This window comes from Nesoenas mayeri (genome assembly GCF_963082525.1).
Source record: "Nesoenas mayeri genome assembly, chromosome: 2".
NCBI classification, from domain to species: domain Eukaryota; kingdom Metazoa; phylum Chordata; class Aves; order Columbiformes; family Columbidae; genus Nesoenas; species Nesoenas mayeri.
This window is the reverse complement of record NC_137543.1, coordinates 31,792,266-31,936,444: the sequence shown is the minus strand read 5'-3', so window position 1 is coordinate 31,936,444 and position 144,179 is coordinate 31,792,266. Positions and strand designations below refer to the sequence as shown.

At 41.1% G+C, this 144,179-nt stretch overlaps 2 protein-coding genes across 3 annotated transcripts; one reads left to right on the top strand and one right to left on the bottom strand.

The window, feature by feature from the left end:
• Positions 1–68,494: 68,494 nt before the first annotated feature.
• On the top strand, positions 68,495–109,932 carry STMN2 (stathmin 2; the record flags this gene model as incomplete). The annotated part of the gene is made up of 7 exons (XM_080364122.1): positions 68,495–68,513; positions 68,949–69,226; positions 94,902–94,987; positions 95,335–95,444; positions 96,083–96,255; positions 106,530–106,721; positions 109,473–109,932. 7 exons carry the CDS (start codon positions 68,495–68,497, stop codon positions 109,530–109,532), a joined length of 918 nt encoding a protein of 305 aa, XP_080220248.1. The 3' UTR covers positions 109,533–109,932.
• A 25,940-nt stretch (positions 109,933–135,872) lies between these two features.
• Positions 135,873–138,060, bottom strand: HEY1 (hes related family bHLH transcription factor with YRPW motif 1; the record flags this gene model as incomplete). 2 transcript variants are annotated; one of them, XM_080340598.1, is made up of 5 exons in its annotated part: positions 135,873–136,456; positions 137,289–137,370; positions 137,485–137,568; positions 137,655–137,730; positions 137,858–138,060. In XM_080340598.1, 5 exons carry the CDS (start codon positions 138,058–138,060, stop codon positions 135,873–135,875), a joined length of 1,029 nt encoding a protein of 342 aa, XP_080196724.1. The 2 variants fall into 2 exon arrangements, with proteins under 2 accessions (XP_080196724.1, XP_080196725.1); XM_080340599.1 differs by having other exon boundaries at positions 137,289–137,382; positions 137,858–137,949.
• Between the last annotated feature and the right edge of the window lie 6,119 nt (positions 138,061–144,179).

The window sequence follows — 144,179 nt, the reverse complement described above, 5'->3', positions numbered from 1 at the left end:
TGATGGAAATCCACTATTGACAGTGGAGGAAAGTCAGAAATTTGGATTTAAGAATGGATGAGAATTAAGGGTCCAAATTCCATTTTACTTGGGCATTTGGCAACCTGTTTCTATCCCAGCACCCAAGATAGGATTTTTTAGGGTGCTAAGTCTAAGATCTAAGAAATATTTCAATATTTCAAACATTTTTCTTGAAATTATAATTTGAACTACATGCTCATTTACCAAGCTAACTCGCCCAGAGTAAAAATGGGAAGTGTGTTAAACCCAAAATGAGGTGGAGGCCTTTCTAGTTCTTATAAAGAAGGTATTTTTTCAGTCTTTGGATCTAGTCTGATTAAGCAACACACAACACAGCTACAACCCAGTGTTCCACAAGCAAGAGTAAGGTATTCTAAATTTTGTGTAAATATCCTTGTTTTGTGTTTTTAACTCAAACAAATGAAACATGGCAGTTTAATTACCTATTAAAGGTTCAAAATTGTACAAATGTAAATAAAACCAACTGCATTTGTGTTGTCCTTATCTAAGAAGAGCAAATGTCATGCTAGATGTTCTAGGGTTTGGTTTATGAGATTTCAGTGGGATTGTTTATACTGGAAGATTAAAGCAAACATCAAAGAGCAACATTAGTCCCCAAAAATGACTGAGAAATAACACATCCTTAATAAGTCTATAATCAGATGTGGGAAGTCTTTAACTCAAGTCATTAGAAATAATCTTTGCAGTTCCCAAGTCGAAGAAATTCATGACTGGTCAGGTATGAGTGGTGACTGTGACCAAACAGCCTTATACCTGCAAATAACCAAACTTGCCACATGAAGAGAATGTGATTTAATGTCCGCTCAGCTGCGTGCCTGAGAAAAGATCAAAAAGGACTTATAACAAAAGCAAGATAACCTTTTCCACAAAGACACTATAGCCCCTCCTGCAGAGAGATCCCTCTTGGAGCGAGAAAGAAATCAGACAGCCACTAAAACTGGAGGAAACCCCACCAAGAGCAGCTGCAAAGAAGCCACCTATGTCTGCCGCAGCAGCCCGCGGTGGGGGAGCTGCACCCCCAGTGCAGAACCACCTCCAGCCTGGTGGGCCCAGGAGCAGAAGCAGCGTGAGAGGATGCAAAGGTTAGAAAAGGTTAGAAATACCCTTCTGTCTTCGCTGCTCAGAATGAAGTTCACTTCTATTTCTTGACAAATATGCTTGGCTAAAAATAACCTGGTTTTATTTTGATTCCACTAATGGAATGTTTTTAATAATTTTTTTAAAAATATCAAAAATATTAGCTTTAACTACACATTCATCACATTAATAAATTCTGTTTCCATCATTTTAGCTCTACAGTTAATATTTAAGGCTACAGAAAAAAATGGTTTTGTGTCATTGACAAACTAGGGGAAAAAAAATCCTCGGAATTAAATGTTTCCCTTTACTGGAGAATATTTTAATTTTTTTAAGTTTAAGGGTGTGCAGACAAAAATATCTTGCTGGAATATAAATTAAATGTTTCATTGTGCTTGTATTTAAATCTGTTTGGCCTTTTAAAAATATCTCTGTTTTCTAAACATGAAGTATTTTAAAATTTCAGAAGGTTTCGTTTCTTTCTGATGTGGACACTAGCCTCTGAATATAGTATTAATTGGTGAGTGACTGAAGCATTTTATGGGGCCCTGTTTCGTGAATAATAATAATAATAATAATAACTCTAAAAATCTTAAAGCTCTCTTCTTTCTGTCTGTGGGAACACAGTTGAACTAGAGACTGTGTTATTCAGGTTAAAACAATATTGCAAGTAAAATTAAACAAACATTTCATTTTCAAATTGAGTCAAAGCAAAAATTTGCAAACCAACAAACAAGCAGACTTTGGGTGAACTTTGTGGTAATTTAAGTTCTGAACTAAGGTATTTTATACAATTTAATTTTTAGTTTAGTACATTTTCTGTTTTTGTCAGGAATTTATCCATGTCTGAACTTCCCGTTCAAGGAGGAGCTAAAATAGCTCAACCATAGGTATTAAAAACATCTTACATTTAGAACTAACTAAAAATGTCTTTTACATAGTTTCAAACACTATCTTTTCCATGTAGCCAAGTTTCTCAAGATACATAATCTTTCTTCATTATATTTTTTCAGTCATAAGAACAAAAATCCTTTGTTTTCTTCACAGCTTTGGATAAAAATTAAAATGTGTGTAATTTCATCCCCAAATCCCAAATAGTTTCAAAATGGATCCAAAGAAAACCTACAAAATCATGTTCATTCTTGAGCAGATCTAGAGGTGAGTCCTTGGACATTGCAGATCCTGAATTTCAACCTTCCCTTTTTTTGTTGATCAAACTACATGGTAAAAACCCACTTGGTGTCATAAGCACATAGTGTAAATTCACAAAATTTATGTGTGAAAGTTGCAATATGAAGAGTGCTGAATTATGCAGGGAGCAGACAGGGGAATGTGGATTTCAGGAGGTGCTCTTGCACTGTATACTGTTTTTTCTTAAAATTCTGGCAATGAACAGTCCACAATACAGAAAAATGTGATTCACTGAAGAAAAAAACATAGACTGTGTCTATCTTTTCTCAGTCCAGAACTTATGAGGGTAAAAAAATGTAAGAACCAAAAAATTAAGGAGTCAATTGCTTTAAGCTTAACCTGTAAGTGAATCACTTCCAGCAGTAATCCATTATACCCGCGGTAATTTTTTTCCATATAAAACTTTTGAGTACTAAAGCACACCCATTGCATATATATATATATGTTTGCATGCATATATGCTTCTATATTTGTGAATGTATATGTAGGGGTTAAAGACAATTTTAGATATGAAATATGACATACCTGATTTTGCCAAACTAAAAGCAGAAATTGAAACAAACCTGATATCTTGGTTTCCACTGGGATTTTTGAACAATGTTTTTATTCTTCTTGGTGATATGTAATTTCCCCCAGAATTTCTTGATTATAAAAATTATCGAAATAAATTTTCCAACTTTTCTTTCTAAGACTGATTCCACAACTGGATAGCAACACTTAGATGCAAAATTATTTAGATTTTGCAATGTATTATTGAGAAAAAAGTGACCACTGAAATGCAATAAGGGACAAGTGAACTTGGGAACCCAGGCTATGGAATATAATGGGGCTGTCAAAGAACCAATTTAACACTGCCTAGGAGAAAGAAAAATGACACTTCTAGTATTGGAAATATTAATGGATTTATTGTTGTTTCTAAATTACAATGCTAAAATTATTTGTGAAAACTCAGGACTTTCATGCAAAAAATGTTTACTTTGTTGAATGCAAACTAATCCATTAAAACACAACTTTAATACAACATTTTTTAACATCCTTGTCCATCACCCATGAAACTCAAGTCATTTACAAGGGAAAATAATTACAAAGAAATCCTGTAATCAGTGTGTGTCAGAATGAACTGGCATTCTTACACTTGGGCCATACACAATGACAGCTTTAATTTCAAAGAATTGGTAAGTACATAACAGTCACAGGACTGGCCTTTCTCCAGAACTGACTATTTTCTTCACTGCATTCAACTGTAAAAAAATGGGTGGAAGGAAAAAGTGTACATAAAGAGAAACTTCTTGATTGCAATTCATGAAAGTATAGGATCCTTGATGCCAGAAGAGGGTTTTTTTGGTTGTTCTTAATGTAAGAAAAATAGATAGAAAATACATCCTCCTCTTCAAATCAGAACTTAGTTAATTACAGTTGCTCACAGGAAACAGAGACCCAAACAACAGAGAGTTATCTATTAATTAATGGAAGAAATATCTCTAAAAGAAGACAGAGGTGACTCTGTCAAAATAGATTTTGCTAACAATTCCCTGACATTTTAGTCATTTTACAAGAGCACTGTGTTTCAGTATGCAAACAGAATTACATAGTCACCACCTTGAAAAGGGTGGGCAATGAGAAGAACAGCCTCTCATGAATAAATGCATTTGGATCCAGGGCTCCGAGTGTTTGCACAGCTGCTCACCTCCCATGGGATGAGGGGAGAGTCAGAGGAGAAAAAAGCATCAGTTCTCCACATGTGATCAGGCTGCATGTTGCAATATGTCCTACCCAGATTTGTCAGCTTTAACAAGGATATAATTAAAGTGTTGGAGATGTTATTAATAGTACTGTCTATTTTGATTATTTTGATCTCACCATTCAATACATACATCCATAGTATTTGACCAATCCACCATCATTAAAGGTGAAGTTGTCCACTTTCATGTGGCTAGCAGTCTCTTTTGGAGAAAATAAGGATGACATACAAAGGTAATACCACCACTAAAATGTTTACTAGAGATGGCAACGCACTCAAATGATCAAGAATTACAGCACTTACAGTAGTGAAGATACTTGTTTGATAACTGAGAAAGATCTCAAAGCACATTTTTACATGGCATTCTCACATTTCAGCTACTTTGAGTATTTCTTTGAGAAGAGTGATGACTAGCTGAAGTCACCATGCACTTTTTAAATAACTGGAGAGATCTCAGTGGGCTCCAACCAGAAGGATTAATTGGTGTATTTCATGCCTTGATAAAATTCCTGTAAATCTCTAAAGCAGGACCACACTAAGTCCCAGCTGAAATCCAGGTACACTCTTTATCAGAACATGAGCAGGCCTTAGCCACTTTCTGTCTGGCAGCACATACAGTTTTACATAGCTACTTATACGGAACAGGATTCATCCCATCAGTCACTGGTAATCATGACTTTATAATGTCATATAGGAATGTTATCTAAAGGTGCAGCTGAGGCCAGTGCAAACAGCATTAATTGAAAACAATAGACTTTCCATGGGCCAAAGCACTTACAACCCACATAAATAAGATAATAAAAGAGGTGAGAAAGTTAATAAGTTTTATCAATATTGTCAAGTTTATATTAACTGATGAAAGTAAGGAAGACAGTAACCTATGCCTGAATGCACATACAGCCCTCCAGTGAATGTCTGTTAATGTCCCCTGGATACATTAATCTACAGAAGGTATGAGTTGTTACAACATTTGAAGTCCAGCTCTCCATCAGTACAAGCTCTTGCAACTCACATCATTAGGTTGGGAAGTTTCTTGGCTTAACTCCTCATGTATCAGCAACAGATGAGGAGGTAGACAATGTGTTGACATTGAGGACTAAGGAGAAAAATTGAATAAATTGTTGTCTTAGTTCATCAGATGAACCTTGGTAATTAACCTTGAGCATAGTATTTGTTAAGTAAAATTTATTAGTTTTAAAGCACCATCACGTTTGCCTTGACAGTTGCACATAAAGAGAGAGCTGACTTGTTAAGCTGCAGTAACTCTCTGTTCCAAAGAGCTCTTCACAGCCTTCTTGTTTAAACAAAGGTGGTGTAAAACTACTCAATTAAAAACGAGGAAAAAGATTAAATATGAGCCAGCAGTGTGCCCAGGTGGCCAAAAAGGCCAACAGCATCCTGGCTTGTATAAGAAAATGCGGCCAACAGGACAAGGAAAGTGATTGTGCCACTGAACTCGGTGCTGGTGAGGTCATACCTTGAATCCTGTGTTCAGTTTTGGGCCACTCATCATCAGAAGGACATTAAGGTGCTGGAGAGAGTGCAGAGGAGGGTGATAAAGCTGGTGATGGGTCTGGAGCACAAGTCCTGTGAGGAATGTTTGAGGAAACCTGGGCTATTTAGCCTGGAGAAAAGGAGGCTGAGAGGAGACCTTATTGCTGTCTGAAACTACCTGAAAGGAGGTTGTAGCAGGGAGGGTGTTGGTCTCTTCTCCCAAGTAGCAAGTGATAGGACAAGAGGAAATGGCCTCAAGTTGTGCTAGGGGAGATTTAGATTGGATATTAGGAAAAAATTCTTCACCAAAGGGTTTGTCAGGCATTAGGAAGTGGTAGAGTCACCATCCCTGGAGGTGTTTAAAAGGCGTTTAGACGAGGTTCTTAGCAACACGGTTTAGTGCTAGAGTTAGGTTATGTTTGGACTCAATGATCCCGAGGGTCTCTTCCAACTGAAATGATTCTATGATTCTATGATTCTATTCGAAATTTATGGACAGTAGTTTCATTCTCTGTTTTCCTTCTTTCCCTATATGTCACATCACCTCTGAACAAACACCCACTGTTCAAACACACCAGACACAATATCTAACACTAGTGTGACCAGGCTGTGAGCATGCTGCCCTCATGTTCAGGACTTGAGATTGCAGTGGAGAAGATCTGAGTGTTGATCAGGCAGGCAGGCCGAGGTGAAGAGGGGCAGCAGGCAGGAGGCTTGAGGCAGATTTGGAACTGAAGACTCAGTCCTGAGCTATGGCAAGCTGGCTGCAGACAGGTGGGCCAGCAAGCCATCAGGGTGGGGTTTGTCCCTGGTGGAACACTGACACATCACAGCCAGGATGCTGATATTGGAGTATTTTTCATGTTGCCTGAAGTAAGTAACATATCACAAGGCTTTGCTGACATACAAGGTCTCCTCTGTGCATTTTCCCTGTATAAAGTAACACTGGAGATGGGAAACATGGAAGAAAGACAGAAAAAGAAAGGGAATATAAAATCCTAAGCTCTATACCTTGACTGGACAGAAAAAGGGGCTGACTGTGAGGTGTTTGGGATTTCTTTCCCTTAGCCAACATGTAACTTAACCTCCTGTCACCATGACACTTAAACTCTATCTCTCAGGTATCTTTCATTTAAAAAGGTAGTAAACATAGTACTGCTGGTTGGCTTGTTTGTTTTTCAGCTTTCCACAATCTGTTTTTTAACCTTGGATATAACCTCCAAACCAAGTCAGACCTGAGTACAGACTACAACAACACGAAGATTTCAAAAATTAAAAGCACAGAATTAGACTCCTACTCCACATTCAGAACAGCAAAATGAATGACCTGATTTTCTGAAGTTCTTACACACAACTCCCACAGATGTCAACAAAAAGCTCAATTCAGAGTTTGACTTCCGTGCTTTGGGAATCTGGTAACTTGTTTGGGTACCTAAATACAGGTTTACAAGAGTAGCTATGGGCTTTATTTATTTTTCAAATGTATAGATCCTGTGTTCAGAGCAGGTGATTGCTTCAGCTCCCAGAAGAGCTTTTTGAAAAAAGATAATTTGGCCAGGATCCAGATTTGGTGAGGAGACACACAGGGGCATACAGAGCCAGTGCTTCAGTCCTTCTCATCAACCACTGGTTCCCATCCATGTGTAGGAGGAATCTCAGCCTTTTGTTCTAGTGACACTGTAAATGACCCTGACAGCTCAACGATAGCCCCTTCCGCAGTTGCTCTTTGTTCTTCACATGCTGTTTCCTAAAACGCTGAATTAAATAAATAGTAAATGCATGGCTGGATTAAAGAAACTCAGGCAAAGATTAAAGTGCCATTGTTACGTATTTTAAAAAGCAAGAGTATGCAGAACTTATTAATTGCATGGTTTTGATTGTTTGTAATGGTATAATGTACATAACTATAGAAATAAATGGAAAGTGGCAGATTTTTCTCTGAGTGCTTTTATTTGATTTGTCTAAAAAAGATATATGTTTTGGTTTTTGTGTATGTGTCTGTCCATCTGTCTAATTCACTGCCAGGAGATAGATTGATAGAGGAACAAGTTCTGCAAATTACAGACCTGGAATCACTAAAGGGAAATGCACTAGAGGCATAATCAGATGGGAAAGTCACAATTTTCATGGTGTATCCACTGCACATGAGATGATCCTTACTGATATAATATATATATATATATATTTTTAGGGTTCTGTTCTTTGTTGCTTTGCATATGCTCAACACTATAGATCCAGCTATATGAGAGGTGATTTTTTTGCCCTTCCCCCACAGCTGTCAGGTGAAAGACTTCTCGTCTCCCTGCTTTCAGCCTGGCAAAGCCATGGGGCATTACTCCTTCAAAACAAAATCTTTGTGGTTCTGACCCTAATCTTATCTCTATTTTAATCAAAGAAATTAAGTTTGGAAGCCTAAAGAACTTAGGAACCGAGAGCAACACAATTACTCCAAAACAGCGTCTTCAAAACGAAGAAATTTTTCCTGCATCTCAAGATATAAAGCACAACCAAAACAAAAAACAAAACACCAAAACCCCCACAAGTGAACAAACAACAACAAAATAACAACAACCAAAAAATCACTACAACAGTAAATATTGGGTTCTACACATGTATTTCAGCTTACCTAAATCTTTCTAGGCATTAGTCTGCAAGATTTCCCTCAGCCCAGATGGCCTTCATCTCTACCTGGAAGACATGAAAAATCCTTATTGCAGAGAGTAATAATCACGACTGCCAATAGGTCAATAGTCTGTTTACTCCCCTCTTCTTCCTAAAGTCATCTTCTGTTAGATTTAGCATGCCCTTTAATGGCCAGCTGAATATCCATAAGCCTGTTGGTTTACTTTCTAGCACACGCTACCAAGTAGCGACATCTCTTGCCAGGCCCGTTACTAGTACATAGACATATGTCATTCCTACCCTGGAAAAAAAATGGCAGATATCAACACTTTGGGTGACAGAGTGCAAGATGACACTTGAGAACAGCTCCTATTTCATGGGGTTTGTAACAGGAGCAACAACAGATGAGTCTCACTCCTACCACATCTGTTTCTAAGGGGTCCATGAAAGCAGATTTTGCAGCATAACTGCAATTATAGCTACAGAAAACTGGATTAGAAGAATTTCATTAATTGATGGAGAACTGAGAAACCCAACATGCTGTGGCTAGTTAAGGCAGTCAGGCTGGCACAACAGCAAGGGGCCAGCATGTTGAGCTGCAACAACAAGCAGCAGAAGAGAGTGCCCTTTCATACTGTGTGCGGTGCTGTTGCTACATTATGACCCACAGGTCTCAACAGCAGAGTCCTGGGGACCAGAGAGACCCAAATCCAGGCTTGTAGTCTGGTCTGGGGAAACTGGGAGGAAACATACAGGGCCAGCAGATTGCACAAGAGGTCCCGAACAGCCCGTTGGGGCTGTGGCTCTGGGTGTTCTCCTCCTGTCACATCCTGGGCCCAGGCAGACACAGGAGCGGAGCAGCGGGGGCCAGGAGCCCCAGGCGCTTCAGGCAGGTCACAGCTGCAGCAGCCAGACAGGCGCTTCCCCAGCCTCCTCTTCACTCCCTCCCCCACCTTCCACTGCCTTTTTTTCCCCCTCTTTCTCTCCATGTGACACCTCATGAGAGACCTGACGGATTTAACAAGTCATGGAGAGAAGGTTTTATCATCCAGGAAGACAACTAAGCCAACCATTCAGCAGGCTGCAGGCTTCCCCACAGCCTCCCACCTCCCAGGGGCCACAAGGAGAAGAGAGAAAATTAACTTCTGTTCTGCATTCACCTTTCCATATGTCTGTACTATTTCCATATTGTATCAACTACTTGAATGGATTCCCAAGTGTCTGGAGGGTAGACAGAACGGTAGAGGATGCTGGATGCTGACAGCAGGGATGTTGTCATGGTGACAGAGAGGGGAGCCCCAGTGGTTAGAAACTTGGTGGCAGGTAATTAAAGATGCCCAGAAGTCAGGGACAAGGGTTTGATACTGCCCTGTTACCCTGAGGCAAATTTCAAATGAAGATGAAACCTTCTGCCCCATGCTCATAATTAATGCTTCCAATTGTGCTCTTGGGCACAGGGATCCACAGCTTTTGCATTCAACTGAGGGAAAGTACTGCTCGTAACAAAATACTGAATCATCATTTTCCTGTGCATGCTGTTATCTGTGTTTCTTCAGTGACAGTATATAACTGAAACAAAATCCCAAGCCAGCTGCAGATGAGCCTGTAATTGGTGACATCAAGTTTATTTGGCATTCATTATTCATTATTTAATTTGTCAATGAGTAAAAGCGTTCTGAAAATGTACCTGCCCATGCACCAAGATCTGTCTGACTCATTACAGGGTGAATGATGATATGATTTACAAAAAAAAACCCGAAACAACAACAACAACCAAAAGAAAAAGCAAAAACACTTGCTAGGATAAGCAAAACAAAAAAAAAGGGCATTGCTCTTTCAGTTTGCAAATATATGTGGTTCAGCGTGACAAACGAAATTTCAACTTGCTTTCCTCTGTGTTAGTAAGCATATAATTATGCGCAGTTAATTTATTTGCATTCATTAAATCCACATGGATACTTATCCATGTGAACTCACAGAGATAGATGTGTTGCTACAGGCAGGGTCCTGTACATGACATGATTTGGTGAGTTCGCAGTTTATCCTTTGCTGCAAAATATGTTCCAGGTACTCATCTCTCATCATGCACAAAAGCAGCCCTAGTGAAGCCTGTGTGGTGCACGGAAAAACCTGAGCATGTGAGTTGAATATCAACTGCAACAGTCATGTCTTCCTGCACTAGCAAGCATACTGAAACAATAGGACAGAGATCTCAGCAACATATTTTTTCTTAAAGGGCTGCGAACTCAGAAAATCTGATCCTAGGAAGTTATCGTCGGAAAGTATGGGAACACTGCAAAATAATATAGCATTAGTAGCAGAAAATTATATGTCCACATTCAAATCTGAATCTTCATTTAAACTTATCTGAAGCTCCTGCAAAAATGCCCAAATTCCCAGCAGTGATGCAGAATCTAGGGATCTTGGCACAAATTTTAGATGTTTTCTGGCTTTGTAGTAGGATGCCTTTCACCTATAAACTCATGCAATTATACATGCATAAATCTAGATGCATGATTTTTTAGTATCCGTTCGCAGGAAATGTTACTGTACCTAGTGCAATGCATCTCACTAAACAAAACTCAGATACATGAAAATAAAAAATGACTGATATGTATGTCACTTTTTTACATTCAAAGTCTTTCAGAGTGATTTTATCTACTGCATGTTGCCTACTCTATACTTTGTGCTATGTTAACACTCACTATAAAGCTACTCATTACTGTAAATTCAGTAAAAAAAATATTCACAAGAAAAATCAGACTCTTGTTTTTGTGCTGTTAAAAACACTGAGGAATCAGGCCTTATCAGTATTATTTTAAAACATTGAAACGTATGATATTTTAAAGAAGTAAGGTGCACACACAACCTCAGGTCTGCCCTTGATCACTACCATATTGAAAGTCTTTTTTCTTTTGGCTGATTACAACCACCTTCACTTGTAGTGGGTAGGAGGCCATTCATTCAGCTCAACACCTGGCAACCTGCCTTGCTTCTGGAGCTAAATTTATGTGTCATGGACTTTCAGAGGAAAAAGACAGTGACAGATTCTTCAATACCAGTTACTACATTTAATGAAGGAAAAGAGTCTTATTACTGTAGTCATTTGTTACCATAGCTTCCCATGTTAAACCCAAAGAAACCATTAGAGCATCTTTCTACCAGAGGCCAAAGATTTTAATTCAATTACACTCATTCTGAGTGCAGTAATTTGAGTTTAGCAAAAGCATATCTTCCCAGTAGCCAACCATGTTCAGTTTGAATGTGCATGTTATTTTTCATTTCAGTTTCCGAGGTTTTGACTTCCAGCCACTGGTTCTTCTTCTTGAGTGTTGTTGACCCAGGAGAATATTTAGTCATTGTAAGCAAGTCCCTTCTTGATCTTCCTTTTGATAAACTGTTTGCTGTGGTCCCTTGTCAAGCAAGGAAGTAACCTGGGAAGAGAAAAATCTAATTCTATTCAACTTAGCTCTGTAGCATCACCGTTTCAGAGCATGGTACCTTGCATGCCTACTCTACAATTTTTGGCTCATAAGTCGGCTCTTATCTTGACATAAGTAACATGATCACTGCCGTTAAATGATACTGCTTTCTGCCCTCCCCATAGAAGTCTACCTTTATATGCATCAGAGTGATTTTTAGTCCCCTGAGGAGAAAAATCCCTCCCTTTCTCTCTTTTTCCCCTATTCCCCTCCACCCTAGCCCTGCCCCACTCCACTGAGGAAGTCAGCAGCTTTATGCTCATTTTAAAGACTGGCAAACAGAAGCACAGAGAAGATAACACCTTACTCTGTATCACATATCAGACAAGGGCAGACCTCTGTAACCTAAGTCTCCTGGCTAAATCTAGCAACGCATTTGTAACGCTATTTCTGATATGTCTAATCCTTATTGCTGATTGTCTCCACTACACACACAGACTGTCAAATTTCATAGTTTCATATGTTAAAATGTAGCAAAGATATCTAGTATTGCCACTTTTTTTCGGGAAACTTCTGTTTGATACCCTATAAGGCACTTGCAGATTTGGTGCAAATCTACTAAAATCGGGTTTTCTGCTTTGGTTTCATAACAGACAGAGAGCAAATCTAGGCAGACGGGAAATCAAACCACTCTTACTCCTCGTTTAGCATGTTCTGCTTAAGGTGCATACCAAAGAAAACATAAAACAGAAACACCTCACTGTAGCAGAAAAATAAATGAAGGAATTTGGACATAAAACATCAACAGTGAACCCTGTCCCCTGTATTCAGAACACATCAATCTCCCAGACTAAGACAAAGACAAACTCCTACCAGCAAGGTATTGATCTCCTCCATATTGCACACACAAGCATTTCCCGGAAGTGTCAGATGGTGGATTTATAAACTCTGTAAACATTAGGAGCATAGATGTGCATTTAGTGAATTGTATCAGTATTATAGATGCCATGCAGTCTCACGTGATGTTTGATCTGAAATGAGCAACCTGTGGTTTATAAGTTTAGTGATTTAATTATTGTGAAATCTCAGTGTAGACATGCAATAGCAAGTCAATTAGCTTGTGGTCAAGTCAGGCAAAACAGATTCATGTCACAGATGTAACCCAATAGAGAAAAAAAGAAAGAGAAAAAAAAGAAAGTTATGTTCCACAGCTTATCAGGTCATCACTTCCTAAAATAGAAGTTAATGAAGATGCTAACAGACATATGGGGGTGGACAATCACATGAAAGTGTCTAAGAAGTCTGTGACCATGCAGGTGATAATCTAGGGCTCCTCCATAATCAAATTCTGGCATGGAGACAGGCTAACATTGTTAGGATTACGAGACCATTAGAATGGCCCCACATTTCAAATTCCACCATCATTCTCCTCCTCCTCTCTCCTGTCACTTGCCAGCAGCAACCACATATAGACTCTTCCCACAGTGCAAGATGGCCATCTCACTTCTGATTCCAGGCTGGATTTAGTCTGGGAGCAAAAGTGTGTCTGCATGCACATAACTGCACAGCTATGGTGTAGGGCACATATCCATGTCTTCATTCCTGCGTGTCTGCCTGTTTGTAACTATGTGAGAAAGCTTAGGAAAGGTTTAAGAAACTACTTTCCCTTCTGCTTTCTTGGGTATTTTCTATTGATTGCTGCAAGAATACTTCAATTACGATTCTGATTCCCCTGATTCCATTGGGTTGCATCTTATCATTAAAGCAGTACATCTTTCACAGCATTGCTGGTCCTTGGGGAAGAACGAGAACTAGTGTTTCTGCAGGTTTTCTCTGGCAGGGATCCACAGAGAATGAAGAGGGAAATCTCACTGCCTCTCACAGAGGGATGAACACAAACCATTCCGTGTATTTTGCACCTGCAGAACTTGCTTGTCTGATCCTGCAAAGGACACGTCTCTGCTTGTCAGGTTTTAGTTTAGCTGGTACACATAGGGAAGAAATCTGAGATGCAAAGGAATCATTGTCAGACTTTTGTGGAATCCAGAAGTCTCTAAATTTTTACTATGTCTACTCCATTTTGCAGGTATCTCTGATTTTTACAATATTAATAATTTACATAACCTCAACTAGCAATTCCACAACTGTTTCAAAGTAAAACTGATTAGCAAAAGGTCATGTAGGCACACACCTTCTTGAAAACTGCTTCTATGTTTAACTATGAACAAATGTTTGATAAATATTTAGCTTTGTTTTGATAATTGCTTTGCATCAATTTAAAGCCCACTAAAGGCTAAAACCATTTCCAAGAATGTAAACCATGAATCGATCTGAATTTACTACTCTGACTTTCCCTGCCACCTGTCAAATTATAGATTTTTTTTCTATGTATATTGCTAGATATTAGGCACTAAATAGATGAAAAGCCTTTCAGACCTGACATTACTATCTCAAAAGATCAAACAAACCTAAAGACAAGTCTGAGTAAGGGAATCGGAGCAGATGACAGCTTTGATTAAAGACTGAAAGATTCCAAGTGTATTCAGAGATGGTTGGTAAATGGTTATTATCTGTACAAATAAGACACATCTTACTAAGACATTCAGAACACAGAAATTTTTACGGTGTACTTTTCATTGTGTTTCTCTCTCCTTTTTAAATTTGGAATAGGATTGTAATTGATCTTACAATTATACATTTTTAAATCAAAAGTAGCAGAAAAGATCACAACAATCGTGTCCTCTAGCGGACAGTATATTTAGAAAAAACACAAGACTCTGGAAAAATGCATATGACTGTTTCCATAAAACCTGAAAAATATATCCGTTTCCCTAGCTCACTTACGTGCCACAATAAAAAACAATAGACTCTTGGAGTCTGTCAAATCCTAGATTAATAATAAATGAACACAACCTTTCAGTGTTCCATTGCTGAAGATTATTGCAGCATAAATACTAACAGGAAACTGAGCAAAGTTAAATGTACAGTTTAATGGATACATTATTTACAATAGCAAAATGTATCCAAAATTCACACTAAACTGAAAGGATCAGGCAAATCTTAAAAAATTGTGTGTTTTGGAACACATAATATTCTATGGAAAAAATATTTTAACAGAAATTAGTTTTCAAGGTTTAATTGCAGAAATGTTCAGATAATTCAGAATTATGTCAAACTGTACAACTACAGCCTTTGATTTGTTGATGCTGCTGAGGTAGAGACATATGCCGATTGAGAAATGCTGATTGGGAAGGGAAAATGGATGAATGTGCAAGCAAGTTTCCAGAAGGAATAGTTCAATAATGTACAACCTCTTTCCCTTTCCAGGAAATGGGCTAATTTCTAATCTGTTATCTGGATTTTCATAACAGGGCACAGGTGACAGCAAATTCAGCCAGGTGATGGATGGATAGACACAAGATATATAAGTAATGCTACTACCAGCATGGTGCAGAGCTGGAGCAGAATACAGGAGTTCCACTTAGTCACAGTCTCAGATGACTGAGACCTAATGTTGTAAGCAGAATTTTGGTGGAGAGAATGACACATCCCAAATCAAAATATGTTCAAAAGAGAGACTTCTTGCGTGATCTCCTGGACCTCTTGCACAACCTACTTGCCATAGTCATACTCTACAGAGTGACAGGGGCCATTAGAGTTTATCTTTTAGAAAATGAAGACAACAAAATATCTAACAACACCACATTTTAACAATAGCCAGATGGAGATTCACACATTTATGAACTTTCCATAAGAATTCATGAAAGCAGTGACGATGAGGAGGATCTCAGATTCCCAATACCTAATCAGTTACACCAGCAGTATCTGCATCCTGTTGTGACTAGAACAGTAGGCAGAAATGCGTGTACAGAAATAGGTGTTAGAGGGAATATTTCCTTCATTTAGCATATAAGTAAAACTACTAGTAATATACGAGTAGTAACCAGATGTACTGTCAAAAATCTGTTGAAACCGTGCCTCATCCTGAAGTAGTTCAAAGGCTTACCCTGTTTAGCTTATCCATAAGACAAGGCAACTTGCTTGTGGCCTACAGCTCTTCATATTAAAAGAGATTTCTGATGACAGACCACTCTTTAATCTAGCAAAACAAACTCACCAAGTGATCCCAGTGTAAAAATAGACCCTGGATAGACAAAAACTATGAAAAAAACCAGCAATTTTTAACAGCTACTTAAATATCTTAGCTAGTAAGGCACTGGGTTGCCTGTTTCTTAACAGGTAAGTAAAAATGACTTTTTTTAAAAAAAAAAAGACAGGAAATAGAGATGAAGGAGATAACATGCTTACAAAATTACTATTAGTGCCTAAATTTCTTTGCCCAGTACAGTGTGATCATATTTTTCCCTGGATGCCAAGTGTGTGCCTATAGCTAGGGACTGCTCTGCTCTGTAGGAATTTTGAGTCCTCACCTGACATGCTGGCTGCACTATACGTTGCTTAGGGTGTGCTCCTATATAATCTGTCACCATCCAAAGGGATGAGACTGCTTTGGAGGCATTTCACTAAACACAATGTCACTTTGCTCTCTCTCTCTGTGACCATCTTTACAAAGATCTTACTGCACGATCCCAATGCTTTGATTTCCTTAGAGATGCTACATCGGTTTTCTAATGCACAGAGGGAGACCCCACAGTAAACAGTAAGTGTCAATGTAAAATACATATTCAGGAACAGATAGTATCTTTGGAAGAACTGGAAATGTACTCCTGGATTTTTACAGCAGAATTACATTATGAAAATTTTCATGGCCTGAGGCTCCCTTCTCCACTGTTTCTCTCTCAGTGTTTTCAAGAGCAGTCTCATCTCGGGGTGACTATGGACTTCACTGGCAGGACTCTGCAGTCTTCTCAGGCATTGTCATTGCAGAATTACATTATAAAAATTGCAAAAAGGATTGCATTCGGGTTCCTGGATGCTTCTTTCTGCTGGAATTTGCATCTAGGGCTATTACTTGCAGGGGGATCTGTTACAATCAGGTAACTTGCAGGGGGATCAGGTGCAATAAAAAACAAATAATCATAATTCCACTAAAGCCCAGACCTTCTGGAAATAACAGAGCATTAATCAGCCTACTCTAACTCAGCTATTTCTTCTTAACACCTCTCAGCAACTTAAAGATAAATTCCTTTCCCCATACAGAAGGGAGGAGGAGGGGCAGCCACTGCTCCAACCTCTGTGGGCAAAAGCCTAGTTCTGTAGAAAACACTTTTCTTTGAGAAAAGTCTTATTACTCTACTCTAGAGTCCTCATAATCATCACATTGTCACTTTGCTGCTATAAAGGCCATAAGAGACCCAGCTAATTGACCTCTGGAAAAAAGATATGTTAATAGTGACAACTCCTCTTTCCTGCATTCCACAGAAAGCAAGGCCAACTTCATTCAAATGTAAAGGAACATGATGAAATTTGATTTCCTAATGGCCCAGAGACAAACGTAGGAAGAGTACTGAAATAGAGATGGGTATCTCCAGGCCTGTGTGTTCAGGTCCTTCTCTGTTTTGCAACCAAAATCTCAGACTGTCTTATGACCAAAACTAATCATGCATGAATATTGTGTTTTCCAGTATCATACCTTCCTCAAATACAAACATTAACAGAAAATAGCTAACAAGTTCTTCAAGAAATTGCTTTATGTCTTCAGTATAGAGAAAAGGCAAAGAGAATGAATAGATGTCACTAATCAACCACTATCACATTCCTCGCACAGTTAGCACTATGCTTTCGAAGTTTGACTTTCAGCCATGCTTCTGAGGTTTCTGTCATTTCCCTTCTCTTTTCCTGCCTTGTCCTGCTGTTGCCACTTTCCTCTGGACTATTATTTGATTAGCTGGCTCTAGGGAATAAGCTATCAAATTCAATATGCCTAAAACCATTCAAAAAAGGAGCACCAGAAAAAAGGGCAAGGTCATTACCGTTCAACTCTGTCAGGAATTTCAAGCTTGGCTTTCCTCAAGCCCTCATCTTGTTAGTCCAGTGTCCACTGCAAGAAGTAATACATCCAACAGGACACCACAATATAAATAATGTGGGTGGATTTCCAAATCATCTTGCTAAAAAGATAAAAACCAAAATCCTCAAGTGCTTTTCTACTTGTTCACTTTGTACCTTTTCCACAGCTGCACAAATCTAGGGCTTGGGAGGGCAGATAAATCAAAGGACGAGTCACAGCTTAAGATAGCTATATTTTGGAGTTTTTTAAATTTTTCTCCTTAATGTAAAGATGATTGTACATCATTAGGAGCTAGTGGTATTATTGCTGAAAAACTGTATCAATTATATCACGTTTCCATTAGTCGTATACTGCACACTCCCTTCTGCCATCCCTATTATATGCTTATTTTTCTAATTCTAGGAAAATGAGCAGGCTAGATTCTCATACATGAGAAGCTTTGAAACCAATGGGTTTACTCACAATGAGAAGTCTTATTCAGCACACAAAAAAAGAAAAAGAAAGGAAGAAAAGGCCTCAGCTCTGTCACTGCGGGCATTGCTTCCACATTGTTTCGCTTTTCATGGCCTGAGGCTCCCTTCTCCACTGTTTTCTCTCTCAGTGTTTTCAAGAGCAGTCTCATCTTGGGGTGACTATGGACTTCACTGGCAGGACTCTGCAGTCTTCTCAGGCATTGTCATTGCAAAACCTTCTACGTTAAATCTCCAGATGCCTTGCAAATATTTATTTGTCAACCTCCATTGCACTCAATGACATGGCATTATTGCCAACGGGCAAGCTGAAATAATGAGAAGGTATGCGACCTTCTTAAAGCTATAGTGGGAGCCAGAGGTACATTTACTAGTATATTTTAAGTATCCTTGCTTTCCCCTAGTCACAGCAGTACATTTTCTTTGCTCACCTGCAATTTTGGTGGCAAGGAGGTTCACTGACCATCCAAATTAGCAGGGTATTAAAGAAAAACTGGCTTCACTTACTGTGTAAATGTATCATGGGAAATCAATTCAAGCTAACACCAGTCCAGTCACAGAACATTCCTTTTGACAGCCTGATACCAGAATGATGGATGTCCAGTGCCAATTACTATTTGGCACAGGCCTTTAGCCCAATGCTAAAGTTCCAGAAATCTGCAGAAAAAAAGAGTAAAACCATCTTTATTTTTATATATTCCTCAAGACCAACACACTTGCAAATAGGAAAAGAAGAAACCACAGCAAATGTCATGTGTATTATAAACCTCGAAAGCTTTTTTCTACATGCCTTCTGCACACCCAGGCACTCACTAAATCTGCTGTATCAGGAAGAATTCACTCAGGGGACTGTCTTGTTGATCTCTATCAGGAGCCAAGGAAAGCAATTTTCCAGGGAAGATGCACTTAAGACCCGCACATTTCTTACCAATATTTGACTGAGGACAGTTATAGAAAGAGGAATAAAGCAAAGCTTATTCCTCTCACACTGAACAGGCGGCCAAGAAAGTGGCAGTTAGAGTCTCAGCCTAATCAGATCATCCCACTGCTCTGCAGTGTGGCCAGCCTTTGTTTCCTTTATTTGCTTGTTCATTACTTATCTGTGCTGAAAATCCAAGCTTAAGGGCTGACACCCGTTCCTAATGAATCTGTGTGACAGACAGAAGGGACACAATCATTACTGCCATGCCAATGTATGCAAATACTGCTTCTGTTCAACGGCCCTTTCCACATCACTTGATCAAATTGGACTTGTTTCTTGCACATCACACTCCCCACCAATTTATAAACACCAGCTGTTTCAGAGCCAGAGGTTTTTATGGTATTGTACATAGCCCTTCACTTCCCTTCACTAATAATAATGATCTTCTGTCTTTAAAAAAAACAAAAACTACTAGTCAGCTGAGTCTAAGAGGTTTAAAGATGGTAGATCTTGTTTCCATCTTTGCTCTACTGTTGTAAATTATTATGCTGCAGCTACAAGGAGAACATAAGCCATTCTGACCTGCAGTGTTTCTCCAGGGATAGAGTACAAAAGTGCTCTATCAGAAATGCAATCAATTCCAGAGATGACTGCTTCCTGCACGCTTCCAAGCTGCTGCTTTATAAAACAGCTCCCCATAAAAGGAGCAGGAAATGCATGACATCGTTTAGCAACCGGTCATTAGAATTTAATGGAAGAGGATTAAAATATAAAAATGTCGTGCCTATAGACCTTCCCATACATTACCCCAGCCTTTGAGAGCAGAAATCAGTGGCGTATTGGTAGAGCCTTAACCCTTTTCACTACCTTCAAAGATGGAAACATGCCACAATCAAATTAAAATCTTTGTCACATTAGAAGAGAAAGTCAAATAAAAATCAAACCTCTGAACAAAAGTAGAGTCAAAGGTTAAGTTTATCCAGCTTATACCATCTCTTAACTTAAGAATTTCTGGAGGTAAGTGGAAAGCATTCCCTAATCTTGATTTCTCCTTTATTGTCTTTCCACAGGTGCCGTACTGTGGCATTTCTTGTGTTTTAGTATTTTTCTCATTTCTACTTGCCCACTTTAAAGTGCATGTGCACTCCCTCTTGCATACACACAAGGTACAATGAGAACAAACAAAATAACCTCTGAAATTATGTTCCTACCAAGCTATTGTAAAGACATTTTTCAGACTGAAAACACCTGGTGCATGGTATCATATGCATTGATAATAACTCTGGCACAGCTTTTTCCTAGAGCAAAACAAGTATTTACAGCTACATGAGCAGAATACTGGTGATGAAGTCATTCTTATCACAATCAAAAGATAATTTGAACAGCAGGAATATATCAACCTCTTGAGGCTCAGCTCCCTCTAAATCACCCCCAGAAGGTTCTGTGAGTCTCTCTCCCCTCTGCAAGTTTTAAAACTGACAACTGCATGGTGCTGATAACCAATATCTGTATAAATGCTTTTCCCACTATATGTTAAATTGTACCTAAAAATAAGTTACAGACCATCTATCTTTAAAAAGCATATTACATATCTCTTAACTATTATATATCTCTTAATTGATGTCTTTACAGTGTACTAAGCCAGAGGCCAGAGTGAAGGTATGTTCTTTTTTGGCAATTTTTCTGTCTCTCGTGTTGCTTTGCTCTCCAGTTCAGTACAGTTCAAACCACAGAAGCAACTGGGAGCCAAAGCACTGCCCGGCACCCAAATGACCTGATCTGTGACAGAGCTACATAGTCATATCTTGCCATCCTGTAGTCTGAGATCATGACCGGCAGAGTACAGTTACAGGAATTCAAGGTCCTCAACGGTTAAGAAAATGCATCTTGTAATACTGTGTTGACTCACAAGGCTTGCCTGAGTCACATTAAATATTTACTGTTATTGGTTAGTTTAGTCATCCAATTGTAATAAAAAGTATTCCCTGCTGCTGTGCCAGCCACACTGTGCACCCAAGGCGATGACAGCCAGCCAGAAGACCCTGTCCCCTGTCATCTCCAAAGGAGCATGGCAAGGGCAGGCATCCAACACTGGGAACAGCTGTCCCTCCATAACCAACACCTCCTCCAAGAAGAGCAGTTGCAAAAAGGGTGTAGCTGAAAGCATTGTGATTGTGCTCTGGGTGAACCAAAGGAAAAAAAATAAAATAACTTCTGACCAATACTAGATCAAGCACATTCATTTTTCTCCCAAAGCACAGAGCTTTAATTCATCGCTCTAAACCTATCACTCCTTATTTGACTCAGCATCTGACAATCCTCTTATGACTTTGGCACAGCATCACCTAACTATACCATCTCTCTAACGAGAATGGTTCAAATCTCCTACCATTGCAATCAGACATAGCATTGTTTGTGTCATAAATGTCAAATAAAGTGTTGCTGTTTTTTGTTAAAAATTGTCTTGTTCAACCCAGAGGTAGATTTATTCTACTACTGCACACAGGCAATCATATATATAAGGAAAAAAAATGTTCTTTTTGCCATGAATGACATAAACACCCATACTAAGAAGACTTAGGGTCTCCCTCAGCTATTTCCTCTCCTCCCTTCCAACTGCATGCTTAACACACTCAGCTTTTCTATACACCCGTGAAATTATGCAGTGTTGCAATGATAAAGCTTAAATCAAAATGAACATAAAATACCAACAGGAAACTGTAGCTGCTTCAAATGAATACCCTTTATTGTTGCAGTCATTTAGTGTCTAGGTAATCTGTGATGCTGAAAATCATCTGAATGACTCATTTAAAACTTCCTCAGAAAAACACACTTAAATTTAACATGCACAGGCTACTGAGAAACATTTCCAGTACAGAAATCACCAGCACCAGCCACAAAGGCAAAATTTAAGTCTAACTGTCTATTCAAGGATCATTTTTATAGCACTTAAAAAAAAAGTATATAGGAACATAACACAAGAAAGAACATAACACTGTCTCAGGACAAGGGCCTGCTTTGCTCAGTGTTCTCTCTCCAGCAGTTGTCACAAGCGGACATGTAGGGAAAAGAAAGAAAAGGGAACTTATGTGATCTAGCGACTTTCAACCAAGGAGATTTCCTGACCCTAACACAATTAGTAACCCAGTTAGTAAATGTCGACAGAGTTCTTTCCCAAGTACTTGTCCACTCTGCCTTCATCTGTATACAGCATCCTTTGGCAAGGATTTCCACAGGTCCACTGCATGTCACATGAAGAACCACATCCTTTTCTTCATTTTGAATCTGGTCCAAATTAGCATCATATCTAATTCTTTAGGATCCATATCTGAAAAATACAACAATCAGTTGATCCCTAGAATTCCTCTCCAAGTCACTCAGATTTGTGTTGACCTCTCATGCTTCCAATAAATCATCCCTTTTTCAGGTTGAAGTGTCCTAGTCCACCTTAGCTGTGCCCACTTTATAGAGTAGGTAATAGTGCATTTGTAAAACAAAACTATAGAAGCAGAGTCCGCAGCATCCTCAGGGGGCTTTTTTCTTCCAGCTAGCATAAAGTTGGTCCTACAGATTGTACACCCGTTAGCAGCTGGATTGCACTAGGCATATTCCAGGACATGATCAGGTTTTGTTTCATCCTAAAGGAATTCTGTTCAGGTTCTCGCAGACTGTCTTGTGTTTGAACTACAGTGCAGCAAGTAAGGATGACTTGAAGATTTGTTTCATAACAGGACGACTGATCTGAATTAAAACTGGTAGATGTACCTTGGTTTTTCTCATACATCAGCTGTTCCATACCTCTGAATCATCCTTGTTGCCGTTCTCTGAACCTTTTCCATTTTAAGGATGGATTTTTTGAGATGGAAGGACACAGCTGCCAAGATGTCAGCAAATAATGAATACATTTGTTGTCATAAAGAGGTCTTCTGTTTTCTCCTCTATTCCTTTCCTAATATTGCTGAACAGTGCTTTGCTTTTCAGACTGCTGCTGAACACTAAGCTGGCAATTTCATGGCACGATCTATAATCTCCACAAAGCCTCATTCATGAGTGGTAATGGTCTCTCAAAATGCAACATTTCATATGTGAATTTTAAATTGCTTTCTCCTGTATATATCACTTTATATTTATCTATCAATCTGATTTTTGACACAGACATACGAAATCTAAGCATTCATAGAAACATTGCCTGTAGCACAAAAGTCAATTACTCAGCTTGTTATTCCTCACAATGTTCTTTTGAGGCATGTAAGCATTATTATATCTACTTACACACTTTTATATCAATTTTTTGAGAGATTAAACCCACTTGGACAAACAAATTCAAAGAAAGGGAAGTTTTTTCATCAGTGGAGCAAGGAATTCCCCCTATATTCATCTTACTTCTAAAAGATAAAAAAAAATGCCACAGCTATAAAGGACTACTGGAAAATTCCTTCTGGTACAGCTCCTTCCAGCACAGATCCTTCCAGTCAAAATGCAATTTGAGAACACTACTATCACCTAAAGAACACATTACAACCTTGGGTTATCATGTTGAAAAGAGCATCTGAAAGTTAATTATGTTTTTGAATTGCTTGGCTGTTCCTCACCACTTGCCAGGAGTTACCTTTAGAAGGACATTCAGGTGCTCCAGGCACCAGCATTCTCTGCTAATAATAAACAAAGTTCAAATAAGCACAGCTAAGCTCCCTCTTTTTCACATTGAGATATCAAGGGTTTCTAGATGCCTTATCAAGACCCTTCTGATGGTTAGATTGCATAAATGTTTCCTAAATTTTATACAGAAGTGTTGAATTTTATGAATTTTAACACATGGCACCAGATGATGAGTTCTGAAAAGAGAGTTCTTGAAAGAAAGAAAAAAATAAAAAAGATGAAATGAAAGAGACATTAAAGCTGGGATCTAACTTGTGGCAGGATATATCACAGATCTTAGCTAGCCAGTACATCAGACTTTTTAGGGGAACAGCTTGACTAAAAAAAAGCTTGCATTATAATTCCAAATTTTCCAAAAATGTACTTTGTAGCTTTTTTATTTTCTTTCTTAAGGAAAACTTTTTCAAGGCTGATAGTTATGAATGTTCCACAATCAGCGCAGAGACCACTGAGAAGGAGGATATTAATTTGAAAATAATGACATTAAATATATTTAATATATTCTATTATATAAAGCATGTGTATTATATAATTTCAATATATTATGCATATATGAAACAATGTTTTGTGGCTCTATAGTCTTGGCATGCCTTCAGGTTGAGTTTTCTTCATAAAAAAGAAGGCTGGAGAGCTTTTTGAAAATGAGAGCTTAGATTTTCCTATACTCTGATTTAGGTCTTACAAAGCAGTCTTTTTTGAGGCAGATGCCCTTGTGCCTGGCTTTTCCCAAGATAAGGAGTTTTTACCTTGTGTGATGAGGGCTGAACCTCTGCAGTGTAGATGAATTACCTTAAGGTACACACATCTGAAGCACAGTGTGGTTTTGGTGTGTATGTGACCTTCCTTCTCTCTGTCACAGTCAAAGAATCTTTGCCTTCCAGTTGAAAGGCTTATTTACCTTCATCTGCAACAAAAAGACCCCACATAAAATCCTGAAACAAGACAGAACAAACTCATGCTTTGCACAAGGCAGAAATCCTTTGGGCATCAGTGAAATTCTTGAAGAAACAGAATTACTGGAGAAATCAAAGCAATATTTCATTATCTGCTGAGCTCTCCCTGTGCAGCTCCCTCAGTCCTGGCTGACATGTGCTGCCACAGAAGGGGGATGGAGCAAGACGAGCACAGATCTGCTCAAGTGCTTTGCCCTGTGAACCGTGCAGGTACATCACTGCAAGCTGCTCGTGCAGATGAAGTCACAGCAGGATAAAGACAGCCAAGCCAACACAGATTATGTTTCTGACCATACCAAAATGAGCTAGACACTATAGAGGCACCTGTGTTTGAGGCGGAGAAGTCGTTCTTATCGACGAGGCTGTACCAATTTAACTCTTGTATTCTAAGCCTGGCATGGCTATGCCCTCAAATATCCCCAAAATGTCCTCAAAAAACATGCAGAAAAGTTCTGCAGGTCCAGGTCTGCATCTATAACTAAAAGCTTTTCTTTGAAGGAGCAGCTGTGGGGGATTTCCTTAGAGAAGGATCTTCTCCAAAAACTCTGTACTGTACAGTGATTTCTTGATCTGCAGAAGTGTGCTCCATTATTAATCTCTCTTTTTCCCTAAGTGTGATTAACTTAATGCTAAGACATCACTTATTCAGGAAGACCTTCTGATGTCTTGAATTTTCTTTTTGCAATCTGTTGATTGAAATATTTTGTAGCCTTAACTTTTAAATTAAAGTAGTGGTTAAAACAAATAAAACTACAGTTTATAGGCCACTTGCAGTAGTCTGTAGGGATAACCCATTTAGCAACATTTCCTAAAACTACATGCAGAAAACGTCAGAATTTTAGGAAGTCTATTAATCAACAATTATGTCTGTGACTGTATATATACCCACATCTTCAAAGATAGCTACAATTAATACCACTGGACATCCAGGCACTTAGTACCTGGATGAGCTCAAAAGAATACATGAAAAAAAACATACATTCAGGTCAATATATGGTGGTGAATCCTCTTAAAAGATCACTTGGGATGGAACTAAACCTGTTAAAGGAAGGATTTACTATACTCCACGGGTGTGCTTTGAAGAAGCTTCCACTGTATTCAATTATTATTGATTCATTAGGTACATGAACTGTACAGCTCTAATTAAAAACCATTTTCTTTTCTTTCTTGAAACCACCAGGAAACCTTGAATAGATTTACTCTCAAATGAAAAAAAAAAAAAAAAGTGATAAAAAGATTAATTAGAAAAATGCTAACTCAAATTCCCTGGACTTCTTTGTGTCTAAGTACCCATAGTCCCCCCTGCTCTCCCTGAGCTGAGGCAGCGGATGATGTACTCTCCTAAGCTCTTTCGTATTTGGCTTCAGCCTGAACACATTGGCTCATCCCACAGGCAGGAGGTGCTTGCTCACACACCATGTCCTTCCTGTCTCTGGCAGGGACAGATCCGAGCACTGCAAATGCCAGACAGAGAAGACAGACACAGAAAAGAATGGCTTTATTTAACTAACTGGGGTTCCAACATACTGACTCATCAAGCCTTTCTTAGTGCAGGGGAAGGGCTGATGGAGCACAGTACTGGGAATGGGTCTGGCCTGATGTCAGGTTGCGTTGCAAGAGCTGAGGAATAACTGGTGGATTGTGCTGAGCTTTCTGTCTCTTTCTGGATGAGATCCAGCCTGTACTGGTGAACCATTGCCCATCCTGTGTAAACCCCAAAAGCCTTTTGAACTGCAATAAAGGTTTCTGTGGATAAGGTTATTTACCCTCTGGTCCTGTCCAACAGCATTTAAAAACATAGATAGACCTCCAGATGTGGCAGCATCAGTCAAGGCTTTACCAGCTGGACTGAAATGAAAACACTCCAAGCCTGCTCCAGGACAGAGAAATAAGTCTCTCTCTAGGTAGCTCATGGACAAGTATTCTCCTCCGTCTGCTACATCCAATGTAGTAATTGTGACAAGCTGCAACTTCATCAGATTCTCTTCTGCTCAGCTTCCACCAGGGATCCAGTCCAATCTGCAGCTACCTTTACACATTAATAAACTTTCACCAGTGGCTGCTGCTTTAATGAACTCTATGTGCAATTCAGACAAATACTGGCCTACCATCAGGACTGTTTCTTCCACTTAAGTATGTTTTAGGCTGTCAAGTGAACAGAAAGAGGAAGCCATTGCATTCGTAAATGTAACATGAAAAGTGTCGGGAGTCCCATTATTTAAAACTGAGCTGGACAGAGTGGAGAGTAATGTATGGTAGAGACCAAGCCAGCACAGAATGGTCTAAGCAATCCAGTGAACTCCATTTCATCAGCAATTTACTGACTTTCATTTCATTTACCTGCATCGATAAGCTTGGTTAATAAGGCACAGAGTGCTGCCATTCCTCTGAAGGACTTCAGCACTGCATTATACAGCAATTTCACTTTCCCAACACTAGAAGAATGCTATTTTCTTCATGTTGAGGATAATTTCAATCTAACTTAAAACACCTGTGGGCAATAATTTAAACAATGCCACAAACCATGCTCCCCCTCTCCATCTTCAGCAATTCCCTATGCTCAAATGCTATTTTCAAATGCTGGGGAAAGAGGGCACGCTTTTCAAAAGATCTCTAAAGGCCAAGAATTTCATTTTCATAGAAATCATTTTCATAGTCTGAGCAGCTTCAATAGGAGCTGGCTAAATTGTTGCACAACTATTTGAAAATTCAGTGCTTAGATTCTTTCATTACTTTATGGGGTTATAGAAAGTCTTAAAATTATGCACGGTCCAAAAGATAAATTTAATCTTAACGATTTTCATTTCTGCTAATTGTTAAAGCCAAAAGGAAGTCTGTCAAAGGCTAATAATTCCCCAGCATCTTCTGAGATGTGAATGTATATTATCAAATTAGATTATGTATTGCATCCATCCTTTAGAGGGCATTCTGTGAATAAGGAATATACTCTGGGTAACACTGAGGGTTAGATCTGCTCGGGTGTATATTTCCATATTTGCACTTAACCCAATGAAAATGCATAAGTTACACTGCTTGCAGACATTACCGTCTGTCTTTAAATGTTTATTTTTAAAGCCTGAACTGACTTTAATCTTTTCAAATGGACCTAGACTTCTTCTCCATAGTTTTCACATGTAGCTTTTTGTTTTATTCTTGACTTTGCATTTAACTTGGCTGATAAAGAAAGAGAGGCATCCAAAACAAATGGTTATTGTTCACTATCTCATCACCTTCACTAGTAGGAATTGCTTCACATCTGATGTCTCTCTTCCAAGGTTTAGTGATGTAGGTATGTTTAAATAAGGAGTTCAAGACACCAAATGGTTCATCAGCTATATGTAAACTAGTTATTTCTAAGGGTTTTTTTCAGACAGTCGCTCCATAAGAATAATGAAAAAAAAAAAATAAATATGCAGACCATCTCTAGTTCATTCAAAATAACTAATATTAGTGGCAAATAATGGAAAAAATATCAGCAGGTCCATAGCACCTTACTATATCTTGTACTTAGTTCTCCGGTAGAGGTGACTTTTGGCATGGATTTCCTGAAAGCTTTCCAGGTTGGTGATATTATACATGTGGTTTTGGAAACAGAATTGTAAAGACAACTGGACTGGATGCAAGGACCAACAATGCAAAGGATGGAAAAGCATGAAATATGTGATCAAATTATAAAGAATCAACCAATGTGGTTTAGAGACTTGTAAGGGCACTTAAAGAAGACAGTCCAAAATATATTGGGATAATGTAAAGCATAAAAGAGGAAATGTCTTCTTTATTGAAGGAAGACAGGAAAGGTTAAATGCTAAAACGTGCAAGTCACTAACCTTTTACCTGTGCATGTGTGTGGTTCTTTAGATTGTCTGTGTATTTTTCAGTAAAGTAAAAGGTGAACTAGAGCAGTCTGATGGACATTTAACTATGAGTGTATGCAAACAACCACAAACCAAATGGACAAGGTAGAGTCTTTTCGGTTGGGATTTTTGTCATTTCTCATTACCATAAACTTAGCTGAAATACGTCAAAGTCTTGAGAGGAGCTATAGACTAAGATCAGGAAGAAGGCAGGTCTGAGTGTGCAGAAATGGTGAGTCTGGTTTTAATAACAGAGCTGGGCATAGTCAGTGCAGCATGCACATTCTGCAAGAGAAACGTGGATGCATCCAGCACCTCAGAAAGTTTTCTGAACCCACCCATCAGCATTGACCATCAGCAGCTGAAGCAACAGTCCACCTGTCTGATCAAACTGCACATGAGGACGTTTATACAGTTTGTCTGACTTGACACAGGACAACTGACAAACTCAGCATACAACAGGCATCAGATATTTCTACATGTCAGATCTTGGTTGCAGCACATTCTTGTGCAAGAGCTTATTTACCTAGGAGAGGAAACTAAGTGCAGAGGTGGAAGACACTTTTGGCAGTTGTCTCTGTTTCAAAAAAGCAGGAATGCAACTAAATCTAAAGGAATTGCTTTTCAATAACATAGATTATTTGCTATAAATAATATTTGCAGTTGCATTCAGTCTTTGAAAAACTGTCAGCAGCAACAGCAAATATATTTCCCGCTTCACTAGCCAATCCATACAGACAGAGGACAGGATATCTGTATTACTCATGTTCAGCCTCCCAGTCATCAGTAAACTTTTGTCTCCTTGGTCTATAACAGAATATAATTGCAATAGTAGGAGGTAGATGTGACAGTGGTCAAACATGTGAAAACAATATTAAGAATAACAATTAAACACATACTTTACTTAACGCTTATGAGGAAAGTGCTTTGAGATCTGCTGAAGATCTAGAAATCTTTAATTCTACTTTATACTAAATACCAGATTATATGTATCCCAGTTTTCACCTGTGATCCTGCCTGCCTTTTGTCTTGAAACAAGTTGAGATTTAATCCCTTTCTGATTCCTTTTTCTCAGACATTGTCGATCGGGTTACAACTACATGAAAGCCAAAACATGTCCCTTCCAATCCCTAACATTCTGTGATTCTGTGTGAATCTTAGCTCAACTTCATTGGAAGTACCACCAGTAACTCCATTTAATGTCCTGAGCCAGCTGTTAGGAAAGTTCACTCTTCACTGAAACTGCTTTTTAGTCGTGATCTCACAACTTCTGAGGAGCCTAGGTCATGAGAAAGCTGAAATCTGTGGTAAGAAAAAGTACCTGAGATCAGCCATATGGCTGTCTAAAGGAATCAGTAATGGTGCCTTGACTGAAACCTAGTGTTGCAGGAGAACTGTGGATATGTTTCCAGTAAATGATGCTCTTGAGGCAGCAAGTTTTGATTTCTGGGAAACTGGAAGATATTAAGTCTATATTTGCATTTGCCAGTCTGGAGATGCTTGGCAAGTCAGCTTCATTCCTCACCAGTTTCAGATGCAGACCAGGTTCAACCCAGGTTCACTTCAAATTTAATTAGGATTCTGGTAACATTAAGCTGCTGCCATAGGCAGTGATTAGAGTGCGGTGCAGAATCAGCCTTTGTGAGCATCTCTTTCTAATTGTGATTAGAAAAGGATAACAGTATTCCTAAAATGAATGCCCCAGAAACCAAAGTTAGACCATGTAAGTCTGTCTTCTGGTTTCATAGCAGCCACAAGTATTAATAGTTAACTGAATACCTAGCAGCATTCCTGATTACAATACTACTAGCACAGAACAGTCTGACTGGGTCTATTTCCAGTTAAAATTCAGGAATATGAATAAATCCCATGAAGCCTTTCTGTGCAATCTCCCTTAAAAATTTGCAAGGTGATGCTGGCCTGAATGTTTTTAATAGAGTTCATCCAGCCCCTCTCATCAGGCAGGGTAGGTATGCTATGCATGGAGCAAAAGAGGGCTTCCAAAGTCCAGAGAAAAACTAATTTCTAGGCAGAAAGAGGTCAGGGGAGCCTTGATTGGATTTCAATTAGAGTACAGAAGAAAGCATTCTTTGCAGGACCACATACCATTGTAAACAGGGCCATAAGTAATAATGCTTGTGTTTTCACTACCTAAATCCAGGTCCAGGACACGTGTAGGAAATTTCTCTTTCTCCTTCTCTCTCATAGCAGAACAGCTGATATTAGCATGTGATGTTTACTCTTTTCATGAATCCTGATCAGAGATGCTTTCCCTGCCAAACCCAGGGGAAATCCAAGTACAATTCAATTAGTGAAAGCAAATGAGGTCACCTATCACCTGCAACCTGATGGGATTTTCTGACAGGGCTTTGGAAACATCTGTGTACCCCAAAGCATCACATGGTTAAGATTTTCCAGAGGACAGTGAAATACTTGCCCCCAGGTAGTTGACAGATGGTTACAAGGATCTTCCTTATAAATGAATTCAGACTTTACAAGAACTTGTCTTGACGAAAGTTTAACATGTAAAGATTCAAATGCAGTACATAGCAAAATAAGTTGTCTGAAATAATTTAGATTAATTATGTTCTTTAATTAATTTCAAGGTCCATTGAGTATAGGTCTATTAAATTTAAAACTTGTGTATTAGAGTATAAACATTTTCAAAACATCTATTTATGCAATACCAAGAGTATGCTATTAACTTAAGCATGAAAAGTAAATAATGTCACAGTTAGGACATTGGTGTTGTTTGTCACTGACATTTGCATTCAGTTTGCTGTGGTTTATGACCAGGAATTTAAGAACAAAAATCCTGAGGACTTCTCTGTGAACAGATTTAAGATTCTAGCAACAGTTAGAACTTCCATCATTTTCAGTGGCATAAACCAATACTCATGCTTTGTTTCATTGTAGTTCTCAGATTTAAACACACTTTTTCCAAAGCTTCTCTCACATTCCGAAGGGAGGATTATGACCAACCATCTGCTCAACCTCTGCTTAGAGGGCAAACCAGTGTCCATGAGAACAATGAAGAGCAGTGGCCAGCATGTGGTTCAGTGCTGCTGGTGTTCAGAAGGCTGCAGTGCTGGGAGAGGGAGAGGAATCTCCTCTTAACAGCTCTCTAAAGAGATCTCCAGAAATACATATTTATGAAACATTCAATATAGCGAAGTTTAAAAAAGGCTTAAATCCACTAGGTAAATGCTGCTGATAGCCACATGATTAAGGAAGGAAAGTTGTTAACAAGAGGTGGAGCACTTCAGAGAACATGGATGGACTTTGCTAGATGGACAGGACAGAGTCTAATGAAGAGAGGCCCAATGTTCTTGTAGTTGTGGGCTAGAAACCTTACATAGTTACATCACAATCATCTTGATTTATTTAATTGAATTCTTCTTGCACCAGTAAGGGCAGGTGGTTGCACTTGTAGAAATGAAGGCGAGACCATTACAGGCACTCTACCCCAGCACCTTCAGCCACTACTCAGAGCATAGAAAGCCTAATTAATTTTGGGGAAAATTTCCAACACAGCCAAAAAGAGACCAAGAGCATCTGTAAAACATCTCTCATGCTCAGAATGATCTGGTAGCACTGAAGACAGAGGATCTATGGTCTCCACCTGTTCCCCAAGCTACCTGGGGAGAGGCTGTGCTGCCAGAGCAGCATGCTAACTAAAAACAAATGAGTGAAGAAGAAGAATTTGCTCAAGAATTTGCCTAGGTTGTCAAAACCAGTGGAAAATATTGCTTCAGAGAGATACCCTGACAAGGAAAACCACTTATGTAAAAGCATCAGAATTTTCTAGAGGAAATGTCATTTTCTGCTAGGAAAAGGAGATTCAATTTTCTGTCAGGAAAATAAAAATGATAGTTTTGGGATTGCCCACCTGGAGGAACCCTATCCATTAAACTCACTACTACAAGGAAGAAAGCAAATAGGTAAGAGCAACCCCTCAGGAAGTTGATACTGCTGCAGACATGGTTGTTTCCCACACAGATATCAATTAAGGTTCTACATGTTCTTTCACTTTTTTTCTTTCCTTTTTTTTTGAAATTATTATTATTTTGGTTTCAGATGAAAATTTTCTAGATGCACAGATAATATTTCATAAAATCCTAAAATCCATGCTGATTCAGTACAGCAACAATTTGGAGGAGAAGAGCTTTAGGAAAGGAACCACTATTACAGAAAGCACAGTAAATTGGCTTTTACTGAATGTCCTTCAGGGTTTGCTCAAAATCCTCTAGTTACTGGGCAATATACAAACCACATTATTTCCACTCACATGGATTTGCACCAGTGGGAAAGGTTAATTTTCATGTATATTGCACGTGAAATGGAATGCCACCCCCTGAGCAAAGGAGGAGGTAAGTATTACAAAAAAACTGCACTGAATGGTGTCTTCTGAGATAAAATAACAGGGAAAAATGGAGGATAATGTCGTTTATAAAAATGCCCTGGAGATGATTTGACTTATCTCTCCTTCGTGTAATTTCTCTTCTACACCAACATCAAGATCCGAATTTTGATCTCCATAATTTACCTTCTTCCAAGAGCAATGCCCATTTCCCTGAGAGTATTTTTCTTCCCTTGGATGTATTTGTCCATAACTCACAAAAGTGTAGGAGAATGTAGCTTGTTTTCTGTCTTCTTCTATAGCAAAATGATTATATGATTGTTGTAAGAAAAACTATACTATCAAGTACCTTAAATATTTAGCCTTCAAAATGAAATTCAAAGAGGAAAGGGGGTTGTTATAATTATCCTTTTGAACTCTTTACACTCAGGACAGAAATGTATCCTGGCAGAGTTTGCAGAAGATTTCATACCTTCATTTCAGACAGAAAATTTATACCTCTAAGATGCTAAAACTTGGTGTTCTTAGCCTAGAAATAAATAACTATAATGACAGTCCTAGACACTAGTGTGTTTGCAATGAGAGGTACCTCTGCAGAAAGAATTGAGGCAAATGGCAAAGTGGGAGCTCTGCAAGGCAGAAGTAGGAACTGGGAGTAAGGGAATTAGGAAGTAGCAAATAGCAAACATCTGCAAGAAAACTGCTGATTTGTGGCTGAACAACCTCTCTTACTAAGCCAGATGGTTCATTAGCAAAAACTCATGGGTAGATGCCAAGGCAGCTTTAACTCTGCAGTGTCCAACACCTGTACCTAGAGCTTTCAGGAGCATTACAGAGACAGGACGCTCCAGAACTGTGTCACATAGTTTAATGTTCAGGCTGGCAGTACTGGATCTTGAGTCTCCACTGCAAATTCTAGCCTGTAAATAGCCCTGACATGCATGGAGCCTGAGAGATGAGGCAGCAGATTATTTTTAAAGGAACAGCAGCATCTTGCTGCCTTTTGCTCCTTTTATGATCTCTTCCCACCACCCATCAATTTCCAGGGCAAATGTGGTTTTGTACAGTGTCCAGTTTCTTTATTTTCCTTTTTTTCAAGGCACCAGACATTCTCTTTTCATCTATGCCTTTACCTTTCTCTATGACACTGATATCAGCTATGAGAAATATTCCATTATTCTAGTGCCCAAGGCAGAGAATTATTTTTAGCCTTGTAATTATACTACATGCCTTGGCCAAATTTCCAGTTGCTCTTTGCTCTCACTTTATCCTCACTCTGTGGGTGAGGACATTTGAAAACCAGTCCCACCCAGCCTCGTACAAATGTCCTGTGACAATATTTGGGCATCTGCCTTACAGCAAGTATAGAGTGGGTAGAGAGATTACTGCCCTCTTTCACCTTGAAAACATCAGCGTTGTAGCTGAAAATCAGCGTTGTAGATTGCCCAGGAAAGGAGGCCTCTGGGAACACCTGTGGTTTGTATCTCCAGGACCATCTCTGTGGGACTCATCTGATACTTCACGCCACTGTCACTAAATATTTTCATAGCATCATACATAGCTGAGTCCATGACAGGCATTTCTGGTTATCTTTTTCAGGCTTTCTTCCTCAGGAGGCTGCCTCTTGTATCTGCCCAGCCATCTCTGTACTTTTGCTTCTTGGCCATGGCCAGCTTGTAGATCTCTGTTTTCCCCTTCCCCTAAAGGTCCTTTTTCACTTCAGGCCAGATCCTGCCCTGTCTTGGCTGGAGGGGCTACTTCAGTGGGCAATGCTCCCCAGGGGACAGAGCAGTTCTCACTGCTCTCAGTTCCACTGGAAGTACTATGAGCATTAATAGAGATTTCTGTATCTCTCACTGCAGCTTTCCCTCATGTCCCAAGAACATGGTGAGGGTCCTCTTTGAGAGGAAAGGAATCTCTGTACCTTCCCAAGGCCATGTTCAAATGAAAAGAGCTGTGGAGTAAGGGACAATGGCAGTAATTTATAATTACAACCCTTTACCCAGGATAATGTGGTACACGGTATCCACCAAAGAGAAGTGCTTAGTAGATACTGAGTCAGGTTTGTAATTTCCCACCAACTGGCAAGGACACCCTCTCAGTAGCTGAATATGCTTTCTTTCATGCTGATACCTTTGTGCTTATGGTTAACATTATATTTTAAAATATACTTAAAGTTATATCAATATAATGCAGTTCCTCCACCTTGCTGAAGTCATCTGTCTGAAATATAAATGGCTTGGAAAATCTGGCACCATCAGCAGTGGTGTTGTTCTCTTTCTTTATTCTGGCAGCAGCGATACCACTTCCAAGAATCTAGACACAAACCACCCAATATAGCTAGCCAAACACAAAAAAAAAACTGCATACATCTTTCTGCATTTGTGATAATCTGTCTGCATTGCATCTGGACATTATTCCATCATGTTTTTTATAGGCCTCTTGTCTAGAAGCCTGAAGGACAAAGCTCACTTATTCTCTGCACGCACTACCCAGGAATTGCTCTCAATCTTGTTTCCTAATCAAATTCCAAATTCAGAAAAAAAAATCCTGATCATATGTAGCTGGTCTTTCCATTGTTTACTGAAAATCACAATGTAATTTGAATATGTCTTTACATATTCCTGGTGGGGCCAGAGAAACTGAATGTTGAAAAAGAAGTATATCCACTGACCAGATGACATTATTCTGAACTCCAGCTGTGGAAAGGCCAGATTCCCTGCTGCCCCATCTTCGCCTTTCTGGTCAGAGGGATACACTAAGGTCCCCTGGGTAAAAACAGTGGGGATATAGACATTGCAACTTAGCTACTTTAGCATTTCATCAAATATGCCTTAGATTTGGATTCATATTTACCTACCAGAAAGCCATCTGGGTTAGGACATGACTAGGTGTCTTTCCCCCAGGATATGGGATTCCTTTGTCATTTCCTATTTTTACATCTCAGTTCTTGCTTTTGACTAGCAGCTTCATTTGGTTTTGACCTTAATTCAAGGACCTTTTTTTTTTTATTTTTAGGGAAGTGCCTAGCTGTGATAACAGATGCATTTTTTTAATCCTTGAGAGAACACATCCCTTAACTTCTGTACCACATAATCTAAAGTTTTACAGTGTTGTACTGTCCTTTGATTTCCTATTGGCACTTTCTCTGATAACCTGTGTGATTAGGCTCAGCTTGGGTTTACAGAGATAAGGTTCTACTTAAAAGCCTTGCCTTTCCTCCCTCCCCATGCAAAACTATTTCTTGCATCTGCAGCTCAATCAGGCTCTATTTCAAATTATTTCACATGGATCCTTGCCATTTTGCAAATAGCTTGTACTCCAAACCTGCCTGTGATACTTGAACTTTGTTGGAATTCTGTCCCTTGCTCTTTGACTATACACTCAACATATAGTTTGTGTTCAGCAAAGCCACCTGGAAATTTCTCTTCTTCCTCCTCACCCCAGTCTTACAACCCAAATATTCTTGTTGACTGTAGGCATTGCAATTTTGCTGCTGCTTCCTAGACAAAAAAAAAAGGTGTCAATAAATGACCCGGTGATTGTGGTCTAATTAAGAACTGCTCTATCATATCCTCTGATATGTGACTAAAACACTCCACCCATTCATCAGTTGTACATGACAGGTTGGCATCCCCGGCACGTTAAGAGATGGGTGCTCTTTAGAATAGCGGACACCTCTTTTATTAGGCATGATACACAGTTAGTGCATCAATCAGTAAACATTTCTTTGTGCAAACTCAAGAAATAGCTTAGTTTTGCTATTCATATTTTTGGGATCGCATGCAGCATAATTTATCAGCACTTGCATTCATGGTCACATATCTGACAACTGATTCACAGCTCTGAACCCTTCAGTGCACACCTAAAGACAATCACCAGTAGCTGTCTCATTATTCCCATGGCTTCTCAAGGATGCTTATTTATGGGCCTCCACCTGTCTTCCTATCTCTTCAGCCCTGTTATCAAGTCAGTAGATCTGAGCCTGTGTCATCACCTGTATTTCTCATTGTCATTATAAAATAATCATTTGTATTTCCACTTACTTTCATTGAACTCTGATCAAATTGAAGTCACTGTCTAGAGCTGTCATACCTTTCATGCACCAGCTTTTTTCCATTGTTGAAACAAACAATAAAAAGCCATCACACCACTATGGAAAAGCAGCTCTCTGGGACCCTATTTTTGTGCCCTGCTTCATCACTATGATATTTCAACCACATCTGTATAACTTTAGCTCTTTAGCTTTCTATTTCTCTGTTCCTCATCTATGCTTTCACTCTTCCAGCACAGTCTGTATTATTTTCATGCCACAATCTGTTTCACAGTTTCTCACTTCTGCTTCACTGCATTCAAACACTGAAGTTGCTAATCCTCTTCTGCTCCTTGTTCATACAGTCAGCATCAAGGAGCAAAGCCAGGAGAGTAATTTCTCCCTAAAACACCATTACTACTGCATGCGGTTTTTCATTCCATCATTTTTAAAATACAGGAAATGTGGTGCAGCACTGGATCTGGCCACAGTAGAAGCACCTTAAGTGTTGAGATGCCAAGAAGGCTGATGCAATCCTCCAATCATACATTAAGGTTCACGTTGCATCTTTAACCTTTGGCTCTCTCGTAGGTACAAGGAAAGAAAGAAGGAGGACAAAAGTCATTTATGTATTTCTAGATGCAATTTTTCTTAGAGATCGGACAATGAAAAAAATACAAACACAGCGTAAGAAACTATAGTCTTATGTCTGCTCAAACAACATTAGCACAGAGACTTCATATATAGAGAGAACATACAGTTTCCTCTATTTTAACCAGTAAATTAGATGGAAATTAATCTATTTACAACCAATGTGCAAAATATTCCATAATTCTACAGAATTAATTACAAGTCCGTGTATCAGAGCAAGAATAAATTCAATCAATTGAGAAACCAACCATGACACAAGAAGGTCTTACACTGAGTAGCGAGTACATAACTATGCAGATTTAGGTGCAGCTTGATCAATAGTATATTTATCAATAGTACCCATTAGAATATATAATTGATATCCTGCCAGGTGTATAACAAGCATATAACATACATGTTTGGGAACTGACTGTGTATAGTAGCTGACAAATATTTTCAGCTAAGTGTTCTTCACACATACCTCTACTGCCCTTCAGCTGCACAGTACAGTGATAAAGACTACAGGTAGAAGGAAATTTAACCATATATAACATTTATATTTTGCTGTCTAGTGAGGCTCTAATTGTAACTCTTCTTTTCATTAGGATGCTAATGTCCCTGTATGCAGAACAAAATAATATAGTAAAAAATGCCATTCATTGCAGACAGGTGGAAATTGGCCCTTCGGAACTACTAGCTGAACTCTTTAAATATAAAGACCCCACTGTGTTTTATTTCCCTTTGCTAACAAGTCATATTTGAGTAGCTAACAAAGGCAAATTTGTCAAAACTTAAAGGTTATTCAACGACCAAACCCACCAGCCTAATGTTTCAGCAGCTATGCTCCATAACAGAGCAACTTCTGTGGACACTTCAGGCAGAAATGCAGAAGACCTTTTTGGAACAGCAATCCCCACTTGCAAGAACATCTTTTATGGTAGCAGGAGAAATTAGATAGGCACTGAGGCAACATTAAACTTTGCCAAGGATCAGCTTCAGATGGAAAGATGATTTTGTTCCTTAAGTAGTCTCAGAGTAAAAAGCCAAAGCCTCAAAGACTGGAGCCCAGTACACACTCCACAGAAGAAATAAAGGCATAACTTTCTCTTTAAATCTGATGACAACTGTAATCAAATCACATCACACTTCAGCTTCACACATAAGTAAAATAACCCAATCCATCTGAAAACATCATTTGATTCTAAAAGTAGCTGGACAACTCTCCCTAGTAGTGAGCCAGGGAAAATCCGAGTTCCTAACAGGCTTTGTCAGTGAAAAAATGGGAGAGTTGTCCTTTCATTTGATGAAACCGACAAGACCGACAACATCCCTACCAAAGTAACAAACACAAGTGTCGCGATCGATTTTAGAGTGGAGACTGTAGGCATATTTAATATTCCTGTAAAATATTATATGCTTTGACCTATCTTTTTTTTATAGGTACATGATGGAGAAATGGGGTTATTAGCATTGCCGAAACATTGGAGCAATACAAGAGCTCGGGATGTCACTGTCCAGTTTTCTTCACATTTCTTCTCTTTCTTCAAGACTCCTAATGGGAATTTCAGACATATTACCAGGTTCAAAGGACACCTTGCTATATCATTCAACAAGTTTGCTTTGCTAGGAGACATCTTTTTATTTTTGTGATGGCCTGCAGTGTTGCATGAGGCAGAAAAGGCAGATGGTCTCACAGTTATAGTTCTATAGTGTTCTAAAACTCACAAAACCTGCTTTGCTCCAACCAAAATTTTTATGTTCTTTGCTCATGCCAGCTATCTTGGGCTAGCTTTGCCTTACTACTCAAATTTCATTCCCCTTATTGTTACACTGTCAATATGAGAGCCTGAGAGTGGTTGTCAGTGAGTTGGCTTCATGGTGTGTGTCTTTGCACCTATACACAGAACAGCACCAAGTTGATCCCACATGGTACATGGCAAAAACAAAATTTTGTTTTGCTCAATTTCACATGCATTTGGAAAGACTATTCTCATTGAAATGTGTTTCCTGCTTTAGGAAAGAAATATGCTTGATTATCAGGTCCTAAGTGTTTTAAAATTTCCCACAAATTGTCAAAGAGACATTATGACTTGGAATTATTTTATGTATCAGAAAATAAGCTAAGAGGTAAAATGTCTCTTAATTATTTATACCTAAAGCAAAGCAAAGACATTAAGAAAGTATTATTTTCAAAATAAGTTAAAATGCTTGTGTGTTTCAGACCAAGAAATGGCACATCAGGGATCCTGCCTTCTCATGTGGGTTCTTAGTGACTCCTTTCAGTGTGGTTTTAGTCAAGTTGCTTGTGCACTGTGCTGTGGATTGGCTCCCCACAGGGGCATTGGCAACCCTCAGCAGCTCACCTGTGCTGTGTAAAGTGAGATGACAGCAAAGTGCTGGTGTTTGTGAAGCAAAAGCTATTATACTAAAGCCTAACCAGGAGGCAAAGTTGAGTGACTTCCAAATTCTACCACTCCCCAGGGACTGCAAAGCATCTGAAGTGCTATGAGGGGGTTGATCCTTTCATTCAGGGTTCTCAAGCCTACACTGTCTTCTGCAGGTAGTTTTGCTACAAGATCAAGACAAAGTCACCGTTTATGGATTTAATGTTAAATAGCCATTAAATAAAATGCACAAGTCATCAGTGGAGCTAGCACTGGAGCTCTGGTTTGCTTTTAACTAGGCAAATGTCCGAACTCTGGCCAGAGAACCAAACTTCTTCTGGAAACACAGAAATAGCCCAGCAGTTTTATGAGGACCCCCAAGAACTTTGGATGTAAGTGCTGAGGACCCCTTTAGGCCTTCAATTATATTTATGAACCATGTTCTGACTCTTTGAGGAAACTAAGGAAAAAAGAATAAAAGCAAGGTCCATAAAGGTACTTGGAATCTTACTTTCGTTATTTCTAAAATGGACCTAGTGATCTATACTATGCATTTATGTGTTGCTGTGTCAGTGCTAACTGCATTATTTTCTTACTCATCCCACTTACAGTTGCACTGTGCTATGCAGTGCATTGCCTCTTTTAAATTATTGCTCCACAGAAACTGAGTCATTAGCTAGTCATCTGTGCAGACATCCAGAAACACTCCTGAAAGGATTTTGGCTCTTTGATTTCTTCAAATATTCCCTTCAAATGAAAATTACATTTTTTCCACTCATCCAGTTCTCTAAATGTTAAGTTATATATAATGTCTCCCACAGGGGCTGAGGCATTAGCTGGTATTCATGGGCTCCTAAAGCTGTTTCTGAGAGATGTCGATGGTAAAGTGGAACTTCTCTGTCTCTGCCTCATTATATGCATGTACATTTATGTACATGGAAGTGAAACAGTCCTGCGGTTTTCAGGTGCAGAGAAGAAGCAAGAGGAGCTGCTTCAGGCAACTGAGCACAGATTCCCATGCAGCCTGTGGAAGAGACCATAGTGAAGCATGTTGTCCTCCCAGAGCCCATAGAGGACCATGGTGGAGCAGAATGTGGAGGACCCTACAGGTTGTCCCACTCCATTCTTTAGCTGCTCTCAATTTTCCCTGGTTTACAGACACACATGGATAACTATAAGCTACCAAACCTCTGCTTCAACACACCACCATACATTTTCCATGAGTTCCTAGGTAATAACAATGAGGCTAAGGAGAATTCAAAGCAGGTTTGCCTTTGGCCTAATTGTCCTGACTAACAGTTTCTTCCTACTTCCAGCAGCTACTTGTAGCTAGGGCAGCTACATAGATACCTATGTAAAGTACCATTACATAAAATCAGCAACTTGCTGCTCTCCTGTAGTTGTCTGGTTGTGGTTTTTTGGGTTTTTTGTTTGGTTGATTGGTTGTTTAGGTTTTGGTTTTACTCTGGCAGGGTGATAATTGAAATCCCCTTCAGCTTTTGCCTTGTAGAGGACATATCTTCCTACCAGTGCCACTAGCACAGGTGTGACATCCCAAACTCTGTTCTCTTTATTTCCATTTCTGGAATTAACTCCCACAGGAATTTCCCTCTGCCTTAGGAAGTTTGTGGCATGAAGGTGTTTTTTTTACTGCTGCTCACTCAGTCAGCCAAAATATTTACAAAAATTGTGATCTCATAGAAATTATGCATCCTAAAGTATAGTGAAATGGTATAGTGAAAAGCTGAATCAGATTTCACTCCTTATACTAAAAATGCCTAAATCTCAGCTCTGACCTAGCAGCTTACATGGCTCCATCAGCAATGAAGCCAACAACTGGAAAAGTGGAAAGGCTCTGACTTCATGGGAAGAGTCAGAGCGCTGTGGTGTCCCTACCCTCACATTAGCTGCTGGTGTGCAGATGCAGCTTCCAGCTTTCAACCAAGTCATTGCAAGACAAAGTGCTGCTAGTTCCCAAAGGAAATCAATGACAATGTTAGATGGCTGATTCTGCTTGTTTACATTGTCAACATCAGAAAACATATCTATCAGAAAAACTTTAAGTCCAAAGACTAAATGAAAGATTAGGCTCTGGACTTAATAAATAGCTCCAGCAAGCATCAGTACAACCACTTTACAAAGCAAAAGATCATGTTTAGATGACATCAGCCACCCAGTGATCTGGGGTAATTTTCTATCTAAAGCAAGTTTACTGCCCACTTGTTCTTCTTTTCAATCACAAAAAGCTGCCGTGGTGCTAAAGGAGGGCATCTACCAAGACCAGTAATCACAGCCTGCTGGAAACATGCTCTTGAACAAATCACCAGCAGCTGTCACTCATGGGACTGCATCAGCAACATACCCTGTGCTGTGGGTCTGATGGGAGCCAGGTTTCCCCAAGAAACTCATCCTTGGACAAAGAGGATTTTTGAGGGAGTTGTTCAGCTTTGGGACTCTTTTCAGCCTCAGTCTCCTCTTAAGAATTGCTAATCAGCAAGCAATACAAAAATAAATATGCTTCAGTGAGGTAACTCACACACACAGAATCATCAGCCTACAAATAGAAGACATCCACCCAAATTAACTGGTGATATAACTCTGACTCCCTCCTATAGTATTACCCAGGTAGCCACACTTCTTCATAGGTTTATTTCCAGGAAATACTTCATAGCATTACAGGAACTTTCAGTTTCTGATGATATAATTCAATTCTCCTACATTCTGCCTCCTTTTTCAAGAAGTACTGCTGGGAAAGATAAGAAATACAAGCATATTGCATTCTTACGGGCATTCTTACAGGCACAAATGCCTATCTAATGTCCATATTCATAAAATAATAACTACTAATAAGTTTTAAAGTATTCTGGTACACGCTGGACTGCTAAGGTTTCTAGCACTAATAGTGTGTCATACTTCAGCACCAAAAATTATCATGTAATTTACAAAAAGAGACCATTCTCAATATTAACTAAACCATTATTTTAGCACCAATTTTAGAGTTTGCCACGAGCTTCTGGTTCTCATATGAAGCAATCTGCAGGAATCTGTGCAAAATCCAGAAATTTTCTCATGAAATTACTAAAACACTCCATTTCAACTTTATCAACAGAACATTTCAGTTACCTGTAAGATTGCCAAAAGGTTGTGGTTAATCAGAGCAAGATCTGCAGAATATTCAGATTTGTGAAGAGTTCCAAAATGTTGATCTTTCATTCTAATTCAGGGTGAGGCCAAATTTCTGAAATTTCAGCATCCCCTATGGGGCAGGATTTCAGTGCTTTGATAATTCTACTGACTTGACATTTCTCAGAAACTACAGTCTCATGTACAGCTTCACCACTGTGCTATAATATGCATTGGATCTAAAGGGTGTGAGCATTTTAAAAGTATTTGGGAAATCCGATTGCTCCTCTGAGATATATTTAGAATGTTCCTAGTCAAAATTAACAAGTATTTCTACAAGTGACACAGCATATTAGAGGCTAGAAAGAATGGTGGTACATGGACTCTTCTGAGAATGGCAGTAACAGATTAGCAACAAAATCATAGAATAAGCCCTAGGATAGGTTATTTTAGGGAGGTTCATCATTGTGGTACCGTGATTCACTTTTGTGCAGTGGCTCTTTCCATTGTACTGATTCAATAAAGCATTTCAGCATGGGGGCATGTATGTGAATTCTGTTCAATATCAAGAATAAGCTTAAACCATTTAGTAACCAAAAAGTTCTGTTCAGGAAAAAAAAGAAGAAAGAAAAAGAAAGAAAGAAAGAAAGAAAGAAAGAAAGAAAGAAAGAAAGAAAGAAAGAAAGAAAGAAAGAAAGAAAGAAAGAAAGAAAGAAAGAAAGAAAGAAAGAAAGAGAAAAAGAAAAAAAAGAAAAGAAAAGAAAAGAAAAGAAAGAAAGAAAGAAAGAAAGAGAAAGAAACAGAGAGAGAAAGAGAGAAAGAAAGAGAGAAAGAAAGAGAGAAAGAAAGAGAGAAAGAAAGAGAGAAAGAGAGAAAGAGAGAAAGAGAGAAAGAGAGAAAGAGAGAAAGAAAGAAAGAAAGAAAGAAAGAAAGAAAGAAAGAAAGAAAGAAAGAAAGAAAGAAAGAAAGAAAATTACAAGGACCTATGCAGAAATGGCTCTGAATCCTACTTCTGGTAATGTCCCTGCAGTTGACAAGTTAAATTCTCCACTTCATAAAATATGGCAGTGGATGGAGGTCTGTCCTAAGAGAGACACTCAAAAAAATTGTGCATATGGAACCAATAGTGCTTAACTGCTACCTTTCCACTACACCCCTCCAAGTATAAGCAGCTATGTGACCAGGGAGCTGGGAGAAAATACAGCAAATAAATTGATTACAAACTGATCACACAGAGTAGCACTTTCATGACTTCTCACCATATCACCATGAGACTTGAACACCCACCAGCAGGTCTCAGTTCCCTCATGCATGTTTTTCTGGTAATAGCTACCATGATGTTACGTTACACTAGGAACATTCTTCTTTTCCTTTTTTTTTTTTTTTTTAAATAAGAGCATAGAAGCACTTGAAGCTGACCTAAAAAGATGGTGTTAATGAAAATCATGCAGATGGTGAATGTCAAAAGAAGGGTCGAGGATTTGCATGCATCATAGTGGAGCCACTGCATACATTTCCATAACAGTAACTGATGAATAATAAATTGCACAAGTTTTATGGGTTTCATCATGTCATCATCTCTGATTTAATTTTCTTTTTGGTGTATTATTTTTCTTACTTGTCCACAGTGTTCCTTCCTCTATTATTAGTTCAAACGATGAGCCTTTCTCCACCTTTGGGAGTCTTATTTATAATTTTTTCCCTTCCTGATGCAAAATAGGAACACACATTAAGAAGCCATCCAAAGGTGATTAGAGTAATTCATATGTAAAGCAAATGGAGTAATATCTGGGGACAACTACTAAGAGCAAGAACTCAGTTTTCATATTTTTTTCCCACCATTGTGCCCCAAGAAAAAAAAAACTCCCATGTGTCAAAATAGAAAACAACAACAACAACAAAAAAGGTGCTATTTGGTCAAAGTCTTGGAAAGTTGTTCTCTTTAGGGAACGATGGTAATTTATATTTTACTGTTTACCATGCAGATGGCCAATCCTCGGGACAACCTGATCCTGTAACTGCTCAGTGCTAGCAAAAGTGCTGTTAAGCCTGATCCTTCCACATGGAACCCAGAGGGAATGTTTACATTTAATTTCAAAGCAAACAAGACCACGGGTTATACTGGAGGTTATTATCTCTGGTTTATAAACAAAGAACAATGTAAGAAAGCCTGTAGAATAGGACATGGCTGCCTGGCTGTCTTTTGGACCAAATTTTACACTCACGCATTGACAACTGCATGCTAAGTGGAAATTAAGGGAGAGTTGAAGTGTGCTTAGCTGTCACCTAACCAGAGAGGCATCCAAATTTATTTTTGCAAGAAATTTCATCTTTTCAGTTTGTGGAGCCCCAGACATTTTTCATTGGACATTGTAAACATGACTGTGTGATTGTTGTATGGCCACTGTCTATTTGCTTTATTTTAAGGCCCTAAGAACAGTGCAGGGATTCCCCAGGGTCTGCAGAGAGACACTGGAAAATGTCAACATTGAGTGCTTAATTTTCTAACTGAAAAATTGTCTTGTTGCCTGAGTGTCCCTGGCTGGGATCACGTAAGTGTCAATGATATTGAATTATTTAATACCCAAGCTTTACACCTGCTTATCTCTTAGCAGGATTCAGTGCTCCTCCATCAGCTCCACCAGTGGAGCTCTTTCCAATACACTTTCTTTATAGTTTACCTACTGGAGCAGATGTGAGCAGATCAAGGCAAGCATTCAAATATTTTGAGTTAGACCATTTAAACATAGCTTTCATGGAAGATTTCCAGTGTCCTTGAGATGCCACCTTAGTCTTTGCTAACTTATGCTCTTATTTTATTCTAAATACATTAAGATACTGATGTTGCAAACTGATGAACAAGCTACATTTGCCAAATGTGACTAATTTACTTTCAATTAATTTTAAGCCTGTAGCTTTGACAGTCTTCAGCAAGGGCTTAAACAATTATGACAGCTGACAATTATAACAATAGCTGGGACTGGAGGAAAAAATGAAGAAAAACAGGTGGAAAGAGAAACAACTAATACAGATTTTTTATGAGGGACACTGCAATGATTTGCCCGTTAAAAAATCCTTTAATAAATAATTTTACCTTCTCAAATGCACTTTGCTCAGCCTTTCCAAAAGGATCATTTAGATTTCTTAGGTCAAAAATATATTTTTCTCTTTCAGCGTTTAAAAGTGGGAGCTCAAAACTAAATCCCTTGCTGAAATGTTCTGTTTGATTTATTTGGCCTGTTTTGCTTTGTGTTTGTTTGTTTAAAAACAAGGCACCCTAAAATGTTGTAAATCAGGGCTTACCTGAATTACCTGTTCCTTCCCACGCTCTTCCATTTTTTCAATACAACTAAACTCAAAAAGCTAGAAGCCACAGCTTCCATAGTTTGAGATCAAGATAGAAGACAGGCAGCAACCTGCCTGTATCATCCATTAGGTGGGAGGGAAAAGCCCTGCTCCACCTATGAATGGGGAACACGCTCTTTCTCCAGATCCTGCTGACTTGCTGGATCCTGAGCCTGACCTGGTCTTTCAGTACTTGTCTCTCACCTCTGTGATTCAGTTCCCTCTCTATAGGTTTCATCTCCACTGCTCAGGGTTTGGGGCAGGAGGGGAGGCCAAGAGATGACGGATTACCATCCAGCTTTGCTTAATGTAGGGCAGTATAAGGAAGAGCCTGACTTTGCCTTTCAACATGGTTAGCATAGTTATTCATATTAAAAAGTGAAATTTGGTTAAAAAAAACAACAACAACAAAAAGATATCTACAGTAGTTTGTAGTCCATTTTTCCCTCAGCTTAAATGAAAACATAAGCAGAAAATTGAGAATATGCCAGAAACTGACTTTTTCCCCTGTTCAAAGTGCAAAATTCTCACAGGAACTGGAATTTCACCCCAGATGGCTTGGCCAAGGAACGTATGCCAATAGCGTGAACTTCACTGTATATGATTTGGCATCTTGACATCTAGCAAACTTAGAAAAAGAAGGAGACAGCAGGGGCAGCCAGTAACGAGGAATTGGTACAAAGCAAAGGTGGCAATACAGGACTATCAAGAAACAAAACCCCTTATGGCAGGGGTGCCAAACTCATTTTCACCAGGGGCTACATCGGCCTCCTGGTTGCCTTCAAAGGGTTGAATGTAATTTTAGGACTGTATAAATGTAACCAGTCCCTACAGGACACACCTTATGGTGTGACACTGAGCCCCGTGCTGCATACCTGCAAAACATGCCTTCTGGAAGGGATGGTACATCTACCTTGGTGTTGCAGTTCAGGAATGTGCTCCTAATAACAAATGTCTTGATATCACCCACCTATCTCACTTTGGCTTGACCACAGGGGGAGTTTCAAGTTGAAATTCTGAATTTAAACTGGAATTAACTTGAATTTAACTCTTTCTGGATGAAACTGAACAAGAAGGCATACTCCAGAAAAGCAGCTGAACCAAATTCTGCTCTCAGAAATATAATTTCAGTGCTCATGACCAGATAAGAATTAGTCCAAAGTAAAAACTCTTGATATGCATTCAGTGTGCACATTGGATCCCATGGCATTTAACCGTACAGACCTCGGTCCCTCCAGATCGCAGTGCTGGCTAATGCAGACATGTTAGATGGCACGTCAAGGGAAAGAGAAAGCCTTAGCATCCCTCAGGTGCTTCACAAAAGTGTATGAGCCATCTCGCAATCAAATTTCAAAGCACTGAATATTCATTACAATGGATTCAATCAATCTTTATTGTATACAGAAGTGCAACTGCAAAGTATTCTACAGGCAATTTCTGTAACTAATTTTTATTGTAATTTCCATTACAGCTGCAAATAGAAACTTGCTCTTAATGTTTTCATAGCAGTCTCCCACTTGAGCTGTTATCATGAAATATGTTTTCTATGTTTTCTATCATAAAGTACTGACGACAACATAGCACAGATGGGGCAGGCAATATAAAATTATTTAGCAAATGGATCTTATTAACAAATAGTTTATATGTTAAAAATTAGGAGAAAGGGTGACAAGATTAACTTACAAAAAGGTTGCAGAGGAAGATGGATTACTTCTATTGAGATTTATTCACTGATTTTTTTTTTTGCTTAGAGTTGAGACTTAAAAGACCATTAAAAACAAGACAATATGTTTCAGTTATAGAGATGGTTTCTCTTCTCCTGTGGTTGTTTAGAACTTAAGGAGACACAAAAGGCAGGTATCCAAAGATTGCTCTGTATAACACTCGATCAAACTGCAATTGAAAATTTACAATTATTTATCTAATGATCAATTTAATTATTGTTCTGCTCTCAGAAGCCAAATTTTGAAGGAATTCATAACAATGTCCTTTTCCTTTCTAATGTGACTCACAGAGGATGCTAGTTTAGGCTACAGCTGGCAACACAATTAGTTGATTAAGCAAAGTGATTCTGGAGTGTGCACTGATCTGATGAGTGTGATCTAAATAATGAAACACTTTTTCCCTCCAAAAGGGAATGCTTCTTAAGCACATGCCTAAATTGAAAAACTTGTAGTTCTGCTCTGGCATGTTCCAGGGGTGCACCAATGGATGCACAAGATGCAACTTGGACCTACCACTGGCACAAAATTGGAGTTGATATGGTGATTCGGTACAAATTCTTCTGAATTAGAAGACAGTCTGCAGAAAAGGCATGAAAATGCCTTACAGGATGAAAATATAGTAGCCTATCGCACTGTATTTTAACAAAGAGTCACCATCCTCGGTGGGAACAAATAAGCCACAAAAACATTACCGCAACTGGCAGAAAAACAAATCTCCCTTCCCTCACTGCACAGGCACCTTCTTCCAGTGAAATCAAATGCTACTGAACCAACTAAACTTTCCAAATAAGCTGTATAAGCTCATCTTTGTTTTAATTGATACAATAGTTTCATTTTCATAGCAAAATTAAATCAGTTGTGTATTCCCCCCAATTGCCCCTCCCCATCCCAATCTCCAACCCTGAACAGGGAATTGGTTCCCTGGAAGTGCTAAGAAAGAATTCTCAACAAAATCCAACAACATGTGATAGGTTTATTGGAAATTTCATACTTGGTATGATTAAGAAGACTATTTTTGTATTTGCCTTCTCTTGCTCCATCAGGAATAGTGAATAACTGACCTGAATAACATCTCACAGCCCACTAGCAGTAGCAAGAGTTATTGATTTTAAAACTGAAAATTACACTATTCTAAAGTTAAAGATTTTCACTCCACATAAAGCCTCTGCTTTGGTCTTAACAGTTCTGAAGAAATGCATTCAAGATTTTCTGGTAATCCACAGTTCCAATTTACTGATTTTGAAAATTACCTTAGTGTTCTCCTCTGGGATGTTCATTCACTTCTACTGTTCATGTGAAAAAACTGCATGTCTGTTTATCAGTCCACATGGTAAATAACTAGTGTTTAGTCAAAAGCCCCTAATTAATGTTCACATTTCTGTGAGGTTTTGTTTATTCCACCTTATCATCAAAAATGAGTTCAAGATAGAAAAAAGGAAATTAATGGATCAAGATTTCAAGTGAACACCTGTAAAGAAAAACTTTACACCTGTAAAGAGATAAGTCATTTGAAATGGTAATATTATTGACATCAAATGGAGAAGAAAGAAAGCAAGAAAGTAAGAAAGAAAGAGAGAAAGAAAGAGAAAGAGAGAAAGAGGGAGAGAAAGAGGGAGAGAAAGAGAGAGAGAAAGAGAGCTTTCAAAAGAAGCTTGAAAGTAACCTTGACAGTTATTTGCACAGATTACACAGTGAAGAAGTTCCCAAAATGGGACAAGGGTTACCATGCTGTAAAATCATCAAAAAGACTAAGAACACAATCAGAATAAAGAAAAGATTTGATAAATAAGACGGTGCAGTAGAAACCAAGTTAAAAATAGCCATCTCACATGATCAGCTACAAACTATCTGACAAGCATTTGATGATGTTATACTCAGGACTCTCAGCTTTTAATTCGTTTTATTTTGTAGTTATAGGTATATTGCTATTAAAATTGATGTAACAATGTATATTTACATTGTGCTTTGTGACTTAGAGCAAAAAATCCCCTGTTGCAATGGACTCACACAAATAAGAGGAGGCATCTTTATGTGTGCATGAGTGCCTATGAAGCATTTGCACTAAAAATCTTATGTTTAAGCAATGAGGAATGCCTAGTGTGGCTGAAGGGGATTTTCTGTGGGGAAGCGGGGGGGAGCAAGAGAAGTCATTCCTGAAAGACCTTGGAGAGAAGGCAAAATCCTGAGAATGGCACCCTGACTCGAAGAGCAACAGGGCTAATTTACTGATGGTCTAGTAATTGTCAGGCTTCAGTGAAAGCCACAGAAAACCTTTAAAATCTCAATAAAAGGAGCCTGTTTTAAAGAAGCTGTCATTGCTGAAAGGAAAAATAGTAGACTAATGGGACTAATTCTAAACCCAGCAGGTCTGGAGGTGAGTCCCTGCAGAACAGAAAGGGAAAGCAATCATGTCAGATGAAAGAGAACTTGGAAGAATATTCTGCTGGGTACCATCAAGCCAATTGTGAACTAATGCATATGTTTCATTGATGTCACTAATTTAAATAGGCTGAACATTCAATCACTGTTATTATGTTATCTTTTTAGTTGAAGGTTGAACACATGGGCATTGAAACCTCACCATTTCTTCTGTACATGGAAAAAAATGGATGTCCCTACATTTGGTATGTACTATTGCACTTTGTAACTAGAACAGTTACTAGTAACTAGGACTCAAGGATGTATCTGAGCAAAAGAAAGCACAAAAGCCTTTGGCTGGGTGGCAATCTCTATCAACAAGTCAGCAAGGTAAGGAATTATGTGGTCCCTCTCATAGAGATTAGCGGAATGGACACACATATATGGTATGCTGCACCAGGGCTGTGGTCACCAGTGAGCAGTTCTTTTTGTTGTGGCTCCTATGAGTACTTCTCATAAAACTGTAGGATGGAAACCAGAAGTCTCTACCAGAAGTCTCTAAAGGGCTTTTTCTTTATTTATACACTCCATGATGCAGACACAAAAAAAAAAAAAAAAAAAAAAAAAAAAATCTCAAACAAACAAAAAAAAACTCTAAGCAGAGTTATTCTCAGGAAACCCAGTCATAATTCTGTAAATCCAAAACATGAAGTATCTCTCTTCTGTAAGTTTCTTAAAGTATCATACAATAATTTAGGTTAGAAGGAATTTGGGTCATCTAGACAGACCTCCCAGAGCAAAATCAGCTTCCAGTTTAATGAGGTTGCTCAAGGCCTTGTCCAAGAAAGTTTCAAGTATCTCCAAGGATGACAAGTCACCAACTTTTCTAAACAACTATTTCCGTTTCCCATCTTCACTGTGCAGAATTTTTTTCTTTATATTACCTGGAAGATTTAATGTTTCTATATGAAAAGTAAAAATTCCTAAGTATGGTCTTTTCAGCATGACAAATAAATACATTTAAATTTAAAAATGACAAGCTATTTGCTCGAATTTGCAGTGCAACCCAGAATACAATACTTTTTAATAGAATATGCTTCACATCAAAACAAAATTTGAGGACCCTTAGGATTTCTGAGTTATTACTCTCCAGATTTTAACAATGGGAACAGAGATGACAGATCACAGCCTTCAATCCTGCTTTTTAAACTAAAAAAAAAAAAATAAAAATCCTCCTTTTGATTCTTCCAAAAGGAGGGTTCTGATGCATCTTGTTGCAGCTCCATCTCCTGGACAGGACACATAGTATGCTTCATCAGCACTCCCCAAATGCTTACTGAAGTAGATTCAGATAATGTATTAGAAATTATTAAAATTATATTTATTTTTATATGTATCCCAGTGTCTTAAAAAGACACAGTTCTGCTACAGACTACGCAGCACGAAACAGCACAAGGGTTTCTGTCAAATATAACCATTAATACATAACCTTTATAGGCATAGACTTGTCAAGGAAGAAGAGGGAACCTCAGATCTTCATCTCCTGACTTCCACCCCAGCACTGGGCTATCTGAATCACAGTTTGAGATGCACTGGAGAGACCTGGAGACACACTGAAGAGACCTGGAGACACAAGTGTGGACCTGAAGAAGGTGGCAGAGTAGTGTGCCTCCTTGTCCCAGCTGCACAAAAAGAAAGAGGTTCCCCATCACACACCAAGGTCACCTTGTCTTCCTTCTCACCTGCCACTCGCCTTGGAGCTGCGATGACCTCAGAGCCAGACACCACTGGTGGACAGCCAAATAGATGAAAGGGCAGAACGAGACAGCCCTGGCACAAGAAAGTGCTACATAGTGAACAATAATTATTGTGGATTCAAGCAACACATGGAGATGTCCTTCTCGGTGTGAGTGGTTTTAACTAAGTGAAGTATCCATGCCCATGTCATGGCAGTGCTTAGAGTGACCACATACTAGTTGATGCACATTAAGTCATTGTGCCTTTTGTAGTCAAAAGCTATGAGTGATTCAGCAATTGCCAAGCAAGCCAAGAGTATTGGGATAAAGTAACACAATCTTTTCTATAGCTATAAATCTTTCCTGAATTATTTTCTCTTTGGATAAGAACATATCTTTAAGAGAACAGTGACATGTAAAAATGCTGGTGATGGTAAAATCATCACAACTCTTGAGAAATTATGAAGATTATTAGTAACCTCCATGGTTAAAAAATATAAATAACACTTACAGGCTGAAATCACCTTCTTTCAAATTTCAGTGTCTACCCTTTTTTTACACCTGGGTAAAAAATGCAGGTCCCATTATCAGATTTTGGTTCCTCATGTAAAAACTACCCTGAAGTCATTTTTCTTTCTCCTTAGTGAGCTCAATGGATTAGTCGACCTTATTTTTTAAATAAGTGGGTCCCATCCTTACAGATGTTGATGTTTTCACCACTTCATGTTTCCTCAAGGACATTTACATAATAGTTCACTCGAATTGCGCTTATTACTCCAGCAGCTGAAGCAGGGCACACCATGGTAACAGGCCCACATTTACTTCTGCAGTCTCTGACAACCCTACAGCAATCATTGTTATGTGAACAGGATGAACACATTCACTAACAATCTCAGGGAGAAAAACCTGGAAAATTATTGTATAAACACATATCATGGTCTCCATCTTAAATTCAAAACCATCCGAGACAAAACACTAACTGAACCAAATATTTGTATTTTCCTTCACTGTTAAGGTTATATGTGTATATAAAGATGTCATTTGCTTTTATCCCATAAAAAGAATGATGGAGTGCAGGTCTAGGGATATAAAAGTGTAAAAGCAGACATTTTCAGCCTTAAATAGTATTGGTTTTTTTCTCTGTTTCTCTCATTCATGCAAAATGCTGCTCTGAGACACTACAGAATGAATCAATGCACCATTGAAGTAATGGAAGAGGTATGGGCACATGAATGCCTAATTTTGAAAAATACAGATTACTCCTAAGTCTTCTGAAATGTGTAACACTCCCCACTCAAGGCTACGAGGATCCTGGATGGCTCCCATTGCTATTACTTGAACATGTGTCTCTCCTGTTGCTTCTACACTACAGAATTTCCAAAGTATCTGTAGGAGGTTTCAAATGAACTCCAAATTTCAAAGCAATACCCAGGAGGAAGCACTGAATTTCATTTGGGTTAGCTTTGAAGCAAAGACATTCAGGCACAAGCCCCAGAGTGAAGCTTTCAGGAAAGCTGACTGAAGTTAGTAATAAAAGCCAATGTTGGGCAAGCTTTCAGTTTCAGAAACCACAGTAAGTCGTTCACAACATCAATTCCACAACGCTCTAACATAAAAGTAAAATACCCCTGTAAAAGTGTAATCCTTGGTATAAATCCACAGTAAATCCATGGAAATGTTCCTGCTGACTGCGGATAGTCAGAACTGTCATATATGACTATATAGTTATGTTATTCAGGAAGTCAACAAACTGGCTAAAGAAAACTCTACTGCGAAACCAATGAAGCTGCTCAGCATGACAATTGTTTTCAGTTCAATAAGATGAGGGACACAAACACAGGAGACCTGTCAAAGCTGAGCCTAGCATCCACCTTGGGATGCTCAGCCACTAACATTTTGGGACACTGTTGCCAAAATCCTTCTAAACCAAAATTCTTCAGCGATAAGCTCTGTAAGCCTCAGCCAAGGAGACCACTATTTCCACATCTTCTTGGGGATCAAATCAAGTCCTGAGAGCTAGTGACTGTGCTCATCAACTGCAGTGAAGGAGCTGTGGTGTAGCCAAGTCTCCTCCTCCTGCCCAGCCCCTGCTGCCTCTTGCTGCTCACTGCCGGATTCCTCCTGGGGCTCGTGTGTGCTTCCAGTTCTTCTGCAGAGTGCAGAAACACAGCTTCACTCATGCTAAGCAAATAATACATGCTTTCTTTATACTAATATCTGCAGCCTGCAGGACTGAACCCGAGCTTATTCATGGTGTACAATACTTTGGCTTGAAAGCTGGCACCCTAACATGTGGAGGATTTATGGCACATGAGTGTGCATAACAGAATTAGATTGTTATTCAAAGAAATTGGACCCAATCTCATCCCGGCAAAGCCCATTGTAATTTTCCTAATTAATGCATTGAGAGCAGTCCTCAGGAACTATGCTGAAATGTAGTTTTCCATAAGTCTCTGCAGGCCTGCAGTTTTAAAACATGGCAATTATTCAAATATCATTTAATCATAAAAATTATAATTTTAAGCTGTGTCATGAATTTTGACATTCAATAAATTCATGATACATTTTACTACATGTTCTTGCTCAGGTGTTAATGTTCAAAATCCCACAAATGCAACAACATATAATAAAACTTCTGACTTAAGATATTAATTAGGTGATTAAACTGTCACACAAGACTTGTTTGTCCTTTGTAAATTAGTAGTTCAATCCTCACAATTTAGTAGTAGAACAAATCATAAAACAAAAGGCCTGGTTCACTATAAAAACCACTAAGCTTTTGCACAAGGCCAAAGCAGTCATGGAAAATTGATTTTCCACAGCTTACTCAGTCTTGAATAGGCTCTGCTTTGTGGATGATTTTTTATTGAGTGAAGCCAAAACTCATTATAGCTAAGACCTTTAGGAACAACGTGTGTTTGCTCCATTATTTTTAATGTCATCAACATCACATTTTAATCTCATGTATTATAGTAGGAAGAGCACAAAGATATATTTGCATTTTATTGCCAGGATAAAAGTAGGTGCCTCTGCTAGATCTTTAGTAAAATGTGAACCGTGGGAGAAGGAAAATGATTATTCATTATTTCTCACAGGATACACCATGGATAAAGAGCATGTTTAACGTAAAGTAAAGCATGTATTTCTGTACAGTATAAAACTGCAGAACTCCTTATCATCGGATCTAAGGACACTAAATATACAAATAGCCCTAGACAAATTCAAGGGACAGGACATCAAACACAGCATTCCATATGCTGCTTAAGGAACCTTTCAGCCAGTGATCCTCAGAAGCTGGGAAGCCCTGAGCAACCTGCTCTCTCTTCAGAATTGGGCCTTGCTTTGGCCAGCAGGTTAGACCAGAGACCTCCTGAGGTGTCTTCCAACCTGAAATGTGCTACATCCCTTTATACATGCTCATTTCTTACAATGTTAACAACCTAGCTAATAACAGAAACAAGATAGAGAGCTATATGGACATTCAATTTGAGTTGGTGCGAAACTATAGAATCATAGAATCATTTTGATTGGAAGAGACCTCAGGATCATCAAGGCCAACCATAACCTAACCTAACCCTAAAACAAAACCATGTCCCTAAGAACCTCGTCTAAACGCCTTTTAAACATCTCCAGTGACAGTGACTCCACCACTTCCCTGGGCAGCCTGTTCCAATGCCTGACAACCCTTTTTGTGAAGAATTTTTCCCTAATATCCAATCTAAACCTCCCCTGGCACAACTTGAGGCCATTTCCTCTTGTCCTATCACTTGTTGCTTGGGAGACCAACACACTCCATGCTAAAACCTCCTTTCATGTAGCTGTAGATGATTAGGTCTCCCCTCAGCCTCCTTTCCTCCAGGCTGAACAGCTCCAGCTCCCTCAGCTGCTCCTCATCAGACTTGTGCTCCAGAGCCCTCACCAGCTTTGTCACCCTCCTCTGCACTCTCTCTAATATTTCAAAGACCTTCTTATGATGAGGGGCTCAAAACTGAACACAGTATTCAAGGTGCAGCCTCACCAGTGCTGAGTACAGTGGCACAATCACTTCCCTAGTCCTGCTGGCCACACTGCTCCTGATACAAGCCAGGATGCTGTTGGTCTTTTTGGCCACCTGGGCACACTGCTGGATCACAAAATTGTGTCACTTGATCCAAGATATGTTGAAGATGACAGTCTTCATTAGCTTCTCTGTTAATTAGATCAATCTAGTTAATTTTGCCAAAATTATCTCAAAGAAATTCTTCTAGACAATACTCCACACACCTGAATAATACTAGTATACTGGCTGGGCAATGTGCCTTTTACAAACACTACAATTTATAACCCATGCAAAAAACACCAGCTCCTTACCAAGCTCTTGGCAAAGACGTGATCTCATGGAGTCACAGTGCTTAAATCCAGAAGTACCATTTGTGATCACCTAATCTGATCTACTTATCACAAGTCATTACCTTTGTATTGAGCTCAATAACTTTGTGTTTGACTTAAATGCCTCTTCTGTAATTACATGCAGTCTTAATTTTAAAATGAGAGATGGGGAATCCATCTCTTCCCTTTGTCATGTATTTCAATAATTAATCACTCTTTCTCTTAAAAACAGGCATAGAATTTCTAATTTGAATTTGGCTGGTGACAGCTCCCAGCCATTGCTTCTATAGTACTCAGAATTTTCTTATTGTGAATATGCTTACACATTTTAATATGGTCACCTCTGAGTCTTGTTTATAATTCACTAACATGTCAATTTCTTTTTTTCTCATGGGATGAGGTATTTCTTAGAACTCATGAATCATTTTGGTAGTTCCTTCCCTTGCTTTGAACAGTTTTTAAAATATGAATATGAACTGGATACAATCTTCCCTTTCTGTGCACAGAAGATATCTCCATACTCCCGTCATGAATCTGTTTATCAATGGACATCCTACTGTTGATCAGAGCATGCAAACTGGACTCCTTTGGATGAAATAAAATCACATTATAAGACTGACAGTTACTAGATCTTTGATATAGTAAGGTTCAGTTGAGCATCCAGATTCCTGAGTAAGGAAAACAAATTTCTTAGTGAAATACATCTGACTGTCAAGCCATGGCCTTTCAAGTCACATTGCTACCTGACTTCAGCTTCCATAACTATCAAATTGGAACCAAATCTTGTTAACCCTGACACACTAGGAAAAGGAAAAGATTGCTTGCTGTATTACTGTCATAGCAATTCTGTTCTTCATCACAACTGCAATTTTAAAATAATTATGCCACCTTAATATTAAAAAAATAATTTTAAGCTACAGTCCTTTCTTCTCCAGGGCTATTCGAAGCAAATTTGTAGCCCCTTGAACCACCATAGACACAGGCAAAGCTATTATCCTACTGCTACAATGGTGAGATAGATGGCTACTGAGATAAGAAAGGGCATGGGCTGTACTATGTTAGTTAAAACCTACTGAATTTTGCAAACTTTTAGCTGACAATTCTAATTTCAAAATCACTGCTGCCATTACTGTAGTATAATAATGCCAATTTAAATGCATTGCTGAATTGAAAATTTGAGCTTTCCAAAATGTGCCTTATTTTCTTCCAAAATTATTCCTTTTTAGTAATAGAGATCGATGGTTTCTCAGAAGTGACAGAGGCTGCATTCCTTTTGCTGCTCAGGATTCTTATTATCCTTTCAGAAAACTGAATTCCTTCCAATTGTAAAATCTATTACCAGAGGAAGGATTGCAAATGAAACGCAATGGCTGGAATCAGAACTGTTTTGGCAAAACAGGAATAATTCATTATCTATATTAATACCCAGGAATGCTATTAAAAATAAATGTATTTACTTAGTCTTAGGAAGTAAAACTTGAGCAATATCATGAAAAAGCTCATAAGAGATATAAATTTGTAATATTCTTATAAGAGATTTTTGTAAGATACATTTCCACCTGAACTAATTCCATGTTTTGGTGTGACCACATTAAATGTTTAAAGGCTGATTAACCAGAGACACTGAAGAAAACAATCACAAGTAGAGCATCTTTATCCAAAGAGATAATTTCTTGACATGTTCCCAAAAAAAGTATCTACTTTAAATCAGACATGAAGCAGCATTTGTCAGTAATCTAAATGGGACTATTAAACTGGTGCTGGTAGATATGAAAATACTAATACAATTTGTGAGTTCACAAATAATTATTTGCAGAATGACTCAGAGAAAGCAATAACCATTTCCAGACTTAAAAATTTATGAACTGATGACAGTCTATTGATTTGAGCATTTACCACACCTTCAACAGGTCTAATTAATGAAACTGTTCACAGAATTAAACATAGTACTTAGCAGAATGACACTATGCCCCTGTTCTTTGCAAATATCTGCACATTCAAACATTTTCATGCTCATGGACTGGCCTACTACCCTTTTTTTTTTTCTAAACTCTGAAATTTTGTTTAATGAAATATCTCTGATTCTAAAGTTGACTTAATTCTAAAAGCTACCAGCCTTTGGAAGCTGATATCCTAGATCAGTCCATAGAATACAACTCTGGCTATCAATAGCAGCACAGATTCATCTGTCAGTGTAGATGCCTACTTGAATCTTCCCTAGAACGGGAGCTCACTCTCCAGCTTACAGCCTCATTTGCTCCCCAGGAACTTCCCTCAGTCGTCTCTTTCATCCTTCAGATAAAAACAGCTTTCATGTGTTGAGTGAAACTGTAATCTCTAGGATACCAACACTGTGACCCATCCTGACTTGTCTACCTGCCAGCTTCTCTGGAGGAATATAAGAAGTCCACTCCAAAACACCCCAAATTCAAAGAACTTTTGAACAACTATAATGCAAGTTTAAGAAATAGTATGAAAATGTACTCCTAGCCAGTCCCATTCAGCTGCTGAAGTGGAAGTTTTAGTATGATGTGATTTTCCATGTTTGATTATTACAATGGTACATACAATGGAGCTTTTGCTCTTTTGTCTATTTTTTGGCTAAAGTTACAGCCCTGACATGACTCAAATCTAATAGCATTTGACTGAATAGGAAATCAAAAGTCAGATGGGAATTTTTCAGTCCTAGAAAAGATAAAAGTGAGTTACTGCTTTAATTGGCTGTTGAATTAGCTCATATGAATAATAGCTCACGGTCTTTTCAAGTTCTGTGGTTTAATAAGACTCTCTTCTTTGTCTGAAGACTTGCTGGAAAAGATTCATTCCTTCTGGACATAGTGATTACATTCAAACTCAAGACATGAAAAAAGAAACAGCTATGCAAAGCAAAAAGCATAAATAGTATAGGCTGCTGGTAGCGCTGTTTTTTTAGCACCTTCTCCATGTGGCAAACACACAGATCTGTTTAAGTTATGCTACTAGGCAAAAACTGAGTGGGCACTTCATGACATGAGACTGCACCATAAGGGCCTTGCAGAGCTGCATATAGAAACAAGGTAAGGCAAAAAGCAATAGAATAGATGTATGCCAGTCAGCAGAACAGTCACCCATGTCACAGAGCTGAAGCTCAGGTGGCAGAAGGAGTTTTGTAGGTTCAGAGCTGAACCAACAAACATGGGGAGAAATTTTATGTGATCCAAAAAGTAGGAGCCTATTAAGCCCCATACCTAGAGTATCTACCAGCAAATACTTGTCTATCAATAACCAAAACAAAAGGTCGATAAAAAAGGAAACAATTCTTTATTCTCTTTGAATGATTTTTGTCGTGAGTCACTAAGCCAGTAGCTCCCTATCTGCATGAGCTCTTACTATAACATCTTTTTCCTTGCAAACAGTAGCATTAAAGATGTTTTCCTAATCTCCAACTAGGCACAAGCTGTTAATGCATTTCCACTATCTTCCATGGTACCCATTAAATCTCTACCTTAGCACTATTTACTCTTAGTGTACCCAACCATACTATTCAGAAAAAGTGACTATATGGGGCATAGCATGGAGCAAATCCCATGAGAGCCAAGAACCTCCAAAAACTCCACCACCTTCTACTCTCAGCACAAAGTGCATTCATGAACACTACACACTGAAAATAGGAGTGTAGCCATTAAGGTACTCATCACAGACCTGAAACTCCACACTAGCCAAACAAACAACCCTGCCCTAGAGACAGAAGAAGGCATATGAGACATCAGTACATTATTTAATCCCCCTCTGTAAAAGGGTGATAATAACATGTTGTATCTATGTACTTTGACACAGTCTTTAATCACTATTTTTGCATAGGATAACAGTTTCATTCACCAAAGAGCTAATCTATATTTTGCTTTCACCTCATAACTCACTGTGTGGCCCATGCTTTGTTTACTGCCCGTTATTCAATTGTGTTATGATGGCAGAATTATTAATTTCCTCCAGGGTTTCTCAATGGTGCTCATCACTTCAATATCTGAGTGCTGCACAAATGCAAATTAATTTAGCGTCACAAAAATCCACAGTGGCAAAGAAAAGGTGGTACTGCTGTCTAAAATACAGGGTGTGGAGTCCCAGAAAGATTAAGGGCAGAGGTATCCACTGATTTCAGATGTCCTGTCTGAGACATCATAGGTGTAATTTAGAAGTATTTAATAGTATTTCAAACACAGAGGTTGCAGCATCAGTCGCAGGTGTGACTGCTGAGCAAATTGGATTTAGGACTCAAAGGTGGTCATTAAAAATTAGATAATTAGAAGCTATTAAAGCATTAGAAGTTCCAGATACAGAGATCACAGAAGTGGTTTAAGCACCTGTATCAGCACTAGGTAGGAAAAGTCCAGTGCAACAGTGCATTACTTCAGTCACATGACCGTCCTTTACCCTCTCTTGCTTCATTGATTAACGACTTCCCAGGTCAAGCAATAAATGAGCCAGGAGTCACTTGTCTCTCCCACACAGCCCTAGTACATCCCTAGAGCAGGTCCATCCTGCACAATGATTGAGGCAGAAATCCTGCATAAAAACAATATCTGATCGCACATGTATCATAAGGGGACCGAATTAAGGTTGCCAAGCAACCACCTCCCCACATTATGCCACAAATCCTTGTCCTTCATCTCTTCAGCAAACAAATGCCAAGCCCTACACTTTCCCTAGTCTGCTGCTGTGACCCTAATTACCCGTGCTCCCAAAGGCTTCTTCATTGCAATTTCTTTGTCCAGCCAGTACCAGCTTTCCCTCATTACTCCAGTTTTTATTCTGGCTTTGTGCTCTTCATAATTACCATTTAGTCCATCCCATTTCCTATTTCTCTGACCAGTTCTCAGTCTCAAAAGATGAGAGAGGAACTGTTAAAAAAAAAAAAATAAAGCTTCTCAGTGAGGAGAGAAACTTCAGAGATTTTAGCTGTGAAGATTTTAGCAAATGTCTCCAAAAGCAGTACACAGCACAATTTTTTTTCTAAAGTATTAAAATGTTGTCAAGTTTAAGCAGATTTTTACAGTGAAAAGACAGCCCACCTCTCTGCTACCAAAACAACTGCCTACCAGATTTCAATTATCTATTGCAGAATAGGGCATGCTGCTGCATTTCCAAGAAAAGATCACCAGAATGAGCAAAACATTGTATTATTGCATAAATTTTATCCTTAAAAACAGCTAAGACACCTCAGCTGACTTTTTTCAAACACAAACAATAATCAGTGGGCATGCAACACTGAAAATGTCAGATGAAGTAATGAAGAGTGGCAAAACTATGAGCAAAAACAGGTGTTAACTGGAATTTCCTGTAAACTTTTTAATGGGCTAAGAGTAAAATGAGAAATAAAAAAAATTCTCCTACACTTCATTCTCAAAGTGGTTTTCTGCTACTGTTTACCTCTAAGTGTGAATTCCACACAAATGCAACTAATATCTTCAAATTTATTTTATCTATCTCCAGCATATTTTTACTTTATCTTCTGTTGTCTTTACTGTGATAAATCAAGTAAGTCAAAATAAATTTTAGTAGCAAAAAGAATAGATTATGAGCCTGATATCAGGAACTGGATCCTTGTTTGAGAGCCAGCAATATCATAATACTTGTTGTCCTAAAACACACGTATCTATGGACATGCCTGGCTACATAGAGAAAAATGGTCTAGAACATACTTGGAGCATCAAATGGTCTATTGGTCTTCTCCAAGGGCTGTGAGGCAAAAGCCATGATGAACTAGCCGATAGCCAGCCAACAATCACAAGAAATTTAGTCAATCCAAACAAGAGCAAAACCAGAAAAAAATAAGTTAAAACCTGTGTATTTTCTCATTGCAAACAGTAAGTGAGACAGAGAAAAGTTAATTAGGGGCTTCACAGCATAATTTTGTTGTTGATTTCTTGCTACACAAGACATTTGGTTGTTCAGAAAACTACAGTCAAGAAACCAAATCAGAAATGTGATAGTATAAACCTAATTTCAGGAGGACACTTCGAGGACACTTCAAAACTGGGCCTCCTGGTCTCAGAATGACTTATGATTTAGATCTGCTGAATATTTGCACTACTGTTTTTTCTAGGAAAATTGTGTTGTGAACCTCTGAGGTGCAGCAGATGGCATTGTCCCTCATCTGTCTAACCAAACTCTGCATCATCTACTTGTCTTCTCTCATTTTAAAAGGTGAATTGGATCTGGTATTCTTCCCTTCCTTTTTCCTTTAAAGAGTGAAGTTCCCTATGATTCCAGGACTGAAACTGTACTTTAGTATCCCACATCTAGATAAACATAATAGGTCTTGGTAGGATACACGCTTAAAATGAGCAAAAGAACATGCCTCTTTGCATAGCAATGAGCCAGCCTGTGGAAACAACTGCCATGGGACATTGTGGACATTGTAGAAGACAGATCCATCAAGAGTTACTGAGTAGGAAAACTGTACCAGGCTCAGGCACCTTCTGAGAGCAGTTAGTGGTCCAGCAGTGACCTACCCAGAGATGGGTCAGGATGAGAAAACCTGAATAGCCCTCCAGGCACTGGGATTCCCCTTCAAGTTTCCTCCCCTAAGAGCTGCCACTGACAGGTTCACCCAAGGCAAGAACGTCACTGACAAGAAAATCTTGGTATCTGTCGGGGCCTTGGAAGCAGACAATGCACAATTTCCAAGCTAGTGGATAGACAGCCCCTCCATCTGATCTTGTGGTCTCATGACCATGCCATCCTCATTCAGAATCACACACGTGGTTTCTGTCTCAATTTCTCCCATCTTCCCCCACAAGGCCTGTGGTGCTTTATGTACTGCAGCACAGGACAGAGTCTAGATGCAACCAAGCCACTTCCATCATGCAGCCTTGCACAGCTGTAGCTCACATCTCACGGGCCATGGTGTTGAGGGAGATCTCATTATGTACAATCCCCATGTTAGCATTAAGCCATTGCTTACAGGTTTCTAGGAAAAAAAAAAATCCACAAATACCATAATACCACTATTCAGCTTCCCCACGGTGATCCTGAATGCTGCTGAAAGGAACACCATGTGCAGCCGTGCAAGTATAAAAGCCTGCAGGAAACCAGACGAGCTCTAAATCTGCACTGTTCTAATGTGGATGTGGAATGAGCAGCAACTGAAATCACTAATGGTGACATTGTTTGCAGCTGCCTTATCAAGCCACTATCAAGCTTTAACAAGATGATTTTTAGATAGTCTATGCCCAGAAAAAAAGTGCAATTTTAGAAGCGGATAAATGCTAATAGAAACATAACAGCACGTTACTGCTTTGTAACTTGAGTGTTACCTGGGAAAATGAAAGGATAAGAAAAATACAATTCAAGAAGAAAATGGTGACCATGCTTCAGATATAAGACACGGTTATGCATATGTATCAGTGTTCTTTCTTTCTCCCTCGGCGTTCAGTACATAGCTAATCTTTTCATCTGCTTGGTATTATTTATAGCATTCTGCAAAAAATTTCAGAAAAAGTTATAAAAAAGACAAAACATTACAAAATCACACATGCATGTTCATAGACTTCTATCCCTAAATTTCACATTAAAATGCACAGGTGTTAGTTGCTTACTGAAACACGAACTATGCTAACATCTTCTAATCTATACTTAGCCTGCTGTGAAGAATAAGTCTAGACAAAAGATTTTTTTTTTACCCATGTTAGGAAAATATTCTGGCAAACATTCCTGCAAGAAAATCTTTGTTGTACCCATACATTCAAGGGCACAAAGGGCTGTGTCAAGGTTCTGTTTTATGAGAACTGAATGAAAATAAAATATCAAATAGTGCTTGACAAGGGAGTACCATCCATTTTGTTATGCATGTAGGAAGAATCTCTTGGAAAAAATAGCATATGAGTACATACTTAAAAAATGTATCATGAGATATATGTATAAGATGGCTAATTAAGGTTGCACAGGCACCATTCTCTGACATTTGAGGACTTCATCATACAATCTGAATACTATCTTTTACCATAGGCTTTTTTGAAATAGGGATGAAAACAAGTTAACCATGGACAAATTACTAAGTAATTTCCTAAAATTGCATAGACACAAAGAGAAATTGTTCCTGAAGGTCTAAAGAAGAGCGACCAAAAGAAGGAAAAAAAAAACACCACAAAACAAAACCAAACCAAAAAAACAACCAACTAGACAAATAACAACAACAACAACAACAAACACCACACCAAAAAACAGCTGTTCTAAATAAGGTCCATTACATTTCCTAATTACAAAGGCTAAGTGTAAAAAAGTCACCCAAAAGTCAATAAGAAAAAGCCTAGTGTCTTCAATTATGTAAGAAAGCTAAACAAGCCTGCATAGTCTCCCAGACTATGCAGCAAAGACACAAAGCATGGGCAGAGAGCAAGAGATTCATGATTTACTCCCATCCCTTCCATTTGTATTATTTCAGTGCCAAGGTAGTTCATTTACCTAGCAACAACAGTCTGCAAAGTGCTGCATAAATGTTTATCTTTCCAGTATCACCTCCTCTTCTCCCTTGTCTGCAAGAGTATGAAAAAAGTATGATCCTTTCTAACAAATGGAGGAAAGAACAAATGGGAAAAAAAGGAACAAAAGCTTTTCTATGATTTGGCCATGGCCACAGAGGAAGAGTCCAACAAAAATGGGATGAATGTTCCAGTTATATCCCACCACTGTTTAGAAGCAGTTAAGGAGTGCTTTGCTCAGTAGCACATCCTTACAGCCTGTATATCCACAGACATGGCAGCAGGCTGAGCTGCAAATGCATCTTGATGTCATTCAAGAGAAGGCCCAGCCATGAAAGAAAATGAGTCCTAGCCTTGCTAGGACATGCTGGAGCTTAATTCATGCTCCTCTAAAATTTATGTGAAACACAACATCGAAAGGTGGCAGTTGATCAGAAATTATATATGGGGTGTCTCATAACTGCTCCCTCATGTGCCAAGGGTTTGACATGACAGGAATTGTCATGCGATTTCTTGCACTGCTCTCTCAACAATCAGAATCCCGGTAGCCCCTTCCTGGGGGAGAGTCGAGCTGCCCCTCGCCTGACGACCCGCGGCCCCCTCGGAAGGGGCTGCGGAGGGTCCCGGCCATGGCCTGAGGCAGCCGGGGAGCCGGGCGGAGGAGCCGCTCCCGCACCGCCGGCCAAGGGAGCGGGGCGGTGCCGCGGTCACCGTACGGGGCTGCAGGAAAGCCGAAAGTGAGCTCCCTGCTGCAGGGGCTGCGAGAAATCACCGCCGAGGGGAACCTGCCCGCTCCGTCTGCCGCCCTTTGCTGCTGATTAAGCTCGGAGGAGAGGAAAAACAGAATTAAATTAAAAAGACAGATGCCAGGGTGGGTTTGCTGCCTGTTGGGCGTGCCGGGTGCCGCGGCGGGGGATGGGGCGGCGAGCCGAGCCAAGATGCATTATGGCAGCGCAGCCCCGGTGTCTCCTCCGCCCCCGGGCAGCTGAGCCACGCAGAGCCAACCCGAACCCAGCCGCTTCCCCGGTGCCGCCCCGTGCCGGGAAGTAGCAGGGCAGTGGGTAGCGGCCGGGCCGGGCGGGGCCGGCACTGCGGCCCCTCACCCGCTCCGCGCTGCGGCTGCCGCACTGGCTTGGGGCCGGCGAGGGGTAAAGGCAGGGGAGGGCAGCCGCCCAAGCCCCGCCGGTCCTCGCCCGACCTGCCCCTCCCTGCTCCCCCCGCCTGTCTCCCTACGCTCCCTGCCTGTCTCCTGTCCGCAGTCCCTCTCCCCGCCTGCCCCCTCCTTGCCTGTCCGTTCCCCCCATCACCCGCACTGGCCCGGACGCAGCGGGCGGGCGCTGCCCCGGGGAGTGCCGTCGCCTCCAGCACCATGGAGAGCGCCCGGCCGGACCCGCACCAGCGCGGCGTCCGCCCTCCCGAGCCCCGGGCAGGGCCGCCCCGTCGGGGTACCGAGGCCGAGGCTTCTTTCTCTGTTATGGCAAGGCTCCCCAGCCCTGTGAGGCGTCCCTCTCCCTCCGCCCTTACATGCGCATCAGTCAGTCGTTTCTCACCGTTTTCTTTCAGGAATAAGCTCCTCTCACTACAGGCGTCCCGGCACAATCACGTCTCAGACTCCTGCTCACCCTACCCACGCCCCCGGCAGCCACGCAGCTGAAGGCCAGAGGTGTGTCACCCCAAAAGACCACGGGGCCCCCGGGGCTGTTTTCCTGGTCTCTGTGAGGGAAGGGCCTTCCAGGACGGCAGATCACTCCCTGCACCCCCAAAATCTGCCTCATCCCCCTGATGCTAGAGAGCCTAAGCTGCCTCAGCAGGGAGCCATGACAGCATCTGCTATGCTGCAGCTCACACGCTGGTGAATCACACACGTCTCTCTGTGCATGCTGTACAGTTTGGGAATGTTTCCTTCCCCAAGCTCACTTTCAGACTCTACTGTTCTGGTTTAAAGAAAATTTGAAAAATCGTTCCTGCAATTCAGAAATCATCAATAGTGACTCAAAAAAGAAAATTGCTCTCAGACTCACACTCTGGGCTCTGCTTTACTCAAAGATGCTGTTTATGGACCTTGAAGAAGCTCAAAAGTATAGTCCTGCATTACCTGTTCTAGGGAAGCAAACACAGAGGAATAGCATTGCAGTTACTGCTGGCCCACCACATGGACTGCGCAGCTGCAAATGGCAGCACTGAAAGAAGGAGAATGGTGCCAGTGCCCTGCCTGCTTTGGGAGAACACATTTCCACCCTGGAGACCTCTGCCTGCTCTCCTACTTTTCTCATCCATCCATACACACCATGAAAACAACTCCACAAGGGATTTGGAGTGTCCTCCACATTCCAAGCTGAAAATTTGCCCTATGCCTGTCTGTCTGCAAGTAATGTAGGAAGCTGTTAGCTTTTGACAATAAGGCACGTTTTCCCCTGGGAGAGGCAAATGATCTCCAGTTGGACAGTGTAAGGATGAGATGGCAGTGTAAGGATGGAGTGTCGTCCTCTTTGCCCCACCATCTTGGATCCTTTCTCCTCTAGGCCAACAACTGCTTCCAGCCCTAGGAGGTGTACAAAGAGATCCTATCACTGACGTGTTTCTAGCAAGAATTTCAGACAACCACCTACATTTGTTTAGTGGCTGGCAGTCATGTCACTGGCTCTGCTCCTGCTGGGGATAGAGAATCCTTAAAATTAATGTAGGGAATCCTTAGAATGTGTCTGTCCCCTTTTATAAAATAATCATATCAGGTCTCATTCTGCACACTTTATCAAGTGAATCAAGCTCGCAGCTTCCCAGTGGCTCTTGTTACACATCAGGGAAGTGGTTATCGACAGTTCTTTTCACATTTATCCTGGTTTTGGCTTTCCAGAGCTCTTTGAGAGGGTCAGCAGGTCCAGTTGCCATTCCCCAAGTTTTAGAAGAGTTTTGGTTGTCCAGGGCCAGGTCTAGGAATTCTAAAATAAGCAGTGAAATGCAGAAACATTCAGCATTAAACAATTGTCTGTGGAATCTGCATACATTTGCAGGAAACAGGATGCAGAGGTAAAAAAAAAAAAAAATCAGATCAGCTGTTTTACTGAAATGGTTTAGAAAATCCCTTGCATTGGTCCCTTTTTTTGTCATATCTTTGGAATAAAATGTGAAAATTGATTTGTGCATGTTTTACAGGTAGCAACAGCAGAGACTTCAACACCAATAGGCTTTTTTCACACAAGACATAAAACATTTGACATGGAATGTACTATTAAAGCCAGATCGAGGGGGGAGAGGCATTCAAGGACTGATTTCCATTTCAAACTCCATTCTGGCACTTTGTACTCCAGCACCATTGGTGGATCAATATTTAATGCCCAGAGATTCTGGCTCTGCAGGAGTCATGTCAGGGGACCTCTAGAGCCAATCTGCTTGGGTAGAGGAGTGATAATTATTCATGGGCTCCTGCCTCTTGCTCCTTCTCTTGCACAGCCCCACTCTGCTGACTCAGTGCCTTATTCAGTCTTCTCTTCCTCTCTCCACTGCTGTAGCTGGACCCCTTTGCCTTCACCGCCTCTGAGAACCTGCACATCCCACCATGGCTAAAACAGCAATGGGTAAGAAACTGCATCTCTTTTTCTTCAAACAGTACAACGGCCGCTATTTCCTAGGAGCACTATCTACACCGGGTGCTCTTCTCAGTGTCCCTAAAGTTTAGAAAAAATCAAGACACGCTAAACATATTTTTTAATTTCTTTGATCAGAAAAAAAAGGGAGGGGGTGTGGGATCGCAGGGCTTTTTTAGCATCCTAACTTGAGATCGGATTAAATATTTACTGATGGGTGAGGTCGACGCATGAGCACAGCCTGATTTTGAAACGACTTTCATTATTTTAATGATGAATACATGTATTATGGCATTAAAAAAAAAAAAAAAAAGAAAAAAAAAAAGATAAAAGGAACCGGAAAGTTAACCCCGCTACAAATGTGCCTCCCATCGCCCCCCGTAGCTCCCCTCTGCTTCTAAAACGAAACGCAAACCTCGTGGGAAGAGGCACAGCGGGAAAGCGGAGAGGCACCGCCGAGTGGAACCCAGCACCGCAGGGGCGGGGGCCTGCGGGCGGCGGCCCCAGGGTCCGGGCTGGCGGCGGGGGGCGCGGGGGCCGTGGTGCGGAGGGGCTGCAGCGGGGCGGGCACCTGCGGTGGGGCGCACTGCGGGCCGGCCGCGCCCAGCCCGGCGCAAGGGGCTGCGGGGGGGCGAGGAGAAGGAGCGGCCGCTCGCCTGATGCCCCGGTGCTGCCGCACCTGCAGTCTGCCGGGGGGGCCGAAGGTGGGGGGGGCGGGGGTGCCTGAAGTAGGTCACTGCATCATGGATAGCTGGCACTTTCTAGCAGTTCCCACCCTGATTTTCTCTCCCGGGGGGCAGCTTCCAGGGCTGTTGTTATCTTGCGTTTTTCAGCTGCAAGCAAAGAATCCTCCCCTCCTCTCCTTCCCCCCCCTTCTCCTCGGCCAGGAGCCGCACCCTGCGCCCTGCCGCCGCGGCGCCCCGCCCCCCCCAGCCCCCCGGCCCCTCCCCGCCGCCCCTCGCTCGGCCTCGGGGAGCGGCGGGGCGGGGCGGGGCGCGGCTGCGGGAGTTGCGCGGTCTCCCCGCCGCAGCCCCGGCCTTGGGGAGCCTTCTGGTCCTGGAGCGCCTGTCCTCGCCCCAGCGGGGGGAGCGAGAGGCAGGAGCCCGGCCCCGGCCCCTTTGTTCGAGGGAGGCTGCTGGAGAGGGTGGGGAGTGGAAAATCGCAGTGGAGGGTGTGGGAGCGAGAGAAGGAGAACAACCGTGGGGCCAGACTGCTGAAAGCATCCAGACTCTGTTACTCTTTGATTTTTCTTTTTTCCGATTTTTTTTTTTTTGGGGGGGGGGGGGTGGGGGGGGGGGGACGGGAGGCTGGGGGCAGTGAGAAGGGACCTACGTCTGATGCATTTAGCTTCAAGTTTTCACAGTCATTCACCATTGAGTCATGCACACACAAATGCCGCAAAATAAGGTTGGAGAGCTCCAAGACAATTGTTATCCTTCCCCAAGAAAGCAAATCCCATTCAAATTCCTGTTCTGTGCAGACTCTGTTATCATTCTTAATCATGTTGCACAAAGTTATACCAAATCCTCTTGGCATTGGCAGTAACTGATGCATTATACATATATTTATTTGAATGCTGATGTTCTGCTCCCGAGTAATAATGGTTTGTGGATTGGAAGCATTTTAACCTGGCTGTGACACCCCTGGGAAGAAGACAGGAGACAACTGGAGATGCAAATAGAGGAGGGAGACAAGGGCTGTGGGAGTCTGGCCAGCCCTGCAGTGCCGAGCACGCCGTCCCCTCCCCACTGCAGCAATCTGGTAATCAGTATTGATAATTTGTAGTCAGTCGGAGACTTATCACTGCAGAAGACCCAGTTAGGAATTCTGTCACTAGGGAAGAAAGGGCTCTTCAGCCTTTGATTAATGATCTCACAGCACACAAATATAAAGGTTTCTGCAGCAAAAGAGATGTCTGGAATCATTAGGTTTGCCCAGAGACAGATTGACTGTGCCACACCAGTTTTCTTATTAATATCTGCTTAACAAGCGACATAAGCAATGAAAATCAATGTAACTACCTAGGTTTCTGTAAATGCTAATTACAACAGCATTCAATTAATTAATGAAAGAAATAGTATTAAAAGCATCTTTTCTCTTTAAAGTCATAAAGGTTAAAGATTCTCTTCAGCATTTCTTTGAACCTTATTCTTCCTTGCTGTAGTTATTTGTAGAGAAAATTTGGATCAAGACAGAATATTAGCATATGCCACTTTATTTCAAGAGTTTCTTCAAGACAATAGATTTTATTTTCCTGTGGAAAAATAGATGCATTCTCAATCATAAGTGCTTCCAGTTAGTGCCAAATAAGCTACATTTGTTTTGTACTCCAGCTTTACAGAATAGACCACCGAGAGAACTACAGAGTGCCTGATTTTTTCCCCCTGTTGAACACTGTGTTTTGCAAAGTGACAATAAAGGTTAAATCTGGCTGCCACTGGAGCCAACAGCACATTTCTAATCAGCTTAAGCTGGCCCACTATTATGTTTCTGGCCCTGGTCCAGCAAGGCACTTAAGCAGGTGTCTGAGTTTGAGCATGTGAATAGTCCTACAGGCTTTGGACAGAACTCTTCACATAACTCAGGTTAGGCAGATGCTAAATAACCTTGATAAGCCTGTGTTTATAGTCTTACATACAAAGCAAAATGAAGCCTCATTTTCTTAGGCTCTGTTAAATAAAAGGTTTCAAGGAAATCTCCTTTGGTTTACATAGGAATTTCATCAGCTGCAATAATTTCTGGGGCTCAGAATGCCTGAATGCCCATGAAGTTCTTCTTTCTGTTCAGTTTACGTAGTGTATGAATGATGCACACCAGGCACATACAGGCACATCCGTCTATTTATCTATGTATGTGTCTTATTTTAAAATTTCATATAACATGACTGTATAGAAATTCTGGGGACTTTTAAATTACATCCTCCCCTTGACACCATCTTCTAAATGAAATCGGGATTGCATGGATAGAATCCTTCATACATTCCTACCATACAGAATGTGTGTTATATCAAAAAGCTGCTTTTACAAGTGGGGTCACTGCATACCTGATGGGCCATGTGCCTGGCTTTCTTAGGGTATGTACATGGCAGCATGGGGGTGAAGCAGTCAGTGATGCCACTGGAACCAAGAAAAGTGTCTGAAACTATTATGCCATTTTTTTTTCCTTGTGGTGTTTAATTTAAAGAATATTTATTATGAAAAATATTCAATTATCATACAGGAAGTCTAAATTATGGTTCTTGTTTATTTTGTGGGAAGTTGTTTAACAGAAATACATGGGATATATGTGAATAACATGTTAAAGAAGTGTTTTAATTCAAACTCCTTTTGAGATAGTCAGGAACTCTATGAGGTGATAAATGGGTGGGATTATGAGGATATGGGAATTCAGGCAGCCCCACACTGCCTCCTTTGCATATCTCAGTAAGACTCATTAAACTGTTGTAAAAGTGTTTCAGAGTTGTTGTTCTACTTGGTTATTTACATTTTAGTTACAAGCTCAGACCTCGATACTTAGCTTGATGGACACAATGTCACTGCTAAGTTTGTCTATTAATGGAGTACTGCATTACTGTTTTATCTGGTATGTAAACATACATATGAAGTCATAAATAAGTGCATGGTTGTTGAGTTTAACTGGTCCAATTATTTTAATAACTAGGCTTTTTTACTACAAAGGGGTAAGCATTCTGCCTCTGATCTGCCAGTGCCCTTAAACAATTGCTCGATCTTCAGGAAACGCACATGAGTAGTCATCTGGACAGCAATGGCAGTGACAAGCTTCAAGTTCAACAACATATAGCTAAGCGTCAGGCTGAATTTGGACTAACAATGCTCCTTTCTGTACTATGCAGTTTTTAGCAGGTTTTAACCTTTCCCTTTTATAAATAAATAAAGGTCTTGCCATTTTATAAATAAATTAACGCAAGTCAGGACTAAATTATTTTAAACTGTCAGAAAATTGCATCTCTGAATAGGCAAATAGGAAATTATTTTGAGAATGAATGTAGACAAGATTCAGAAAATAGTTTATTGTCTCATAATGTTAGAAAAAATGTGATTTGGCTGAGACACCATTTTTCCAAATTTTGTCAAGATCTAGAAGAAACATTTTAATCAGTTTATTTTTCAGACTTTTGAGAATTTTGGTCGCTAAGCTAATATAAAGTTGCTGGCAAGTACAGTTCACTAGAGAAATGAAGGTTAACACCTATTCACATTCATTTCCTGGTTTTAAAAAGTAGATTACTCTTCCTGCTATGTAGAACTCAGGCAGTAATAATTTTAAAAACAGTCCATATGGCTGAGAATTTATATTGCCTCATAACAGTTCTTTACTGACCCTGTGAGTGCATATGCAGGAGAATGGAGCATCGTCTGTTCCATCATCTTACGGAAGAGGTCCCGTACCATGTTGAGGAAATAAAATTAAAATCCAGCAGCTTGAACACTTCCAAAATGTTCTCTCACCTCCACCTCCATCACCTCTTTGTCCCAATATAAGCTCTGTTTAGACTAAAGGCTCCCCTGATTAATAATGTATTTCTGTAATCCATTCACCTTGATTTTGTCAATTTTAATTTCCTTTAATTAATTAAGCCTGATTTAAAAAAAAAATTAGTTGATATTTGTCCTGCAATAGTACGTTTCTCTAAATCACATTTTGCACACCTATTTTTTCTCTAAATATATGCGTAGCCTAACCTTGTGGTTAGATTTTTCTCAGGTGACATTTATACTAATTTCTTTAGAAAATAATTCTCCATTTTCAAATTAATAGCATTAATTAAAAAAACTCATTACAGAAGAGAGATGGAACACTCATATCCAGCAATATATTTAGATAGCATTTTAGCCTTCAAAGGCTGAACAGAATTAACTAATTAATTTTCCTAAGAGCCTTCTGTGAGAAGTAGAAACTATTATGCAGTTTGAAGCACAAAGACCAGAAGATTCCCACAATAAGTGGGTCCAGGCAATACTCGAACAGTGCAGCATTTTCACATAGGTCTAATTTAACTACCTTATTAGTTGATAGTTCAAAGGAACATGAGATCATCAGCACTCCTGTAAAACATCAAGCCCTAGGTGTCTTAAAGTAGCCATCTTAAAATGGTGTCACTCCAAATAACTGATATAGCAGGAAAATCAACTCACTAAAAGCTTTGCCAAAGATTATGCAGCAAGAAAGCCACCTCGTCAATATAAGAGACTGAGGGTGGCTCCTAGTCCAGTGACCAGTGGGCAACAACACAGCTGGAAGTGAAGTCCTCCAGCAAGTCTTCTTGCAGAGTGTGCTACCCCTAGGCTGTACATATATTGAGTACATTCGCCTTTCAACTTTTGTCTCCAGGCTTCAAAGCCCTTTGTCCTGGCATGCTCAGTAGTTCTGCCTGAGGCTTTAAGGGTGAGCAAATGTCACATCAGGAACCAGCAGTGCATGCTTACCTCTGCAATGACTACCTTTAAAAACCCAATGCTAATTCTCCATACAAGTCACCTTTATAAAACAAAAACTGTTACTGTCATCAGGTGGCTTGTAGAGAACATGCTTTCTTCTGCAGTATCCATAAAACAGATGATAGATCGTAGAATCACAGAATAATTTTGGTTGGAAGAGACCCTCAAGATCGTAAAGTCCAACCATAACCTAAGTCTGGTACTAGACTATGTGCCTAAGAACCTGATCTACAGGTCTTCTAAACATCTCCAGGGATGCTGACTCAACCACTTCCCTGGGCAGCCTGTTCCAGTGCTTGACAACCCTTTCCATGATTAAATTTTTCCTAATATCCAATCTGAACCTTCCCTGGTGCAATTTTGCAAATGAGTCTTGCCTCACTGGAGTCAATGGAGTTCAGCCACTGGCCTCAGTTCAATCAGCTGATCTGTAGCCCTTAGGGACGCTGAAATTGGTACATGATTTGGAGGAATGGCTGCTATTCACAATTCACAGAATCACAGAATCGACTGGATTGGGAAAGACCTCAGAGATCATCAAGTCCAACCCTTGATCCCACTCCAATCCATTTACTAGGTCATGGCACTAAGTGCCATGTCCAATTTCAGTTTAAAAACCTCCAGGGATGGTGAGTCCACCACCTCCCTGGGCAGGCCATTCCAATGCCTGGCCACTCTCTCTGGAAAGAATTTCTTTCTAATATCCAGCCTAAATTTCCCCTGGCAGAGTTTAAGCCCATGCCCCCTTGTCCCATTGCTAACTGCCTGGGAGAAGAGACCAATCCCCACCTGGCTATAACTTCCCTTCAGGTAGTTATAGAGAGTGATGAGGTCACCTCTGAGCCTCCTCTTCTCTAGACTAAACAACCCCAGCTCCCTCAGCCTCTCTCCATAGGTCTAATGTTCAAGTCCCTTCACCAGTCTTGTTGCTCTTCTCTGGACCCGCTCCAGCACCGCAATCTCTTTCCTGAACTGAGGGGCCCAGAACTGAACACAATACTCCAGGTGTGGCCTCACCAATGCAGAGTACAGGGGAAGGATCACTTCCCTTGTCCTGCTGACCACGCTATTTTTGATACAGGACAGGATACCATTGGCCTTCTTGGCCACCTGGGCACACTGTTGGCTCATGTTGAGCTTCCTGTCAATTAGTACCCCCAGGTCCCTTTCTGCCTGACTGCTCTCCAGCCACTCTGCACCCAGCCTGTAGCGCTGTAGGGGGTTGTTGTGACCAAAGTGCAGCACCCGGCACTTGGCCTTGTTGAACCTCATCCCATTGGAATCAGCCCATTTTTCCAGTCTGTCCAGATCCTTCTGCAGAGCCCTCCTGCCTTCCAGCAGGTTGACACTCCCTCCCAACTTAGTGTCATCAGCAAATTTGCTGATGATGGTCTCAATCCCCTCATCCAAATCATCAATAAAGATGTTAAACAGGACTGGACCCAACACTGACCCCTGGGGAACACCACTAGTGACTGGCCGCCAGCTGGATGCAGCCCCATTCACCAGCACTCTCTGGGCCCGGCCCTCCAGCCAGTTCTTAACCCAGCAGAGAGTGCACTTGTCCAAGCCACGGGCTACCAGCTTTTGCAGGAGTATATTATGGAAGACAGTGTCAAAGGCTTTGCTGAAGTCTAGATAGATCACATCTACAGCTTTCCCCTCATCCACCAGGTGGGTCACCTGATCATAAATATAGATCAGGTTGGTCAGACAGGACCTGCCCCTCCTAAACCCATGCTGGCTGAGTCTGATCCCTTGTCCATCCTGAAGGTGCTGTGTGATTCCATTCAGGATGATCTGCTCCATAACCCTGCCAGGCATCGAGGTCAGGCTGACAGGCCTGTAGTTGCCAGGGTCAGCTTTGCAGCCCTTTTTGTGGACTGGGGTAACATTGGCCAATTTCCAATTGTATGGGACCTCCCTAGTGAGCCAGGACTGTTCTTTTTAAGCTACACACAGTTCTGATCTGTGAACTCTGCAGATACAATCTGAAGTGGTGTTGGTTTTCATTCCATTTAAAAATACTGTTGATCCCACTTGGAAGCTTGAGTCCACCTGTGAACATCAACCAGCAATTCTACCTGGGACACATACCTCAGCCCTGCAAGGTGCTGGGCACCCCTGACTACAGTGCAGGCAATATCTACTGCTCTAGTTGCTCAGCACTTTTCAAAAACAGAAAAAATTGCTTTGGAGACTTCAGTCTGCACAGACCTGCATCCTCAGGCTTAATGCAGAAATGCTGGCCCCTGGGAACAAAATACCCAAGACATCATCTCGCTGAGCAATACCAGCATCTGAAGCTGCTCTGTAATTATTTAATTTTCTCTTCCACTTATTATGTTTTTCTTTTTCCTGTCTGCTAATACATAATTTAACAAATGAACTGAATTTAAGTTCTTTCTGACAGGATGTGCCGTTAAACTGATGCACAGCATCTACACAAAACATTAGGCTTTGCTGAATACACTTAGAAATGTTATTTTTTTGAAAGTATAGCTGTCTAATCCAAGAAGTTCATAAATAAATTATAATTATGCGCTCATTCTAATACACAAAACCCATCTACTGTTGTAGCAGTTGTTGTGTGGAGAAATTGTGATCCTTCACACTTACAAAACAGGCTTGTTGGGGTTTGATGGGGTTTTTCTCACCAGTTTTGCCCCAGGCAGGTGGTTTAGTTTAAGGAAGTGACTGTGAGCACTTCACCCACAGCCACAGAGAACCCCTGATTTGGTTTCCTCCATCATGGTAGGAGGAAAAGGAGGTGGCGATGGATGCACTCCTCTCCCTCGGCCAAACAATGACTCTTGTCCCTGCAGGCCCTTCTTCCCCAGGGGATGCCAGAGACACCAAGATGTGGTTCCTTTCCATTGTCTGGTGGGAAGAACAAAAGGACAAAAGAGACAAAAGAGCACACAGGAGGGAGGATGACCTCCACCTCGTAACTAACTGAGAAGCTCTGGTTTATAGCACCATTGCTGGATTTTTCATGATACAGCCACAGGGTATGAAACAGAAACAGTTGTGGGAGCAAAAAACAAACCTCAAGTTTCTTTGAGTGGTGATTAAGTTCCTTCAGCTTGAATCCCATCATTTCTGAAAGGGATTGAATGCAATTGTGGCATTTCCCAGCCCAAGGTGCCCACTGTAGACAGTTGTACCAATGGGCAGCAGTAAGACAACTGTGAATGTTTCTCCTCAGCTGCATTTTAAAACAAACCAGTGGCTGCCCCTGCACTTATGAAGAACCCTGTCCTATCTATGTGTGCCACATGCTCTCAGGAAATAGGCTACAGAGATTTCTGCAGAGGATAAGGACTGGCTTGGAAGAACACCCAGTTCCTAATGTTAGGGGATTAAACGTTTCAAGTCTGAGACACTCTTGCTTGAACAAGAAAGTAGCAACCCACAATGCACCACCAATTTGAAGAGCACAAATTGTGGTATTTATGGATTTTCATGACCTCTGCAGCTATGCAGGAATTTGCAGAATCTACATTTTGGATTTAGAAGCCTGAATTTTCCTTACATATCATTTTAGGCACCTTGTTTATTTGATTTGTCAGTTGATCATTTTATGATCTTTCTCTTCATTAAGAAGAGGATAATCTTATCATATATACCTACCTAAGAGCTGCGATGTGAAGTTATGTTCTGTACTGCATGGAAATGTGTAACAGTGTTCTATGTTACAAAAGTTGCAAAAATCCACACTGATCAGATTAGGAAACAGAGCAACCTACCTTCTAATGCTATATTTGCATTCTATGCTGTTCAGGTACTTTTTATAATCCTTAGAGAATTTCTTAGGTAAAGAAAAATGTATAAGTTATACTACTGACTGGTGTAGAAGTCTGCAAATGGAGAGTTTACCTTAAGCTAAGGTATGCTTTACCTAAAGCTAGCTAAGGTACTTTTCAATGTTTAAGGTTTTTACATTTAAATATATTCTGTAATTACTAAGTGACTATGTAGCTATAACTTCCAATCTTGATACTGTTATTGATCCATTCTAAAGCTGTTGAAAACACAAATTGTCCTTTTGGCCTACAAGTTCAAATTAAATCTTCTGGTTTCCACTAGGATAGCTCCTGGTAGGACTTCATTGGCAGGGATCCCTGAAGTGTCTATGTTGTTATGACTATTATTTTTTCCATTTAAAAAGACTGGTCAAAGATGCACAATTTTTTTTACCTACGTTTACATAGAAAAGTGTAGAAAAAAAAATTTACTAGTATTTTTGTACTGCAGATCCTCCAGTTACCTGAATGGAGCTGTAAGAAATATTTGCATTCTCCTAGGAAATCTTTTAAATTAAAATGAATGCATGAATCAAGCTGTGTAATTTCTCAAAGACACTTTTTTGGAGGTGAAATTCACTTCTGTAACCCTTTTTATTATCCTTTACTAAATATCACATTTAATTATTTTGATGTATTTGTTTCTTACATCACTCCTGTGAAAAGAAAGAGGAACTGATGTCATTCAGCAATCATGTTTATAGCCACTTGATTATACAGTCTTTGTCTCCAGGTACCAGCATTTATTCAATTTGTTATGTAGATGTAATACAAAAGTCTGTTTCTAAGCTAATACATTTTTATGTGTTATGATATTTTTTGATGCTGTCAAGACTGCAGTCAGGGAGCTTTCAATATTATATGTTGTAGATAGGAAAGAAGCCCATACTCATAGTGGTTTCAAAACTGAAATGTTTAATGTTTGTCAACAAAACACTTGTTCTCAAGACAAATAGCTTCTTGCTGGGAAAATTATGTTCTACATCTAAACATCATTATTTTCCAAGTAAAATAGCAGTAAAGGCTTCTTAATAAAAGTAATAGTAAGATACTTGTTTTTATCTGTATTGAGGATTCAAGTTACTTCCTTGATGCATTCACATTTTTTGTAGTGAAACATTAAGAAGGAAAATATCTGACTTAGAGAATCATACCACATTAGATTAACTGTGTAAAGAATTCCTCCTTCTAGTGATGGGAGGCCTGAAAAACAGGATTAAATATGATAGAGGTACTTTTAAGTGCTCTGCAAAATTGCAATGATCAGTTTGCATAGCTTGCCAGCACTATTCTAGAGATCTCAGCTCTACTGACATCCTCATCTCTTCTGCATGAAAGACGTGAACAGGATTGCAAAGAGTAAAAAATTGCAATAATAATCCGGGCAGAAAATTTAAGGCATTTAGAGAAGCAAACAGGAGTAATCTACAATACTATAATACAAAGGTTACACAATTACATTTGGTACATTTCTATGTAGTTATAGAGGTATAATTTCCTAGATTAAAACTAAAATTAAGAAAAGGTATCCCGGAAGCAGAATATTATATCAGATGGACCTGAACTGCTACTCTAATATTTGTGTAGTCTTTTAGTGTCATATACATATTAGAGGAAAGTCTGAGCTAGCAGATAGGAAGATTTCTGTTTCAGATTACTCTGAACTTTCTTGTGAGCAATGTGGCATCCTATGCAGAGTTTCCCATCTGCTCCATCCCCGCCACCTGCTGATTTCCAGTCCAAATCCATTTCCTTGCTACCCTTTCCCTCATTTTCTTAACCTAGCCTCATTATCTGGTCGTATAGTCACCCCGACTCTTGGTCCAATTGTCCCATCCCCTGACTGACTTTTTCATGGTTGTTTTGTTTTGTTTTTAAATTTGTCTGCTCTTGGCAATTTCTTCCCCCAGGCAAATTCATCTCTTGTGCCTTCACACAGCCCATTCCTTCTGATAGTCCTCCACACTTCTGCAGGACCAGAAGGGGAGTAATTAAAATCAAAGGATATTTGTTTCCTCTTCTTTTTCCAATTTCCAGCACTCCTCTGGTTCACGTCGACCAAGAGGAGCAGTGCTTGAAGCAACACTCTCAGACCATGTGAAACCAGTCATGTCCAGCACAAAATGTCCTCAGAGAAATCGGCTGTAAAGCTTGGTCGTGTCTCTCCCAGCCACAGTTGAAGCCTGCAATCAGATATTTCAGTGACTTATTCCATGGGTAGGCCTGGGCAGATTTTTTAAATGAGGAATGGTTTCTGGCACAAAGTGCTAGAGCCTTTTAAACAAGCACATTAGGCACTTGTTTAGTTTACCACATGCAAGCTATGTATTTTTCCTTAGTCATCGTCCCAAGAAATAGTGAAATGATTTTTGCTAAAAGCTCCTCCAAAATTCAGCAAGAGGTAGCCCTCCAGCCAAGAAAACTGTAGGCTAAATCACTGTAATTTAGCAAAGTGATACTCAATGAAAGGAGGGCTCTCATATTTTCTAATGCAGTGGAAGTGAAAAAAGTGGCAGTAGATGGGGAATAGCAATGGCTCACTATGGTGTATTATTCATGTAAGTGGCTGAGATGTGCAAAGGCCAGGAACACCAATCTTGCTGGAATTGGATCCTAAACCAATGCAAATCTACGGTAGTAGAACCATGTTGATTTATGTCTGATTAAGCCATTTTTTCCCCCTTTAAATTTCTTGAAGCAGCAGCTTAGGAAGGAAATATCTCCCTTATCATTTTGAAAAATCTTGTAAAAGCCAGCTACACTAATAAAGGAGAATTTGATTATACAGGAAAAGAGACTTTTTTATATGGGAAAAATAATTTGATTGTAAAACAAAAGAGAAAAAACAGGCCATTTTAAGTTGACATTTGGATATCTCCAGCTCCTGTTACTATTAGAAAGTATTGAAAAATATGATGGCCAAACCAGTCCTGGAAGTTTGGTAAGTCTGTTACAAAGGAGAGGCTGAACAACACAGAAGTTCTGATTTACCTTTAATGACAGACTGTTGATGCTGTGATTTGCTGGTGCACAGTACCCTGAAAATATAGCTATTGCAAGTGAAGAACTCTTTTTATTTGAAATGAGCCAAGCACCCTCCAACCAGAGCCCCACAGGAGTCAATGGAGCATCTCTGCAGGGATCGGCTCTTCATTTGGTTAATTTGATGGCAGAGCAGTGTCTCTGAATTATTTAAGGAGAAGGGGTAATGTTTTTAAACTAAAAGAGGGGAGATTCAGGCTACATGAGGAAGAAATATTTTACAATGAGGGTGGTGAAACACTGGCACAGGTTGCCCAGAGGGGTGGTAGATGCCCCGTCCCTGGAGACATTCCAGGCCAGGCTGGACGGGGCTCTGAGCAACCTGATCTAGTTGAAGATGTCCCTGCCCATTGCAGGGGGGTTGGATTAGATTGTTTGAATTTGTTTGAACCATCAGCATGGTTTCAAAGAAGAGGCTGTCATTCTTTATTTTTCTTTTTTTTCCTCGTTCATTTTACACACCTTCTGATTAAAGTACTCAATAATATTTATAATCTATGCCTAATTGTGGTAAATTTTAGCAATGTGCTGTTGAGGTTATCGTTATTTTCTTAATGGAGGCAATCAAATGTTTGAATATATGCCTAAAGACATGGCAGGATACAATAGTAGAAGTATAAATCAGGTAATTAGTAAAAACGATTGCATAGATAGTTTAGTTAAAAACCATACATAAAATCTGAGAGCCACAGAATAACAGATATGTGACGAACAACTCAAAAATGTCATTTTGGAAAGCCCCCCAGAAAGCATCTATTGGATAAAACTTAAATGCACCGAAGTCAAAGAGAAATTTTTAGTTGACTTAAAACAAGGCTGGGTTTTCATCCACAAATTATTTGATTGCAAGTACAACAGTATTGATAAGTTCGAGATCAGGACTGGCAAAACCTTCAAACTATTGCAAGTAATTTTACTGGGAGTTAGGAGAAATTCATGACCACAGAATGATGCAGGACATGGGCCATATCTTCTAGGTGGGCTTCTAGAGGACCACTGATAAATGACCACAGTTCAGTGGGTGTTCAAGCTAAAGTTTTATTTTAGCATACAAGCTTCGCATGTATTTTTTCTCAGGTGGAGAAAGGATGTGACAGATTGGAAGATGCTTGTCACCTAGCAGGAGTCAATAATATTGAAGATTTCATCCATCGTTTCATACAACTCACTTTATTGATTGTTGTCACTGCCCAAATCAGTTTTACTAAAACAAAACAAAACAAAAACAAAAAACAAAAATAAACCAAACAAAAAAAGGCAAAAAGTGTCCAATTAAATGAATCCCTCAGATTTAATTTCCAGTCTGGGTTAGGTCTTAAGTTTGACCTGTATTAATGTTTTGAATTGTGCCAATTTCTGGTTAAAATAGTTACATTTATATCCTCATGCTCTATTTCTAATACAATTTTATGGTTTTGCTCAACCCAGATTTGTTGAGCAACATAAGTTAATACTCACTGACGACCACACTATTGTATTTGCAACAGTTCCAAGAATGAAATTATCATTTCAACTTTGCAAGCTATATAAAATCTTCCCAGTGAGGCAAAGCCAAAATTTTAAAAGAATTATGACAGTGATTCTCTTTATTTGCTTTTATGTATCTTTCTATTACCTGTATCTATTAGGCTGTATGGCTAATTGCTTGCTTTGCAAGCAAGCTTAAGTGGTGAGAGAGTTTTTACAAAATCTGAAAGGGTACTTGGAAGAGTGCATTTCTAAAAAGAGGTAGGATGACTGGGGAAGTGGCCTGTGGTGATGACCACATCTGAAGTCCAGCAGCTGAACAGCCAGGGTTTCTTCCTGGTGCTACCCCAACAAGGTGCTCTTGGAACATGGTGAAGGAAATTGTGAGGTTCTTTGGCAAGAAAGGAGGTAGGATGTAGGGCAGCAAGAGGGTGAGTGATTGGGGAAAGAGCCAGGAAAAGAGTCTTTTTCTCTGGAGACATTCAAAACCCACCTGGATGCCTTCCTGTGTAACCTCATCTAGGTGTTCCTGCTCCAGCGGGGGGATTGGACTAGACGATCTTTTGAGGTCCCTTCCAATCCCTAATATTCTGTGATTTTATGACTCTGAAGAGCCAGAGGGATTTGGTTCTGAAATACACTGGGAATGAGCTCACCAAGAGTCTGCAGCTAATTTACGAGTCCTCAATGGCAACAATAGTGCAGAAGTCCAGTGAGATGAGATGCACTTTTATTGGGATAACAAGCACCAAAAGATGTGAATAACAAAAGACGAGTGGAGCTGGGGGTGTAAGTTGCTAACATGCCCTCCCTCCCACAACACCACACATGAAATACGGCTTGCTCTGGGAATTGAACTATGGAGAGGCTGGTTGGAAGGACATGTAGAGGTTATCTAGCATGACCTGCATGAAGAAGGTCCATGGACCCTTTGTCTATCCAAGTCCTGAATGGATCATCTCACAACTTTCCAAGACATGATTTATGGATGCTGTTCTTCTTGTGTTACCTGGAAGTGTTTAGTTCTGTCATTGTATTGCTCTTTCCATCAAACAGTTGTAAGCAGCTAGTATACTGTCCTTTAGCCCACCCTTTGCCCAACTAAACGAACCTGGCCTCCTCTACCACCCTTCACAGGCCACATGCTTCAGGTCCATCGCCTTCCTAATAACCCTCCACTAGACCTTCACCTATTCCACCATGTCCCTATTAAACTAAGAGGCCCGAAACTGAATGCAGTACTTCAGGCGCAGCTCCACAGCAGCAAATACCTTCAGCCACTAGCAAATCCAACTTCCCCTTCTGTAGATTCACACGCACCTCTGCTTCTGCCCTGCTTCTTCTCTCCATTTTCCCAAGGTGGAAAAAACAGCAAAAAAACCTCTTCCTTGTCAGACTTTCAGAGCCAGCCTAGATCTCCTGAATTTATGTTTGTAGATTTATTTTAAAAAGTCACTACCCCAGTATCTGTTCCTATTGGACTTGGATGCTGTCATCTTTCATCGCTGACAGTTATGGGTTTACATAGCCACACGCTGAAATATCATCTGAAACCTCACTTGGGCATTTATACTCTCATTAGGACTGTGTATAAGACTAGCAGAAAATTAACGTATGTCTTTAGGTGCTGTGAAAATAGATTTTCATGGTGAACATATTGAACATTGAAATGTCTAGAAGTAAACCAAGTTTCTAGATTTGGAGACCTGCCAAAAGGTACTTCTCCTAGTCAGTCTGCTGCCCACTTGTTAGGAAATTATAACATCAAATAAAAAGGTGAGTTTTACAGAATCTGCTTTGTATCAGCATGGTTGATTAGGAAATTGTTGCCATTTCTGTTTGTGCAACTGCCTTCAAAGTCCTTCAAAACCTGAAGACATCATTTTTGAACCAAATGATTTCTCCAAGGATAAACACACCCTTGATAGGCTTTCCACATAGGGAAGATCCTTAAATTAGGGACTAAATTTCTGTAAACCCAGAATTTCAGTCCTTGGAATATCTTGTAATTAAATGCAGCCTCTTGCTCCCACATACACCCAACTGAGTAGACTCTTATATTTGTATTTAAATTTCTGTAGTCTTTGTTATGAAAAAAGGGGAATTGAGCCATAAAGTATCAAGAACTAGAGTATAAACGAAGTATAAATCAGAGTATAAAGCAGAGTATCAGGGCATCTGCAACACAGTTTCTGTTACCACATCTCCCTGGGTTTAAAGCAAAATCCCTCACAAATATGAGTTACATTGACAGACAAACTCTAATATCAAACAGTTTTATACCAAAACTTTAAAGTCTTTTATTGAGAGCTTATTTTGTTCTGGCATTCAAATTTAAAACACTATTGTTAATTAACACAATTTATAATGTGTAAGCCATTATTTGTATTATTGCAAGGATAGGAACCCTTCATTTTTCAGTAATCTCCTTACATGTGTCATTTGCAATCATGTACAGAAAGCAAACTAATGCCTTTATTCAAACTGATGAGACAACCTTATTTTAAAATGTTCCACAAAATTGAAATTCTGCTCAAAACCCAGAAGAAAATTGGATTTTTCAAACTGTCTCCTTTCATTGTCTTCTGCATTTTGACATTATTTTGTAGTCATGGCAGCCAGTAAGACTGATAGTGCATCATAAAGATGCAGTTACACATATTTGACTTTGGGTTAAGTACAATGAATACATGTGGATCACTCAAAATCAACAAAAAAACTTACATTAAAAAGCTTTATATATATACATTTTATGAATACAAATGTACATAAACTAAATAATGAATCTGTCTATGTGTTACCTATTCAGACACTATAAAATGGGTTTTCTAGCCTGTATGAAATGATCAGTTTGAGGAGTACCTTCTACAGCCCTCGCAGCAGCATATTGTCTCTAAAATGGATTATCCTGATAATTATGGTGTGAAAATAATTATAATTGGTTCTGCTCTCAATGAAATGACTCAGCAAGCAAGGAATACATTTAATTAGTAAAAGATAAAGACCAAGAGTCCAGCCCTACTGCAAATTATAATTGCATCTATCCCATGTGATATAAACACAAATTTCTGCTTAGCTGATTGCGTTCAATATTTTCTTTACCTTAATTTAAAAAAAAATGCACCTTTCTATTGAGTTTACTTACTGTTTTCTGAGCTGTAAGTTATGACTAACTAATATTTTGGCTTGCATCAGTTCAAAGCACAATTTTTAAAATACTGGAAGATTTCAAAGATACTGACATTTTGGGATGGCACAAGATGTGCATTACTGAGCGTTGTGGTTACAACCCATCTATGAATTATAAAAACAAGTCACACTTTATATCTGATTTACAGTTCCGTTAAAACCACATGTATATCTGATCCCAGAATAATGGCAAGGACCAGACTCTCTGTTGATGGAAAGTGGTAGCAGTGCATCTCTGTTCCCTTGATTGAGAGACTCCACAACAGCTGAGACTCCCTGAGTGACTAAAACAGAAAAAGTTGGATTCTTTGCCTATTGCTCCTTACTTGCCTGCTTTGCTGAAGCATTTTGGGCCACTCCTTTACTTGATAGTGTATCAATGGCTTGCTTTCAGAGTACGTGGGTAATTCCTACAACTTGCTCTGTTGGGAAGCTCAGTATGCTTCTTCAAATAATTTGACTGTAATCTCAGTCCAAAGATGTGGAGGGATTTCATAACATAATTGAAATAATATCACTACAAATCCAGAAAGGATCTACTGTGTCTGAATGAAAAGAAACAGTAACAGAACTCATTGCAATTGTGAAGACTGACAATGTGCCAGGTTATGTCATTAGTCTCTAGGCACAGTATTACACAGCCGCCACGGAATAAAACGACATCCAGTGTCAGTGGGTGGTGCACGTCCAGGTGATGCAAGATCAGGAAGAGCTTGTTGAGCCTACAGAAAGGAATCAAGGGTGATACAAAATTAAGTCAGTGGAAGCCTCTGAGGAGATCATTAAGAAAAAAAATACTAAATGCCACCATTCCAAACACACATGACTGAATGAGCGATTTAGAAAAATAAAAGAAATGTTGTCAGCCAGCTCTGTCACACCCTGTTCTAGTAACCCAGTCTTACTGTGCTAAAACAGAACCCACAGCACGACTCATACTTCAGGAAGATGCCGTTCGATCATAGCAGGCTGTGTCACTAAACCGTTGCCATTCTATTTCATCATATTTTATTTGCATCCGCACTCTAGGGGCTGTTTCAGCAGCCAGCACCCGTATTTTCTGCAGTACTCTCAAAGAGACAGCTCAAGAGACTTGCCAACAGAGGTGTCAGTCATCCAAAAATCAGGACACCTGTGTTCTCCATGAAGCTTTCCTACAGGGTGGGTCTGTGACCTGAGGCAGTTTTTTTCAGCTGTGGGTCATTTCCCCCCAGCATGCCTTGCCTGTCTTCCTCACACGATAAGCTCTTTGGCACAGAGTGTTCACATCTGACATGTTTATACAGAAAGTAGTGCAGATCTCAGCTGGACCTCAGCATGCTCCTGCAGTTCAGTAATGAGATGACCTTAAGAGCGTGCTGGGAGACAGCAGACCTCTCCGATATCCTAGTCCCTGACTGCTGGGTGCTCCAGGGGAAACTGGTATGCTCAACACAAGGATTCAGAATTGTACTTCCCACCCAGTGCCTACATCACCAGCAAGCAGAAAGCTGTGGGCACGCTGTGTTTGTGGTGACTCGTATCAGCATACCAGGCTGTTGGAGGAAAGCAGGCACCTGCAGGCTCTGCAACTTCTGTCCTTCCAAGCTGTAACTCAGTCCACTACACCTCACTTATTATATGTTACAAGGACACTGAAGAAGTACCATCTCCTCTGCACATCCCTCCCTGGTGCATCAGCCATCAGCATGGACGCAGGACCAAGCCAAGCACCACAGCTTTGTACCCAGGGAGGTGCTTGGCTCAGAGGGCTCATCAGCATTACATAGCTGCTTCTGAGGGGAAAGAGAATAAATCTGGGGTTGTCCTGCTGCAGGGAAGTCCTGAAGAAAACTCCACTAGGCTGCTGTTAAATCAGGCTAGTATGGGTGGTAGCCCCAATGTCAGGTAGCCCCTGTCTACAGCAGGGCTGTGATGGGTGTGTTGAGAAGAGTCTCTATGAAGCCTTCTGCTTATCTGGCCTTCACATGTGCATATTAGCATTCCTGAAAGCACTCCTTGTAGCCTGTGCAGAGACTGAGGTTCTGGTTCAGTACTGCTCATCAGGGGGATCTTGAAAATCACATTAGTGAAAATTTTGGAGTGAAATGTCTGGCTTTCTGAGCCATTTTTTATGTAACTTGTCTTAGAAGTAAAAGAGTTGAGTGGCTTTGTGTGCTAGTGAAAGGGTATGCCACAAGCCTTTAGGCACATGAAGTGAAGGAGATTACGTACACACAGTGAGCATTAAATCATGGAAAGCAAATCCACCCATTCAGAAATTCCAGGGTTTAAGCTTTTGGTCTGTAAATCATTCATATAAGACTCTGAGTGACAGCTTGAGAACAGGAAAGTTGATTATAAGGTACAAAATCATTACTACTACTCTGTCAGTAGTCCTAAACTATCAGTGAAATTGAGGGGTTTTCTGTAAGACATGACAGAGCCAAACTTGCTACAGTACCAGTCAAAAGAGACCCTTTTCCCCATGTGGAGGTATGTAACAAAACCAGCAAGTTCTCAAGCAGGTAAGGCGAGCCAAGTAAGGAGGGTTATTTCCTCCTGGTGCAGCTGCTACCACCTATTCCCTTTTTCCATCCTGCTCACATTCAGGAAGATCTCTTTGGTTTACATCCTCTCATAGCTGGATTTCCACAGTCTTTTGTTCTTCCACAGAATACAGGAGACAGCAGATAACAGAATGATTCTGTTTGGTGCTGCCTTAAAGACTTGCAAACTATTGATGCTTACATGATTTTCACACTTAGGTGATAATAGTTTATGGGGAGCTGTCTGTGGCTGTGATGGCCTCTTATGAAGATAGGCATAAGTTGAGTACCCTGCCAAAGCATCTGAAGAACAGGAGCAGAACTTGTCACTGCAAAAGACTAAACCGGTTAAGCAGCAGTAAATAAAGCTTTCCTAGGAGCAGTGCACTGACAGCTTCTGGACAGGCACATGTCTGTATTCTTTCCACATTTCTGTAAACAGACGGTGCAATCTGGCCCAAGACTCTCTAATAGTCACTATGGCAAAGCATCTGCATCAGTGTTTGTTTTGAGTAACCCTGGCAAGATTTTTTTTTCCAAATTCGAAAAACCCCTTCCATTAAAATCTCTTTTTGACAACATGGTTGCATTAGCATGACAAAATAGTCCCATTAACTCATGTCACAGGTGACCATAACAGTCAGGGTTCAGTAAATTGATTTTCTTGTTGCTTCAGCAGTGAAAATTACATAAATTGAAATAAAACAAAGTAGTAACTTCACATCTTAACATTCTGATATCAGAATATAAAGTGAACAAAGACATTTGAATCCATTCACACACATTAAGTAAAAATCATAAACCTGCCATATAGACTAGTCTGTTTTAGTTCAAAAATCCATAGCAATGATCATAGCTGTAAATTTAGGGGCAATTTTCAGTTAGACTTTGCACACCCTGCAATCTGCATGTTTGCATGTGTTTGCATCTACACAGCATAGATGCGAGAAATGCAGTCTTTGCATAAGCAAACAGTTGCTTGTGTACTCTTTGGGATGGTCTTTCCAGCCAGATCCTATGCTATCACCCAAACTGTGCTGTAGAAGTGGCATGGAAGGGCTTGCACTTCAGGACAGGTTTCATTGGTTCAATCTGACAGTCTTCATAGGAAACTGAAGGGTCAGATCTGTCGCTTTTTCTTTTTTTGTGTTTTGAAGAACTGACACTACAGTGGACCCCAATTTCACTGCCACCCTGTGCTTTTATGAATTACATTAATGCTTGATTCCATCCCAAGCCATTTCGAAATGATTTGTTAAAAGTCTCTCTTATTGGAGAGAATAAATTCACTAATGCTTCTGCTGAAACCTGTGTAGCTTTAGTGATCTTGGAATGGTCATGAGTGTTACAAAAAGTAATGCCTAGAACTACTTTTTAATCTCATTTGACACAAAAGCAGATTAAATATGTCAAAGTTCTTTGTTTCTTGTATTCTGGACATATAGTAGAAAATGCTAGAGCTGCTGTTGACAGAGGAAATTCAGTAATTCACAGTTTCTGTTTCTTACTTCCTTTTCATAGTACCTGTTTGCTCTATGGCCTAGGTACAGAATTATCACAAAATTCAAAGGCAGGGAACATGACCAAAAGTATATACTTGTCTCTATATTAAGCTGCATGGCATTATCGCAATTTTAAAGACTTAGTCACCAAAGAATGGCCCCAGGTGAATGAGGGTCCTGTGCCACCTTTCCCATCAGTGAAATATATGAGCGCTATAGGGCATTGAAGAGGAAGTTCTGTCCAGCTCATCTCAACTGCCTTTGCTTTGGGCCTGTGAACCATTAATAGGATTTAAAGCAATCTAATTTTTGTTGGGGAAACCAGACAAGTACATGTGTACTTGAGGTTGCGAGTTGGATTCACAGTAAATACTCTCTTGAGCAGTGTTTTTCACTCAGAGAGACAGTCACAAAATAAACCCCACCTGTGTGAACCACCAAAATGAGATATCACTCATGACTGAATGTAAGTGATGGATAAGATCTATTCACTTCAGGGGCTTTTACTTTCATTCCCTTCATCACTGGCTACTCCATAAGCCTATAAACATCCTTAGGTTTTCTGATAATGGAGGGAGATTGACTGGCCTTAAGACAACCTAATTCATTTATCTTAGATGTCTCTTTTGGAGTAGAACCAACCACTCTCTGGTGGTACTTATCTCTCCAACAGCTAGAAAAAAAGCTTTCATAACTGCTGCAAATTAGCTATCTTAAATATTAGATATCCAGCATTAATTAAAGTGAATCCCAGACTCATACATGTCAGACAAATGCCAAAAATTAAATTTTATGTAGAATCCCTATCACTTGTGCCCCGTCTTGAGTTTTACTTCCCTCAGTCCCATGTGCTTGTCCCAATGCTAATTCACCACTTTACCAGCATTCATCCTGCAGCTTTCTTCAAATACCCCACCAGCTATGGGGAAACACTTACAGTTATGGTCATACAACAGCATTTCATGTGACAGAAAAGGATGCAGCACACTACTAAAATGGATTATTAAAAAAAAAATGGCTAACAGAGTGCACCTGTTGGGGTTCACAAAATGACATGGCTTTTCATGAATTAAAGCATTGTCTTGACATACCAAAAACTCTAGCACTTCAAAGGAAGCATTAACAAGGTGAAATTCGTAACAAACTACTTTGTTAATAATATCCATGAGAAGTCGGTGTAAATGGTGGCTGTGTTAGGTCTTCTGTACCTTGTGTTTCATGCTTGCTGTAGTCTTACTTCTAGCACCTTCAGTTTACTCCAAAGCAGAAAACAAAGCAGGATTCAGTTCAGTCTCATAGAACTGACAACCTCACAGGTGCCTGGCAAGGGAACACTAGGCTGACCCGTGTTATGAGTTGTACATTTTGACCATGGGCAATGTGCCAGTTTCTGTGTCCAGGTGTGCGGAACTTCAAGAACTAGTTGGCTGGTGGGACTTGAGCTGTCAAAAGTCACTAACACTTTATTATATGCAGACTGGATTCAGTAAGGCAAATTGAATCAACAGATTTGCCTTCATCAGATGTTAATTATAAGTAACATTTACACTTATCTCTCTGCTTTCATGTGTTAAAAATAGTCTTGCTTATGAGTAACAGTCTTTGGTGTGACACAGCAATCTGTCCTAGCTGTGCTTTGCCAAGGAACAAAATGTGACCCAAATTGCCAATGGCCTGTCAGTCAGGACAGATTTTCATTTTACAGTGTAGACTGTAAAAAATTCCTTATAGCTATTGGATAACAGATGAGAGCAGACAGTGTGGTTTTGCTGGTGTTTTGCCTCATCTTCCTATTTCTCCCAGCAACAAATAAGTGTTTGCTAATACTGAAATCTCTTCTGGTTTTAGTAAAAATTAGTGTTCTGCTCTTGCCCAACTTTGAAGGATTTCATGCATCCTGACATTTAAATTTTGCTGCATATAACTGAGAAGATTCTGTTGCTGTCTTTTGTCAACATTGTTCTTTCCTAGCAATTTCCTTATCAAAGCTTTTGTAGTATTACAATTACCACCATTTACTTTCCTTCATTTAACTTCTACAGTTAATGGAATGATATGTATCCTACATGACTGCACAAGGAGCTACATAATTAGCGAGCCAGTTGAAACACGTTTGGAAAATAAAGTTTGTTGCAATCACTGCTTGTCTTCAAGGGTTTTTAAAAACTCCACTGTAAGAATTTTTGTGCCTATTTCAGTTAATACAAGAGGTCCTGTACAGCTTGCATAAGTGATATGCTATTGGATTTCTGGCTTATGTACTGCTTTTTTAATGGAAGAACATTTATTTTAGAGAGGACTGGCTTTCACGGCTAAAACACTAACTCCTCAGGATTTAGGAAAGTACAGTTATCCCTGTTCAATCCATGTGACAGTGACCCGCCACTCTCATCAGACCACTAACCACAGGTGCCTATGTGGATCTCACAGGGATAACAATACTGTGGTTTTTGTTTTTGTTTTTTAATGTATGACAGTTTAAGGAAAGGACCGCTGAGCAAAGCAATGCTCCTGCTACTCAGTGCTGCCAGATAAGCTGCTTTTTGCCTGGTCAAGGGGGACAAGTCACAATAATGATGTTGGACGCCTAAGGAGATATGTGGGTCTTCTCAGTCCTTGTCTCCAACAGGAAAAACAGTACTGGTCAGCATGTCAGGAATATGATGCATGCATACTCTCCCAATGGTCACCCAAGGCAGAGCAGGACTCTTTTCCCGTCCTCTCCTGTATCATCCACGTGTTGTTTGGTTCCCAGGGTTGCAGCAAGCTCCAGAACTTGCTGTGAGTATTCAAACCAAGCTCCAATTATGGTTGAAGGACTTTCTAGGGCAAATGGAGACTAAATCAATACCATGAAGAAAGAAAATGTAATGCTTGGAAAGCATGGAAAGTCATCCTAATTCTGTCAGAAGCCAGAATGAAAGAGGACAATCATTCCACCAGCGTGCTTTCAGTGCATCTATTGTGCTGGAAGGAAAGAGAGCTGAGCACGTTCTTATCTCTCTCCAGCCACATTTCGTAGATGACAAGCTGGGAGAACAAACACCTTATTCTAATTGTTATAAGTACTGTTAGAAAACAAGACATACTCAATGTCAAGCAAAGATAAAAATAATAAAAAGTCCTAAAAGGCAGGATTCCTGGGACACCGTTTTGCATTCCTCATTCTGCAAAGATATTTCAGGGTACACATTGTAGCCTCCTTCTGCACAGATATTTCAGGGTACACATTGTAGCACATTGTAGCAGTGTACAAGCAGACCTTGTACAAGAACCTTTAGCTTTCAGCTTGTTGTCACTGAGCATGTCTTTAACACACAACCCAGCACGCATTTTCTGTATGTTTAGCAGCCTCCAAAGCAGCATGTAGGGACTTATATTCACTCACTCCACAACCTCCCTGCTGAAAAGGATGCTATTTTGGTGGTGTGGGCAGCCAGCTGGGCAAGCCCTCTTCCAAGGACGGTCTGGACAATGACACCTCTGCTCTCAGAATTATGCATGTGGATATATGCTTCCTGGGATGAAGGCCTAAATGAACATACCATTGTGTTTGACTGTTAACATACATCAATTGGCCATGATTTGTCTTTTCAGATGAGTTTTGAGTTATTACTTGCAAGTTGATACCTCTGTTTCAAACAAAAAAAACCTTGTCAAGTCCAAGCCCTGGGGAACACCACTTGTGACCAGCTGCCAATTGGATTTGGCTCCATTCACCACAATTCTTTGGGTCTGGCACTCCAGCCAGTTCTTTATCTGTCACAGAGTACAACCTTCCAGGCCATGAGCTGCCAGCCTCTCCAGCAGAATGCTGTGGGATATGGTGTCAAAGGCTTTACTGAAATCTAGGTAGACAACATCCACAGCCTTTCCCTCATCCACTAAGTGGGTCACCTTGTCACAGGACATCAGGGTGGTCAAGCAGGACCTACCTTTCATAAAACCATGCTGACTGGGCCTGATCAACCTGGTTGTCCTGTATGTGCCATGTGATGGCACTCAGGATAGCTCCATGATCTTCTCCAGCACTGAGGTCAGACTGACAGGTCTGTAGTTCCCTGGATCCTCCTTCCAGCCCTTTGTGTCATACTTACCAGCCTCCAGTCAACTGGGACCTCCCCAGTTAGCCAAGACTGCTGATAAATGTTGCAAAGTGGTTTGATGAGCTCCTCTTCCAGTTCCCTCAGTACACTTGGGTGGATCCCATCTGGCCCCATAGACTTGTGCATGTTTAAGTGGTGTAGCAGGTCACTAACCATTTCCCCTTGGATTATGTGAGCTTCATTCTGCTCCCTGTCCCTGTCCTGCAGCTCAGGGGAGTATTGAGCTTGTGTACCTGGAACACAACTGGTCTTACAATTAAAGACAGAGGCAAAGGAGGCATTAAGTACCTCAGCCTTTTCCTCAGCCTTTATCACTATGTTTCCCCCCCATCCAATAAAGGATGGAGACTCTCCTTAGCCCTCCTTTTGTTTTTAATGTATGTATAGAAACATTTTTTACTGCTTTTTATAAAAATGTTTTTATTGTCTTTTATGGCAGAACATTATCATTCAAATACCACTGTTTTGAGCAGCACCTTAAGGCTCTTAAGCCTTCATCAACTTCAGGGGCCTTTCTGAGTATGAAAAAATAATTCAAAAAGCACAAGAGCATCCATGAGAAAGGCTGAATAACAATTTCATATGTATACACAATTTGAAGATCAAATGGCTTTTTGATATTCCTTTAGTAACATCAAGAATTAATTTGGTCTAATCTGTTAAGTACAATACTTTCAGCCACAGTTATATTTTAAGCCATGTTTTCACAGGCTGGCAGCAAATGTGTGTCTGCATCTGTAGACATTATTTTGATAGTAGCAGGAATTTGTGTGTGCCAGGATGAATTTTGAAGCAACCTCCCCCTCAACATATATACTTTATGCAGTGTGGGCAGTGGCTAGGGTATTGTCGCAGGACCCAGGAGAACTGACTCGAGTCTGGGCTTTCTCATTGACTTACCAAGTGATCAGACACGAGACAGATTTTCCTACTTAAAAGCTGGGATGATGGCAATTAGAAAGGGTGAATGCAGAACATTGTGTAATGGTTAGGTATTGGTATCACTATTTCTAGACTAAGTCCTCCTCAGTCCATGAGGAGGCATTACTACAGGCATTACAAAGTCAGTAAAAGTAACAACATAAAGGTAAATTACAAGGATATTTATTGCATCAGCTGTTATGCACTAGATCTGAGTATGGAAGCAAGTAAGTGAGGAAGGAAAAGCTTTGTTTCAAGTACTTACACATATTAACGACATTATGCAAAGGATTTTATAAATGTATCCTCATTTCTGGTTTTATTTTTATTTGTCTGGATGACATTTTCATTTGTAACAGATAATGTCTTTAGCATCTGCCTATGGCTACACACAGGCAGCATTTCAGAGCTGTTCTCAATTGCATTTGGATACGTCAGAGAATTTGTAAGAGCTTCATTTCTCTCCACCTGCCAGGAGTGAGTGGAGTCATGGCAGTCTTCCAGTGCTAAATACATTTCCTGGTAGCCAGATTTACCTTGTATAAATGACAGGGGACTGTCTGTGTTAAACCCAAGACTGAGGTCATGTAGGAGATCGGAAGCAGTCCCTGCAGTACTGAACATTTTGTGTGTGATTTGATAAAAGATCAGTGTTCGGAAGAAATAGTCAAAAGTAAATACTCTGGAGAAATCTGCCAGGTGGATGATAGAGCAGATTTGCTGGTTCCCAGCCAGTCACCTCAGCTAGAGATGCAGTGAGGAGGAGCTGGGGAAGTGAAGCGTGCTAACAAGATCTCTCTTTTCAGCTTACAAGGAAAAGATGAAGGAGCTGTCCATGCTCTCTCTGATCTGCTCCTGTTTTTACCCTGAACCTCGCAACATGAACATCTACAAATATGATGGTGAGTGACTTCTGTTGGAGATCATCCTGCAGGTCAGATAATGCGCTAGTGCTGGGAAATGACTCAGTTCACAGTCCCAGTCCATAGTGTTAATCAGTGGATATTTTGCTGATTTAACAATTCATTTGCTGGTTTTGGCTATTGCTTTCTACTGGTTGTGCATTACCCATGATGCTGGATATTGTTCCTAATACCAACTAGCTAAACTTTTAAAGCTAGTGCTCTCATACTGAGCTGTACTTTTCCTACTACTCACTTGAGAATTATAGCTCTTCACAGCTGACATAATTCCCAAGGAAACCAAGAAAAGATGAAAGCAGGCTTGAAAAATTAATCAGTTTGGACACTGCCCGCAGGGGGTGTGAAATGGCACAGAACCCAAATAAGCTTCCAAAACCACTTTATAATTTTTATCTTTATGGGATTAAGGTATAATTAAGCTATTACAGATACAATGGAATGTACTTCTCCTGAGAACAGCTTTCAGCACATAATCTGCCATTGCATTTAAAATGCCCAAGGCAAAGGTGCTAAATCTTTTCTCTGTGCTTCTGATCCTAAACTAACATCTGTGTTGCTTCTCCCCTCAATACCGCTGAGGTATTGAAGTGCTTACCATTTCTCACTCTATTATGCAGACATGGAAGTGAAACAAATCAACAAACGTGCCTCCGGCCAGGCCTTTGAACTGATCCTAAAGCCACCATCTCCGGTCTCAGAAGCACCACGAACTTTAGCTTCTCCAAAGAAGAAAGAACTCTCTCTTGAGGAGATCCAGAAAAAGCTGGAGGCTGCAGAGGAGAGGAGAAAGGTATCTTTCCTTAAAAAAATGCTAGTAATTACACCTGACGCTGTACAGTAAAACAGACAGGTTTCCTGCCCATTTGTACGTTTCCCATTGCCATCACTGACTCACAGCGGCCTGCATGGATAGAAGTTACTAGCAAGTTTAAATGAAAAAATGAGTTTATATTCTTTCAGCAGCTCACAAACAAACCTGACTGGTTTCAATGCTTGGAAAGTATGTGTCACAAAATACAGCTGGCTTTGGACAGGAGGCTTAGTTGGGTTCAAATATGCATGCTTACTGTGTGAGCGTAAGGGGTGTATTCAGAGCACCTATAAAAGTGGCTGAAAACCAGTGCAATTCTTTTGATGTCTGAGTTTATGAGATGGATGTGCTATTTAAACAACTACTGCATGGGCTAACAGATCTTGACTCCTGCTAGTGCCAATGGAAATTGCTCACAAAGTCTGCCTGAGGCAGCTAAAATGTCTTATTTATTCAGTATGGAGGCATACCAGCCCTAAATAAAGTGCTTTCTGCATCATTCACCACACACGTGAGTGAAGACACCAGCATAGCACAGCTACTAAGAGAGACAGTTCTAGCAGACAGGATGAATAATGCTGGAAGTTGGTCTTGCAGGGCTATATACAGAGTAAGCTTTTCCTTCATTTTTGACCCTGTTTCGTAATCATTAAGTTTGTCACATAGAGCTTGGAAGGGTTTTAACACCCTGTTCACAATGGTTAGCACAAACGCAGGGCACATGCAGCAGGAAGTTCACATTAACTATTTCACCATGACCAATGTGTTGCAGAGGTCTTTATTTACTCTAAGTCAGAGCTTTCAAAGAAATACTTATTTCAAAGTATTAATTTCAGTAAAAGGAATTTAATGTATGTGAAAGGAATATGCATTTGCACTAGCATCTGCCCAGAAATGTGAGCTTTCACACAGACAAATGATGATATGCCCCAAAAGCTGCATCTGTGAAGTGCCTCTGTACCAAGTACAAATACTCAAGATATGGGCTCAGAATGAAATGGCAGCAATTAAGAAGTGTGATATTATGCATATACTTAGTGGGAAATGTAAATTGAGTGTCCCAGAGATTTCATTTCATTGATTTCATTACTGTTCATTTCTTCCTAAAGAAAAACTCATTATGCAATAAACTGGTAATCAGTGATAGAAATACAGACACCTGCCATTTCTTCCCCTTGGTACTCTATTCATTTTGATTGAACATATAACTGAGTTATTTTAATGGGCAAGATCCTTCACATTAGCATTGCAGCAGAAATTGCTGGGAAAGGAATGAAGAACAGAGCAAAAAACTTCATTACCTCACTGTTAAAATCCCTGGTGCCCCCGCATCTCAACTATTGCCTTCAGTTTGAGCCTGAAAAAGAGTATAGGGCAGAGAAGAGTAAAAAAGCAATCAGAGGGATAGAACATCTTCCATAAGAAGATAAATAGTCCGCTTTTCAGCTTGGAAAGAAACAACAGACGGAAGATAAGATAGAAGTCTACAAAGTCATGAATGGTAATGAGAAGATGACTAGGAACAATTATATTCTGTTTCCTGCAATCCAAAGGGAAAGAAACACTCAATGAAATCATCAGACAGCAATTTCAAAACAGAGAGAGGGAATCACCTTTTCATGTATTGTTTAATCAAGATATATTTGTGAGAACAGACTATTTAGAGATTATTAAAATATTATTTATTTCAAAAAGATAATAACAAACTTGTTAGAGCACTACCTTGTAGAAGATGATTATGTGAATGCAACGTCTGGCTCATAAAATAGGGATCTTGGTGCCTGTTGAAAGCTAGGAAGCTATATATATATCTCCTTTAAGGAAAGGACCAGGCAGATTTGCCCAACTTCACTTTCCTCAAGCATCTTCCACTTTCTGCTGCTAGATAAAACAGGCTGACTTTTTCTCACATCCAGCATTGCAGTTGTTATCGTACTTTTCAATCTATATACAACAGCTGTCAGACATGACCATTCTAGATCATGTCCTTCAAGCACAGTTCTAATTAAAATCAAGTGTAACTAATGGATGAGAATTGCCTTTTCAGAAAAAAATATTAATTGATTTCACACTGTTCAGAATTATGTTCTGCTCTGTTAATTAGGCAGTGTTCATGAATAAATTTCAAACTCATGAGGACATCTACAGCTACACATGCACTTCAGCGGCCTCCTGTTTATGTTGTTCACTGTTTATCATTCCTGTTTATTTCCTTGTAAGCTTTTACAGGCCTCTGTCCTTTTCTCCCCCTTTTTCTCTACCTCACTGGGCAGTCATGACCTCGTACTCTCAGACCAAACTGAGAGTTTCACCCGAGGCATTTTTAATTTTTTCACCACATAGTGAGACCCGTTTGGGCTAGTTACTGATCTGTCCTTTCCCTTTATAGAACCGTCTTTACAGCATGTAGTTATTATCCCATTATTTTTTGGCATATGTGTGCTATAGTTTCCCACCTTGGTGAATAATCAGAAAGATCTTTTCATCCTTTCCACTTAAGTAATTAGAGCACAGTGACATTGTAAGCAACAGAAGTTTATTTCTTACAGAACCTTCAACATTTCACAGTATGTTCTGGATTGGAAGGGACCTCAAAAGATCATCCAGTCCAATCCCCCTGCTGGAGCAGGAACGCCTAAGTGAGGTTGCACAGGAACATGTCCAGGTGGGTCTTGAATGTCTCCAGAGAAGGAGACTCCACAACCCCCCTGGGCAGCCTGTTCCAGTGCTCTGTCACCCTTACTGAGAAGAAGTGTTTTCTCAAATTTAAGTGGAACCTCTTGTGTTCCAGCTTGATCCCATTGCCCCTTGTCCTATCATTGTTTGCCAACGAGAAGAGCCTGGCTCCATCCTCATGGCACTCACCTTTTATATATTTATAAACATTAATAAGGTCACCCCTCAGTCTCCTCTTCTCCAAACTAAAGAGACCCAGCTCCCTCAGCCTTTCCTCATAAGGGAGGTGCTCCACTCCCTTAATCATCTTGGTTGCCCTACGCTGGACCCTCTCCAGCAGTTCCTTGTCCTTCTTGAACTGAGGGGCCCAGAACTGGACACAATATTCCAGATGGGGTCTCACCAGGATGGAGTAGAGGGGAAGGAGGACCTCTCTTGATCTACTAACCACCCCCCTTCTAATACATCCCAGGATGCCATTGGCCTTCCTGGCCACAAGGGCACAGTGCTGGCTCATGGTCATCCTGTTGTCCACCAGGACCTTCAGGTCCCTTTCCCCTACACTGCTCTCTAATATGTAATTTCCCAACCGATACTGGAACCTGGGGTTGTTCCTGCCCAGATGCAGGACTCTACACTTTTCCTTGTTAAATTTCATTAGGTTATTCCCCGCCCAACTCTCCAGCCTGTCTAGGTCTCGCTGGATGGCAGCACAGCCTTCTGGCGTGTCAGCCACTCCTCCCAGCTTAGTGTCATCAGCAAACTTGCTGATAGTACACTCTATTCCCTCGTCTAAGTCGTTAATGAATATATTGAATAATACTGGCCCCAGTACTGACCCCTGAGGTACTCCACTAGATACTGGTCTCCAACTAGACTCCGCACCATTGACTACCACTCTCTGGCTTCTCTCCTTAAGCCAGTTTGTAACCCACCTCACTACTCTATTGTCTAGACCACACCTCTGCAACTTAGCAACTAGGATGCTGTGGGAGACTGTGTCAAAGGCTTTACTGAAGTCAAGGTAGACCACATCCACGGCTCTGCCATCATCCATCCACCTTGTAACATTCTCATAAAAGGCTATGAGGTTGGTCAAGCATGACTTACCCTTGGTAAAGCCATGCTGACTGCCCCTAATAACCCTCTTATCCTTGATATGCCTTGAGATAGCACCAAGGATAAGTTGTTCCATTACTTTCCCAGGGACAGAGGTGAGGCTGACCGGTCTATAGTTACCCGGGTCCTCCTTCTTGCCCTTTTTGAAGACTGGAGTGACATTTGCTTTCCTCCAATCCTCGGGCACCTCTCCCGTTTCCCAAGACTTGGCAAAGATGATGGAGAGCGGTCCAGCAATGACCTCAGCCAGCTCCCTCAGCACCCGCGGATGCATCCCATCTGGACCCATGGATTTATGGATGTCCAGTCTATTTAATTGCTCCTTAACCCAGTCCTCATCAACTAAAGCAAGCTCCTCCATTGACCTGGCTTCATCTGGGGTCTCAGGGGTACAGGGCTCCCCAGGACAGCCTCTGGCAGAGTAGACAGAGACAAAGAAGGCATTCAGTAATTCTGCCTTCTCTGTATCTTCCGCCACCAGGGCACCCACCCCATTCCTCAGTGGGCCTACATTGCCTCTGGTATTAGTTTTATCCGCTATGTATTTGAAAAAGTTCTTTTTGCTGTCCTTGACCCCTCTCGCCAGCTGTAATTCTAAGGAGGCCTTGGCTATCCTAGCTATCAGTTTTTATTCATTGGCCTCAAATGTTCAGCTGTTATTATTCTTGAGGTACAAACTTCAAGAGCCATATGTCGAATTATGTATCTTTATTGCCCATATTCAACTTCCTAGCATAAAAATTAAACACTAAAAGGAACACACATTTCTACTAGACTTCGGATTATGGGAGACAAATCGTATGTAATTAAATCCTCTTAATGGCTTTATGTTGGGATGAAATTGAATCAGGCTCATCTGTAGTGCTTAGTGCCACAAAGGATACAGGACAGCAGTTGTATTTTTTAATTTCCATGCTGTTGGGTATAGACTTATATCTACAAGAGATTTTAATACCAGCATGGGCAAGGCTGCACTCTGCCTTGCGCTTCAGCACCCAACTCGTTGCCCCTTTGAGCCAGCCCCACATCCTGCCCAGTGCCATTTCTTGATACTTTTGATCCATGTCTCATTTGGCATTGAAAAGGCCACCCATGCTTTACCGCATGGTACAGTAGGCTGTTGGGGGAAAAGGCTTTGCCAAGGTGGGGAAGGTGGGGAAGGTGGTGAAGCTGGGGGACAAATGCTCCTTCCTGGAAATTGCACAGGGCATACAAAACTGCTGCTCTGGGCCAGAGGAGAGGCAGAGAGGGGATCAGCACCTTCCCTAGCAGAAGTGGAGCTTGCTTTGTTCTTCCAGCTCATTCCTATTCCTCTCCTTGGTTTCCTGTAATTTGTAAGTGAGCAGGTAAGGAGGGAGGTCAGGCACTGTCGGGGACATTTGCCTCCTCTCTTGCCCATCTCCTCATCTCCCTGTTATTGCTGGCCCTCAGCTGTTGCTTGTGCGAAGAGGCAATACAGCATGAAATGCTTTTCCATGTAAAGGTCCCAGTGTTACGCATGGAATCAGCATTGGAACTGTGTGTTTCTGCCCCATGTTTATTTCCATGCATGGTACTTCACTCCTAATATTTACAAAAGATAGCCAAACCCACAAGCCACTCCGTGGCTCCTCATCCAAAAAGCATAAGCTTGTAGGATATGTGCCAACAGGAAGATGTTTTTTACCAACTAGGAGAAGGTTTGGAGTTATGCACAAAGGTCTGTCTCAGAGCACATGAAGTCATGAGCAGAGACAGCATACATCCCCATGCTGGCAAAGTGTCTCCCTGCAATCTACCGTGGGCTTTGCTGCTAATGAACAATTGTAACACAGACTGGCATTGATCTTTATTAACTTCAAAATGCCAGGTCTCAAACTGCAATAGATCAAGAAATGCCTCATGAGCAGGTAGAGGAGCATCAAGCAGAGGGCTCAGGTGATACCTTTTGCATCCCTCCGACATGCCTTGTTCACCCCCATGGGTCACAACCCTGAGAAAAGGAATTTTCCGCCAGTTGAGGAAGAGAAAGTGAGAGGGCTTTTTTTTTTTTCACATGGTGGATGGGCCCTGCTTTGTGGTGGTTTTTTTACACTTCTTGATGTTCTTAGTAGGCCTGACCCAAAGCTCCACTGGCAGACAGGACAAAAAAAAATTCTCACCCAAATTTAAGTAAAATTTTACACAATCTGATTTCAGTGGAAGCAAAACTTCACCTGCAGTCCAGCTTAGGTGTCTCTGGCTCTCCTGACATATGGCCATTTCACTCCTCTGCTCTGTGACCCCACAGAGCAGGAACATCCCCCCCTTTTTTCTGTCTCTTTAGACTGGCATTGCTTTGGGAGAGGAATTGTTTCTCCCTCTGTATTTGCACACAGGGGATATGTATATATATATAGTGAGTCCTCATAACAGCCTGAACAGGTGCTAATGTAATACAAATAACAGTATTGCAAGTGAAGGAATAGGATGTAACCAGAGATTTGAAGAAGCCAGTGCCATGAGTGAGGTCTAACTTGAGTCCATTCCCTTGTGGAAAAAACCCATGTGGAAAAATCCCAGCCTCAGTTCCTTCCCCTGAAAATGTCACTACTTCACTATGAAATTACTACTTCAACTCACCATTTCGTTCTGATTAACACCTAGGTTTCACCTTGGCATTTACATTGCAGTAGCGGCCTTTAATCCTATCTTCACGTTATGCTCCATTAATAGTATAATATCTCTTAAATATCACAATACACTGAAGAATACCAAGGTTAATGCACCTTCTGCTGAACAATTTAGTTTAAAAAAATCCGATCAATGAATGAATGTGTTACAAAAGTGGAGCTCTCATGACTGGTAGTGTGCCTCATCCATCCTAGTAACGAAGGTAAATGCATTCAAGCTGAAGTTCCCAGGTTAAAAGCAATTGTCTGACCTCATTTCTTGCTTGAAAGTAATTATTTAATTTTATCTTTGCATAAATGACTTCAATATTTGGATGTACATGTCAAAGAAAAATAGATAAATGTGAGAAAATAAAGCACCCATTACTCAGAGAGGTAGAATTTTCTTCCTCTGAGTAGCAATTAAAAATATATATGTATCTCCAAAGCCAGTTTCCATAAATAATTTTGCTCATTGAGTGTTTAGGTTTCTTCATCTCTCTCTGTCCAGCTGAGATGTGGATTTCCTTTTGAAGCGCTTGTCTCTGAAATCTGAGGGTGCACATGATCCTTTAGAAATATAACATGAATACCATAGGAGTTTGCCTGCATTAGCCATCTTTTTAGCACAGCAATACATTTCTAGGAGCAAAGGTATCTGTACCAGGAATGTTTTGCAACATTTTTACTCCTCCACATCTAGCACTAGACACTGCAGCTGTAGCTGCATTGATTATGCCTTGTTATATTTAAGAAGTCTTCTTGATATTCCCCCTTGAGTATTGCTTTTTCCTTTCTCCATCATTTAATACTTTTCTCTCCTTATTAATCTTATTTATTAATTTATTAATCTATGCTAATTTATTTAGTATTATGATTGAGTTCATTTCTATATTAATTTATTGATCTTCCAATTTGCAGTCTTTTTTTACTCATCTTCTCACAATAACAGTACAAGAAGCACTTACGAGTGTGTTAATATGTGGACTATCAAGGATTTGTACATTTCCTTTCCAGTGCTTCAAACAATACAATGTTGAAAATAAACTTGGAATAAAAACTTTCTGCATATGTTGGAATCCTGTATCAGGACCAACACAAACAACAAAGGGAGTCAATTAATCCCAGCCCTGCTAGGTATTAGACTTTGAACAGACAGGGTGGCCAAGTTCTTTTGCCAAATGTGTTGGAAACAAAAACTCATTTGACAATCCAGTACATAAACATACCGACTGCCTTCCAAAATCGTCATCAGGAGATTTCAAAAATGGGCTGAACACCAGGGAAATGGGCAGACTCACAGCTGGGGTTTAACAGCATTAGAAGAGGGATGTCAGTCTAAATTAGATGATACCCCATGGATGTTCTGTGCCAGGGTGGGGGGTCCTTTTATTTTGAACCAGTCCTGGGTACCTTGAACATGTTGAGTGAGGAAAAGGAATGACATTTAGGGCATATAATAAACACAAACTGCCTTAGGAGTCTGCAGTCAGTTCCTGGGGCCTGGTTTAGCTTTCATTCAGACTCTTACTGGTGCCAACACAATATGCATCCAGTAAACACTGAATTAGAGTATAAAGATTTTCTTCATTATCGTGCATTAGTGGACAAATTACTTTCAAATGTGTTGTCTGCCAGTGTAGCCTCCAGAACTACATGTACTTTGATATGGAACTCAAATTTTTCAATATTCTCCTGAATTTATGATAATAAGAAGTAGTTCCAGAAGGCAGGGGGTTTGAATGGAAGAAAACAAATCCTGAAAAATGGGCAACTGCCCCCAAGTCTCAAAGGCAGTTTGCTACCTGCCATTGAAGGCCAATGTTCTTTTCAAAAATGCTGCTTATAGGTACAGTCCAAATCTTACTTTTTATTATAGCATCTCCATGGGCCTTGGACATGTCTGTTTATCCAGTCTGAAAATGCTTGATTCTATAACGCGTTATAGATACATATTTAAACACCATGAAATGTTAGCCTTCCAAATTAACAAGTCACTTCTTAGATGAGTCACGGGAAAGGACATTACAATTAGTATCACATTAAAAATATTGATGCTTTTGTTAAACTTCTGGGGCTTTTATGATTTTTCAATTAGTTTACAAATTTCCTTCTTTGCCTAGCATTTTTTCCCTTTGGCTTGTTCTCCTTTCCTTCTCCACCAATGAAGCTCCCGCTGCTCTTGGCTACACCTGTTTGGGGACTTTTTGTTCCCATTTGCAACCTCTTTTTGCCTGCCCAACAGTAACTTTCTCTGAGTCAAAGATCTGAAAAATGCTTGCTCTACTACTATCTATTCAGCATATGCTGTAAGGGAGGCAAGAACAAGGAGGAGCCTTTGTAAGGTACCGACCATTTCAGCAGACCATTTCCATCAGCAAGTGCTCCAGGGAGCACAGTTTGAGAAATGAGCCCTTATATGAAACCAGATCAGAGGTGAAAGAAAATGCATTAAGTGGCCGAGATGGATGAAAGTAGCTTTTGCCTCTGATCTCAAGCAAGCCATTACAGCCTTGCAAAACCAGATATGTTTTATGCCAGTGTCTTGCTGCAAGATGTTCTGCCTGGCTTTTGCAGCCTTTTCTAGAATCTGCTAAATTTGCCTTGTCAGTGCGTTTGGCTTTGTGTGTATCTTACCTTCATTAATATACTTTTCTCCTTCTAGTTGTATCGCACTAATTTAAAAGAACTGCAGCCTTTTTTCACTGCATTTAAAGCCACAGAACAGAATTTAATAGGATTCATTATCACTAATTGTAATTATTGGTTAAAGCCCTTAATTTAAGCCTTAAACTAATTCATTTTTATGGATAACAATGGCAACAGTGCATTGTGATCTGCACTGAAATAAACACTTAGCTTCCCAGAGCCATATTTCACTCCATGATCTCTGTTTGCTTCTTGTGCTCCCTCTAATTTATTTTATCCAAAAGCATACAATGTTGTTTATCATTTCCAAATAACCCCTCTGAAACATATTTTCTTTTCAACTAGACTTGCCTGGAGGATGAGCCCAATACTGCATGCTCTTTGGCTTCTCTCCTAGGAACAGTAGTTTCATATTAGTAACTTGATTTAAAATAAATAACCGAGCTTATGTTTCTGAGCAATGAGTTTACAAAGAAGAACAACACAGTACTGAGCATAGGCTGCATCTGCTTCATTCCTACCTGCAGTTTTCCTTTTCCTTGCAAAATTTCCATTTTTAACTAAAAATAGCTTTTTTGTTATTTTCTATATAAAAAAAAAAAAAAAAAAAAAACCAACCAAAAACTTTTTTCCTTTCCTAGTCAGTAAGATGAATCCAAATATAAATATCATGGGGAAAAAAAATGTCTGAATTGATTCTGTCTGTCTTCCACAGCAATAAACTTCAAACTTCTTATTAACTATTCAGGCACATTGAAGGACAGTCCAACCTAGGTAACACCTCTTCTGTGTTGGCAACCTCCTTTTCAACACTGTACATACCTTTAGCCCCTAATCCCATATCTGTACTAATAAAATGCTCATAGCTGAAAGACTGCAGCTGTCGGAGGTTGAGCAACCACTGCAGTAACCCGGACAGCCCAGGACAGGAACACGACAGCATTGCTCGTGAACAGAAGCGCGGCGGACGCTGCTGCTGCCTCCGGCACATCCCTCACATTTTGCCAGTGCCTCTAAGCCCCTGTTTTTGAAGCTTGATCTCATTTATACACAGAAGTGATCTTTCCAAACAGTGCAGGTAACAACAAAGCAAGAAAATTTACTCAGGGAACTGTTGCCGTATATTTGGGGGTTTTTATCCACAAATTTCACTTGAGCCACACTTGTTTCTGTTTGCAGTCCCAGGAGGCCCAGGTGCTGAAACATCTGGCAGAGAAGAGAGAACATGAGCGAGAAGTGCTTCAGAAGGCTTTGGAGGAGAACAATAATTTCAGCAAAATGGCAGAGGAAAAGCTGATACTGAAAATGGAACAGATCAAAGAAAACCGTGAAGCTAATTTAGCTGCTCTTATTGAACGTCTCCAAGAAAAGGTAACCACACCATGACTCCTCACTCTAGACTAGAGAGGAAAATTTAATCAATATTTTGAAAAGATGTTGTGGGTAGCTCTTATCTCAGTTATTACACTTGAGTAATTTTTAAGTCAAAGCCCCTGATGTCTGTCTGAACTACTTCTTGCTTTTGATGAAAGACTACGTATCTATAATGACACAATCACAGAATGGTTGAGGTTGCAAGACAGTTCTGGAGGTCGTCTGGTCCAACTCCCCTGCTCAAGCAGGGAGACCCAGAGCAGGCTGTCTAAGACCATGTCCAGATGGTGTTTTAATATGTCCAGAGATGGAGATTCTACAACATCCTTGGGCAATCTGTGCCAGTGCTCAGTCACCCTCACATTGAAAAAGTGTTTCCTGATGTTCAAAAGGAACCTCTTGTGTTTCAGTGTGTGCCCATTGCCTCTGGTCCTGTGACTAGGCACCACTGGAAAGAGTCTGGCTCTGTCCTCTTTGTACCCTCCTTCTGGTATTTATATAAGGTCCCCCATGAGTCTTCACCAGGTTGAACAGTTCCAGCTCTCTCATTCTTTCCTCACAGGAGAGACTGAGAGATGTTACAGTTCCTTAGTCTTCATGGCTCTTGACTGTACTGTCTCCAGAGAAAGGTTGATTTTCAGTCTTTCAAGAAGTGCTGTGAACAAATGAAATGTCATGTGTTTTGTTTTTTACTTTTAAGAGAAGTCATTGATCAAATCAAATAGGTGTCCTGTGTCTGTAGTTCTTGGTTTCTCAGAGGAAAAAGACAAAAAAAAAAGGAAAAAAATCTCTCCTATACATCAAAAGGGACGTGTTCTTCCATAAGTCTTGCAACTAAAAGAAAGTAAATTTTCTTCTGGAGATCTTTGGTTCAGTCAGAGAAAATGGGTAAATCACAAACAGCCCCATGTTGAATCAAATGAGGGACATGTGAATAAAGATTTAGAAGTGTTAAGAAAAAACTGTTTAGTTCTGCATGAATGATCACTTGTTTCTCTCAACGATGAACTTTCTAATATGTTAGTAAACTGACTAAGAGAAAGAAAACAGCTCTCAGTGGTTTCCAATGAGATCTTCTCCATAAGCACCTTTGTTCCTTTGTTGGAGACAGAAGTCTAAGGCAGGAAAGGAGCAACAGAAAACCAAAGGATGATGTTACAAGTGACTACACAAACAGGATAGTTCTTTAGCTTAAGAACTGTACCCACATTACTTGACGTTTTTACGTTAGATTAGTTTACAGGCACATATCCCAAAGCTTATGAAAATAAATGGAAAAGACAATTAGCCATCCTTGAGGCCTCAAAGGAAATGGGAAGGACAGCTGAAGCATCTCTCTGTCCTAGGTTAATGTTAACAGACTGTTAAGCCCTGTTTCCACAGCAGTGTGATGGCATCTGTGCATGAAATCCAAAGAAGGCTTGTGAACAAAGACAACAAAATTTGAGAAGATCTGTACAGACCAGTGATTAAAAATTGCGTAACTGTACAGTTTTGCCAACACAAAAGTGAACCTTGAATATGCAGGAAAAGAAGAAGTGAGATATTTGAGTCCAGATCTTCAAAAGTTACTCAGAACTGTGGATGCACTGAGGTTTTGTTGTCTAGAAGTTCCTACAAAGATAACTTCTGTATACTGCAGTTAACAGGGACAAGGAACAAGTCCCATATAAAATCTAACATTCAGAGTTATGGATCTTACAAGAAACTGTGATTTACAGAGTCAGTTGATGCAATTGACTGTGATCCGTTGTCCAACTCAGTCAATAAAAAGACGACTGTTGACTTCAGTTAAATTTCAACCATAAAAGACCCTCTAATGCATGGAAATGGCTAGGAAGTGCCTTAAACTGTAGTGAGCTAGGGATGGAAGTTGGCTTCTGTAGTCGCCTTGTGCTTATCATTTGATTGTCTGGGGTTTTTTTTCGCAGTGGTCAGACACAAGAGGTAAAAGTCTGATAGTTCAACAGTGGAAAAGAGAGAGACATAAACCCAGTAGTTGCCAAAACAATAGTTTTATAAACACCTCAAGTAGAACATTCCTAAATCCATTTGACAGCTGTTTTTCCTGACTACAGGCCCATTTCCACAGAAGTATCTGAGTACACAATGGCTCAAAAAAAGTCTAAATTAATTATGACTGCTTTTGTAAAAAGGAAGACAACGTGACTGAAAGTGGACAGAAGGATCTAGCATTGACTTTTGCTAACAACATTCCTTCTCCATCATAGCCTGAGAAAGAGTGGAGAGGAGAGCTGGCTTTATCATTTGGTCTAAGGCGATATTTGAGATGTTCTGATTTACCCATCTTGGTGGAACTAAATTCTTGGACCTTTATTTATGGTTCCCAAATGCTACAGATAACACTTGTTCTGCATACAGTGTGCAAGCAATTAATTCAAGCCCACTCATCCTTCCCTATATTTAGTTTAACATCTAGGAATTCAAAGGACAAATGTGAGCACATGGCACATTTTATGCTGCGAGCAGCACTTCCCTATGTGGGCCTTTAAAATGAAACTGTGAGATGGTGGGAATTATAAGGCAGCATCAGATAAAAGACAGAGCTCCAGAGCTGGTCTGGTGGGTGACAACTCCCCTGAGCTGCATCATTTAAAGATGGTTGTGCTGTGAAACAATTTTTACACAAGCATGAAATGCACAACCTAAATGGGTTGTCATCAGGAACCTCTCTGGGCAGGCAGAATGAGAAAGAGGTTTGATTTTTCCCTTCTTGATGTTTTCCAGGAGAGGCATGCTGCAGAGGTCCGTAGAAACAAGGAGCTCCAGGTGGAACTGTCTGGCTGAAAACAGCAATGGTGGATGTGACCCATCCCCACCATTAGTAAACTCCCCCTGCCTATATTATTATGGATCATGCGATATCAGTATGGGAAATGTATGACATGGTTTAAAAAAAAAATAAAATCAGGAACTCAATAAAAAACTTTAAAAAAGAAACAAAAATAAAAACAAAAACAATGCGGTCTCTTTGCAGAATGATTTGCTTGATGTTTAAAAAACTTGGATCTTATTTTGTAAATACTTACATTTTTGTTAAAAAATACAAGTATTGCATTATGCAAGTTATTTCATAATCTTACATGTCCTGTAACAGGCTTCTGATGTTGTCTATTTCCACTTGGTTGAACTTGCTGGGTCTGTTCATTTGAAGCACCTCACGTCTAATTCCATTCCCTGCGACTTTCATTCCAACCCACCACGAGGTCAGTAGTAGTTCTATGGTGCTAGAGATCAGTCATTGCCTAATAACCTAGACTGCTTTGCCATCGATAAGCTTTGTGGAAACAGTGACCAGATCACAGGTATCATGACTTCACGTTCAGCTGTCCAAGACAAAAGGCTCTTAAAATGTAGTTTCTTCAAATGCAAATTACACTGCAGGACTCTGTAGTGTGCTGTATAATTGAGGTTAAATCACCATGTGCAGTATTTGTTGCTTCTGCTTTTAGAGGTGAGAGGCAACAAATGCTGCTGTGCAACAGCATGAAAGCAAGTGGGATCAGTTTGAGGCAAATTTAAGAGGTACATTGTAACCATCAAGCTATGACAAATTCTGGATGATGCCAAACAGCCATAAAAATGCTAATTGTAAAGTGAGCTTAATTCACCACTTGAAAATTTATTGATGGAGCCAACTAATAGATAGCATCAAGTGGCTTTATCTGTAGGTGCCATGATCTATGATACTTATCTGATGCTACAACATCATATGTGTAATAGTACAACAGGCTACCAAATATTTCACCTGGAACCCGTGAGCCAGTTGTTACCTTATTTTTTTGACACTGCTGACTTCCATTCATCATGATCTTTACTCTTCAGTGTTAGCCAACCCTACCTAGTGACGGACATCTAGGACTAAGAGGGCTGAAGCAGGAGGAATGACTAGACAGGGTGCTTGTGCCAAGTACAGTATCACCAAACCTAACACATCATCTCCAAAATAGCTGCAGTTTTGAAGTTGTCCCTGCCCCCCTGGAGGTTGCTGCCTGCATATTCTACTCTTCATTAGTGCTATTTTCCTGTATGTCATTGTGAGCAAGCTGTGATTAATAAAGAATTGGGGTTCTGTGAACTGAAAAAGGGCTGGTCTCTTCTCTCGCTCCATTACTTCTCTGACATGTGCCCACGTGAGGTGACCACCTAGTGTAGTCATAAAAGCATGGAAATGAGACTTAAAGAAGACCTATTAATAAACCAAGCCTATTTCTCTGGTTATACAGGACGAACACCTGCTGTGTGTTTTCCAGTGCTTAGGCTGCTTGTTTTTAAACATCACCATATAAACCAAGACTATAAATGTGACCTCTAGCACTGAGTTTAGTAAAAAAGAGAACTAGCTATGCACATGCACCCTATAATCCTGACTCAACATTGGAGAAAAAACAAATTTCAAGAAGAAAAGTGAATAATGTAACTCTGGGTACATATATGAATAGCTGCAGCAAGATTCTGGCTGTTAGCACACTGATTTTCAGGATAAAAGGGATTTATTTACAGGATTTATTGGAAAACACAAAATTGCTAGGGAAGCTGTTCAGCTGCAGATATAAAATAGGATTGGATCCCATGTAGAACTGGATAGGTGATCAAGAATTACCTCTAGGATTAGTTTTCTGACTTACAGTCATGAAAGTGGTATCATTTACTTACTCTTTTGGAGAGATGAGGCAAAGGCTCCTGATCTGCAACAGTCAGTTTCCAACCCATGCAGCCTGTTCTGTTTCCGAGCCAAGTTATGTTCCTGGAACCCTTGGCCCGCAATCAAAAAGCAGCAGAAGCTGATCCAGGCGCAAGGCTGCAAGCTTAGCTCTGTGTGCAATGAGCATGAGAGCAGTCCTCCAGCTCGCTGTGGCAGCTGGGTTTTCTTGCATACATTCCTTGTCTTTCTGGCAAAATTACCAGATGTAAACCTCACAGAGAAGCCAAATAGCAGACTTCGAATCTGGATGTGATGAGCTTCAATGTTGCCAAGCCTTCGAAGTTTGTATACTGCCCTAAGCCCCAGCTTAAAAAAAAAAAAAAAAAAAAAAAAAAGGCATTCGGTCAAGCTTGTATTTCAAGTTAAGGTCCAAGATCTTGGTTTGAGGATTCCTGATTTTTTGTTTCATTTCCCAATGGCAAGTCACTTAGTTTTCCCTGTCCATTGACTAAACAAGCTCTGGTCATGTTTCCAGCTCTTTTCTGGTCCGTCCTGCTGGCTATGGTTGATGGCAGAACTGGCCAAGGACAAACCTCTGGTGCTGAGGCCAATCAGGGCAGCCTGCCTTATCTCCATGGGGCTGTACTCTCTTCCCCAATAAACAAGGGTGTCTAAATCCACAGTGCCCGGTAGGATGGTCCCCAGCATGTGCTCAGCCCAGCAAAGACCAGGGCATTGCCTCGGAAATGCCATAGACCCATGACAGAGCCCAAGCTCTGCTCCTGTTCACTTGGATCTTTCAACAGCTGTAGGTCTAGAATTCATTTGTCAAGGTATAACTATATGTTGAAAGCCTGTTTTTAAATACACTGCATATTTAATCTGTAATAACAAAATAAATACCTGCAGAGTTGCAGCATGGCTGTTCCCTTATATTACTCCTGTTTCCTTATATTATTTCCTTATATTTTGCTTTAGTACTACCTTCCTAGCTCCTCCTTGCTTGCGCTAGCAAAAGTGTACTGGTGCCATGCGTCTCTCATATGGAGTTACAGATTAAGCGTCTCCTTGAAAAGTAATAAAATATTCAAAACATCAATTTTTAAAGTATTACCATTCTGGCTACTTGAAATATCTTGGTTTATCTTTTAATTCAATGGCAAGCAGAGCACTCAGGACTTTTAGATTTAAAAAAAAAAAAAATACATTGCTTGTTTATTTAACCATAGATGTTCAACTACATGCCATGAGCTGTGAGCAGCTGGAGCTGCAACGCAGACCATTTTCCGTAGGCTGCCTGACACCTCCCGCGGGACAGGAGGGAACCTGGAGCACCAGCATTGCACCATGCAGATGCTCCCTCCTCTCCCTGAGCTGTGTAACTGTGTGATGTATGAGCTACATGATGGCTCAGCAGCAGGACAGAGCTGTGCAGCACATGGAGAAAGACACTGCTGGCCTCCGCAGGTCCCAGGACTGCCCCTCCGAAGGTTGGTAGGGGTGGGTTTGCTATCAGTTAACCCATCAGTTATGTAAAGGCTGTCAGGAAGAGACCCCCCAGGTAGTCAAACAGGAACAATTTACACCTGTCACACTTCACCTGGTCATACTGAAGCCACAAAATTTATGCTCAAACCAAGCCAAACATTTCCAAACTCAGGAGGCTTGCGTGTAGGGTTTAAACCCATCACTGATCCAGAATATGAAAACAATGTTCATTTTTTCCCTTTGTTATCACACTTCTTGTCATGTGGAGCTGGGTTTGTTTTTTAATGACTGGAACAAAATCCTAACCCTTCTATAGCCAAATAGCAACATCTGTTGCTCCACTCCAGAATCCCCAAACGCATCACTGATGTACAGCAGTATCCTATGCACACATTCACAGAGCTGTGTACCTGTCTGCATTTCAGCAGTCCTTTCAGATGTGATCCATGTAGGAAAGAGCTTTACTCACAGCATCTTAAACCATACCAAGAGAAGTACTTCTCTCTCATGCCTCAGCAGGAGAGGGAAATGGTTTAGAATCCACATTTAGGACAGCATGAACACCTCGTTTCTTATCCAGCTGTTGTCAGATCCCATCATGTCAAATGAAACCCTCTCTTCAGGTTTTTGGTGGAGAGATGAGAGGATGGCACAGGAAGAGGCAGGTCCCACTGCCGTCTTGCAGCACCTGTCCCATGCTGAGCATCTGTCAGCAGTGGAAGGAGGCAGCCGCTCACTCAGCAGAAGGGATATTGCGGGGAAGGTGATGGCAGAATTTTAGATAATCTTTCCCATTCCTCGGGGCTGGTGCCACAGTGATGCTGGTGCAATAGTGACATGTAGTGGTCAGTCTTAATAATGGGGATCATCTCTAAATACACCAGGGACTGCAAGGATTTCCTCAGAAGGATATTCATTCAGTGTGCTGCACAGCTTACACTAGGTCTTTATTTAAGGTAAATGTGACTCTGAAGACTGAGCCCAGACATTTTCAGGTTTAACTCCACTGTACCGTGAGTGAAACAATCACGGGTAGCTGTAAAACCAAAAATGGCTGATATTTTTGTGTGAAACAAGGAGTAGCCAGAATTACAGCCATTGCAACACCACCATCAGAAAGTCTCAGAATTGTGAGAATATCTGTATGACTGAAACTTCAAACATGTCTAGACAGCAACAGATAAGATATAGTTATCAGCTGAGAAGACAGACTGAGATGATGGCAATGTCAGAAATTTGGGGAGCTGCAAGAAAACCTAGCATCAAAAACCATCAGTAGATCAGGGGCTAAATGAACCGTGAAACAATGCTCACATTTGAAAAGTAGATTTCCTCTCCCAGCAGAGGAGAGAGAATGGTCACCCTTGAAGCTGTTATCCTTGGAAAAAAATCAACTCTTTCCCCACTCTCACCCCAGTACTTGGAACTAGGGCACAAGACAGAGAAGCCTGAATTCCAGCCTACAGTACATATGTAAATATAACCTATAGCTCTATGAGCAGCAGAAACAAGAGTCTGCTGTGGACTCTCCATGGCGTACAAATAAAATTCTTGTGCTTCAGCCATTCATAACTTCGGTGTTATGATGATGGTCTGATAACATCTGAGCTTTAACTCTTGCTCTGGGAAAATTAATGGAGGTTCCTGTTTCTATTCAAATGTCCACAAAGACTGTAGTAATGCATATAATTGATAATTTACTTAGAGAAACATTCTCCTTCTTCAAGTTTACAGTGTGATGCCAGCAGCTTCCCTTTCTTTCGGATAACAGCAAATAGCTGCTGGAAAATGTATTCCTACTGTAACAGGTTGGCTTTGGTCAAATGTGTCCCAGAAAAGGAAGTACCTGGGTAACTCCTGAAGATGGAGGACGTGGAAGACATTATCTACTGATATAGCCCAGAGGAGTATGATGTAAGGAAACAGCCAAGATTCAATTTAAATTTCTTTTAGCTGTTAGAGTTGCAATAGACTTTTAAACAAACTTTGAAAACAAGTACACTATAATAAAATACATTTAAAAAACACTAAACCTTAAAATACACGTTTGCCAAAGAGTCTTTTAGATAATAATTTCTGCAGATTCACAGTTCACAAAAAAAAATCCCATGTGCAACTGCTTGTGTCCAGAAGAGGGCAAGCTCTGGTTATTTAACAGGCAACTACATAGTAAGTTTTACTCAGAAAAGTCTGTCAAACAGTGTTCTATCCTGAAATCCTGCTTTGGAGCATTGTGGAGATTGATTTTCTATATTTACCCTAAAATCTGGATTTGGTTTTATATGCACTATGAAAGATAGTAATTTTTCGTTGGGCAAAAATCTCAAGTTAGATTTCCTGAAGAATACAGCACTGAGCAGGCATTGTATAAGCTAAAGAAGAAGGTAGTCATACGAATAAAGAGGTTAAAATTATCCGCTCAGTTAGTCCGGTGTTTAAGAGCTGGTTGCTACCCTCCAGGTAGTCTGAACCAGCCCTCCTGAGTGCAGGAGGGGAGCAGTAAAACCCCACTGCTTTTCAGCTGGATTCCGAGCAAGCAAGGAAAAAGCGATGTTCACAGCAGAAGCAACCAGACTCAGCAGCTGGGACTTCCCTTCCTGCACTGTGTTTTACACTTACACATTTGCAAATGGTGGAAAAAATGGTGGAACAAACTATGGCACACAAACAGCTCTCAGTGAACCAAAAACCAGTTACTGGATTGCAGATGATCCCTGACACAGGTATTAGCTTGAGAGTAGCACTGGATAAATTCATGTCTTCTGCCTCCAGGGACAGGCTTGGAAGCAGCACAGCTCCTTGCTCACAAAACACAGCCTGCACCTGAATTTACAGTTTCTGTTAGACCAGGAGTGTCAAACTCATTTTAACTGGGGGCCTATCAGCCTCGTGGTTGCCTTCAAAGGGCTGAGTGTAATTTTTGGACTGTATAAAGGCAATTGTGAGACTGATGGGGCCCCCGGTGAAAATTAGTTTGACACCCCTGTGTTAAACCTTTAGATGTCCCCACGAAGGGCCAGCTCAGTTTTCCTTGTGCCACATTCCTAGGACACCCTACCAGTGCTGGAGGGATCCTGACTTGACCCAGCCTGGTATGTCAGCGGGGTCCCTGCTCACACCCCACACAGGCTGGAGTAGAGCTCCAGGGGAAGAAGAAGACATCCTCTGGGTGCTGCGACGAAGAAGGATGCTGCTGGCTGCCACTGGGACGGAGCAGCAAATTGGCAGCAGCACCCAAGCTGGGGGAGGACAAGGGCAAAGTTGGGTGTGCTGTTTCTGCTTTGAGGTCCCCCCCATCCCTGGGAGCTCAGGAGGAGTCTGATGGGAAGGAGTGCTGTGTGGGGACCTCAGGGTGTCCTGGGAGCTGCAATCCAGAGCCATTCAGGATGTTGTCCAGCACTGACATCGCTGCATAGATGTATGGTTCTGTGCTCCCCAGCTCACAGCAGGTCATCATCCTTGGGCATTATCTGCATGGCCTGGCCTGCTGATGGCTCCATAACAGAACTGAATGTAGAAATTATACTTTCTATTTTTCAGTGCACTTTTGCCCTCCTGCTTTATGCAATAATCAAATGCCTGGCCTAGTTTTAAAGAAGTTAGTATTTTTCTAGGAAATTATGACTTTTGAAGGCAGGCAGGCATCTCTGTTCTCTCAGGAGGCTGCCTCCACAGCTTTGATAAAGCTCATCAGCAAATCGAGCTGGAATTTACAATGATGAAATTAGAGATATTCTTCCTCATTATAATATTTCCCACTATATTTATGGTTATCCAAGGTGGTCAGTCTCTCCACATCAAGGCCAAAGACAGATTTTTTTTCTTTCAAAGCTACATAGTTGTGGAAGACTAGGCGACAGCTGAAAATAAAAAAGCCACCTAATATCATTCCTCCCTAACTAATCATTTTATCAAGAAACTGATAACTCAGACATCTTTTTTTCCAGAGCTCTGGAACACGGAGGATTTACAGTGTTGTCAGGCATGCTTTTGGCCAGTACAAGCTCCTGTTGTGCCTGGCAGGTCCCAAGCAGGGCTGGGGAGTCCCATGTTCCTATCAGGAAGCCTGCACGCTGCTGCGCTGCTTGGACAGTGTCATTGTTCACTGAGACATGGGCTGTTTGCACCATTTGGCCTCCATACTGAGGCATGTTTAATGCTCATGGATACAGCAAGTGGCCTTGGCTATACAAAGCCCATTGTGCTGCTCAAGGCATCTGCTGGCTCTTGCAGCACGTGTGCAAGGATGTATCCAAACTGCCCTAAGCTCCCTGGCCCAGGCTTAGAGCCAGCTGAGCTCAGCTAGCTTGAAAACAGGGTCTTCCCAGCCAAGCAACTCCAAGCTGGGAGTCTCAGACACACCAGTGCAAGCACCCAGCAGCCCAACCACAGCTCCGTGGGCTTCAGCTCCCTGCCAGCTCGGCTTAGCCGGTGTGGAGGACAGGCAGGACCACCACGGCTGAGCAGATCTCTGCAGACCCCAGAGTCAAGGCAGAGCTGGCACCTTCTCCTCTTCCAAAATCTGGCTTTTTTTCCCCCAGTGCATCAGGTCAAGTCTTCCCATGTAGTGGGTCCCCACTCTTCCTGCAGCCAAGCTGGCTGCTCCTCTCTTTTCCTACTAAAGCCCAGTTAGTCCTTGGAGGTTTTTTGTGTGTATTAAAGTGGATTTTATTCCTTTTTTCCTCTAGGAGGCACTGGCCAAGTCCAATTGGCCGTGATGCTGTGACTGACTCCCAAAGCCACTCAGCCACCTCACTCCTGCACTGAGTCTTCTGCCAAAGTTGGATGGGAAGGGAAGGGTTCAAGCAGGACTTGTAGGTTTGTCCTGTAGCTCTGAGTAGGGCTCTCCAATACATTGACCAATTTTTCAAGCTTTTTGAGGCTCCTCTTACTGTTTCCCTCTGAATTAAGTACCGAACTGCAAGAATGATGTCTTGCAGGTTTGATTGATTCTGCATCTTTTGAACCTTGCAAGAGCAGCTACACTGGATGAGACCAAGTACCCATTTGGCCCAGTACTCAGCTGCTGCTGTGGGCAGGAACAGGTGCTCAAAGATGAGTGTAAGAAGAGTGTGGGCACAAGGCAATGCTTCTCTAGCCTCCAATAATAGGCATTCCTGAAGCTGCCTGACCAAGAATTACTTCGTGCAGTTAACAACCCTGATGGAAACTTTCTTTTATTAATAGGTCTAATCACTTTTTGAGGCCAATGCAAACTTCTGCTATCCATAACAGCCCATGACTGTGAGACCCATAGCTGTTTGATTTCACATGTTAGTGGTGTCTGCTACCTGCTACATGCTCAAGCACCTCATCAGTTCTTTCAAAAAAAAAGAGAGACAGGCAAAAAACTTCGAATTTGCTGGCAAAGAAGGGAAATTTCATGGGCAAAGTTCTTCTGTTCCTCCAACCCAGCACTTCTCCAACGCTCTGAACCCTACTCGTCTACTCTCTACTCAAACACAAGCATGAAGGCAGAGTCATCCCTCGAAAATACAGTTTGCTTGTCCATATGTTCTCAAATTATTCTATTTCTTCCCACTTTAAGCAGCATAGCTCTAGAGAATCAGTCTGTTTTAACAGACATGCTCCACAGTACTACACAACAGACATCCAGATGTGCCTTCCTGGCCTGCACGGGCCGTCTCCTGTTCTTGGCAATCACCAGCCAAAGAGTGGTCCTTCCCCGAAGGAGAGGGTCTCTCCCCATGCAGGGTGTCAGAAGTGGAGCAGCACTTCAGACTCATTGCAAACAGATACCCATACACACTTCATATTTTCAAAGCTTCTGGCCTTGGGTGAAAAGCTGCCATGTGAAAATCCCCCTAGCCAGCACTGTAAGCACAGAGCACTGTCTCAGATTGTATGGAAAACTGGATTTTTTTTCCATGTTTTAATACTGGAAAAATTCCTGTCTTTTATTTGGACCAAGAAAATATAGGGAATGATTTTTCATCTTCCCATTTTATTCCTTTCCAAGAGAAATTAGATTTCTCTTAGTTTGAAGGAGAAAAATTCCTTCCACTGGAAGGGGATCCTTGTTTTCCCCTGTCCTGTAACACAAGGGGACCACCATGCAGTCAGAAACTATTTTACCTATAGCCTTCCATAGAAATGGAAAATGGAAGATAATTGCTTCCCAGGGAAATAAAGCACATGGATGTAACCTGTACCTCTCCTTTTTCCCCACCACTCTTCGGGTTATTTTCCAATTGACTTAAAGGCAAGACAAAACCAAGAAATCAACTAAGTATCCCAGCTTGCCAAAGAGCTCTATATGCATTTTGTAGCTCTAAAGTCCTATGCCCAGCATATGGTGATGTACAGATCTGGACTGAAAAAAAAAATGGATGATTAAAAAAGAAACACCATGTTTCTAAGCAGTATATTGATTTCTGCTGAATGTAGTATTGAGCTTCCCCTCTCTGCAGTGGAAATCAAACACAAATAGTCTGATACTGAATCTCAGCATAGATATACTCTTAAACTTAATCTTTCTTGGTTTGTGCAACATGGAAATACATGATCTTTCTCCTTACACTGCTCGGTGATTTATTAATTATTCTCATGTTAACAATTACTTATTTTCTTTCCACTAGCCCTTTAGTAGAAGCTATAGTTGACTGAAAGCACAGAAAAGCTTTTGCACAGCCTTTTGCACTTTTTTCATATTATCTCACTAAGAAAAAGACTCAAAACATGCTTTCACATCTTTGCATCATTCTGGAGACAGCATTGTTCTTCGAATGACCACTATGTTTACAGTGGTCTTAAAAGAAAGCAAACAGAAATGAAATATGAAATTATCCCCATTACACTTGGCCAAAGGCTGGCTGAAAATACAGCTGCAAGTAGCTAGAGCAGTTGCAGCTTTATTCAGCAGCTGGCCTTAGAGAAAGACTATGAATTTTCTCAGAATTAGATAAGACTCATGAATCTTACCATCTTGAGGGCTATTTCTGAAAAATATGCCTGGAGATGGAACTAAATCATACCAATGAAGCAACAGACTTTAGGAAGGAAAAAGCAAGTAGGTATGTGGGTGATACTATGAACAGTCATGGTATTCATTGCATTGCATGAGGTAGCTGCTACACATCAACACAGGTAACCATGTCAGTAACTTCAGGTATTTTATTACATTTAAATCTGAGGAACAAGTCAACTATGAAATTACAAATGTAGCACTTTCGGTAGCAAGTGTAGCAATCAGTGTGCTACTGGCAAGCCATTAACTACATGTCTTCATAGGCTTTGGGTATGATAGGCCACTGAAGTAATGCAGTCTATGAAGTATTAACCACTCCCTATGGAATTATAAAATTATTTTCACGTAATCATCAAAAAAGCTGCAGAAAAAAAAACCAACCTCTGACAATGGGCCAGCAAGGAGGATTCTTCTTGCAGAAGAGGAGAAATAGTCCATAGTCCTGCACAGAAACAGTCTCCTCATGAGCCAGAGGCCACCTGGGAGACACAGAATGGCCACTTCTGCAAACAGTAGGCCAGATAGGGACATGGTTCTGGTGAAAATGTCCTGTTCTCAGGTAGCTGCACTCACCCAGGTGGCCACTGGCAGATTTTAAGCTGGAATTTAAGTTTCTGGAAACACAGGCATTGTTCCTATAAATGGCATTAAATTCAAGGCAACTCAAAGCAGAAATTAAAACTTCTTTGTCATCTCACTCATGCTTTGATTGGCTCACATGCCACCTACCTTAGTTAAATGGGCCTCTCTCATGGCCCAGGTCCTCTAGACAACTGCCCTAGGTACCACTAGAAGTGATCCATCCTCTGAGTAAGCCTGAACCATGGTGCTGAGCTTTGCTTGATGCAGCAGTCATAAGAGAACATAAATCCACAAACTTCTCAAGTGCTATTGAATGTCTTAGAAAGGACACCTCCACTTAATACAAACTACTTAGTATTTTCTGGCAAAAAGATGTCTCAGAGGCCATGGTAGAGAAAAGTATGTAAAGGATAAAGCAAGCAGTTTCTAAAATACATCTGGTTTATCCCATCTTACGTATTTTGTCCATCATAGCGTAAAATAACACTCACAAGTCCTGGTATAAGTGTTTCATGGCAAATGCAAGTCATTCTTTGGGATTTGCACAAGGGGATGAAACAACATAAATAATAAAGTAACACATCATTTTGAGTGTTTGGACCTCATCAATTCATGTGTTCTTCTTGAAACAGCGCAATGCTTACCCTATGGAAACCTGTTCAAGTCACACACAAAGAATTGCACCGAAGCCGATACTTCTTGTCAAATTAAAGAAGTGTTCTATTTTGTGAAGAATTAGCTTTGCCTCTCAAAAAAACAGATGTGGGTCTGCAAAATTACTGAAGGATAAGTTTCTTTCATTTTCTTTTGCATTCATCACAATCCGATTTACTTAATTTACTTGAGCCTGGACTATTTTCATTGATTCTTAAAAGAGAATGGATTACAATGAAATGGCTAAGCATTCTGAGCATATATGGAATTCTTTAACTGGATAACATTAATAAGTGCTGCAAATGTTTTGGATTACATTAGCATTTAATTGGTTTTTATTATTTATACTTTCATCCCTGAGAGAATACTGAATGAATTTTTGGTGTTGAAACTTTATCTCAGTTTTTATTATCCTAAAAGAAAGAAAAAAACCCACACCCTGATGGTGCTGTAACAGTCACAAATAAATACATTCTCAAAGTAAAATCTTTCTAGTTACACATTTAAACATCTGTATTTTGACCATACTTTAAAAAAATAAAATAAAACTGTAAACTTCAAATAAAAGGATAAAATAACACTTAAGAGGTGTGGTCGTTCATTTGATCTTTGCAAGGCTAATAAAGGATCTGAATGATGAACACGATGAACATGAATATTCACTAAGGCCAGTAGAAATTTGATCTACAATGCCAGTAAATGTTGAATCAGGCTCCAAATAGGTCATTCACAGTTGAAAAGCTGAGTCACTGTAAAAAGGAAACATTTAGAGTCATTTGAGGAAATAAGAAAAGGCACATATTATGGCCCTTCAGACAACATCCTATTTTTGTCTAGATGCCATGGCATAATGGTCCCTAAAATGGAAAGTAGATTGCTGTTGATCTGGAACTATGGCAATCATTCACTCATCACATGTATCCAAACAGTACCTGTATCTGACTGCAAACTGAAAGAAGGAGTATCAGCGAAGCAAATACTCTATTTGGCTTCCTACAATGAAAGAAATAGTTACTGGGTTAAGAACCTGTGACCACATGTGGGACTCAGCTCAGGAGCTGCATCTCTCCATCCTCTGACACTGATGAACTTTCTGGTTGGGCTGCCTTCCTACCTTCCTGCTTGACAGAGCTTTCGTGAGTTTATCAATCCTTGTTTTGTTATTAATGAACTCATCAGAGTAGTAGGTTTGGTACAAGACATAAAAACAACAACAGATTCCACATGTTAACCGTGGCATGTATTATGAGCAAGTCCTTGTGTGCTGGATGCAGGCAACACTAGTCTCATGTTGACAGCAAGAAGTGCACAGAGGAGCTTGCCTGCTTTACCGTAACTCCCAGTCACAAACCAACCTATCCTCAAAGCAGAAATTCAGACCACAGCCCTGTGCATCCCATCTAATTCTCCCATCATGTTAGGTGCTAAACCTAAAGTCAATGATATGCTGTATAGGTTGCAGTTAGGTGTCTGTCAAGATTACTGCAAAGATTGGTTATATCTATTTTAATACATTCCAAAGAGGAGTTTCTTTTTCCCTTTTTGAAGGGAAATGTAAATGACAGAACCTTTAGGCTCACTTGATTTAATTATGTATGGTTTGGGGCATGTTCCCCGTAGCCCGTCATCCCAAACGTTCGAGGGAACCAGAAAAAACTGCCAGGAGTAGGAGAGCTCAATAGCAATCCCACGTCATCTAGGATTATTTAGGATTCCAGCAGGACGCCCCAAGTGAGCACAGCACCATGTAGGGACTGAACAACTGAAGAACCTGATTCATCCCAGTGTTAAAAAATGACTGACCTCTGAGCAAATCCACTGGTAGTTGTATATACTAGAGCAGGCCTGAAGTAAAGACAACAACAAATGATGTCTGGTGATGACAGCTAAAACCAGAGTCCTAAAACATGTATCTGCTGAACAGAGCCAGGCAAATTATGAGCTGATGCTCCTGATCAAAGGCCACAAAGCAAGAGCTGCAGCATTCCTTGGCATGTTCAGTAGATACCATGGCTATTTTTGACCACCACCATGTGGTGGCCAGTCAATATATTCTGCAGATAGGCAGATGATCACAACTTGTTGCCAAAAAGCTTTAGGAGATTTAATGTCTTAAAGAGATCCACAGTATTTTTAAGCTCTCTCCCAGGCAGCAGCATCTCGGCACAGGGTGAGCTGTGACCAAGTGTCCAGTAGGTGATGGGGCACTCCAGCTCACTTCTCAAAAGATAAGGCAGTGCTTACGGTGCTCTTTCAACTAATACAGGTGACCTTGAAGTCACCCATATGCCCAGAGGAAGGACTGTGTCTAGGCCATGAAGGCATCTTTGTCACGGGTGAAGTCTTTTTCTGGGCACTGATATGCTTTCTTGCAGTGCGTCTCAGGCAACCAGCAAAAACATAAATCTCTTCAAATTTGAGAGGTGCTTTATACAGAGCTGAAGTCACTTTGAGTAACACTCTTCTGTCAGCAGAAAATAAATTGTGTGGATATTATACCGACTGAGCATCCCATCCCTGTTGGCATTTTCAAACACAGTGTCACTTAGCAGGATGCCAGAGAAGCACTGAGAAAACAAAAGAAACTGAAATCCAGGGTCTTGCATGTCTCCAGTGGAAATGGTTTCCATGTCAAATGACATAAGTGTCAAACATGAGTCACTGCTGCCATTTCTCCCTTCCCAGAAGAGGGAAATGTATACTCTGTGGCCGAGGCAGAGCTAGACAGGATGATAGAGACTGTGCAGTTTGACTCCCGTGCAAATGAGCTGTTAGGATTTAATAAGGATATCTCTCTATGATGCATGTCACATTTCCATAGCACTCCATGAAGGACTGGAAACTGAGCCTTTCAGCCAGGATGAGTTTACCAACACTTCAGTGACAGAAATCAATACTCTTGGAAAGCTCGCCTGAACCACTGCCTGCATTTGGTAGCTGTGGTGACTAATGCAAAGCTGTGGTTTTAAAAATGCCATTGGAACAAGAAAACTGTAGTTCTGCTTCATTTTCCTCCCTGCTTTTATGCCAAGTGCCAGGGATGGCTAACAGTTTGATGCAAAGAAAAGTTTAGGTTATTACTCAGGCATAAAAAAGACGAAGCACCTATAAAAGCGTGTACATGAGACATGTATTTTCTTTTTGAGCGCATGGTCTTATATAAAATTGGCTGTTTAAACTAAGAGCAAAATGGGTCAATCCTCAGCCACTGCAATATTTTGAGCAAAGCTCCACCAGCTCATGAATGCCAAGAATCTGGCCTATTGTCTGCCTTTCAACCCCACTTCATTGTCTGTGAGGTTTGCCTTAGCTTCCCCAAGTTCAGTGTACTTCAGTAACTCAGTCAACAGAGGGAAGTAGATGGCAAACATTCCCTCCCAGAAGCCTGGGCTTAACTTTCTGGCAGTTCAGCAACATGAGAGGCACCACTGATGCAAATTCTCCAGCCAACACCCCTGTGCTTTGCCATCAGGTGTCCTCTCTAGTTAAGGCATTGCTGCCTCTTAAAACTTTTCAGTTCTTTAATGATTTGTCCAGAATGAAGAATCTGTTACGAAAGTAGTTGTTAACACTGATCCTTCCCTGCTCATCTGGGCACCACAGAGGCATGTGTGTTGTTAGGGTTGCACTGTGTCATCCTTCACACGTGATGTGCAAGCTGGGTTGTCTCTGAGGTTATAGGAGAAAGTTGAGGGCCAGGATTTGCAGTGATGCCCACAACTGCTTTTACTTTTTAGGCATGCTTGTATGTGAGCCTGCGGGACTCCGACAGATCAGTGCACTCACCACATTTCACTTTTCAGACTGGGTTTCCCAGTACTATTTTCTCATTTTTTTTAATAACAGTTAATTCAAACCTATTAATAGTGACTATTTCACGAGAGCATGAACGTAACCTCTCATCTGGAACAAGCATTTGCAGGAGTGTAATTCTCTTATTCCATAGAGATGCCAGTACAGCTCCAGAGGAGAAAGATATTTTCTGACACTAGATTATTTTCTGTAAGGGATCTCTCAGTGCTCAGTGGCACTGAGATTATTATTTTGCAGTTTTGACAATGTAACCCTTGATCACACAGGTCCCAAGAAGAAACTACATTCTTGGACTACAACAGCAATCTCATTTCCATTAAGACAGTGGGGTGAAACTTTTAATTATTACCCATTTGGCATATTACCCATCATGCCCAATCTCTGCACATGGCTTTGTTTTGGGTTTTTTAATAAAATCCTCCTTCCTTTGTGCCCTACATGTTAGAACTGAGCCCAGCCACAGCTACTGGCTTTACACTGACAGGGAGGAAAACCAAGAGCCATCAGCCCACTGTGCCCCAGCCTGCAGAAAGCCACAGAGATATCAGGGGACAATATGTACTATAAAGTCCTCTGCCAGAACAAAAGCACCTTAATTGTACTCTCTTTTTCTTTTAAATCAACGGAGCTGTAAAAGTTATTTCTATAGGCGCCTATTTTCTCTCTCTCATAAAACTGTATGAAAGCCTTTCCCAAACAGCTCCATCACTATTGTGCAGCCAACCCTCCCACCCCAAATGTTGCTCATTCACTCCCATGGGCCACGCCACTGAACACGGCATGATTGCTCTGTTGCCTCACAGCCTTCCTCCTCCAACCCTGTGAAAGCCAGAGCATAAATCAAAACTGTTCCAGAAACACTGATCTGTAATGTGTTTTCTGTACACTCCCTAATAAGAGACATAACTAGCTATCCTCCAGAAAAGAGTTTTCCCTCCTGCTCTAAGGAGATTTAGTCTTTCCTTATGAAGGATCCCTACAGAAGTCACCTGTCCAAATTACTTTTTTTTCTTAACATCATCATAAGGAGACCACTTGCCCGAGGCTTTATGAGAGCTCCTTGTTCATTTCTTGAATAGGCTCTTTCCATCACTCGAAGGTACAGATTGGCCATTTGAAGCAACCAAGCCATGTGTAGGCACAAATGCTTTGCTGAAGCATCTACTTGTTTATTTAGTACTAGACATTTGTGATTGTTCCTGGTATCAGGCAGTAAAACTAGAGATGCAATAGAAGGAAGACAAGTAATTAGGGGGAAAAATCTACTACAGTACTGCTTATAGCCAGGGAAGACTGTAAGAACACGTCTGTGGCAAGTCAGGTTCTGGGCCACTTTGTGCAAAAGAAGCAATGTTTCATTGCCAGCTTCTCATCCACGCAGTTATATTAATTTAATTAATAGAGGCAAGTTCAGTCGGAATAAAGGTCCAGCCCAACTGATGGTGATCCTGCCTCTTGTGTCCAAGTTACTGATGAGTCACGCAGGGCTGGTAACCACCGTGACATTTCTGGCAAATGAGGAAGACTGAGGGGAGTATTCTCTCCTTTCACACACAAGCTTTTCCTCAACCTTAACCTCCTTCCACAGTCCCAACCAATTTCCTTTCATGCCTTTAACTCCTCCTAAAGCTGCACTCTGACTGCCAGTTTTCACCTCCTAGACATTTTTGTCACTGCAAGACTTTCCGCTGGGATCCCAACTTGCACCTCCCTGTGTCCCTACCACAACCCAGCGCCACACTGGCAATCTGTGCCATCTCAACAGAGCCTTCAGCTGTGCATCCCCCTCCATCACCCCTACACAGAGCTCCTCAAACAGAAACTTTTCTGCCCCATAAACCCACGCTTCTCTAGGTCTGGTCCACCCAAAGTTAACCTACATGTGTCACTAATTATTCTTCCCAGCTGAAGGAGTTTAAGGAGCAAATCCAAGACCTTCAGCCCTACTGATGAACCATACTCTTGATGATCTGAGACATTGTAAGGGAAACTGTGCTTTCAAATAATTTTTTAAGGCCTATTACATTATACACAAAAGACTGTGTTAAAAATACAATGTTGAGTTGTGAAGTCAAACACACAAAAACGCATCTAAGGGGAGCGTTAATTTTGCCTAAGAAATCTGTTTCATTTCAACCACTGGCTGGAATTTCTTTCATCAGGGAGTAGTGAAGGGGTCTAGTTGTTGCTGAAATAGCTGAATATGTTAGGAGACTCTGGAGTGTGAAATACAGTCCTACAGTTAAGGGTACTGAATGGTACTGTGGGAACTGGATTATTTTCTTTTTTTCTTCTGTTTACATAAATGCTGTGGAAGACTGGGAAAAGGTTTCCTAAAGGTTCCTGGTGTTCCTCATTGCCTGAAACTCTGACATGGGAAGCAGCTGAGCCTGATGTGAAGAAGTACTCACCCTCTGTGGCTTCCAGAAGGTCAAAAGCACCTGTGCTTTGAATCCAGGAACCACAGCAGAAGCCCTGAAGAAAAAACAACAATCCAGTTTGAAACACCTCAGCCAAGCAACTCAATCAACTATTTGATTTTCAACTTTCTGAGTCCCAGCTCCCCACTCAGAACATAGTGCTACACCTCTACAGTATGTTGCATGTATCATCTAGCTCTGTGGGAGTGAACGTAACAGTGTTGAGACTGAAAAGCCCTGGGGACAGGGAGAAGGAGGCTTATTGATAAAAACCTCCTCTTTAGATGCAGGCTTCAACATAAAAAAGGGTCTCAACTTTTCCCCTCTACCCAACCCACGCCCCTGGAATACATTTCATTCTGCAGCTTCTGCAATCTTGGAACAAAGTGGGACTAGATGCTGGGTACAAGTTCTGTATACAAATTTATCTTTATCACCTCTTACTGTCCCATAGGATTAGCAGCACTGTTGCAACAATTCTGCTAGTACAAATGAGTGAGGAGCAGACGCTGTAGTCAAAAAATTAAATCTGAGGTGGCACTAGCCCCTGGCAAAGTCTTCTCTAGCCTTTTTCAGTCAGTCAGACCTAGTTGTTAAAGAAACCTTGTTTGGGATGTGTCAAATACAATTTCATTAAAATCTCCTTTCTGATGGGAGATTTGGGTTATAAAAGTTAATGTAATGCAGATAGCTGAGCTGAACAGGCTGTTTCCCAATAGATTCTGGTATAAAAAGTATTTCATTATATAAAGCTTGAATCACAGCTTTCTCAGCAACTGTTTGATGCAGACTTGGTTTCAATAATATCTCATGCAAGGCAACGAAAATAGCGGGGAGGGAAGGCTCCCCTTCCTAGCAGAGGAACTGGTAACAAGGTGGAATTTTGAACCTCTTTTTTTTTTAATTTTGCATGAGAAAGTATACAACCGAAATGAAAGCTAAAGTATAATTTTGGTACTGCTCCCTTTTTGATTAAAAATTGCACAAATCTGTCTGGTTAGCACATTATGAGGATATTAATGCTGTTAAAAAAAAAATAATAATAATAATAAATAAAAGAGGGATTTTTCTATCCAGAAACCTGATGCGTCACTCCTTCAGCTTTGTCCCTGGAGGCAGACCATGGGAATTCCCAGCCTTGGGCCCCTGTGGCTCTCAGCCAGCCCTGTCATTGAAGCTGCGCTTTCAGCCTGGGATGCTGCCGTGCTGCAGGGGTGGAAAATGAGGCTTCAGGCTGTTCACTGGCGGGATAAGGTCAGGCCAGGGGGGCTCTGTGAAGAGCCCTGCAGACCTCTGTCAGCACCTTGAAGAAGCAGGGAGACTTTTCCCTTCCCAGAGAAAAGCTAAAAATTAGGTAAATGTTGCCTAAAACAACACCACCACCACTAAGATTTTTTTTAAAGCCCCATAACAAACTTAGTTTTAACTTCTTTCAGTGAGTACCTGACTCACTGAGGGCTCTCCCAGATTCGTGGCTGGTTGGACCAGGTCGGGGTACCTGGAATTTCAATCCTCTCTTTTGAAACAGGCACAGATTTAACAGGTGAGGGAGTGACAACCATCTAGCTTTAGCTCTACAGCCATACCTCTCTGTGTGCTTGGTTGATTTGATGCTCCAGACCTTGGGACACGGTTGTGGCCACGTGGCAGTTCAGCCCCTGACTTCAGGTGGGGGCTGCACCTGCCTCTTGCTCAGCCCATTCTGGTTTATGGGGTGGAAGAGGCCTGTGCAGCTGGAACTGAAGTGCAGAGGGACAGATATTGACAACCTAATGGAAGGGAAGACTTTGTCTTTACAAGAGCTGCTCCTTATGCTTGCATGGCCTTACAGCACACTGCTGACCAAGGCACCTTACCCCTCCCCACACCAACTTAATGTATTTTGTCCAAAAAGGTATGTGCATCATTGGCATCCCCACCTACTGTAATTCTTAACAGGGTAAACCTGAATCATTATTATTCCTGGTGCTACTTTTGGGAAGAAAAAACAGTTATTTTGTCATTGCGTGCTCGAAAAAACATGGAAGTCCCTAAGGAGCCCAAGCTTCCTGTTACCAATGCCTTAAACTTTGCCCCACCTCTGTGAAGCACATGCAGCTCGTGGAAGAATGTCATCTACTCTAACAATTGATTTTCTTATGTACAATAACGTCAGACTTTTTAAATAAAAGGCTGACCCGTCTCCTTCTAAAATAATTCGTCTGTTTTATGGAGTGTTGTTCTGATTATATACAATTCCCACAAGAAGGGAAGTACCTTTAAAATAAGGACTATTCAGTACTAGTACAGGATTTCCTCTTGTTGTTGATGATTTCCTCTTAATAGAAGAACGCAATGAATCCCAGAGAAATTCAAAGGGGCAATCTACAGACAGTTAGGCATCTACATTACACAGGGAACATTGTTCAATCAATTTGATGTTTTCCTGATGAAGTAAAAAATAGATCTACCTGCTGTGTAGCATGTACGAGTTCCTACAGCACACACTTCAGTTCCCTTTGCTACATTTTTAAACCCTGTCCGATCCCACAAACCTTTACAAAACCATCACTGCACCACAACAGATGACAATTCATTTCAGCTTTTGGTGTTGAAATTCAGCCTCTGAAATGGGCTCTCTGTTAAAGACAGGCTTGGTGATAATGAGCAGCAGTATTACCAAGTTATTATCTGCACCATCAATAGCACATATATAATACGAAACAAGTTAGCAACTCTCTGTTCTCCCTACCAGATGTTCCTTATCTCAGCAGCAGACTCTGTAGTCCCTTTCACCAGAAGATCTAGTTTTCCACTACGATTGGGAACATGCACCTGCCCTACTCACCTGGTGATGAGGGAGACCTCACATCTACATAGGTGGCTGACACATATCCAAAACCACCATACCAAGATCCAGGAGCTGAGTGGCTGCACCAGCAGCTAGGTGTTAGCTGCTGACAGAGGCTGAGTGATTTGTGGAAATGGCTGCAGGTCATTAGGAGCTCATATCAGTTATCCTGATGTGTCAAATTATCTGTCAAGTTGGGCCACGAGCCCACTGTCACGCCCTGACTATGCTTTAGTTCCCTGACCTCCTTACACTTACTAGCCCAGACTGTACAAATGCCATCAGTAAATCACACTGTGATGCATTCCTACAGCAAGCAACAGCCCATCTGAGACCTGGTTCCTCCCTAGCCGGTGAGATGGCCCATCAAATTCGATTAAGACATTCACATACATTTGTTTCAGCACCTTACTAGTTTTGAACCATGTGCCTCAGTCTTTGCATGTTGGTCATCTGATTCTGGCTTACTGAATAAAATTATGAATACTAGAATTATGACCTTCCCCACTCTGAGTCCTTTACATACTTGCAGGCAGATTATTTTGTCATCTGACGTCACTTATTTCCGTATCTTTGCAACAGGCAATGCAAACAATGCAACTCTTCATTTGTCTGTTCACAGCCTCAGTTTTCCTCTGATCCTGCACATCAGCCTTCCTTCCTGCTCCCTGCCATTCTCTCGCAGAACTGTTCCACCAGCTTTTCTGCTCCAACATCCTTTCTTCTGTGAAAGCAGAGCAGAACAGGGAAACACACCATCAGCGTTTAACATGTTACTGCTGTCTGTGCCTAGATTTTCCAGCATAACTTAGAGAAATACAAGCCAACTGGAAAGCTCCAAAAAGCCTTTCCAATGTGGAGAACAGAGACTGGTCTGCAGAGGTGTCCCTGTGCTGAGGGTGCCCCGACAAGCAAAAGTGCAGAAGATGGGCAGAACTGATTCCTGCTACCCACCTTCCTTTCCAGGAGGCTTCTCCTGAAGAAAGCAGCCTGGCAGAAGACTCTGAAAAGGTCCAAGCAATGTAACGCAGCTAAGAGCTCTGCAAGCAGGGCAGAAAGCCCCTAGTGCATTATACAGGTGTATTACATGGTGTACTGAAGAAAAATAATAAAATAAAATAAAATAAAATAAAATAAAATAAAATAAAATAAAATAAAATAAAATAAATAAAATAAAATAAAATAAAATAAAATAAAATAAAATATAAAATAAAATAATAAAATAAAATAAAATAAAATAAAATAAAATAAAATAAAATAAAATAAAGGCTGAAAGAGAACCTCTGACTGTGAACTTTGCTCTGCTGGGAAGGCTTGGGCAGGCTTCATGCAGCACAAGTCAAAGCAAGGCAGTCTGGTCCACTCCTTCAAGCTGTATGAATACTCAGTAGAATTTGCTAGAGAAAAAACTGTGTGGGACTAGCTGGAATAAGAGAGAATGAAATATAATACTCAAGCACTTCCTTAATAAAAGCTTTCACCAAATGAACACTTCAGACTCCCAAAAGACACCTTCAAGTATCTGTATCTTACTAGGCATTGGCATTTCAGCTTTTATTACCACAGTCGAGCTACTACATTGCAAGCATGAGTCAATGCCTTGCACCTTCTGGCTCCAGAAGAAAGGAACTGTTCTAATTTATATTTATAAGCTGGGCAAGTGGAGAGAGAGGCATTCAGTTACAGGCAAAGTACACACTGCTCCGCGAGGCCAGGTAGGCTGGTTAGTACATGGACATATTCGTGCCTTAATGTCCTGACTCACCAGTACAACCTGTCTCTGCAACCTTCCAGGTAAGGCCCCCAAAAAGGGCTTTGTAAATCACTTTTGTTGCCTTCCAGCACAAAGCCCATGACCTCCGCATTATTCACGACAGACACCCAGCTCTGTATAGAGTATATTACAATCCCAACTGGGAGTTTCTGGCAAGAAGCGCTTGTGAATATGCACACAATATAAAACAGGAAGAAGGATTTCAGTTTATCTGTGCTCACTTGGGCTTGTTTGTTGCTTGGGAAAAAAAAGAAAATCATAAAACAACTGGCAGGCTTCCCACCACTGTGCAATAGCCTAGGAAGGCTCCTGTCACCTGGGGACTCACATGCTGATGTGTGAGTGAAGAGAGCAATAGCCAGGATTCATGGGGTTTTCAGCATGATCCTAACAAACCCTGTCATGCTACCAGCATTAAGACGGGAGCACTGAACAGAAGCTCTTAAGAACTACTGACAGCTTCTTTCCAAAAGCTAAAAAATGTCATTTTCATGAGCTATTCTTTTATGTCAAAGCACAGAATGGATTTCCAAGGTTTGCATCTCGTTTTACACAGTGTTTACCAGCCTCTTACATTATTATGCAGTCAAATCCAGCTTCCTTGATAAAGGAAGATAATATTAGCTTATATGAAATAGCACATCATCTTAGATCCCACACAAAGCTTTAGCCTGAGGATTTCCGGACAGACACAGTTCATTCCATGCAACTGAAGGTAGCTGGGGGGTCATGGGATCAAGTCGCATATGCATTTCCTTTCTTCTCCTCCATCCCTCCCATTAAGCTTGTGCTCCTGAATTGCTCTTTTGCAACAGTGTAAACAAGTAAATGTGTTGGGCTCAGGAGATACCTGTTGTCTATAAGAGCAAGCTTATTTTTGCGTTTCTCAGTTTGTCTTTGGAAACTGAGCATCCTATAGGAAAGAAAAATAGCAGAACATTTCAGAACTATAGTTTCTGAGAAGAAACAGCATTCGTCATGCATATAGAAAATTCCCAACTACCACTGTTTCATGATGAAAGGAGAACCAGCACTGCTATCCCTTTTTCATAGCTGACAGAACAGATATGGATTAAGTGATTGCCAAGCATGATTTACTAAGTTGGCAGCACAAGTAGTAATACAGCCCTGGACTTCCAACCCGGCTGTTTCAGCTTCTGGGCCATGCTTTTCTCATTTGAATTACGAGGTTTTGTGAGTTCCTAGAATTCGTTCATCCCTTTCTACAACAACAATCAGGACATTTTGAGTCTCTAAAATTTAATACAGACGCTGCAAAAGCTGAATAAAACTAGTACTTTTCATTAATACTTTTGCCATTAGTAATGGAAAAAGAAGACAGTGGATACGGAGGCAAACACCAGCAGCTAAGCTTTTATTGCACTCTCTGCTTCTGAAGTCCATTCAAGAGTAGGACAGTAGGACAAAAATAATTATAGGGGTCTTTCTACACAAAGGAGACAGCTATTTAGAGGCAGGCAAAGTCATTTGAATGTCAATGAAATAACCATTAAAAGGCTGAGAAGCATTGCCATTTATTAAAAGATCTAAAGAATAGCTGCATGCACTGCAGCAATCTTCTAGGTAGGAGTTGTTAATTTGGTATAAAAACCTATTAGGGACAGGGCAGATCACAATTAAACAGGAGACAATACACACTGTGAAAAGGAAACTGGCTTTGGGATTTTACAGCCTCTTATTTCATGCTTCTACATGAAATACTATGCTCTATAATCTCTCCTCAATAACACCTAGGTATTTCTAGCTCCCACCAATGTTTTGCATTTCGTTTCTAGCCGTGGTCCTCTACAGCCTGGGGAGGAAGGTAACACAAGGTTACTCACTTGGATGCCCTCCCACTCTTTGCAGCCTCATGGCAATCCTTCTTCCAAGAAAGCCATCAGTACCACTCCTTAATTGGCCCGAGAGCCCCTCTTTCAACAAACCTCTTGTCTCCCACAGGGCCGAGCTCTTTCTGTTATTCTGGCAGAGCTAAATCCAGACAAGGATGTGCCATTTACCAGCACAAAGGTACTATAAATTCAAGTGCATGGGAAAGAAGTGAGGTACTTACAGAAGTTGTCAGTGTTTTGCAGGTAGGACAGACCACATCTGGAGAAAACCTATCTGTGTGTAAGCCTGTCAGGTTGTTGCTTCAAGAAAAAGTGTAAGATGCTAGTAATACTGCTCAGGGACAAATAGAGGATCCATTGGAAAGCTCGGGGAGATCCTTCACTAATGCACTGAACATGAGCTAAACCAGACGGATGTACAAAACTTTGTTACAGAGCTATAGGACAGATAAAGGTTTTATGAGTCAGACAGGAAAGAACACCACATTGGTAAAGATGATAACTTTTTAATATTAATACAAATGGGTAAGAATATTCAGGTGCAGTGCAACTATAACCTCTTCCTTAGCAGTGACCCTGGTGTCTTCATTGTCTGCCCACACACTGACAGGCAAGTAAAAATGACACGCGAAAGGAATCCTACATTTTCCTTCCCTCAGCTGTTACTCTGAGGCTCTGCACTTCTTTATGTGCCCAGCTAATGTAGTCAAGTATGCCATAATATTTGAGAAAAAAGTAAATACAAACCCCCACAGCAAGACTAAGTAACAATTGTTCAGCATTTCCCATGACAGCCAGAGGCATGGAATTCTCCACTGATATATATCAGACAAGCATGTCATTTAAAATACTTTGTTCTTTCTCCTTTATTTAGCCACAACACAAATCCAAGAGCAGTCAAACCCCGTCCAGTGGAATTCACTAGATAAACCTGTTCAGATTAAGATTCTCATGAAATGAAACAAAAATATACATGGACATGCACCCACTCCCACACACACAAGAATGCAGCAGAGCCCTTACAAAATGAGGAGTGCTACCAAATTCACCTCAAACGCAACAAAATCAACCGGTTAGGATACACCTGTTAAGCAACAGGGCTATGTACTGAATGGGTTCCCACTGGACCATTCTATTTGCTACTTAAATTCCAGCATCATTAATTTCAGGTGCAAATTCGAAGCTCGCAGAGGGAAAGGGCCTGATCACAGTTACCCAAGCTTATGGGGTAAGAGAATAATTACTCCACTGTAACCCAAAGCAGAATATGGCCCTCTGAAATGAGTACGCATATGACCAGCTCCAGTTGGAAGACTACTGCAGGTGAAAACTTAATTTTTTCCTTTCACTTCCTCAGCAACTAAAGCCACCATCAATATAGTGTGTGATTGGGCTTTCACACCCTCCCCACGTCCTGCTCCTTTTGGTGGAAGAAATAGCGTAGTGGTTCTGTGATGTAAATCTCCACTGCGGACTGGAATAAGACCACCAAATATACCAAACCACTGCAGAAGAAATAGAAATTGGACTCTTAGATAAAGCCAGTCAAGTTGGTCCGTCTGATTTGTCAACGCTTTGTTCAGAAATGTAAGACTCAAGTATAGTTTACGAAAAGAGTAATTCTTTATAGAATATCTCAATGTCAAAATACTAACAAAAACAGCTTGTTAATGCTGAGAAGAGTGGTCTTGGAAAAACTAATAACTAAATTAGGCCGTTGCTAATAATTGTAAGTGATATCTCTTCATAAAAAGGTGTTCTGACATACTGAGGAAAAATGAAACATTTGAAACAAACTGTTTACAAAAGTGATTTAAATGCTCAGCATAGATCTAACACAAGTGTTAACAACCACTATTATAATTTTATTTTTGGACAACTTCAGCAACTATTTAAAAAAATTGCTAATACAAAAATGTAGAAAACAAAAAGAAAAACCCAAAGAAACAGTTTTTAGACAAACTTAGTTAAGGTGAGGCTGTACCTTCATCCCAGTTATTAAGAACTTCAACTTTAAGCATGGCACAACCCAGCTCAGCTTGGTTTGCAGGCTTCCCCACCCTTACTAAAGAGTTAGTTCTTAGAAGGCTCCAATTTCAGTCCCCCAGGGTCTGTATGGTTTGCCAAGGGTTGCTGACTGCGTTGGTGCAGACGGGCTCAGCACGTTGGGGGACAGCAGATGAAAGGAGCCGAATGAAAAAGGGAACGCAGACAGAGATGCCATGGAGGAGAGAAGAGGAGGAGACAGTTTGGTAGTAGATGTGACCACGGGGAGCACTGGTCCAACGCTGCCATTTGGGGGCACTCTGAGTGAGGAAGTTTCAGCATGTGGGGCAGCAATTCTGGTCTGGTGATGTGGCTCTGCAGAAGATGCTGTAGTACTGGTATTACCATGCCCACTTTGAGCCAGCAGCAACGGGTGAGATATGTGAGGGTGATGTCCAAAGGCATTGCCCCAAGGAATGTGTCCGATGCCTGTGTGTGCACTACTCGCTGCTTCCCGTTGAGAGGCGTAGTTATTGAGATGAGACACAAGTCGAACCCGCAGAGGATCGGAGGCATCCAGACCCTCTATAATACTAAGGTATCGAGCAACTTCAGCCAGGCACTCTCGAAACCCTAGACTCCGATAGTCCATAGCCAGAGCATGAGCATCAAAATAACCTAAGAAAACAACAACAAAAAAAGAACAGTCTTAAGATGCTGTTTTCTAGCCATTGTCTACATGTAGCCTCCCCACTCCACCCTCCCCTATAAGCATATTTCATTTGGATGTGGTTAGTATTCCCAACCATAGATTAGCTGCCAAGCTCCTTTTTCTTTTTCTCCCTTTTTTTGTCTAACAAGCTTTTCTTTTATATCTGTGCTGTGATGCTGCAAGTCCCAAGATCAGTCACAGACTGCCATTTTTAAAGTAAAATTGCACACTGCCACTGGAGGAAAGTACTTTTTTTCTTTTTTGTGTCTCCCCAGTGCAAGCAAAACCACAGCACAGCAAAATTCATAAGAAACACAAGACCTAACTTATCAGAGGGGACTTCTGCAGGCAACGTACTTTTTTCCTAAAAGCACATTTCACCATTTCTGTTAATTCTCTTCACTACTCATTTCATCCTGTATTTTTTTCTAGTTTCTGTTCTGAACTTTCAGAAAGTTAGAGCAGCAAACATTGGAAAACACAAAGTTTTTGTAGTTGTCAAAGTTGCCAAAAGTCGATTCACTTCACAGTGCTGACACATTGCTAGAGAGACTTGTAATCGCTCTCCTTTAGAACAAACTGGAGCTAACAGTGTAGAATGCTTCGGTGCCAGCGATGCCGCAAATCTTGTCAAGCAGAAGAAAGTCTCAAGTTCCCGATGCAGCATAAGAAGGGTTTCCCTTGACTTTCTGCAAGTGCTCCTGCAGCATGCTGCACACCAAATGCTGGGGAATGCCCTCCTCTCACAGTGGCTTCTCTGCAGGACTGCTGACCCTGCTGTCAGGCACCAAACTTTACCTTTCCCTCCTGCTGTGTGCAGCATTTTCAGGTGATCAACAGTCATCTGCAGAATCTCTGCTTTTTCCAGCTTGGCTGATCCCTGAGAGACAAGGGGAAGCAGGAAACTTTTTAGGCAGAACTAGAGATGTTAAGGAGGGGCGAGTCTTCCTCCCGGGAGCAGGGGGGAGGCAGTGTGGGTATCACCAGGTGCTACCTGCTTCTCAAAGGCGCTGGGCACCAGCCTCCTCAGCTCGGACAGGCTGTTGTTGATGCGATCGCGGCGGCGCTTCTCGATGATCTAGGGGCGGAAAGTGGAGGGTCAGGGGCGGCCGGGGCTGGGGGAGCGGGGCTGGGGGAGCCGGGGGCCGGCCGGCAGACACTCACCCCTCGGCGCCTCTTCCTGGCCAGGATCTGCGAGGTGGTGGAGGGAGACATGGAGCCCGCGGCTGAGCTCAGGTTCCTGCGGGGAGCAGCGGGACACCGGTCACCACGGGCACCGCCACCCCGGGGAGGGCGGGGAGGGTCGGGGCTGAGGGAAGGGAAAGGAAAGGAAGGGGCGCCTGGGCACCCACCCAGCCTGCACTCACCCATTCTCGTCCGCGCTCTCCTTCTCCACCTCGACGGCCTCGTCCAGCTCCTCGCTGTCCGACGAGCTGTACTCGGGGTGCGCCCGCTTCATGGCGGCGGCGGCCGTGGGGCGCGGGCGCCCGTCGGGGAGGCGGCGGGTGGCGCGCGGGAGGAGGGCGCCCAGCGCGCGCCCCGCGCCTCGTCCGGCACCCGTCTCTCCCATGGCGTTCCCACGCCTCGCCTCTCAGCCGCCGCGGGCGGGCGGACCGGGCGGAGCGGGCGGACCGGGCGGAGCGGGCGGAGCGGCGGGCGGGCGGCAGGCAAGCCGGGCAGCAGGCAAGCCGGGCAGAGCACGCCCGCTGTCGCCCGCCGCGCAGCACCGCCACGCGCGGTCCCCGCCGCCCCCATTGGCCGCCGGGGCGCCGGACTCAGCCAATCGCCGGCCGGCCTGCCGCTGGGCCCCGCCCCCTCGGCGCGGAGGGGGGTGGCAGGGGGAGGGGTGCGTGGGAAAACGGCGCTGTGGCGCGGGGCGGCGCGCGGTTGAGCGGCGGGCGCCGCGTGCGGGCCCCGGCTGGGGGGGGTGGGAACGGCGTGGGGGGCGGTGCGGCGCGGGGAGCCGGGCGGCGCGGGGAGCCGGGCGGGGCGGAGCAGCGGGCGGGGCAGCTCCCGCGGGGTTGTCCTCATGCCGGGGTCCCCGGTAGCCCGATCCCTGCGAGTGGTTGCACCCTGTGCAGGCTGGGTGCCTCTGCCGGGGGCTGCCGAGCGGGGGTAGAAGGGGCAACCTGAGCGGGAAAACCCTTCTTCGGAAAAATGAGTTACATGTTTATAAATATATAAAGGGTGAGCGTCACGAGGATGGAGCCAGGCTCTTCTCGGTGACAGCCTATGGTAGAACAAGGGGTAACGGGTTCAAACTGGAACACAAGAGGTTCCACTTAAATTTGAGAAGAAACTTCTTCTCAGTGAGGGTGCCAGAGCACTGGAACAGGCTGCCCAGGGAGGCTGTGGAGTCTCCTACTCTGGAGACATTCAAAACCAGCCTGGACGCCTTCCTGTGTAACCTTATTTGACTGTTCCTGCTCTGGCAGGGGGATTGGACTAGATGATCTTTTGAGGTCCCTTCTGATCCCTGATATTCTGTGATTCTGTGAAATGTGTGGCTGAAGCCTTAAACTTGTCAGTTTGGTTTGGTTCTTCATTTGTTGGAAGGGAATCACAGCGTCCCTCCTGGCTGTGCCTTTCTGAACTGCAAATCAGCCAGCGAAATCCTTTCCCTGTCTCCCCTCCCATGTTTTGGAGGTGGGGAGGAGCAGGAACAGTTTTTAAGCAGCTGAAAACAAATGCGCTTTGCTGTGCAGCTGCTGGCAAGGAAGGAGGGATGACAGGAAAGGTCAGCGTTGCGTGCGGCGTGTGCTGAGTTCTGGCTGGCGCGCCTGCCCCCAGTACATGCAGCTCTGCACTGCGCAGGGCACTGAGCCTGCATGCCGTATTACCCCAAATCACTGTGTTCCCCAGCACAAGTCCTCTTCATTCTGCTAGCTTTCTCAGGCTCAGGTACTGGCAAAATGGGACAGGTGAAATGAGGACGTCCTCTTTGAGGTGGTTTCATAATAATTAAATGTTCATTTACATGAAGCCTTTCAACTAAGGCTCCGTTTCTAAGTTGATTCTTTAGCGTTTCACAATTGGAGAGGCTGGAGGATAACTAAGACATGCACAATGTGTCAGCAAAAAGTCAATGAACCCAGGTTTCTGCTTTTCAGGACTCTAGAATAGCTGTATTCAGCCTTCTGCTAGTTTAGGTAAAAGTTCCTGGCACAGAGTTGCTCCAGATGTCGTGGAGTTGCCCAGTTTTTGCAAAGCCTCTCTGGTAGAAAAGGAAATGCAGCGAAGAATGAGGCTAAAGGTAGTAAAAGAGCTGAAGTTAAGAAGATGGCAACAGTCCTGCAGTCACCTCTAAATAGCTAACAAGGCAATAGAAATATTCTGTTCCCACATTACATTTTTCATAAATCTATCCTTTCTGCAGTGCTATAATTAAGCTTGTGTCAGCACTCCTATTACATCCAGCTTTCCAGCCTCTATACTTTTGTTGTGAAACAAACATCTCTGCCAGCACCACTTGGTTTTACAGGACCAAAACCCACGCCAGTGGAAGGTGCAGTGATATTTATGTCTTTTTCTGGACTGCAGACTAGCGATCTGACTTCTCCCATCATATATATGTCTTCTTTCTACTATGAGGAGAAAAACAAGATAAAACCAAACACACACACACACATTGTGAAAGAAGTTACTTGGCATTAAGCATTTGTTGCTTGTGAGTAGAGGTCTGGCCACCCAGATTCCCAGCAGTTCCGTCCTGGAGCTGACCCTCACCTTTAGCTCAGTGAATCAGCAGGACCAGGCAACCTCCAAAGATGCTTTTGGAGTTTGTGTAGTCACTGACTTCTCTGAATGATTTACAGGAACAAGCAGGTAGAGCGTAGTTGGGCCCCAGAGTGAGCAATTGCAGTTGGCTATCAGCTGCGATGGGGAGATAAGAAATTTTTGCCCATGTGTGGTTTTGACCTTCCCATCCAGCACTAGGAGGAGCAGACAGCAAAACCAGTTTTAAATTGCTCTGGTGCTTTTTTGATACTGGGCAGGGCCCAGTCCTCAACATTGGTCTAATTGTTAACCATGGCCTAAAGGGCAGTTTTATTAGCCAGAAATTACCAGCAAGTTGAGACAGTGCTGTCACGCACCTCTCCTGCCAGAAGGGCAGACGGGAGAGCAGCCTTTTGCTCGCCAAAGTCCAAGGAAATTAAAATGATTGTGCACAAGAAGACAGCACTTCTAGAAAGTGCTTTATTTCAGACCACACCAATTCCTTCACAGCGATGAGGCAATGAATCTGAATAGATGACAGCCTTCTTTCCTGTCCCCTGCGCTGCCATAGTGCCTCCCTTCTCCCTGCTTCACATGACAGTGCAAGCACCCTCTTGCCTTCTACCTGCCCACCTCTGACTGCAGCCATGCCTGTCCCTCAGTCTCCCACCATCTATCCAAACACGTCGTCTTACAGCTGCACTCCTTCCTACCATGCACACCAGCACACTTGCCTCCCCATGCTTCCCCACCACTTCCAGGTCTTGCACAACTCCACATTTCCAGATGCAGGCTCTGCAGCCACATCTGGCTGCCCCGATGCTGGAAGCAGGAATGATGGGACAGGAAAAAGCCATCATGGCAAAGCAGTGACTCAAGTTTGAGACATGCAGGAACTGTTGGTCACGACTGTCCCTCAAAAGGGGCTGGTGTCATTTTTTGTGTACACCCCCATTGTTTGATGAATGCCTCCTATGGCAGTTTTGGTGCTAGTCAAAGTCCCACAGAAAGGGAGTTGTTTATTGCTGCTGCAGCTTCCCTCCAGCCGAGACCTGCCACTGCTGACCCTTGCTCTAGTGTGTGCGCTAAATTAACTCCCATCCCCTTCCTTTAGGTCTTCTCTCCCAAGGGAGCAAGTGCTTTGAAGAGTAATCCCGTCAACTTGTCACTCCGAGTCCCGGAAACTCAGCGTTACTATGGTTACTGTGCCCAATTCAAACGGTGGCTCTGGCACTCGTGTTGCAGCCAGGCAGAAACATCAACATCCCCCACCACTCCCCCCGTATAGATCAAGCTGCTGCATCAGCTCTGCAAGCAAGAAGTTGCTGCTCCAAGTCTTGTATTTTTCTTCACCGACTTCTGGCTGAATGTGTCGATTGTTGTTGCCACTGACACAGCTCAGAACTGGTTAGCACAGATCTGGACAGGAGCACCAGAAGAGTTTTTTAGACTTCTTGCAAGGTCTGTTAGCAGTACTGTGACTGTAAAGGTGCTTTCTCAGGAGCTGAACACTGAAATCCCCATCTGCACCTCTCTGGCATGCAGATAACCCATTCAGAAGTGAGGCTTGGGTGCCCTCTGAGCACCCTGGCCCCAAGTTCTGCCATGCAGATGCTGTGTGTATTTGTGCTGGAGCAGCCGCTGCAGCAGCAGAACATAAACATTACGCATTCACGCTCACATGCATCTGTAGTGATGTCCAGGTCACCAAGACATTTCTGTCTTCAAGCTGGCCAAGGATGGGAATAATTTTTACCTGAAAGTGTTTACTGTAAGCAGAATGCCTCAGCTGCAACACTTCTGCTGCAGCACAGGTCTTAGCTCTCATTTTTTTGAAGTAGTATAGGGGTATAAATTAACAAGACTAGTGCTGTCGGCATAGGAGCAGCAGCGGTGCAGACAGATTTCTCTTCTGGATGGCTCTGAACAATGCAGGTAGTCTTTGCATTTACCTGATCAGGCCTCAGCTCATCTCCAAAACCATACCTTGACTATAACTGTGAATCTGTGAACACACGTTCAAGCTGCTGACAGGCAAAGATACCTTATTATCCAGTCAGCCCTCCGATTGAGGTGGGAACAGACAGATTGGCTATTTTATCACCTGATTTCTTTTCCAACCAATTCAATGTCGATGTGTGTAAGAGCATGTCTTACTACCATGCAAGAAGCTCAGTAACATGTTATTGGCGCAACAGCCTCTATCAGCTTTGCTAAATGGTAAAGGAGACAATGGTCACAAATGTGTGTCACCTACAGACACCATCTCACCAACGTGACAATTTCTTCATAGCTGGGCAGTTTACTTATCCCTGTGTTCATTTCTCAGTCTCACCGAGTACAGTTTGCACCAGCTATCACTGAGTAAAACCATGTTTTTCATTTTGCTGACCTTTTTTCAACCAAGCCCTCTGTAGTTTGCCAAAATAGTTTTCTTCTGTTCCTACAGTACTTTTCTCATAATTGGACCGAGGAATAATCATACAGAAACTTGCTCTGGTTTCCTGCTGTCGAAATCCTTGCAGTCCATCAAGGAACAGTCTGATTAGCCATTTTTCCTGTGCAGTTTTGCAACTTCAGTGTTTTAAGAGCAGTATTCAAACCGTGTTTCATTTTACACAGTGATGTATGGAGAGGAAGTCCCTGCTCCAAAGAGTTTACAGTCTGAGACCTACTTTGAGTTTTCTTCAACAGTAAGATGCAGCTTTGAGAAAAAAGTGTATGTGCTATTCATACTTGCCAGGAAGCATAGGATAGAAAACAACTCCCAGACCTTCTGTTCCACCACACAAACTGTTATTTAAAAGTGTGCTCTTTCAAGGGGAAAACGTGACTTCTTGGCAAACACAATCAATCATTTTTCCTAGCACATTTCCTAGAACTAAATTTCATCCTGCAAAAATTAAAATGGAAGTTGAGCATGCCTTGTAGCTGTTGGCAAGTGCAGTTTGGAATAAAGCAAATCAAAGTAATAGTTTATTGCTTTTGAGGGTATCAGCTCGGAAAAGACTTGATGACCATTGGACAGACAAGTTCAAGGAACATGGTGCATATTACCTATCTGACATGGTAAGCACTGACTGTTAGAAAAGTGTCTCTTTATTTTCTCTTAGATGGTAACTTGTCTTCACCTCACACCTTTCTGCCGTGGCATTTACCAACACCTGCTGTCCCACAGAGATCAGCCACCTGAGCAAAAGTTAGACTGGGGAAACAACTGCTATAAAAGATACCCCCCAATTGCAGAGAAATGAACTGTGAGGGGATGTTTAGCATGTGTGAGAAGACTGAGAAAGTGCCAGGGATTTTTAATTGCCAGAAGGTAGTCAGGGCTTTAGCCGAGGTTTCATCATGGAGATCCTGCCAAAATCACCTGATTTGCCTACTTCAGATGAAATAAAGACTAAGCTTGACCAGCTTTAATGTGGAACCTTATTCCAGGCAGGCAGACTATTTGAACATTGGAGGATATCACAATCAAATCCTGTCATCAGCTGTCTCTTCCATTATATTGTGGAATAACAGGATAAAAATAGCAGAAATGCCACCCTGATTTTGCCAGGAAAAAAGTTAGATACTGAACCTACTTTTTATTAGGATCACTTTTATTTCTTAGATCATCTAAATCAGCATCTGAGCTGAGGGGATTTTGAATCCAAACTGAGAGGTCATAAAGCAACTGAGATTCGAGCTGATTTTGAAGTGCCTTGGAAACACTGTAAGAACACAGCAATGGCCTGCACTGACACTGAGGGTATTTTCCTGTGAGATGCCCTGTTTCAGTCCTGCTCATAGCACTTAAAAACTGCAGCATTCCTACGGGTTTCAGAAAAGTTGAGACTTGTGGACCCTGCAGAGCTGACCAGTAAACAGCACAAGACCAATATCCTGTGTGGATCTGCTGTTCTCAGAGTGATCTTCATTTCACCTGCTTCTAAAGAAGAAAAATTATTCCAGGAAAAATAGTTTTAT